Source organism: Diadema antillarum, unplaced genomic scaffold (assembly GCF_040938485.1).
Source record: "Diadema antillarum isolate AM-2024a unplaced genomic scaffold, OU_Dant_1.0 seq00001370_RagTag, whole genome shotgun sequence".
Taxonomy (NCBI): domain Eukaryota; kingdom Metazoa; phylum Echinodermata; class Echinoidea; order Diadematoida; family Diadematidae; genus Diadema; species Diadema antillarum.
The window spans coordinates 1142213-1286391 of record NW_027272131.1 but is presented as its reverse complement, the minus strand read 5'-3'; the positions used below and the strand labels follow the sequence as shown (position 1 = coordinate 1286391).

General features: G+C 39.0%; 4 protein-coding genes across 6 annotated transcripts; 1 reads left to right on the top strand and 3 right to left on the bottom strand.

Annotated features, from left to right (window-relative positions):
* Nucleotides 1-9131: 9131 nt before the first annotated feature.
* On the bottom strand, nucleotides 9132-10685 carry LOC139708723 (dopamine receptor 2-like). The gene has a single exon (XM_071620657.1). It carries the CDS (start codon nucleotides 10683-10685, stop codon nucleotides 9132-9134), a length of 1554 nt encoding a protein of 517 aa, XP_071476758.1.
* A 20053-nt stretch (nucleotides 10686-30738) lies between these two features.
* Nucleotides 30739-46042, bottom strand: LOC139708744 (putative aminopeptidase W07G4.4). The gene is made up of 15 exons (XM_071620679.1): nucleotides 45574-46042; nucleotides 44738-44879; nucleotides 43727-43875; nucleotides 43170-43278; nucleotides 42718-42851; nucleotides 41189-41291; nucleotides 40175-40336; nucleotides 39533-39597; nucleotides 38592-38707; nucleotides 37718-37836; nucleotides 36813-36896; nucleotides 34593-34650; nucleotides 33719-33768; nucleotides 32818-32949; nucleotides 30739-31904 (listed from the first exon to the last, which is right to left on the bottom strand). The coding sequence occupies exons 1-15, from the start codon at nucleotides 45594-45596 to the stop codon at nucleotides 31773-31775; spliced, it is 1578 nt and encodes a 525-aa protein (XP_071476780.1). The 5' UTR covers nucleotides 45597-46042; the 3' UTR covers nucleotides 30739-31772.
* Nucleotides 46043-59184: 13142 nt separating this feature from the next.
* LOC139708743 (bifunctional UDP-N-acetylglucosamine 2-epimerase/N-acetylmannosamine kinase-like) lies at nucleotides 59185-107418 on the top strand. 3 transcript variants are annotated; one of them, XM_071620678.1, is made up of 13 exons: nucleotides 59185-59319; nucleotides 78151-78392; nucleotides 85506-85935; nucleotides 88355-88529; nucleotides 89300-89512; nucleotides 91826-91913; nucleotides 98559-98769; nucleotides 102253-102385; nucleotides 103669-103737; nucleotides 104387-104539; nucleotides 105101-105283; nucleotides 106174-106290; nucleotides 107019-107418. In XM_071620678.1, exons 2-13 carry the CDS (start codon nucleotides 78169-78171, stop codon nucleotides 107252-107254), a joined length of 2232 nt encoding a protein of 743 aa, XP_071476779.1. In that variant the 5' UTR covers nucleotides 59185-59319; nucleotides 78151-78168; the 3' UTR covers nucleotides 107255-107418. The 3 variants fall into 3 exon arrangements, with proteins under 3 accessions (XP_071476779.1, XP_071476777.1, XP_071476778.1); XM_071620676.1 differs by lacking the exon at nucleotides 59185-59319 and adding an exon at nucleotides 59356-59501; XM_071620677.1 differs by lacking the exon at nucleotides 59185-59319 and adding an exon at nucleotides 74589-74931.
* Nucleotides 107419-134669: 27251 nt separating this feature from the next.
* Nucleotides 134670-141326, bottom strand: LOC139708722 (spermatogenesis-associated protein 24-like). The gene is made up of 5 exons (XM_071620656.1): nucleotides 141195-141326; nucleotides 139552-139614; nucleotides 138467-138597; nucleotides 137087-137157; nucleotides 134670-135025 (listed from the first exon to the last, which is right to left on the bottom strand). Exons 1-5 carry the CDS (start codon nucleotides 141324-141326, stop codon nucleotides 134817-134819), a joined length of 606 nt encoding a protein of 201 aa, XP_071476757.1. The 3' UTR covers nucleotides 134670-134816.
* Nucleotides 141327-144179: the final 2853 nt, after the last annotated feature.

The window sequence follows — 144179 nt, the reverse complement described above, 5'->3', positions numbered from 1 at the left end:
GATATCCAACATTGTTGGCATTCATTGCATAGCTTTGCATCTATGGCTAGTTCCTGAAATATTTTTCGTGTGACACTGATGGAAACCATGCACATTTTGTTTGACTCTGCGGGGAGGAACCAGGAGAAACACGGCAACCGTTTTCGACGTAGATATTCAATGATGGGATTGGATTTCCTGTTACCAATTCCCGTCTTGTACATTGAATGTTAGACTGTGATATCCGATTCAATCTTTGGTTTGTAATTTATCGCGTTCCTGAAAGTATATGTAAATTATGTGGGGTGTGGATGTGTGGATGTGTGTGTATACTAGTGCATAGAAATATATTGGTCATAAATGTACATCAATTTTATGTGGTTTCCCCGTATCCTTTATATACGACGTTGTGAGCATGTATATTCATGACACTCGAATTCAATTAGATGTTCTTTTTTATAAATAAAATCAAACTTGACATTTGAAATTTGGAAATTGATTCATGTATCTCTCATTCTCGCTCCCCCTCTCTCCTTTTTCTCTTCCTCTCTTCGTTTCAATAAGTGGATGAACTTTTGCTGTTTAACCATTGCCTAATATACTGCAAAAAGTTTGCACACCGAACTCAATATCAAAAGCTTTACGTAACCTTGTGATGATTACGTTATTTTGTATGTTCAATGTATATACTTGGAATCCATTTTACATGCAGCAATTGTTGCTATGTCTGGCAAATTTTGAACCAAGGCCCTGATTGTCAACAACAATAATTCGAGGTAAATGAGCTAATAAAGTACATAATATTTATTCCCATCAAGCACAATACCATTTGACACTTAGGAATGGTTTAAATCCTACTAAGACAAAGAAATGAATGCCTGCGACAAGAAAATGGATATGTCAAAAATCAAAGTATCCAAAATGATTTGGAATGGAAACACACACACACACACACACACACACACACATATATATATATATAGCGAAAACTTTGAGCATTTGAGCATTTTCGCTGTTTATTATTACAATTGTTTCTGGTCAGTTTTTCCCTCCTTGTTTCAATATATATATATATATATATATATATATATATATATATATATATATATATATATATATATATATATGTATATATATACACACATACAGATTGTCTTTCCAGAATAGGCTTGTTTGTTTGTTTGTTTGTTTAATATCTTTCTCTCTCAGTTTTCCCTTTTCCATCTTCTCGTTCTTTCTTCCATCCACTCCTTGGAATTACACGACAATTTAAAATTTTTTCCCGTCCAAATTGAGATTTTTCTCTGAAACAGGTGACGGCCATTCTCACTGAGTGTTGATATTAAAACTGAAGGTCCATGCAAAAACGCAACGTCTTGTCACAAACACACACACACACACACAAAATGACTGCGAGCCCAATGTAAACTGATCTTCTAAATCAATCTGCTGTTATTCTCCACTCTCTTTCTTCTCCGATCTCACAACTGAATCAATGTATAAGAGTAATTATCACTCAATTAAAGGTAAGCTCGCATGTGTGTGTATTAAATAAAGATGCGTTAAGTACAAGCGGACCACACATACACATCTCGCCTTTTGAAACCAACATCACTGGTATTTACTGCCACCTTGGGGTCGTTACGTAATAATGAGATGCTCTATCAGTCTCTTTTCTCTGGCTTAGATCCTAATGTGTGTTTGATTTGATGTCAATGGTCTGTCTCCCTGTAAGTGTTGCTTAATGAATTGGGTGCCTGAAACAGGTTGATGGAGTCATCTGGCTTCAGGTCATTACGATATGATACGAAATCTAGGGAGACGCGTTAGAGAACGACATTCAAAGTCGTCACACAAACAGAAAACGGTATAATTGAATTGTAAACTCGTTAATCAATATGTAAGTCATAAGCAGAACGAAGTTATGTGTAAATCAGTAAAGAACAACGGTTTATCTTAAACTTCTAAATATTGTACGGTAAAAGGTAAAGGCGTAAATTTTCATCCTAAAGCTTACGTAGAATATTTCATGGGAAAATATTCTCCCCCACCCACCCCCAGCCCACAGAATACGGAAAAAACATAATGATCATGACGGGTTGCTTATGAAATCGGTTCCTAAAGACCCATCTCATTAAGTTCCACAAGAACAATGAGTGTAAACGTGAATTTCATGAAGAAATTCGACACGCCCTTAGGACAGACAATCGCAGAACGATTTTGTAACCGGGAGTGTATTCATCACGACCCACTTTGAGTGGCGGGCTTTTGTCATGATTCACTTTGACAACGACTTGACAAAACGGCTGCATCACCGTGTCTTCCTCTTTCAGGCATTTACACCTCAGTCAGTCTCATCACTTCAGACAACTCGTTCCAATTTAGCTCTTATTACATCAATTTAAGATGTCGCTCGAGTCTGTAATCGGCATGCTTCTCATCTAGACACACTATCTCTATATATACTTCGTGCTCTCCTCCCTCTGTATCTCTCTTCTCTCCTCCATCTTCTACTCCTTCATCATCTTGATCCTCTGCCTCATTGTCATCCACTCAGTCTCCTTTTATGAATTCTTCTTTTTCTTCCGTTATTATCATTAATGTAATTTCCATCATTACTATTTACTGTTATTGTATTTTATCATTATTACTATACTACAACAACAACAACAACAACAACAACAACTACTACTACTACTACTACTACTACTATTATCATTACTACTACATTGTACTACTACTACTACTACTACTTACTACTACTACTACTATTACTACTACTGCTACTACTACTACTACTACTACTACTACTACTATTACTATTGCTAATACTACTACTGCTACTATACTACTACTACTACTACTACTACTATTACTACTATTACTATTACTACTATTACTACTACTACTACTACTACTACTATTACTATTGCTAATACTACTACTGCTACTATACTACTACTACTACTACTACTACTACTACTACTATTACTACTATTACTATTACTACTATTACTACTACTACTACTACTACCACTACTTCTACCACTACTACTACCACTACTACTACCACTACTACGGTACCACTACTACCACTACTACTTATTACTAATACTGTCACTGCTGCTGCTATTACTAGTCCTTCGTCGTCGTCATCATCATCATCATCATCATAAAGTCATAATCATTTTCTTGTACTCACTTATCTTCTGAGAGAAATCTCATAGTCTCATGTTGCACGAAATACTATTTTAAGATGTCCTATCATACTCAGTATCGGCGTGGTATACGTAAACCTGCGGTTGATACGAAGGTAGAGAAAATATATAAAAATTTGATCTCGAATCAAAGCTGCGATGGATCTGGCTTTTGTCATTCTCCGCAAGGCTTTATGCTTTAAGGCCCATGCACTTACACAATCAGTGTGTAGCTGCCTGAACTGAGTGTTATCGGTGCTGTTCTACTCCTATAGAAGAACCTTTTCGAACATGGGGGATGCTATCAAACCCCTTGATGATAATAATAGTCGCTTTAGTCCAGATCAAAGGACTGACGATACAGCGTAAGCAAGACGGAGAAAATGTTATATATATTTCAGTATTTCGAAGGGTTGTTATAGTCCGAAAAAGGAAACTCGTTATTCCGAATGAAAACAAAATAAGGTTCGAAAGTCAGAAGGTTCCCTAGCACGCCCCTTGTTTTTTCATTTTCGGACTCGTGAACCTTATTTCATTTTTTGGATTAACAAAGTGTGGGAATGATGACCCCACCCCTCTCCCCCTTTTTTTTTTCATCCTGGCCATATGTTTTTTCTCTGTCGTTTCCGGCGTGTAGAAAACATTATATGCAACTCGTAATGGGAACTAAATAGAGCCAAGAACACTTGTATACTTGTGAGCAGTAGGGGGTTTATACTGATAATGAAACAACAACAAGACATAATTGCTACTGAGCTCTGAAGACACTATGGATGTACCTCAAATCATAATCTTCTATAAACTAGTATCTACAGTTTCGATGCAGAGGGGTTTACAGCCTACTCTATTTGCATCCTGCATTACACAACAGTACAGGCACTGTAATGGCATCCCAAAGGAACTGGTGACTGAGGGAACATTAAGAGTGGTCAACCGTAACGACTGTGTTTTCTTATCGGCAATGGACACATAGCCCTATCAATCCCCTCCTTTTTTTCCTTTCCCTGCATGTGCAATTAAGCGATACCTTACAAATGAGCGACATTGAAGAATTGATCGGCTATGAAGCCTTACACGTACAGCTCGCGGTAAGTGATAAAATGTCTGGTTTTCCAGAGGGGAAATTGGGGGTAAAAAAGAGTTTGCTTTGTGCTCCTTGATAATGTCAGACGAAGGCTTTTTGCTACTTGGAACGAGAGGAAGAGATGGAAAGCAGAAAAAGACAGGAGCGTCCTTGCGATCGGTTTTCCGAAAGCAAAAACAGGACGCAAGAAGAAAAAGAAAATGACCATGAATGTTTTCTCAGATCTGGAAGGAATAACACTTCTTGTGGTTTTGTATGGGGCTATGTGTATAAAGTGGATAAGGCTCCTGCGTGACTTGCAAACGGGGGTCCCGAATTCGAATCCCAGAAAGTGCTTACGTTCTTGGTCAAGACGTTTTGCCCACGGTGTTCCTCTCGACTCAGGTGTATATTGGTATCTAGCAATGCTGAGTACTAAAAATGGCATGAGGGCGAAACAACTTTTGAATTCACCTGTTCCTGTCATATGCGGTTCAATTCCTATGACCCATTTTATACGAGGGTAAGCCTCCACTTGGTCGTCAAGAACGATGATATAATCATACTTTGTTATAAAAGCTATATACATTTATTTCAATATGATTCGTAAGTTGGTACACTAAGTACTGTTTTTTGTTGTTGTTTCTTTGTTTCCTTGTTTTATTTTGTTTTGCATGTTTGTTTTGTTTCTGTTTTTGTTTTGTTTTGTTTGTTTTATTTTATTTGCCTTTAACAACACTAACTCACGCCTCGCTGATAAGGAAAGGAATATTCTAACGACTGTCATGCTTCAATCATGTTAATGTCAAAAAATATTACGTCTCGTCGTTAAAGAGAGCAAGCATGTATGTCGGTCATTTCAAAGCAAAGCTTAAAAAAAGATAAACACACAAACAAAAACAAAGACAAATCCATGTGGAAATCTGTGATGTCAAGGCATCAACTCGGAGGAGGAGGAGAAAAATAGTTCACCGCACGGGAGAATCTCTCTGTGATTCTAAAGTTTCAGCAATTTGGCGCCATTTCTGGTCAGGAAGCGGCCACCGGATGTCTGGCGGTACGTCTGGCGCCACTTGTGTCTCAGATGTCACGTGATCAACCTGGGCATGGAAGCGGTGCCACTTGATTTGGAGCGCGTGACGACGTATGGGTAACATGAGATACCATTCAAAGTTCGTGACATCGTCAGCTCGCTTCCTTTCTTCAAGTTACAGGTCCTTTGAAAAAGCAAAATCGGTGCAGACGACAGAAAAAAAAATGTTAGAATAACAAATCATCTTGCACAACACTAGCTTTGTGTAACAATGTGGGTTTGAGGGTTTATTTATTTTGTTTTATTTTTGTCATTTTGTTTGATGCTTACATCATTCTAGTCTTCTTAAGAACTTCGGTATGATCAACTACGTTTGGATGAGAGTGTATATGTAACTGTAGGTGTGAGTCTGCATGATTATAAAATTCAAGAACTACTGTCCCCGGTGTCTATTGTAGACCAGCATCGAGAACAAAATAACGACTAACATCATCTCCTGTAGGAGAAGAGCTAAAAACTCTCTCTCTCTCTCTCTCTGCAAAATCATAAACACGGGAACCCATCATGCAAACACACACACACACACACACACACACACACACACATATATATATATATATATATATATATATATATATATATATATATATATTTATCTATATGTATATATATGTATATATATATATATATATATATATGTATAATTATATATGATTTTATATATCATATAATATATCCGTATATATAAGACAATAATATGTGTGTTCTTCAAATATACTCTTGGTACTGATAGCATGATTCATGCGCATTTCTGGAGTTCTGTTCAATTATTGCTGATATTATTTGACCAACATGTGGACTACAAATTACTTAAACTACACACACACACACACACACACACACACACACACACACATATGTATGTATATATATATATATATATATATATATATATATGAGCATTCAAAGCACACATACACACGCACAAACAAAAACAAAACAAATTTGGCGGATTTCAGTGTAATGTCAGTTCAAACCTGGAAAAAAATCACGCACACATACAAACACCCACACACATACACAACCACTTCTTACATTACATAATCAAGACACGTCATTGACGACAACAAATAAATTGGTGCATGAACATTATTTAATGATCGGGGACTCAAAGGCAATTGTGACAGAGTGAAATTACAAGTATGCGATAATTAATACTTTAAACCACAATAACATCCTTAAAAAAAGTATTCCCGATCGTTGACGCTTGCACGAAGTAATTACTGTTTAGACTTTGCCTCTTTGCCGTCAATCTTATTGACGTCGATTTTGAACCAAGTCACTTAGTGACGATTTACAACATTCCATGAAACTTCCTCATAAGCCGTAACGAGTCTATATCTCTACTCTGCACATTGACGTCTAACTGCTGACTTTGTTTGCTGTAGTTTGAACATTGTAAGAACTAATCTGAACAGGAGAGCTGAGAGAGAGAAAAAAATGTATGCCTTTAAATCGTGTGTATCACACAGTTAAGGCGACATAGGCTTCGCAATAGCTGATTATCTCCATAACGATGAAAAAAATGTTTGCAATATTGATGATTATGATAATAATAACAATATTAATCACCTAACTAGAAGATGAAGACGAAGAAGAAGCAAAAGGCGAAGGGTGGTGTGACGACCTCTTCCCCCCCCCCCCCAAGCCCAAATACTCACTACCCCTTTCTGCTAGAAGGACAGCGTACTTCAAATGGAGCTAAGACTCCCATACATTTAACTTCAGTGATAAGGAGTGAACTGGTATTTCCAATTTCATTCTCACCTGCGTGAACACACAACAAGGATACACTGCCACCGCGCACAAAATAGTGCGATATTAAGATTATGACAACTCACTGAGCTCCGAAGTGCAGATAAAGCACACTCATAATGTCTGACCTGTCACGCATTCTATGACAATGAATACTATATTAAAAAACAAAAAATAAAAACAAGAATGGACATAAGATTTTTAGTTTTGCTTTACATTTTAAGGGAATACTGATGTGGAATATTGGAAAATTATAGAAAATTAAGTTTTATGGACGAAAAAATATCCTGCAATTTAAAAGAAATACAAAATGATGTGATCTTTAAAATAAAAATGATAAACTTAAGCCCGAAAAACAAACAAACAAAATATTACTTTCACTGTTTGTACATGTTTAGTCATCGACAACGACCGACATTGCCTCGAATCTCTGAAAGTCGTCTTTCAATAACGTGCAAACATATGGTGAAAAGGAATACACAGATTGATACGCAACATCAAGGAATCCCCACAGATATCCCATAAATAGAGCCCCTCGTGCAATGAACAATCTCTTTAGACAATATGAGTTTCTGATATCTGTAGATGGTGAAACAAAACCCAAATAGTTTTTGGCATGATGAAGTGCTCCTGTTCAGATTTTTTTTTTATTTAAAGCTAGACTGTGATTACCATATATATTGCCTCTGGGACGCAGAGCTAACAAGGACATCTTTCGACCGGCCCATATTGGGCAAAGATGCCCCAATTATCTACTGTGTGTGAATTTGAATGACATTTACAGTGACGGTTTATTTCTTCTCCTTCACCGATCCATTTGTGGGGCTTTGTCATACAATTCGCGGGTCAAAAAGGTGACTGGCTAGGAGAGATTCTTCACGTCTCGCCCGATCTTTCAATGCAAGATAGATTGGGCGATGGAATTTTAATGACTACGAAAAGGGATTATGCATATAGCTTAATTAAAATCAAGCTCGTCCGTCTCGTTGGCGGAGGCATCGGTGCAGCACTTACACCAGAAACAGTAGGGTATACTATTATACCATCCTCCAGTAAACGGGGTCATCTTACAAGACCGACACCCACGAGTCATACAACCCACGAATTCGACATTGAAAAGAGGTCCTTGAGTCATACTGCTCACGAGTTATACAGCTCATGAGTTCAACACTAGGCAAATACAGCCTATGAGTTCGACACTAGGTAAAAACAGACCACGAGTTCGACAGTTTAGCCTATAACACGGGGCTTAATGAGTCGGTCTCGTGGGCCTTGTTAGCTTAGTGTCGAACTCATGGGCTGCATGACTCGTGAGCTCTATGACTCGTGAGCTGTATGACTCGTGGGTGTCGCTCTCGTGACGTGCACTCCAATAAACATGTTATAATTGATTCAATTCGATAAGCCGTAAAAGACTATAAGAAAGTGAGCACTATTTTGTTGCGTAGAATGCCAAACCTGCAGTAGTTGATAGGTCAACATGAATCTTAAGATATTTGACTGCTGCAGTCAAATCGGGTACCACTACCAAACATGAGGCTTTGAATCAACAATGTTCAACAAAGAGCATTACGTCATCTTCCAATAAACATTTCATTTCATTCAATTCGATACACTGTAAATTATTGTAAGAAAGTGAGCACAGTTCTGCTGTGTACGTGCACATGTCCATTCTCCGTGTAACTCCTATTCAGATAATTTTGGTGGCTTGAGACTACACAGCCGATTCTTTGAAACGGCCAATCTATTTCCACATTGTCATTCCTAATATCAGATAAAAAAAGATAGACACACGTGCATTATGAATGGTCAAACTTCATATACACCAAAATGGCAACCAGGTTTGATAGCTTAATGATGTTTATCTGTCAAAGAAAATGGTCACTGCTTATTGAATTAGAACAAAACTTCATTGCAAAGATGCAGTTTCAATGTGAGATTACATCACAGAGAACAAAGCAAGATATGGGCGTGGCGGTTTACCAAATGTAAACCTCCCGGGTTTCTGTTTTTTCTGAATACAATGTACTTTACTTATGAACGTCTAAAAATAGATAAAAGGCAATGAGTATTTCATATTCGATTGTGCACTGCTACTAGTATCCATCGAATTTCTTTCGTCACTGTACTGCGTAATTGATGTGTCTGCCACCATTCCTCCGGGGTAATTACAGGCCAGCGATCCCGCTCGTCCTATTTCTGACGTGGTTGTGCTCATCTTTGTGCGTTTCCACGCGCAGAGGACGCGCATAAATGCGCGTTTGAATCGACGACTCGCGAATGCGTAGATCAGCGGGTTCAACGCGCTGTTGACGTAACCCAACCACGTGACAAAGGCAATGAGAATGGGATGAAAATAGCATGACGTACAGACGGGCGCCGTGACATTGACGATAAAAAATGGCAGCCAACAGATGATAAAGACGCCCATGACAATTCCCAGCGTGCGCGCTGCTTTGTGTTCTCGAGAAAGGCGCGACATGAATTTCTTTCCCGGAGCACCATTCTTGCGATGGACAGCGCCTTTTACTCCTTGTTGAGAAAATGAGTTAGAATTTGTTCCTGTTCGCTTTTGCAAAGTTCCATCGACGCTACGGATGGTGCCCCCCTGATGAACGCGCATGGCCATTCCGTTCCCGTGGCCATTAGAACACTTCATGAGCTTTGTTCCCGTACGCAATGCGCGCACCTGGCCCACCGCTGTTCGATAAATTTTTAGGTACATGAATACCATGATAACGGATGGTATGTAGAAAGAAACGCATGATGAAGTGATTAGGTATACTGTATTTGAGGGAAAGATGCATTCCATTGGAGGGTGAGGGGGTTCAATGGCTCGCCACCACAGAATACAGGGAAAGGAGATTGCTGCCGAGCATATCCAGGCGACGCCTATCAGAAATACAGCCGTGCGCTTCGTCATGCGCGTAGGGTAACTCATTGGATGTGTGATGGCCCAGTAGCGATCGCACGCTATCATGCACAGATTCAAAATGGAGGCGGTACAGCCGAGGATGTCGAACGCGTGCCACAGGTCGCACCAGACCGACCCAAACGGCCAGTAGCCTCTCGTGATTTCCGCGTGAATCGAGAACGGTAGCACCACGGCTCCGATCAGGAAATCGGCGCAGGCGAGAGAGACGATGAAGAGATTCGTGACGGTTCGCAAGTGACGTTCTCGATAGACAACCAGAACGACGAGGGTATTTCCGAATATGATCATCACAGCGAGGAAACTGGCGAGCAATCCGACTAAGATACTGCGCAACAACTCGTCATCGAACGATTCTTCCTCGGGAAATGTGGTGTGGTCGGATATATTTGCAGATGACATTTCTGCGACGTCGTACGTGGATGACGACAGGCTCGACAGGGGCAAATATGTCGTACTCGAGTCCACAATAACGTCTGTCCCGATATCAACCGTCATCGTAAGGTACTGTTGTGAAGATGAAGACTCGACCTCCTCGACTGTCACTGACTCGTAGGATTGTCCCAGCGTGGTGGTCTCCGACTCCATACCCGACTCGGTCGGGCTCCGTGGACTCAGGGACACTGATACCTCAGTCAAAATATCAGTACCAATGAAGGTTGCCATACTTGAGAATTTCAGTCTAGCGGTAGTGTCCGCGTAGTCAATTAGGGCAGCATCGCTACCCCAGAGTAAATGTGGTCAGAACCAAACGAAGATCCTCGCCTAATCTGTTGAGAAAAAAATGACACAAACGTGACGTAATTATCTGACGTGTAATACGTTTTATTTCGCCGTACATAGTGAAGCATCGTCCTACAGAGTTAGCTACTTGCGAAGTTACCTCACCTCGCAATACGTTCTGACAACTTTCGCTATCGATACAGAAGATTGATCTAGGAATGGGGTGACAATTGCATTGCGGCGTCATGGTACAATGGTCCTTACATCAGCTCTGTAAGGATCAGCGCGGATACTCAAAGGGGTTTCATTCCAAGTAGCATCAATGGCAAAACACCAGTGCATCGCCAACTTGAGGACGGAGCACTTATGCGGCTGCCGCGGGTTCGATGTCACGAGCCTTGCTTTCAGCCGTCAATACGCAGTCATGATATGGATTCTGGGTCCCTCGGAAGACAAAAAGCGAGTAACAATTCATTGTCAATCCAGATGATAAGACTAGCCGGCGTGTTGAAATTCTAGAATATTCAATCCCCAATCTTGCAAGGGAACTGCATTTGTGCTTGATGAATTTGATGCGAAAATAAAAATAAGCCAACAATCAATCGATTTCTCACTGGCTTCGATTGTTACCGTCTTTACACTTTTTAGCACTTCTGTACGTTTTTGTACATTTCACTTGAACGGCTCCTGCCTGCCGAACGAATCAGTTATTGCGTGATAATTGTTATTGCGATTTTAACGAGACCGTGTGGATATTCTAAAAGTGTGATTGTCAAAGTGGGAGAAGCGATGCCGCCATTTATCTAAGAAGAAAAACTGTGTGGGGTCGTCTGATAACAGTGATTGAGATGACGAAAAGAAATGAATAAACAACTCGGGTGGAATATTGAGCAAACTGGATGGAATTTCACACGAAGGAATGCTTGACCTTGGGTACAGTCTGTGATATCCCTACTAAAATTCGGGAAAAGATGTTAAAAAAAAAAAGAATTGAGGTCTTGAAGGTATTGAGAGCGATTCCTTTATTTTGACAATGATTATCCTGCGAAACAAAATAGAACAGTTGTCGCAGGTAACAATAGATGGATGTAGATTAGCACAACGCAGGTGCCCTAAACCACTTGACTACAACAATTGGTAAGGTTATCCCGTCCCTCACTGGCTCGATAACAGTTTTCTTCTTCATAGTCTTGTCTTTTTCAGCTCCAGGTTATGTTTTCTAGGAGTTGTGCCTTCTTTTTCTTTTTAAAGCCGTCCTGGATAACTACAAGACCATACTAGAATACCATTACAGTTAAATCATTATTACCTGCAGGTTTGAGAGAAATGTGTTGGAATATGTATTCGTATAAACGCACATGATTACATTTATGATACGCCTCATAACTTATGTAGAAGACGATGTGTACATAATAATACATAAATGCATATGTATATACGTACAAATGATTTTTTATACGTATATGAATTATATGATTGCGAATGTAATTAATCATTGGAAACAACTTCGATACTCGTTTTAATTATTTTCAGGGGGTGAAAGATTTTCTTTTCCTAGGCAGATGAATCAAAAGATCACAGTCTTTGCAAGAAGCACGGCGGTTTAAGGATCGGAACATTTGGGCCAAGTAATCGACAAGTTTGTCGACAATAACTTATGACGTTTTCTTTAATACAGTATAAGAAAAAAATACTCAATAACGAATGTAAAGATTTCGGACAATTTCAGCATTAACACAAACACACACAAACACACACACATGTGAGGGGAAGATTTTTTTAATGGTATGGATGCATTACATGGATTAGTTGGAGTGGGCAAAGATGATAGTGACTTTAATAAAGTGTAGGGCCTACAATAATACGCGTAGGCGTGGATGGAATCAAAAGTTACAGATGGCAATGTGCCTCAATTGATATTGGACTGCAGGATATGTCATCGTATATACACCGAAAGAGATTGTAAATTATACCGTCCTATTTGCATCTCTTTGCTATAACTTACCTTTTGTGTCACATATCTTTGTCTCTGTCTTTGCTTCGTATTCATTTGTTTTCTTTTTTTGCTGATGGGGGGGGGGGAGGGGTGTGGATTGCTCATCAGTGGTTGTTAACACTCAGGTTCACATTTCACACACTGAGATCAAATAAGCGTTAGCTCACCTGACAATGATAAATCACCTGTTTGCTTTGTTGTTGTTGTTACTATGAAATAATTTTCAATGTGAAGTATTCAACACTTTCATTTGACGAATAATGATTTGAATCACACAAACGTCCAGTTTCAGACAATATACAAACATTCTTATTTCATGATCTCTTTCCGACGGCTATAATGTCTGCATATTTTGACTGACCATTGGGCTGCCGACATTGTCAAGAGCTAGTTCCGTATCTACCTACAGACGCCAACATTCAGACATTTTTCTTTCGAAAACGAATCATTATCTTATATTATTGAAAAAGAAAGCAATTTCAAGCTGACCAGGTTCCGCTTTCCTTTCTTGCAAAGAATGGATGCCCCTGACTGAAACTGATTTAAAGGAAGATGCATTTGTCATTATATTGAGCTTCCGAATTCATTCTTTCTGAAATGCATCAGTCCTGATGGGAGTGCATTTGAAATTATTTCATATTTATTTGCCTTTTAGAGCGGCCACGGGACATTTTATCTCCGAACTTGTCTACGAGAGAAGGTTGTGTCAGGACGCCTATATAACAGACAATATCTGTGACTAGCAGAGAGAAACCAGATTCCTTTTGACTAATGTGTTCCCAAAGTAGCTCACTGTCATTGATAGTTTGTCACAGCCTGAAAAATTACCGTTTCGGCAGCTTTCCCCTTAAGGCTTGCGTCATCTTAAGCGATTTCCCACTGGGGGAAAAAAAGATTCTCCGAAGCTGTTTCAAAGTCAAACCACGATGAGAGATATAGTGATGCTGTGGGCAGAAAAAGGAAACTGCCGTTATTCATTCGATACCAGCAATTAACGCGCATGATTTACACTTTTAATGATTCTTGAAAATCTTCTTTCACGTATATCTCAAAACTAAAGACAGTGTTACATTAATATAATATAAATGATGGATTGATCGAATTCATGAATTCGAACGCAAATCAAAGAGAGAAGGAGAGTATTATTACTGTAGTATACAAAGAAAGAAGAGGGCTGAACGACTGCATATTGTTACCCGATCTTTTATTGCATTCGCAGTACTCCTCACAGTTTTGGCAGTATTAAAGTAATGAACATTTTTGACGTTCCATAGGGACCCATAGGAACCTACCCACGTTCGATGTAATGACGACCATTGCACGCGCGGACACATTGACCCCCAACAGGCACTTGTGAGTTTGGCGTCCCATTACAGTAATACGCACAGAGGCGGGCGCGAACTCATTAACGCGGAATGTTGGTTGAGTTTGATTGAGCACAAATTGAATGTGGTTGTCAAAACGTCGTTCGGTTAAACGACGGGAGTAACCCGACCACATACTTTAGTTTTCATGAGTTCGCCGTTGGGTACTTTCGCAAGCTTAATAAATTGACGGGGTGAACAGTCATCACTGCAGAGGCTAATGAGAGAATTTCTTAGATGAGAAAAAGGGCGAAAACACCCCCTAGAAGAAAAAGATTGATTTGCCGCTGACTTTCACTTTCTTGTTTGAGCCTCCTTGATCTGACTTCAAGGAGAAAGAAAATAAACCATTATTAAGACATCGAACACTGCCTTTATTTTGACTTTAAAGTCTTTTTCTTAGACTATGTAAAATGTGTACTTGCATGCAGTATGGTATTTATACCATGTACTTCTACAGTATAACTCTATTTATATTATCATTATACAGCAGTAGGGCCCAATAGTATACTAGTAACACAATGATAATCATTAAAAAACACACATTAAGTGGCAAGAGCCACTTAATGGGATGCAACCACCAGCTTTCTATTTGTTTATCTATTTGTTTATTTGAATTCGGGGATTATCTTTTTCCTTTTAGGAAGGATTGGAATTACATAATATTCGAGTAGATATTACAAGAAAGTGAAGCAAAAGCATCCCAGTAAATGCCATGTGTACCCTATCAAGCATCAACTCCTTCATGCCCATGATAGATTCTTTTTTTCACCATCTTTAAAAGTATTTATATCATGCCATGTTTCTGGGATTTGGGGTGTGTTTGGTATAGTTGTTTTATTTCTGTGCTTGAACATGACCCGGAAACCGTGGACATGGGACACAATCAGGGATCATCGGGTCTGCATGTGGCAGGCTTTTCTTCATTCTCCACTTAAAGGGGGTGGGGGTTCCCGTCAGAGGATTCAGAGATGCAGAAATGTCCGTGAAAGCCCTCAATGAAAGTTTGAAAAAAGAATCACTCGATCAGTTTAAAAAGTTTTGAATATGATTATGGATTCTGGGTCAATTCCAAGTGGCATGTCGCCCTCTCAAGAAAACTTTGCAACGATTCGTGATGTCACAGTGTAGATCGACATAAAGAAGGTATTGCAAGGTATTTCACAAACCTTCACTTTTCTTTTTCATGAAATGTAAACACTCCTTGATCATTTTCATGCAAATATTAAAATTCAGCATCCTAGAAAATGTCTGTTTTTGTGGGTTGCATTTTTCCGAAAGAATTACTTTTATATTTCACTTCTTCTTTTTATCTGATGTCATTGCATCGTATAAAAACAATTCTTCAAATCCTCTCCGTGAACCATTCACCACTACGAAAAAATGAGAATGTTGACAAAGTTTTTTTTTACTATATAGTTTTGTTTGTTTGTTTTTTGCTTTCTTGTTTGCTCCAAGGCCCCGATATCGTAATTGCATGGTTGACTGCTTTTACTAACCAAACACACGCAAAGAACCATATTGGGGGTGGGAGGGAAGTAATGGCGATATACAGCCAATATTGACGCTGTTTGTCATAACATTATGAGCGAATGCTAATATGACAATTTTTTCACAAATGAAAAGATAGTCTGAAAGAGAGATTTGATTTTGATTTGGCTTTTATAGATATAATAACAGTGGGGGAATAGAAGATGAACCTTAAATATGTAAATATTTTCTCCGTATCATTTTTTTTTTTTTTGGGGGGGGGGGTCGTCTAGGAAAAGAAGCTCGTGATGCATCTATACATTTCACATCGATTTGTACAATGAATATCACATATCTTACTTATGCATAACGGAGAGGGGATAATATGTGATTTTGCCTTGTTCAGAGCAGGTTCATTTTTCAATATTTATTTTGATTCAGACGGATTTCTTAACCCCTTCATTGCCAATGATTCAAATGTGCATTTGATTTCACCCACACATTTCTATGGTCAGAAGTTAAGCTGGCACACAGAGGGTTGAGGCAAACTTTTTTTTTTGTCATTGCAGGTTAATCATTACTTTGGAGATTTATTTTTACTGCATCACTTAACTTGGAAAGGGCAAACAATGGAAGGAACTCACCTGTCAACGGTGAATGGTCAACGGTGCATGGCGACGGGGCAGTTATTATCCAGACATCCTGCTATATTTTCTTGTTTTTATTCCCTGCCGCGAAAATTCTTATGAAAGAACCGCGGTCAATAAATTGTGGCCGAGCTATTTCTGCGATGATCAAAATTTATCTCCCTTCCACGCCTGCAGAAGACCAGGAAACCAAATGGTGTAAACAAAGAACGAGGGTTTTCGCGCCAACAAATCAACTGTGGTGAGGCAGCGAGTCTTCCTCTGTCAATTAGGAGCCGAATATGGATTCTAGCTCGATTCGCAAGGCATCCCGATCTATACGAAGACTTTGGTGCCAGCTCCCGATACTTCGAGCACTCGACACTCCCTCGACGACAGTATAGGCTATACAGTCATGTGATGATGGACTAATATTGTTTGATTTCCGCTGTCTGCTGTAAGATTCTGAATGAAATCCGCATTTTCATTTGGAAATATGATAATGCTGACTCCTGAACGGGTCTCTCCAGGCAGGGACGCCGTGTCCCGCCCATCAGGTGCTGACCGAAGGGAGAATCGTTATTATCGCCGATCGAATGTAATCGGAGTGTGGCAGACGACAGTCGGCACCACTCACACCTTCGCTGTGACGCCAACAATGTCTGGCGGTAAACTGTCAAAGACGTGTCCAGCTGCGTTCTGACCATGAAAATGCAAGTCGTTGTAATGAATCTGATTTCAAGCGCCCCATCCACTTCGAAAAAAATGATGACAACTTGGCATGGCAGATGATTGCGAGGAAATGAAAACTATGCACTTCATGATCACTTCTAGAACTGATGTGCTAGCTAATGAACTGTCAAGACAGGAGAGCTTGCTCATTGACATAAAATCGTTGGCAGTGGAGGACTACCAAAAATCAGGCAAAAGTTAGCGAACCATGCACACAATAACCAAGCTTCTTCCATCTCAGATATGATTTCAACACGTTACATGATACCGGTCATCATTTACCAGTGGAAATGATCGCTAGTGCGCAAGCGCTCGAGGCGGCCGCTGATTGGTTTCAGATATCTTTGTCAAAGTAATATACTGATAGTAGGTCACCGGGAAACCCACATTCATTCGGGTAGACGTGTCTCACGTACGCACGCATTCACACGCTTGTACACACTTACCCTTTACCTCAAGCGCACATTCATACCCTGTTCGGTTTTGTCTCCGAGGACAGCGTACCTCTATCGGGGATCTTAATTTGCAAACAAAGAAACAAACTAACAAACTAACTAACTAACTAACTAACTAACTAACTAACTAACTAACAAAATAACTAACCAACTAACTAATTAACGTATTAACTAACTAACTAACTTACTTACTAACTAACTATCAAAACAGAAAAGCAAGAACAGAAACAACAACAACTGAAGTAAATACAGTCTTGTCTATCAAAGACGATTGCCGACAACTTCAGAGGTTTTATACAATCTTTCTTTCAGACCTTAATCGTTGTCGACGACTGCAAAATCAGATGGGTTGTTTCACAGCAAGATTTAGGCTCTGTTTTTGTTTTTATTTCGTTTCAACTTATCCACAGCGCTTCCCGATTAATCTGAAATGGAAGAATTAAACAAAACGAAACCAAATCAATTGAAACAGGACCTGGATGTCTCCAAAGTGAACGCATGGGGTTACTTTTTAGAGGGTATGACCTACAAAGGTCAGAACTGGGTCGAAAGTGTACGCGTGCTCCGCGCCCTGGGCCAGGATTGCGGCACCGTGTTATCTTACCGTGTCGGTCACTCTGATCTTGCAGGGGAGAGTCCGGTTAGGTCAGAAGACCGGGGCATGTTTTCTTATGATGGAATAATCCGTGTTCCTTTGTTTAAAGGAAAACCAAAACCAAAGTATGAATGTGGATTGAGTGAAAGCATGCAGTAATATTAGTAGAACGAATCAGTGAAATTTCGTGGAAAATCGGACAATCACAATTCGACTGTTATGATTTTCTTAAAGTATTATTGGTGCCGTCATCAGTGGATATATAAGGAGACTTCTACACTTCATGTCGTCATAATGGACATGTCGTCATAATGGACATCAAGATAAGGAAAATATTGACAAACTTCTCTAGAATAATGAAAGAGCACCTCACTTACCTCTTTCAAAAAGCAGGGGGAATGAAAAAAGTATCCCCTAAAATGTGTCAGTAACAAGTAGATAGAATGTGAACTTTTCATGACAATGTAGTTTTGTAATGTAATTTTGTAGAATTCTCTTTACATCTTCTATAGTTGTCCGTGATTACCTGAAGTAGCCTCTTTATCCAAGGATGACAGCACCGAAACCTTAAATTACTCGTAATTTTTTAACCAATTGGTCCTATTTTCCTCAAAATTTTTCACTGATTTGCTCTACCAATATTGCTGCTTTCACTCAATCTAACCTACAATTGTATTGGGCTCAGCACCGAAACCTTAAATTACTCGTAATTTTTTAACCAATTGGTCCTATTTTCCTCAAAAATTTTCACTGATTTGCTCTACCAATATTGCTGCTTTCACTCAATCTAACCTACAATTGTCTTGGGCTTTGGTTTCCTTTAATGGTACAATCATATAGGAACTGTCTGGCTGTAATCTCGTCATCTTCGTTCTTCTTGCTTCCGACTGATGGATGTGACTGCCTCCTTATACTGGTATCAAATCAATATGGAGTCGAATAAAAGGGAAAGTTATCTTTAGGATAATCTGAATGGGTTTCTATTCTTTTATTCTTATTTATCAAAGTCATAGAATAAGAATAGCATATCAACGAAAGTGCTACATTATAACAAGTGCGGGTGAAATGAATATAACATAAATTATATTATCAACTTAGGCCTAAATGCAACATCGGACAAAATATTGAGAAAATGTGCAGGTTTAAAATTCATAAGTCTTTCATAACATGTCGTCCAATGTGGCGAGTACAACCTCAGATCTGAAAATTAAGTTCCTCAAGCAGTCAAGCGTTTTTTAACGTGGCTTTGACGTCACCTCATCTCCGTATCTTTTCTTTGGATACAAGCATCATTATCATCATCATTATCATCATCATCATCATCAACATCATCATCATCTTTATCATCACCATCATCATCACCCTCATCATCATCATCATCATTTTCATCATCATCATCATCATCATCATCATCATCGTCTCCATCATCATTATGTCAATCCTCCTCCTCCTCCTCCTCCTCCTCATCATCATCATCATATTCATCATCATCATCATCATTTTGTTACTGTGTGTCTATTACAGACAACAGCAGTCACAGTTCAATGGAAGCTTCTGTTGCTGATCAGAAGTCCGGTGTATCAAAGTTTTCACAACTTTCTACAAATAAGTTGCAAAAATTGCAGTTACTATGGCAGCAGCCACGCGATAACCGGTCAGTTTGTAGGTATCAACAATGTTGCTGCAGTAACCAGGTAATCATATAAACTTACAATAACTGCAAACCTCATGAAACAACCTCTTGATTGAAGGTTGAGGCTCGGAAGATGATGCCGCCTTCTGTCGTGTCTGCTGGCGGGTTTAAGAATACAATATTTGGTGTTGTCAGTGGTTGTGTCGACATTTCTATACCGCTCAATCCAGTTTGCATCGCGATCGCGACCCTAGAATCCACTGTATTCTTTCTTAATGTGTTCATCAGGAGAATGTTTTTACTCACGCTCATATTTAAATGCTTTGGACGAAGTGTGTCTTTGATAAACTTGCATCGTAATAAAAATGTCGTATCTGAATCGTTATACTTTGATGTACATGAGGATTATGCACTAGAAATCTATGGCACTGGAATTGGAGCCATATAAATCACGCATAAATTTTCATGATAATGCTGATGAAGATCCTATATCCTATGATATATTCCTTTGAAATGTTAAAAAGTTGTCAAAGTGTGAAATGACTGTGCAGATGGGTTTTTTTTTTCTATCCCATTTGACGTTTTATCATGATTCGTATCAACGACTTGTCGCAATCACGTACATGTACTTGTATACACCAACACATCTACACAGCGTATAAATTAAATTGCCTAAAACCCAAAGATCCAATACAGGCCCGTAGCCAGGGGGGTGCGTCGGGTGCGTACGCACCCCCCCCCCCCCCCCCAATTCTGAAAGGTCCACTTTTTCATAATAACGGTTTTTAGCAATTCTCAAGATAACAATCCAAATAAATATAAAGACACATTATATGCTACGTAAATGTGGAAGAGTACGTTTAACAATGTTAAAAATAATTGTACGAAACCCTTTTGTTGTATGAACCATCGGATCGTCCCCATGCACACAAACACAAATGTTATGTATCAATTTGTGCGAGCTATTATTATATTGGCACTGCATGCCATGGCCCTTGGCGCGTGTGACCGGTGTTTTTTTTTCCACTGGCCGCCCGAGTACGTGCGATTCGTGGATGACAGTGAGGTTGACACTTGCATTTTTTCACAGGAACAGAGGTAAGTGGATGAAAATCTAATAGCCTCAAGTTTACATATATGATAAAAATTAAAGAAATTTCCTCGAAATTACTATAATCGAAAACCTGAGACATTTTATATCTACGTCTCACAAAGATATAGTACATGTATATTTAAGTACATGTTGGCGTGATAATGCCTGGGGATAGATTATTATGTCAACTATTTTCCATTATGAATGCATGCTCCAATCAAATTGTGAAAAGGTGGTCATGAATTAGCATTTCTTACGAACGATCAGGAGAGACAAAACAAAATGAAAGGCCTGTCTTACTCCAGTTCTCTATTAGTTATACATTTTCTCATGTTGTGACAGTTCGATTGGTTCTCATTTTAAAGTGAGCCAAAACCTAAGAACATTCTCACTTATAATTTCCAAAGAGTATTATGCAGGCACGCAAACTCAATTTAGTTGTATTTCATTTAAATGTAATGGGTAAGAGGGTATGAGAGAGAATGCTGAGCTATGAAGTAAAATGGTAAAGTAAAAAGTTTGTCAGATAGTATTACAAAAGCCTGAATATTGCAAGAGCTCCGGAGTAAAAACAGTCAGGGAAAAACCCTATGTATGATAACATTGTGAGAGCGTTAGACTGCATTGTGACGCGTCGTTATTTAATTTACATTCTTTATTCATATTTTTCATAAAAAACACAGGTAATGAGCCGGATTGGGTTAAAATTCTCACTTACAGCTTTGTAGAAGTCTGAGTCAACAGTATCACACAGTACTTCAAGACGTATTAGTACAAACGATTTCTTGAGCCTGCACCGTTTCAGGCTCTGTTCTGGATACGGCGGTAGAAACTCATTCTTTTTTGTTGTTTATTTTATCATTATTTACTAATCTCTTTTCTAACTTACAGGTAGCGGATTTCTTTGCAGGCCAAATTCGGAAATGTACTGTTGATTATTACTTATACATTTTCTCATGTTGTGACAGTTCTATTGGTTCTCATTTTAAAGTGAGCCAAAACCTAAGAACATTCTCACTTATAATTTCCAAAGAGTATTATGCAGGCACGCAAACTCATTTTAGTTGTATTTCATTTAAATGTAATGGGTAATAGGGTATGAGAGAGAATGGAAAGTGCTGAGCTATGAAATAAAATGGTAAAGTAAAAAGTTTGTCAGATAGTATTACAAAAGAAACTCATTCTTTTTTGTTTGTTTATTTTATCATTATTTACTTATCTCTCTTCTAACTTAAAGGTAGTGGATCTCTTTGCAGCCCAAATTCGAAAATGCCTAGAGACAGCTAGTAACCAAATATGCTACTATAATTTAATAAATAAGAAATAACCATTCCAGTATGTATCTTAGTGTGCACAGTAAGACAGATCAAATCAAATAGGAAAACATCTGAGCACTAAGCCTGAGGTCTGAATTTGCATTCAACTTCTTCCAATGGCTAACGGATGTTTAATTTTTGAATTTCACTGACCTCCAAATTTCACAAAGAAAACCTTCTTAGCATGATGGTTAATATGACATTTGACTGATATTGGAGATGTTTGCGAATCGGATCTACTACCCTTACTATTATTAAATCTAAAATGATTATTTGAAAGTTCGGAAATGCTGGAAATATCCTACCGCAAGGAGGCAAAATATAAATGGTTCACATTTACAATTCATTTTGTTTTAAAAATTTTCTTATTTATTTTCGTTTTTGACAAACTCGCATACCAACGGCTGATATACTGTATAGTAAAGTGAATGTTTCATCTTCCAAACAGCATCCAATGGGATGGAAAACTCCAACTGAAAGGTGGACACCGTGACCATACTCGCTAAAGAAAACGCGTAATAGGGGTCGTTTTTTCTCACGGATTAGATGGAAAGTGTGATGTACGAGCGTATATAATCAAAGGGTATCAAAAAGGCCGAAATTTGGGAAAATGGTATATTGTTCAATCATGATGAAGTACTTCTTTAGGGTGCAGGAAATATTTAAGGAATACTTGTTTTTAAGGCCCGAAAAAATCATATGATCATTACTCGCTTAGGGGCCATTTTGAAAGTCCATGTATGAGCATGGTGTCCACCTTTTAATTGTCGCTACCCCTCCCGGGACAGTATCAAAGGACCGTTTTGTTAATTAACGCAATCCCCCCTTCCTTCAAAAATCCTGGCTTCAGGCCTGCTAACGCGGGTATACAATAGAAAAAAATAAAAGTTAAAACAACACCAGGAAAATCACTATTCTCAATTTTGCGGCGCGCTACGCGCTCAGAGTCTCGAACACAATTAAACTTTGCAACTTCCTGGCAAAATGAGTTTTTACTATTTCCTAGATGAAATACCGTAACGCGATTGCATGCAACAGACAAAAATACAAATTTCCTCGAGACTTTAAAACGTCATTAAAACAGTCAAAATTCACAATTTGCGGCGCGCTTCGCGCGCAAATTCTTATACAACTTTTGTAGTTCGGTCGTCCAAAGAATATATATATATATATATATATATATATATATATATATATACAATTGTGTGTGTGTGTGTGTGTGTGTGTGTGTGTGTGTCATCATTGGTATTGGTACCGAAGGTCCGTTTTTTTTAGTGACCGCACCCCCCCTTGAAAAATCCTGGCTACGGGCCTGCAATATCGGTCGTAAAACAAGACAGAAAAAAAAAACAATCCTACAGCCCCGTCATTCAGCTTATTAATACTTTCATAATCAAGCTTGTCATGATTAATTCTGAGACATGATAATAATAATGTGAAAGACAATGTGAAACTGTCGAAAAGAGAAAACACGCAGCTTCAGTTTTCGTCGGGTGGGTGTGTTAATGGGGGTTGGTATGCCGGAGGCGGTGATATCGAACAGAAACGGTTCCTCACATCCCTGTATGAAAATTGTCAATCCCGTTTCATATCAAAGCATTTATTTCAATATCGCACGCATGCTTACTATAGCGCAGCATGAAATAAACTCGTGTGTATCCAAAATGGCGAAGACAGGAAACTTCATTGTTGGTATTCACATTCAGAGGAATGCATGTGCCTTGTTGTATGTGGTGTAGGGGAATATGTTTCGGACTCCTATACTACAGGTTTCGGGTGCGTCCGCAGACTGCGATTAATCGTTATACATAATAGTGACATTTAAAAGTTTATAATGCATAACTGTTAATTCAGAGATGTATCTAATTATAATCTAAATCATATCCTTCCCATCATGAACAAGTAATGTCAAAACTAACCCTCTGAGCACAAAATTCTTTTCTTGCCCATTATGTGTGTGAAATTTGTGCACATGTGAGTCATTGGCGCGGAAAGAGTTAGATTATTCTCGTCTGTCGTAGAACAAAGACAAAGATATGACGAATATTCCATGTATCAAGGAAATATAGTCTGGCAAATTTGATATAAATAAACCTAACTATTACATTGTTTGTGTCAGTAGAAAACTATGATGGATTGTAAGCAATTTAGGAAAATGACAAAAATGTTAAAATTAACTTTTATCATAATCTTTAGCGGCTTAACTGAGGCTTTAAAAGATGGTAGATGATATATAAATATTTGTTGAAAGTAAAGCATTGGTCTTCACGTGCTCGGTTGACACTATTGATATAATATTTGATACCACTTTCTATTTCTTCTAAGAGGCTTTATATTAGATTGACATGTACAGTACTTTGTCTCAAAGTTAAGACATTACACTCTTCGTCTTGTTGGTGTTGTGACGATGCCCTCGTTGTCCTTTTTTCCCCCTATATGCTCACACCTGAAACTTCATGGATCGTGAGTTTGTCGGTTCCGTACAGTGAAAAAAATATTAATACAATAAAATCTCTCCATGTTAACACTTTGTCATTGATACAGCAGTGCTCAAAGACACTGACCTTCGCCTAATTCGGAAATGATTGAGACACTTCCAAGTGGGTAAAAACTCCTGATAATAGCAACAAAAAAAAGGGGGGGGGGGCACAAAATAGTCCCAAGCTCACAGTCAATGCGTTACGGTGGGAGAGCGTTTGTGTGTTTTGTGTTTGGGTGCGTGCGTGTGTGTTCGTGTGCGTGTACGTGTATGTGTGTGTGTGTGTGTGTGTGTGTGTGTGCGTATGTGTGTTTGTATGTATGTCTGTATGTGTCGTGTCTTGTGTGTGTGTCTGAGAGTGTGTGTGTGTCTGAGAGTGTGTGTGTGTGTGTGTATGTGTATGTGTATGTGTAATGTGTGTGTCTGTGTCGCAAAAGCTAAGACATGCACGATTTAGGCCGACTCTTGCGTATCTAGAGCAATAATCGCATTTTTTCTCTTTTCCCCTGTTCCCCCCCCCCCCACCCCCCCCCCCCCCCCCACCCGCAGTTTGCCGATATATAAGATATGAAGTGGATAGTAGGCTATATCTTGAGGACCCAGCCGGCATTTAATTACGGATGGTGTCGAAATACGAGATCGCCAACCACTGAGTCCAGTCAACAGCATCCTCGGGTTGTTAGTAGGCGAGAAGCGATTACAATTACGACACACCGCCGGGACGGAATATCTATATTTCATAACTTTAAAGACACGCTCTCGTAATTCTAACATGCATGCTAATGTTGTACCACCACACGTAAATAAATGCCTACAAAAGTAACTGTGGAACATAGCTTGCCGCACGTGATGCATTAAAAAAGAAAATTATCTTTCTGTAATAACAGCAGCACCGCATGGTCCAGCTATTCTATAGAGATGTATATCAACTACTGCATATATGGAATTGAAAATATGTATCATACAGGAATAAGATATCATCGTTGCTGTTGTTCTTGTTCTTACTTGTTAGTCACGTTGCGTAGAAGACGTTTATAGTTAGTCGTACCGTGTCCGTTATTATTATTATTACCTGTGTAGCTACTGGCTGTACTTTTTTCTGTGGGATCACCTGTTTTCAGCACTCTTTGAGTCAACCAAAATGACTGCATCATGGCGGAGTAACACAATTAATCGTTCGCTTGTTCGAATTATACAATAACATCTAAACAACAATGCAACCGCAGACTTCAATTTCCGACATCTCTTATCAGGCAATATAAGGGCCTGTTTGTGTTGTGTAATTTTCGCACCCTTAAAAGAGGAAAATTGCCCGCAGTCGGTTTGGTTTAGTTTACCTTGGTTATGCATGGGATGTTTTGTCACGAATCACAATGCACATTATATAGTTAGATCCAATTTAAAGTTTTTGTGTGGGTATATAGTAACTGTGAGCTTATCTCAACTAAAACTCCACATATATACCAGTTCTTCCGGCTTGTTTACTTCTAGCCACCAATATTGTCAGCATGTGCTGTTATTTTCCTATGCGGTGTCATAATGTTTATAACTGGCGTGTGTACGTTTATTTAAAAAAAAATGTGCGATGTGTGTGCGTCGGGATTTTGATTACTACCGGGTTCTTATAAATCTCTTTGTGTGATAATTAGATGATGTTACATAGATATGATTACTGAATAAATTATCAAAAGATCTTTAATGATAATTTTGCTAAAATAACCATGTTAGTCAAAGCAGTATGTGTCAGGAGCGATGTGGCTCAGGTAATCTCCGATTTTCCGTGTGAAGTACTATTCCACAGTAATGTTGTGATCTCTTATTGGTCACATACGGGAAATACTGGTGCTGCGTTGTAGAATTCTGTGACTTACTAAACACATTTTCACAAATACAGCTCTTTTTTGGTTAAGCCAGGCAATGATATTGCGGACGTATCCCTGCTGGAATCACACTTGAGAAGGGGGACCCTATGATCTAGTGATGTTTATGTGAGAGTAGGATACGCGATGTGGCAAATTCTATCTGCTATACTAATTACAGTGCACTCCCGTTATAGCGAACACAGTTATAACAAAATTCCAGTTACAATGAAGTAAAATTTCAGGCCGCAACTCTACCCACTCTATGTATTTTTATTGTTTATTTGTTTGGTTACAACGAAATTTCGATATAACGAAAGAAAACTGCCGGTCCTGAGGACTTCGTTGTAACGGGAGCCCACTGTATAAAACACTACTCTATTTTTCACACAGCAAGCCTCGGAGACAGTCAACTCCAAAGAGAAAAGCCATACATCGCAAAATGCTTCTTTTTTCTCATGTTCACTGTTTATTGATTAGTTCACTCACTGATATAAGTCGATCATTTTTTTTTAGGGGGGGGGGGCATACATCTCAAAGCTCTCTTTAATTTCAGCCTCTACGGATATCTGTAGTTAAACATATTACATCATTTGAGCTTTTTTTTTCCTTTCTTTTTTACATGTCGTGAAATATAAATCATATGACAAAATGCGCATTTGGTTAAATCTTTATTTTATTTCCCTTAACCCTCTGAAAACCGCAAACTCTAATTAATAGTGATATTTTACACAAACATGATGTCACTGACAGTGACAGATTAACAGACTTAATAGACCTGATGGTGTAGTTCACATTTTTCCTAGGTCAATTGAAAGACATATTCTTGTAAATTCAATTTGAGCATATTAATTAGATTGCTGTAAAACACATAATCCTTATATTTTCTGGACTTGATCCTTCACTGATTTTACAAACCAAAACAATACCCCTGCTGTGCTGGGAAAAAATTTTCTGAGTCATAACACCATCAAGAGAATATCAAACACAAATAGAGATATTTTTTTTACTTTCTCAGAAAGATTTTACACAAAATAAAGATGGTAAAACACTGTGATCAGATGACTTACAAACAAACACACACATAAACGAAGATGTATGAGGCAATTCAGATAGCACTGCTTCAGATGTACATACCTACTACAGTGTACTAAAATACAAAACTGAATCCCACTGTCCTTGAAGCTGATGGCATTGTGTAACATCACAGTATGTAGTCAATAACTCTAAATCCATGTCAGATGAGCTGTGATTTTAGGCAATCTACCACATGCAATTGAGTACCCTGTTAATTTGCTCATCAATATGGCATGTTAGGTAATGATTATTATGAAAGGGTGTGAACACTTCGGTATACTCATGGAAAAAGGCAGTGGTTACCAAATTCAAAGGCAAATTTGGATACAGAAAGTTTAAGTTCATCATATATACTGGGGAATAGTAACAACCAGCCGTGTTATTTCACTGAATCCAACCCACTTCAATACGGTGATGACGTATCATTTGTATCATAAATCTAACAAATGCTCACAGAGACACGGGCAAAGGAAATACAAATAAAAGAACTAATAATTTCTATGATACTTGTAAGAAAAGTTCAACTATGTTTGCAAGTAAATCTACTTGTTTCATTTCAGTCCTGACATTGGCATGGTTCCTGTTCTTCTTCTTTTTTTCTGCTTAAGTTTAATAAACTCCACTTTAGTGTTCATTAACGGGAGATTAGTTTCACCACTTATAATGTGCACAAATTTCAGTGAATCCAAAAAGACAACAAACATCGTTCCCTCTAGATTCACAGGTTTCATGTCCACCCTTCAAATAAGATGCATTTTATAGTGGAATTCACCCTCATCAACCACAGCTTCGTACTTCCCGTCAAGTTGACATTTCTTTTAAGTAATTTTTAATGATTTTTGCTTTGTTTTTTAAACCTTTGGGACAAGAAAGTGATGCAGTGTGAGATCTTTACTGGTTGCAGACTCCCATCTTTCATTTCCTTCTTAATATTACTTGTGACAACATGTTCATGCTCCTTTTAGAGTCTTTTTGGAGTGACTGTTTCTTCAAACCATCTCAGGACACAAGTGTATTTATGAATACTCTGAATGAAGAATTCAGAGGAGTATATTCATGAGCATTACATTGCTGATCATATTGAGGGGCATATCATAGACATTGTCAGATTAATATTTGTCGAGTTAAGACAAAAAAAAAGAAAGAATTCTTTCTTATTTTTTCATCATAGATTCCCTATATAACTCTAATGACAGCTTGTCGATCTTTATCATTCATTTCCAAGGACAAAGTCATGTAATTTGCATGATATCCATGTCAATCAGTTACACATGTATTACATAAATGATCTCAACAGTCCTCAAACGAAATGCATTTTGTTCTTGTGTGAATTAATCACTTTCTTTTTGACTGAATCACAAAACTGAAAGTCTTTACAGACTTCTTACTTGAGCCTTTATAAATGACAAATGACAAATCTGCAAGACATACAGCAATATAAGTATAAACAGAAAATACCTTTGTAAACGAGGTTTCGTAATTTGCATAAAGATCTGGTATGCAATGCTAGTTTGCATCAGGTAGCATTACATGCTCTGTTTAAAGGGATTGTATAGAATTGGTGGAGATGAGAATCTGGCTTTTAACTTTTTACGAGATACAGTGAAACCCCGTTATAACGAGGTCCGTGGGACCGGCGATATTACCTCGTTATAACCGGTACCTCGTTATAACCGTACGCATCAAAAACAAAGAAAAACATAAGCACGAAATCATACCCGTCAATCAAATTTATAAGAACCTCCTTTGCGTTGTTACTACACAATTATGAATCGTTATTATTGAGACAATAAAGGGAAATTATTTGTGAATTGATTCATAAAAAAGACGGAAAAGTGGGGGGTGAAATGCGTTAATTGTTTATTTTTCTTCCAAAACTCTCTTCTCATTATAGTTCACATATTATGTTCTTGAGAAGAAGGCCTACTCGGCAAGATCATATCATTCGGGATTCTTTCTACACCTATCTCTTCCTCTTGTATCGAACCATCCTGAAAGATTTTTTTTTTTTCGTTTGTGAAATACAGTGAACATCGTAAAATGACAACAAAATCAGATTGTATAAAATACGTTTGTTAAAATACGTTTGTTAAGTTTTTCTAAACACCAGCGCAAAATGAGTAACATACATGTTGTTTGTAGTAACTTGCGAGGTATGTTACGCTGTTGGTGCCCAGCGGGAATGCGATGATTTCATAAATCATTTCCGATGTAATCCTATACAATGTATAATGATCGTTGCGTCCGAAGGGATTAAAAAATGCGTTCTTTATTTTCTTCCAAAAATTTTTTCGCGTTTTGTACACCAGTTCTTGAAAAATACGCTACAAGGTTGAATTTGGAATGTTGTGATCCTTTTGCGCAAATATACCTCATAGACCATTCTGGTCTTCATTGTGAAATGCAGTGTTAAATGATAATGAACAAACTCAGATCTCTTAAAACTGTTAAATGCGTTTGTTTCTTTTTCTGAACACCAACTCAATTAAGTAGATTAACATGCGCTATTCAACTATTTTTACGCTGCTGTCACTCGGCGGGATTGCGATGATTTCATTAATTATTTCGGCTTTAATCATACACACTCATATTTATATAATAATTTATTACATGATAGTGAACAATCCCAGATCTATTTAAACTGTTAAATGTGTTTGTTTCTTTTTCTAAACACCGACTCAAGTAGATTAACATGCGCTATTCAAGTATTTTTACGCTACTGTCACTCGGCGGGATTGCGATGATTTCATTAATTATTTCGGCTTTAATCATACACACTCATATTTATATAATCATTTGTTACATGATAACGAACAAACGCAGATCTATTCAAACTGTTAAAAGCGTTTGTTTCTTTTTCTGAACACCAACTCAATTAAGCAGATTAACATGCGATATTCAACTATTTTTACGCTACTGTCGCCCGGCGGGATCGCTATGATTTCATTAATTATTTCGGCTTTAATCATATACACTCATAATAGTTACTAGCCAGCAAAACAACTGGAAGTCGGAACTAAAAATGGAAAGGGTATAATGATGAGTTGCACACGCATTTCAATGTTATTGTCCATTTTGGCCACGAGTGTCGCTACATGAAAAGTTTTTGAATGCGTTATATTTTTTTTCTCTCGTTGCGCTGTGGTCTGACCTATCACGCACGCGTATCTCGCGAAATACAAAATCGAATGATTTTATTCAATAACTTAGTAGAAACATCGGAAGGTATTTCTGTGTCTTATGGCGTGGTTAAGAAGAAAACATGAACTACTCTGCAAAACGGGAAAGAGATATGGATAGCGTGAATTTGGTTTTCAATGTTCCCTTTGTCGCGTGTTTGAAAGCGGCAGTCAGGAAATGGAACCTCGCAAAAAAGAAAATGGAATGATTATGATTATGTTATGTGGTTTAACATGGAAAGAACGGTAGGCCCTATACTCGGTTATTCGTCACTGATAATGGGCGGTAAAGAAGGATAACGATGGGACTGAATCATGTTTGTTTCCGAGTCTTCTTGCTTCAGAGAGTACATGTAGAGATCGAGACGGGTCGGGCACTTGTGCAGTGCATTACTGCGGCATTCTACACATACGTAAAACGGGGATAGCGTGAAATCGCTTTTCAATGTTTCGTTCGTGGCGTGATTGATAGAGGCAGGTCTAAGAAATGGAACCTCGTTATATCCGATCAAATTGCTTATGTTTTTCTTTATCATGATGCACCGAAAATGTCCTCGTTATAACCGGAATCTCGTTATAACCGAACTCGTTATAACCGGTTCGTTCTGCCATAGGTTTACACGCAAAGGAAAACGGGACCGACGCGATCACCTCGTTATAAGCGGTTCCTCGTTATAACCGAACTCGTTATAACGGGGTTTCACTGTACCAACAAACCACTTATAAAATAGTACAGAGCTTACCCTTTTAAGAGGAATTCAATGTTTATTACATGAAAATCGGTTTTTGAATCGCTGAGACATCCAAAAACAAAGTAAAGCAAAGAGATCCTAATAAAAGGTGGGCCCCACCTTCTATTAGGAATGCTCTGTTTTGGATATCTCAGCAATTTTAAGACCGATTCTCATCAAATAAACATTGAATCCCTCTTAGAATTACATGCTCTGTCATATTTTATGAGAGGTTTCTCATTATCTCACCAAAAAATATTAGAAACCTAAAGCTAGGTCTCAACCAAAACTATACGCTCCCTTTAATCAGTGATTATGGATGTGAAAATGGCATTAATATTCCAGGGTATCTGGACCAAATGTACTACTGCTCCTCTCATTAAGGGTCACACATTCCTTGGTGGGGGTGACATTGGCAGGGTGGATCAGTAACCCATCAGGTACAAGGCAGTCATTGTAGGAATGGTTGCACCAGTCGGCACACCGGGAAAGGGGCCAGACGAACCAGCGATGTCGATGTGAGAGTAGGGTATGGGCTGCGTCGAATCCTGTCCGTGCTGTGGTGTGCATGTCAATGAAGAAAGCAAACAGTGAGAAATGTGATAACAAGTCTACCTTGAAGAAATGTAGGATAACTGGAAAGAATTCTATCAAAGCTAGAATACAGCCTTCAGTAATAGGAAAAAGAAGGTTTTTTTTTTTTTTTTGTAGCTCTAAGAAACAACATGTGTTTCCCACACTTTCCAACAATAATCACAGTTTGCAAGATATTAGATTTGAAATAGCTTTGTTCTGTAGATGCCCAGCCTGTGTCTGTATCATGCATTTGTGTGGGTTGTGAGATTGTGGTGAAATTACATAAATACTCACTGTTATGACCCGAATGAGAAAGGAGTCAATATTTGTTTTACACACAGAATACTAAGTATTCTATTGTGTTAGCATTGTAAGATTATGGATCACCCACAGGCAGCATGCACAGGCTCACACACAAAGTTGATTGCCTGCGTTATATCAGTTTTGAAATCAACTGGAAATACAATCCTGTTGCTTTGTTATCATTCATGCACCCAGTTGACAGGCCTGAGATATAATGTACCATCATTTTAGTTCTTATTTCTTGTTTGTATTCCAAAATAATCATATGCTGCTGATCTTTTTTTGATCTCCAGTCCTACAGATAACCTTCGCTATTTTTTCTTTAATATTATCCAAAATGACATTTTGTTTTGTCTTAATCTGCAATATTCATGTCTTCCTGATATCAGTTTGTTTCATTTTCTCAATTTCCATGTTTGTATTTAATGAAATAGAGTGGAAAATAGATTCAACCTCAGACCACTATAATGGACTTTCATTTGAAATGGGAGCTATACTGGATTTTCAAATACACTCTACGTTGAAATATTGCCAAACTACTGGATAAGTTTTAATGGGTAAGGCTAAGGGTCAAGGAGAAAATGGCCATACCTTGTCCAGTCCTGAGGCCATGATGAGGAAGGCGGCTGGAGTCTGATGACCTCTGGCCGTCATGGTGGACGGCAGGTTGTTGCTCTGCAGGACGTCTTCATACTCGGACTTCCCCTTGTGGAAAGTGTAGTCCTGCGTGCAGAGCATTGAGGGGAGGGAAAATCGAGTGATACAAAATTTTCTCTCAATAGCAGAAAGCATCCTACAAATGATTGTTTGCTATTGTTGGGATTTATTTTGAACCTTTCACAGCACTGTATCCTCCCTTCTGTTTTTACATGCACCACCCCTCTATAAACCAATGTATCGGCCCACATCACATAGATATTCACATCCATACTTGCATCCATGCACCCTGCCTATCACAGACACTCCACACATCACATGTCATTTTCCTGCCTTTTTCACTCCTCACCGATTGGTTTCTATAATGCTGGAAACATGCTCAACTCGGGATGTAAACCTATGCCAAATAATCTGAGCATTAAACTGGCTACAAGGCAGTTAGCCAGGAGACTTCATCAAAGCAACATGTGTGGTGCTCTGTCTGTTTCTGTTGAGTCGCTAGAGAGCTGAAAGAGTCCGAGCCCTACACTATGAATAGGCATTGATACTGTCTTTTACTCTGTACAGTACACATCTTATGGCACAATCAAGACCATTCAAAAGGAGCTAAAATCAAAGAAGCTCACGAAGAATCATTATGCACTAGCAGCCAGGTGGTGATTCTAGCGATGCCATCGGGCGAAGGGACTAACATGACTATTCAGTAGGGGTGAGGAATGGGTTAGTCTTTCTACCAGCTGCTGTACTCTGCTTCAGCTCTGTTGCTTCATGTATGACTGTTCATGCCAACAGCATGTGGGTCTTTGAAAAAGACTATATTTTGACCTGAGCTCACCTCTCGTCTGATGTTGGAAATTTCAAATGGATCAGCCAAAAGATCTCCAACTGCAAAGGAGGAAATGTAAACAACATATTTTTAACATGAAACATCAAATTTAAACAAATATTTCTGATATGAAGCATTAAGTTTAAACAAATATTTTCTATATGAAACATCAATTTTATCAGGAGAATTATAACAAGAAGCAAAATAATTGTGTAAACTCATTCTGTCATATTTGTGGGATCAGTAAACTCAATATCTTTCCTTAAAGTTTGTTAAGACCAGAGATGCACAAACAGTGATTACAAGGTAGATGCCATGTTTTAATCAGTAAATTTCACTCCAGTATGACATCAAGTTCTCATGGTGATCTATTCATACTGTAGTTCTGCCATCCCATGGGCATGGACTAAAGTAGTGATGTACATCACAACAAATGTCAGAAGTGCTTGATCATTTTAAGAAGTCCCATTGAGAAATATCAAGTTCCAGTGAAATATCCCAATTATGGGTCCTGAATTGGTGGGCATTATTTAAAGGATATCTAAATTCATTGTATATGCTTCAAGGACGAAGGCTAGTATGCATACCTAAACAAAATAAAGCACTCACTATGATTACTGGCACATGTACTGGTACATACTTGAAAATGGAGTAGCCATTAAAGAATTGACAAAAGTCATGCTTTGTAAAATAATAAACAAATTAGAACAAAAGAGGCAACTACAATATGCATGATCAGTAACATACAATAAAATGTCCCACTACAATGCGAACATAAGAACAAAACAAATGAAGAAATATCACAGATACTACACACGTACAACAGTACATATGATCCATTACCAAATTTGGAAACAAAAATGTGTTGAGCACACTCACGCACCCTTCTGCATGTTGATTGCATTATTTTTCTTTTTGGCCGGGCCATTGTCCATGATGATCTAGATAACAGTAAGTGAAAACATGGATGTACAGAAGATAATGCATGCATACAATTTGCTACTGCAGTTTTCAATACAGGGTCTTGGGGGAAACATACAGCAGTAGGCCTATGTAGGAGTTATGCAGTATGGCATAAAATGTGCAAGTTGCAATATTTTTACAAAAATTCCTTGACCTCATAAATGACAACTCTGAGGCGAGGGAGGTTTTTTTTGTATGCAATCTTTTCAAAGAGCGTATAGAAAATAGGGCCATGTTTTTTCATGAAATATGCTTTTACTTCCACTAAGACAGTATCACATGCATAACACAAAGATACAAGCACAGCCATACCTTTCAACTAAGATGACAGAAAAATCATGACCCCAAATTCCTTTGTTCTTAAAAGTACAATACAGCAAAAGTCCTCTTCCAAAGATTTATGAATGTCCACGTACAATCAGTCCTTGGTGGGGGCAAATTCTTAATGCTTCAGATTTTTTTTATTGTAACCTGGACAGAGTTCAATATCTTTCAGTTGTACAACATCATAAACAAGTTCTGCCTGATTCTTTCATGGAAGATATCACGATGTTGAGACCACATCTACAGAATATCAATGTTTGATGAAAATCCTTGTGCTTGCATTGTCAATTACTACAGTGTCACTTACATAACAAATGTGATGGCTAAAAATGAACAAAACTTTGGGGAAAAAAATTAACCTAAGCCCCATTTTTATTATTATTATATTCTTTATTTGCTTCTTACAAAGCACATATAGTATATACAATAAAATATCCCTAAAAACATGCAGATACAATGTATAGACATGGATGCAGAAATGAAGTATAAAAAAAAAAATTAAACAGACACACACATAAGTCTAAAAATGCCCTCAGGGAGATCCAACAGAAATCCACATATTTTCTGTTATTAATACATTTGCCCATCAACCCTCCCTCACCCGTGCCCACTCTGACTGTTCGGGGAAGAGAGTGGAGCACAGCACCCATCCATATCCCGGCTAAAAAACTACGTACCCAATCCAGCACAATATACCTCACTCTCTGACTACTAGTACATGATGTGTACACACAAGTGCGCACGTGCGCCCGTGCATGCTCTCATAGACATGCACACATTGTTCAATAAGTACGATGTTCTACTATGCACCCATATACGCACATTCGAATGCATTCGCAATTTGGCATTCACTCACTCCCCCCACACACTCCCGCAAATACAGGTAGACTACCAGCAATATGACAGTGTGCATGTATATAACTATGTGTACATGCAGCACAACATATGTATAAAATTCAACAACTGTCCCCGAAACAGTCATGATGATATTAAAAAAAAAAAAAATTAAAAATTGCATCTTTTACTCTATGTTCTGTATAATAATGTGACCAGTAAAAAAACTGCATTCTCCCTGAAAGTATTTCATTCCAGCTACACTATGCCACATTAATGTAGACATAGATACGAAATCAACTCATTACATTCTTGAGAGTTTAGAAAAGAAAATTCTTTGTAATCCCTCATATGTATCAATTCCCTTATTTGCTCGGCATTCCTCATGGCTTCATCCATTTCACCGCATAATGCCTTCCATCTTTCGTTTATCTTCGACTGGTCTAAAAAATACCTACTATTCAAAAATCTCAAATTACCACCTAGTACAGAATATGCACCAAATCTACTCATTCCTGTTATATAAGAAACAATCTGATTCTTTGTGTTTAAAGATTTTGTTATAAAATTCAAACACCTTCTATGGAACCATAATTCAGGGCTCATCATTGCCGATAAAAAAGGCAAGAATGCATTATGTGTCTGCCATGGAATTTTCCATTTGAAATAGGAATTTGCAATCACTGTAATTTGCTAAAATTGTGGCTACTACAAAAACAACTTACACTTTATCTCTTATCTGGCAGCTGCTGCTACATTAACTCCATTATCCCATGTAAGCTTAAAATCATCCAAACTTGTCTCTTTTTTTTTTGTAAATGGGTCCCGAGATACATGCCACATCTCTTAAGTTTCCAACAATGGAGTGTGTCTTTTCCCCTTTTTTTTTTCTTACACTTGTTTTCCATCACCATTTCTAATGTGGCAAGGAAAAGCTAATGATAAAGACAACACATGGCTATCCTACATAATGTGTGCATACCGAATAACCTTGTCCCATAGCTCTGATCGCATGTCCAGTCAGGGTAGCAATGGTCATTATCTGTGGCTCAACCTCATTCAGCGCCTGGGGGGGAGGGGGGGGGGGTGAAGAAAGAAGCAAACTGCAATTAAGACAGAGATGCTAGCTTTTCACATCTGGATTCAAAAGAGAGTGAAATATATAATGTGTCCCTTTCCACAACTTAGATTCATCCACTTTTGGGCTGGGAGTTTTCATTTTTCATCTTCTGTTTTGCTTTCTAATAATTTTGCCCAATTTGCAGTTTGTGCAGGTGTGCAACCAAGTATTTTTTATGCATACAATCAAGAGATGCACTAAAAGATAGCTGTAGACAATTTTGTCAATGATTGTATCTTCCGTATTGTGTACATAAAACAGCAAGAAGATAAAAAAGACAAAGAAATGAGTCTTGTTAGAGAGAGATGCGGCACAAGAACTCCATCTCTCAACTCTTCATGGGCCATTCTCCACGTCCCCTAATAAAGTTCTCACACAGTTTAAACTATCTAATAAACGCAAACAAAGGGGAAATAAAAACTGGCCAGAAATTAACATAATTTATTACAGGCATAATTTACCATTTGCAGATGAAACAAAAACCCAGCTTTAGTGCTTCAAAATAGTTCTAAGATGTGAGTGAATGATAGAAACAACCAATATAAAAAAGTTCATCGTTATAATCAATTTTAGATAACGTTAAATGTAAAAAATGTGAACAATAGTTATAATGAAATTATGTCTAGACTTAAGCTTGACCATCTCAGCATTCCAACCCGAGACCTCTGGATAGCTAGAACGATGCTCCACCAAAAATATCAAAATTGAATTCTTGTTTAAAATATCAATGACATCCTGACATATATCTCTTTCAGGTCTTATCCCACCTTTTCCTTCATTTCACAGAGACAGTCCCCCATTGCCATCCTGCCCTCAGCGTCCGTGTTGCCAACCCTGACCCTCACTCCAGCTCGCGAGGTGATGATCTCGTCTGCCACGTAGCTCTCTGGACAGACGCAAAATGAACCAAATTGGCAATGGTGACTATGGTTGTGGACAATCGATCATAATGCAGTAACTCTGAATAGTTTGGAGGCACTTAAATGATGCCTGTTTTTTCTTTTTATGATCATGATCTGATATTCATTCAAATTATAATTTTTCCTCAGTTTAGCTCACAAGAAAAATCCACAATAACATCCTTTTTAAAGTTAAAATCCTCATTTAACAAAAAGGAATCCATAAAAGGAAAATGGCAATTACAACAGAAAATATCAACTAGAAACATGTAATATCAAAACCACTAACCTATGGCACAAACACATGTCTGCCATTTTCTTCAAATGAACAGGAACACACAAAACAAGCTTTGTATTGGTTTTCTTTTCCAAAGCCGTGTACTCATTCTCAGATTTTTACAGCATCTTATTTTCTGGACTGAAAAAAAAAAAAAAAATGAAACAATAAGTTGTTCTCTACAATTTGACTAGCTTATATGCTTCTTGTGTTGCATAAGTCCATGGTAATCATTCTATCAATCCTGAAAACATTAGATAGTTAATGACAAAAAACTAGGTCCTTTCAAATTGTAGAGTCACTGGTTTATGATGATCATTTTTTTTTTTTTTTTTTTGGGGGGGGGGGTGGGGTTAATGAAATACTTACAATCTACAGATCTATTGATAGTAGAGTTTCATGAAATGTAGAAGGAGGGCTTACAAAGCGAAGACAGAGCTTCATCACTGCTCTGGTGAACCTTACCGACTCCGATGCTATTCCGGACCATGGCCATAGTCCCAACCACTTTGATTCCTGCGGGTCTGATGGTGTCCAGTGTCTTGAAAAATCCTGCCACTGTTGCTGCACCACACTTATCCCTGACAGGGTTATAAAGTTAAAAATAAGCAATTAAACTCTTCATTAACTCTTATCAACTCATTATCTCCCACGGCCACATTTCAGAGGTAAATTTAAGATGCCTTTGATGTCCAAGTACAACTTGATGCTATTTAGACAAGAGGACCAATTATCATTAGCACAAGAGGTTTCTCATGCTTGAAGGTAAACCTGTATTTGAAATATCATCAATCACTGCTACTTCTCTTTGTCGAGAGGTTTGGGATAACCAATCATTTGCTTCTCACGACCAAAGAAGATGCATTTTAAGTAAGTGGCTGACTAGTCAATCATATCATTCCAAGGGTCACACAGTGTATGATGATAGCATGCACTGGAGACTGTAAAGCACATGTGGGCAAGAACTTCCTTGAAAGATTATATTGCTGCTAAAGCATAAGAATTTCTGCATTACTTCTCATTGTGCCTACTGTATAATTTTTATTTCATCTCTTAAAACATAATGTATCTTCTGCAGAATATCTGCACTGCTATATCCAGAGGTGAACATTCTTCTCTTAGATCATCTTAAAACATTCTCTTAAAACGTAATGTATCTTCCGCAGAATATTTGCTCTGCTATATCCAGAGGTGAACAGGTCATTCTTCTCTTAGATTATCAAAATGCCATCAAAGCACAAAAAGAGACAGTGTATCTTACATAAAAACTGCCTAAGGCATGAAAAGAATATTACACTAAAAACTTTTTGACATCAATAAAACACACTACCACTACACGGTAAAACAGAGAAAGAGAGAGAAATGCATGATTTATTGTAGACACTTTGACATGCTGTATATCTCACCTGTGCATACCAGCCATGACACCTCCTGCCTTCACATCAGCTCCACCTGTGTCATAGGTCACGCCCTAGTGTAACAAAGGTCATGTCATACCTTGCTTACTTATGTGTCAGGTGCTCATAAATGGGAACTTGTGGAACTTTACAAACACATCTCTTGTATGGCTTTACATTGCTCTTTGGGGCTTTATATAGTACTCTTGAAACTTATTAGGTCAGACAGTCATATCTGATTATCAATATTAACTTCCAGGACAGAAAATGAAGATCACAAAAGCTAGAATGAATAACTGGAAACATATATATATTTTTTATTATTATTTTTTTTTTTTTTTTTTTTGAGAGAGAGAGAGAGAGAGAGAAAGTAATGGGACAATTTTTGTGATGTGACGAAGCAAGAACCATTCATTTTATACAAAAGAGGCATTTTATCATCAGCAAATGGAGTTGTACTGTTATGTCCCAGCAGGCCGGTTAATTTACTGCAAGACTGGTACCGGGTATTCAGTAATTCGTGTTCTATTCATTTAAAGCTGGTAAATGCTCAGGACCAAGACAACTACAGTACAACACTACAATTCAAGAATACAGTTGGAGTAAGACATTAAGGTAAACCAGACAAATTAGGAGCAGTTCCAAAGTTACCTTTCCGACCAACATCAGTGTCTTCTTGATCTCCCCTGAGCCAACATACTCCAGTTTAATGACACGCCCTTTGTGGCGGTCAACAAGTTTAGCGCATCTGTTGACAGCTGAGAAGAGAGGATATTGCTCCAGCAGGGACGAATCATCGGAGATCACCTCCACCTGGAAATATTTTTGAACATTTTGACCATAAAAAGAAAATGCACATAGCTATTTCATGAACTGCTAGAAAGAAAGTGATCTTTTTAGAAAGATATTGATCTTTTTAGAATGAAAACAAACATGGACTAATACCTCTTAACTGGAATAAAACAGTAGTAAGATCTTCTTTAGCAATGCATGTTGGATACTGGTAGGTATAAATATGTAATTTCCACAACCAAAGAAAGTAGAGATATTGCACATTACATGCACAACAGCAAATATCCAAGGAAAATGGATTAATCATAAATTCTTTGCCTGTGTGTGTTTTCTCCATGTGTTTTATATCAGTAATTAATTCACTGCCTGATTACATTAGATTTGCCTAGATTGATAGGAGTTAAGACATAGACAGAAAGAAATAGACTAACAAACAGACAGACAGACAGATGGAAGTTAGTTGCTTTAGGAAATCTGGTAAATCATACATGTTCATTGCCACAGTTAGATCAGGGCCCCGTTTCATAAAACTTGTTATCACTAACAAGTTATGATAGTTGTTATAAGCTGCTGAAATCCTTGCATCTGATTGGCTGAGAGCAAATTTGTCATACAAATGTGGCAGTAGTTACTGATAACAAGTTTTATGAAATGGTACCCAGATCTGTTGTCTACAAACTTAGAGTCATATACTGTATGAGCATCATGAGATTACAAGGGCTACTTTCCATTTAACCTGACAATATAAAAGCACACAATATGCTGGAAGTGATAACTAGACTCATCAAGACACAGCTGGGCTTCAACAACTTGTGCATCATGTCAGTTTTGCTAAGATTATTGGGCCACCAAGCATGACCACTGTGAAGTTACCTTGACCGATGAGCCAGCTGGAAAAATCCCCGTGACATACTTGGCCACATTTGGTGCGGCCATCCTCTCAGGATCGGAGCCACCGATGTCTCTGGCTACCAATCTGTGGCCAAATAAACCATGAACAAAGAAAGTATGAATATTAGAATCAATTGTGGCAAATCATTTCTTGTGTGAAAGCAATGAGGTCTTGTCAATACAGGACCTGCATCATCATTTAAAGAGAACCAAGATGTGACTTGCAGTAGAAATGCCTACAAAATCGAAGAGTAGAAATGCATGAAGTGCTACACATATACCAGTTTATAATGTGCGACATTACATGACATATTTCTCTGTAATTGGTGATGCTTAGAGTTTCCAGCACTGTGCTATAATTTGTATTACAAGCTCAATATGGCTCTTTGTTCACACAATAAATTGAAGTGAAAGTCCATTTCATACTCAAGTTAAGTTACATTCAGCCAACAGAACAAGAGGGTAATCATGAAAAGTCAAATATGGAGGAAGGCACTGATATTTCACATTTCTCGAAGAATAGTGATATTGTTAAAGGACAAGTTCACCCTCATAAACATAAGGATTGAGAGAATGTAGCAATATTAGTAGAACACGTCATTGAAAGTTTGAGGAAAATCGGACAATCCGTTCAAAAGTTATGAATTTTTGAAGTTTTTGTACAGTAACCGCTGGATGAGGAAGACTACTGCAGTGTATGAATAACTTAGATGTCACATGCGTACAACAATATAAGGAAAATATAAAGAGAATTTCACAAAATTCCATCTTTTGAAAAAAGTACATATTCCCTTGACTCGTTACCGACATATGTTAGGGGTAATATTATTCCCCCTGCCTTTAGAAAGAGGCAAGTCAAGTGCTCTTTTATTATGCGAAAAAAGTGCAAATATGTTGAATTTTCTTTACATTTTCTTTACACTGTTGTACGCATATGACTCACAAGCTGTAGTAGTCTCCTCATCCAGCGGTTCCAACACAAAAATTTTAAAAATTCATAACTTTTGCATCGATTGTCCAATTTTCCTCAAACTTTCACTGAAGTGTTCTACTAATATTGCTGCATTCTCTCAATCCTTATGTTTATGAAGGTGAACTTGTCCTTTAATAGTCATGTATATGGAAATCATATCACATGATTTGTTGTAGGTTAATGTCTCCCATTTACCTGCAAAAGGACTTATGCTACATTTTCTTCATATTCATTTGAATTTAACTACATTTATTTGTATTCTTCACATGTATATCAATGCCCTGACCAATGGCCTAGTTCTAAAAAGATGATATCCCATCAGCATATGAGACTGTGACAGAAATACCATTATCATGAAGCTACTTGACAATTAAAGTCTGTAACTTACAATATATGTGAAATATCAAGACGCAATGCTGTTTTGTCTTGTTTTGTTGTTTTTCTGATTTTACCTTCCACTTTGAATATGGTTTTGAGTTTCCCTTTATTGTTGTAAACGAGGAAAATGAGTGTCCCTTTTAAGCACAACACTACGCACCTGCCACTTTCGATGCCTTCAATGTACTTCTGGAGATTCTTTGCTGTCTTTGCTGTGTCTTCCCCAGTTGCCAGGATGGTCACCTGTGACAGCTTGCTGCTCTTCTCCGGCACGTCAGCTCGAATTTCAAACGGCTAGGTGGGAAAAGAGGGAAAACTCCAAGATGGCAGGTCATTGCTTATCCAACAACAAGATAGTATTCCTGCCCAGAGTGTTTATCCTAAATCTGCCCTCAATCATGTGTCCTCACGTTGAACTTCCCCTGACAGTTATATAAATGAAGAAGAAATACACTCTGATACTCACTTTCACGTTAAGTTATAACAGCCATTTGATCCAATTTGGAATTCACACAAGAATGCATTCATTTGTACATTCCACTTTAGTTTTGACAATGAGAGGAATCACAACAAACTGATAACATACCTTCTGAAGAGAGATAGTTCACTCACCACATAAGCAACTTGGAGCAAGCCAAGAGCAGCGACCAGAGTGGCATTTGGATAATCCGGACTTGGAATCACAATAAGAAGGGGCTTTGACATGCCTGCATCCTTTGCTCTTTGATATGAAAAAAAAAAGGAAAATAGAAGCAATACATTCAAAGTAAATTGTCAATTGCTACGCATTGATATCATTAACTTGCTAGTATGCTCACTGGTTATATGTTTTAAATAATTTTGCCAGACATCAAAAATCTTTAACTTTGTTGTGTATTCATCCCACTTTTTTCACACTTAATGGGCATCATTTCCACCTTTCAACTAAAGTGACAAGGAAGCAACTAGATTTCACTCTTGTGGGATTGGTCTTTATGTTTTATACACACTTTAAAAGACTTGATTAGTAACAATCATATCAGAACTTAATGATCATATATTTATAGGCAAACTGCAATCGTCCACACCGGTAGTTCCATGTTTGTGCTATCATTTTCTTGTTCTTTTCATTTTTGCCAAACCATTCAACTTGCAGATTTTGTCCAGACAGACAACAAGACAGGTCTTACCTCTTTAGTCCAGCTCCTGCAGCATCGGAAAACCTGCGATGATCATCATAGTCCCTGTTCGTTGGTCCAGTGGGTGAGAAAACCAACCGCTGGAAGGGAGTGTTGGGCAAGGCCAGTAGCATCACCTCCTTCCCGACGCTAGCATCAATCTGGTATCAAGTGAAATAGATGCGGTTTATAGAAAATCACAAAACATTGTGAAGTGCCATACAAACAACAATGTGTATACTATTGTGAAGCATGGTTTCACAGGATGCGAGTATCATAAGTTTAAATTGCGGTTCAGTAGGTATTAAAAACTTTTGTAATCCCGGGAAAGGTAACTTTGGGGTTTTATATTAAGTAAGGATCATGGGCCAATCACAGCTTGAATAATGTAGCCAATGTTAGCAAGTATAAGCATATACACTTTGCATGTACCTTCAGTGTGAAAATAAAGTAAAAAGAAAGCCAGGGATAAATAAGGAAGAACTGTGAATTCTAATAGTATGGAGGTTAAGAAATGGAGGTGACCTGTGATCTTTGAAACTTTTAGCAGAGATTGTGCCACAAAGGGTCCAAACTGCTCTGTTTTTGGTCCACTTCTCCAATTCCTAGATTAAAAAATACTTTCAAATACCTGAGGCTGTTGTAGGCACCAGACCAATAAGAAAATGAGATATACCACGTTTCTAGTGACACATTAATACAAAATTAATACACAATGAACCAGCATCTGTAGGTCAACATTACAAAAAAAGTGTTCCTTCCTATTGTATAATGACTATAATGACCATTCAAATCATATCATTTTGAAATGAAAGAATTTGGTTCAACATTAACTGCACACGTAAATCCAAGAGTTGGGATGACCGATGGTTCATGCACTGCTTATTTACGAAAGAATGATGCCAAATACAGACAGATCTCTTTTGTTAATCAATACATGTACACTAATTTTCCCTTGTGTGTGTAGGAAAAATTAGCCACTATAGTCATTAAACTTCTCAAGGGGAATCTACCATACTTCACCTTCTTCTGTCTTTCAATTGCAGTCCGGAGAAATGCCAGCTCAGCGTCTGTGATGAGATCAACACTCTCTGCCACGAGTATTATACCATCACAGTCTATGTCGGTCCGAAATTCTTTTGTTACCATAAGAGTGCACGGCAAACTGACAAAAAGGAGGGCATGAATAGTGAACAGGAGAAAGAAAAGAAAGTTGTACTCAATTCAACATGTAAATAATGATAATGTAGGACAATATGCCAGTTCATTGATCAACACCTCAATCTTCATGTTAGATCTAATTAACAGTAAACACTACAGTTGGCTGGGGACTTGCCAAGCTGAGTGTATGGAAAAATAATGAACAGCAACTGTCACTCATCAACTAGGATAGTGCCACAGTGGATGATGGGCCATCATCCGCTATCCTAGTTGATGAATGACAGCGACAGTTGATGGCAGACTCACATTGTTCCCTTAAAAAATAACAAACAAACAAATGCCCAAACAAACGGCATATCCAAGACCATAGATGCTCAAGAAGAAATAGAGAGTTCTACAGTATACATTATATATTTGTCACTCTTAACCATGATATCTCTAGGGTTCTAAGTAAGATACGTAAGAAGCCACTGCAAAATCACCTTATTTTCGGCAACTACGTACAAGCCAACACCCAGGGAAATTGTCTAGAGCAAATATTGACCGAAAGATCGGTCTGTATCTGTCCGTCGGGGAATGTTCCGCGGAGACTGCGTCTGGCTTCAAGAGCGTTAATGGCAAAATATAAAAGAGTCCTCCGGACAGACGGATCTTTCTGTCTAGAGCAAATAGAGGGAATAATAACAATATAAACCTACCAGTTCCCCGTGGGTACGTCCATGCTTCAGCTATTCTGCTTCCTAACTTAGTACGACAAGCTTCAGAGGCTGGAGCTAGACGATGACGGCCCGACGCAACACCGCACCAGTGGACACAGACAGGGAGGGACAGCGTTGTCAAAGTACAGTAGAATACCGCTGGCGTTACCGTCGTCGCTACTTGCTGCTGCAATGAGTGCAAGTTAGCGAGCTGCTGCCACTACCTACCAACGTCAACTGCAGATGTTTTGATGCCGGAAATTTAGTACGAAGTCGAGCTCGAGTAGCCTGTCGCACGTCGTCTCCTCCGTGAACCACAGTCTATTCTAACCGTTACACAATCACAAGTTTCACTCCAATTCCAAAATCATGGCACCGGCACGGTAGCAGCTTGAGGGCTTCCGCATCCTGTATTATAGCATTTGGCCAATGCGAGACCACTTCGTGTAAAAGACCATGTACCAGTGATCAAAATCATGTGACATCGCCACCTGGAAACGTAGACATGTGATGCGCCTGGCGGGTCAGGTGGTCGACACGTGTGACCCGGGCCCTAGATCTGAAGCGAGTGGACAGTACAAATGTATTCCCAGAACCAGGACGGTTGCATAGTGATTAATGGGCACATTGTAATGTTGTTGCTATGGAAACAGCGACAGAAAACCCTTTTTTTTTCGTGTGTGGGCGTGTGTGTGTGTGTATGTGTGTGTGTGTGTGGGGGGGGGGGGGGAGTAGGGATAAACTGGGCAGAAATTGCACCTAACTCTACTCATCGCACTGCACTTGCAGTCTCTAGTTGCTTCTTTTTTCCCCTCCTCTCCTTCCAATTATTGTTGAACAATTCAAGTTTCAATGGCAATTGTCCTTCTCTGTGCATATTTCTTTTTGTTTGTTTGTTTTCTAAGGCTGCAATGCTGCCTTTTTCTCCCTGCGTGCAGCTGAAAGTAAGTGTATTGTTGATTTCTTTGATTTCTTTGTAATTCTTAAAATACTTATTATTATACTGTAAATTCTTTATATATTTTTGTTCAAAATTCACTGTGCTTGTACCATTATATATGATTTGCATGAGAAATGTAGAAATAAAAATCAAATTGAACTGAACTGGAATCATAAAAACAGAAATGTTAGCCTATATTTGCAGTATAAACCTAAAAGTTAGCTGTGTAATGGCCCCACAAATTATAAAGTTTTGTAACCGTTATATCTTTGAAATGTTATTCTAGTGACAAAGGGAACAAATAGGCCTATCCCTAACGTTTGTACAAACACTTGCTAATTGTTTTTAATCTTCATATCCGAGCACATACTGGAAATTTGTTCTTTGAACATAAAATCCTGAAAATAAAAGATTTGTATCAATTTCAACTTGGTCAATTTATGTTTGATTACAACTGCAACCATCTACCCAAAGTATTTCACTCTTTATCTTATCGTAATAGTCACGTAGTCCTACATAACTATCATTCCCACGAGACAATCCAATGATCCAAACGATCCATTAATGAGAACTGCACATACTCAAAATACATTTGTTTATAGTCACGTAGTCCTACATAACTATCATTCCCACGAGACAATCCAATGATCCAAACGATCCATTAATGAGAACTGCACATACTCAAAATACATTTGTTTATACATACTGGACCAAGATTTTGGAATAGCTTAGATAATAATTTAAAAGAATTTTATTTGTCATTGACAGAGGCGGATCCAGGGAGGAACGCAACCGGCGTACCCCCCCCCCCCTTTATTTTTTTTTTGAAACAAAAGAAATAAAAAGAAAAAAATGGGGGAGGGGTGCGTGCGCCCCCCTCCCCCTTTAATTTTGTAAACGCGCCCCCTCTTTACGGAATTCCTGGATCCGCCCCTGATTGAGATTGTGAAGAGTGTCTACAGACCTCTTCCATTCCTCTCCTCTTCCTCTTCTTTATCCATTCTTCTCTTTTGGTCACATTTTCCTTGGTATTCACGACCAAATAGTGTCTGTGCCTTAAAATTGCTTTGTTTATATGCATTATAACATTATCGTAAGTATTGTTGATAGTATGCTTGTACTATCAGTATCTGTAATAGTATGCAGATAGATTTGATATAAATATATTTTATTGGTATATTGGTGTTGCTGTTGTTTTCATTTCAGTGTTCCACGTCCTCACAAGCTTGGCTTTTTAGTGGGGCACTCTTTTCTGTCGTTATGATTACTTCCTCTCTTTTGTTTCCATGACAAAGTGTGCGTTGTTCCTTTTTATTTCTGCTATAATATCATTCGTGCATATATTTATATTGTGTTCAATGTACTGTCCTTACCAACTGAATGAAAGTCAAATTGACACATGCACCGCTTAGAATCATGGGTTTTGTTTTGTTTTGTTTTGTTTTTATGGAATTAAATAACTGAATTGAATACTTCCGACTTTCAAGATTCGTTCCGCCCAGAGATTCTTCCCATTGCAATAATGGAGAACTCCCAGGGAGGAGAGGGAGCACTGACTCCCCCCCCCCCCCCCGCCCCCAACCAACCATGAGCAATCCCGCTCCCCATCCCCACCCACCACTCATGCATACACACTAAAAAGGAAAAAAAAAGAAAACCCCAAAATGGAAAAAAAAAGACTTTACGCGGCACCTGCAGTCTAATGTTCAGTGATTGAACGAGTATAAACCAACGCTTCCAGGCTTGTTTAATGCTATTCAAAAGCATGTCATATTCACTGCAATAAAAAAAAAGTGAAATCCAGCAAACAAAATGGAACTTAAGTTCCATCAAGATCAGTCCGGGATTAAGAAAGTCAGTTTATGAAATTGTAATGTTATAGGTCCTAACATAGTGTGATGATAACTAAAACGCAACGCCTTGTGAATTATAATCTGAGGGGCTGATATCAAGTCACAACTTTCTCTCCATTTTCAATTCGTTGCATTTCATTTATTAAGTTTCTACACAAATTACATTTGCAACATACATCAAGAGATAAAAGCATTGTAACAAATATTTGAAATAGACCTTAGATAATATCTAAATAATGCACAAATAAGAAATCAGTCTAGAGTATTATTATACGTTACATTCATAATAGAACATTACGATTATGTGTTGGGAAACCTCATAGAACAACAAATGCTTGTGGGGGTACGTCCCCAGTAAAAAAGCACAAACAAACAAACACACACACACACACACACACACACACACACACACACACACACACACACACACACACACACATACTCATTTTCTTCCGACCTATTCAAAGGCCCGATATTTTGTGAAATCTCCAACGTTCTATTTTTTTTCTTTGCTCTTATTTCGTTCCATTTATGAAATCAAAGTGATTCCTAATTGCACAAAATTACCCAGTAATAGACGACTGAAACATACTTGTGATGTGTTACCATGACATTCCGGTAATCCTGACATAAACAGATCAACGCCTGACCATTGCATCCATACGTACTTTTCCATACTTGAAGTTCTATACTTACTTTTCTGTCAACCTTGCCAAAGTATGCATGGCTGTTCTTGGTTATTCTGTCTAATTGTACGTGTATTTTATTACATATTTACGATCCACACTGCTCTATTTCTTACAAACTGTTAGAACAAGGATTCATATTTCGTGTGATGCATATGCCTTGTATATTTTTTTTTCACTCTTTTCAATTGATTTTGTTGGATGGAATTAATGATAGCTATTGAATCGAATGTAATTGAACTGGATTTAATACACTGCAAAAAGTCCGGTGTTAAATAGTGAACACCGAGCTGGTGTTAAATTTTCGGTGCTCATTTATGGTGTTAAATTAACACCTCCGGGTGTCATTTCCAAATTTTAAACTGTTTTTTGAAGAGTTTCTTAGTAACTGCACTTCTTGTTGATTTTTAATTTAAACAAGACGATCAAGAATTTTACATTAAAATACTAGATTTTTGAAAAAAAATGTGAAAATAAATTTACACCAAAGTAACACCAGCTGGTGTGATCTCTTATTGACGCTGGACGGGTGTTAAACCAACACCATGTGGTGTCATTTTTTAATTAACACCAGTACAGTGTCAAAATAACACCAGGTACAGTGTCAAATTAACACCACGAAGTGTCAGGTGAACACTTTTCAACACCATCACTGTGCATTTTTAACACCTGTGGGTGTGGTCCTTTATTAAAGTTTGATCGGTGTTAGATTTAACACCCGTGGTGTTAAATCTAACACCGATGTTTTTACAGTGTATTAGCAACAGACGAACCCAGTCATTTGCTAATAATGACCATATCGATAGCCTACAAGTTTACATGGTGCACGGACCAGAGCAAGCCAACTTCGCAAATAGTTGGTGAAACAATTCGTTGCCACACACATTATACGGCGCGAAGCTACAGAATGTGCATGTGATTTTCAGTTGTGTTATCAGTCTTATGTTTTGTTTTTTTTCGTTTCCTCCGTGAAATTGACAAACTGGATCACTTCAAAGCCTCACTCAAAACTCAAATTTTTCACCGGACATTCAATTGCTGACTGTCTTGGAGGAGTCTGCGCCTTTATAATGTTTCTATAACAGATATTTATTATGGCGCCATCAACAAATGCTGTGGATCATCATCATCATCATTTTTTTTTTCCATTGGTCGATAAATATGTCGTCTATCTTACAGTCGATACAAACTTCACGGCCGACCGAGCCTATGCATCGATCGCAGCGTGTGGTAATTGTGTCGAAGGGTGGCTTCAGATTATTAATATTCCGAATGGGTATGGATGCGCAGGGGCGTCACCAGCTTTTTTTCAAGGGGGGTGCGTTTTGACACTAAATGTTTACGAGATTTTTTGGACAGACATTTGGAATATAGGAAGCTCTCAATCCCTAGACTTTTACTGTTTTTTTAGGGAAACCAAGCGGGGAAGGGGCACCGGCGTAGCTAGGATTTCATCTTGGGGGGGGGGGGGGGGGGAGGAGGGGGGGTTAGTATGCGAGGGAGCGAGCAAGGGTGGGGGGAGGGTGTGGAAGTGCCGGAGGGGGTTGTACCCCCTATAAATGGATTATGGAATGACGGTGTGAAACGACAAATTACTGGCAGCGATATCAGGAGAATGGCATAACGACTACATGCGAGCGGGGGGAGCGAGCGAGCTTGAAAATTTTGACATCTTACAGTCCAAAAACTGCCGTTTTATAGCCATATTTTATTGCTTTGTAAATTAAGGGGGGGGGGGCGCACCGGAAGCAACTGCTGGCAATTACTGGCAGCAACATCAGGTGAATGGCATAATAATTAAATGAGAGCGAGCGAAGAGAGCGAGCTTGAAAAAATTGACATTTTACAGTCCCAAAAATGCCATTTGGAGCCGTACTTTTTCGCTTTGGAAATAAAGGAGGGGTGGGGGCGAAACGGGCGCAACTGCCGGTAATTACTGGTAGTAACATCAGCAGAATTGCATAACAATTAAATGCGAGCGAACGAGCGAGCGAGCTTGAAAATTTTGACATTTTACAGTCCCAAAACTGCCATTTGTAGCCATATTTATTTGCTTTGGAAATTAAGGGGGGCACATCTGGCGCAACTGCTGGCAATTACTGGCAGCAACATCAGGTGAATGGCATAGCAATTAAATGCGAGCGAGCGAAGAGAGCGAGCTTGAAAATTTTGACATTTTACAGTCCCAAAACTGCCATTTGGAGCCATATTTTTTCGCTTTGGAAATAAAGGAGGGGTGGGGGCGCAACGGGCGCAACTGCCGGTGATTACTAGCAGAAACATCAGGAGAATTGCGCAACAATTAAAAACGATCGAGCGAGCGAGCGAGCTTGAAAATTTTGACATTTTACAGTAAAAAACAAGCAAACTGCCGTTTGTATAGCTATATTTCTACGCTTTAGAATCTAGGGGGCGCATCGGGCGCAACTGCTGGCAAATACTGGCAGCAATATCAGGAGAGCATAATGATTACATTCGAGCGAGCGGAACGAGCGAGCTTGAAAATTTTACATTTTACAGTCCAAGAACTGCCGTTCTTAGCCATATTTTTTCGCTTTGGAAATTAAGGGGGAGGGGCACCGGGCGGAACTGCTGGCAATTACTGGCAGCAACATCAGGTGTATTGCATAACAACTAATGCGAGCGAGTGAAGAGAGCAAGCTTGAAAATTTTACATATTACAGTCCAAAAACTGCCGTTCTTAGCCATATTTTTTCGCTTTGGAAATTAAGGGGGGCGCACCGGGCGCAACTGCCGGCAATTACTGGCAGCAACATCAGAAGAATGGCATATGATTAAATGCGAGCGAACGGAGCGAGCGAGCTTGAAAATTTTGACATCATCTTTTACAGTCCCCAAACTGCCGTTTGTATAGCTATATTTTTTCGCTTTGGAAATTAAGGGGGGGGGGGCGCACCAGGCGCAACTGCCGGCAATTACTGGCAGCAACTTCAGGAGAATGGCATTACGACTAAATGCGAGCGAGAGGAGCGAGCGAGCTTGAAAATTTTGACATTTTACTGTCCAAAAACTGCCATTTCCAGCTATTTTTTTTTCTCATTGGAAATTAAAGGGGGGGGGGGGGGACGCCCGGTGCGCCCCTCCCCCTGGATCCGCCACTGGTAGTCCAGGGTGTGGGTTTATGTTCATGACTGGGGGAGGTATGACCAGCGAGGTGGCGTCGAAGTGACCAAGTGGGGAAAGGATGTCCAAAATCTGCACTTTAGAGCATCCCCTAAACTAATATTGTGCATGTTTGTTTGTGTGTGTGTATTATATACATGGAAAAGTTAGGAATTAGCCCAGGTCAAGTCTTTTTATTGGCAATGCAAGACATTTTTAGATAGACTAGTATGTAAAGCAACACTGCAAAATGCAATGATCAAGCTTTGATAAAACGAAGCGTAAGGTACAAAGGTGTACATTCTACATCACATTGCGCAACATTGTAGCGACTCTTCGTTCGATGTACTGAGTACACTGCGCACATCCTGCTTATATGCAGAATGCCAACCAGGAATCACAATCTTTTGTCGGGTCTGGGCTTTTTGAACAATGTTTCACACTATATTACCTATTTAATTATGGTTAAAAGAAATTATAGAAAAATATCTTATTTCTGGATCACCCTTTCATTCAAAAGCAGTTTACTAACACTTGAACTACTATTTCGGTAAATCTTTTTTTTTTTTTTTTTTACCAGCGGATTGGGAGGGGGGCGCACCCCCCCCCCCCTTCCGTAGTTACGCCACTTTTTTTGGGTGAAATAATTGGACAGATTTCTTGAATTCTGACAAAAAAGCAAGAAAATCTTTTCATCGCGGGAATTATGATTATGTGGGGTGGGGCAAATGGTGCGCTTGCCTTCCAATATCTTAATGGGGGCAACATTTTTGTTTTCTTTCAAAAGCAAGAAAATCTTCTCATTTCGGGAATTATTAATTATGGGGGGGGGGGAAACTAAAATATGCTTGCCCCTCCATTTTTTTTTTTTTTTTAATGAGGCTAAGGCTCGCTCTTGGGCTGGCAATATGGATTGGTCAGAAGTAACGTACACAGACCCTACATACTTGTAAGTAGCACACGTACATGCAAACGTGTATAAGTGGTCCGTATCGTATATACGGATGTACAGTACGGTCGATAAATAGTAAACACTGTAGAATACTAATAGATATGTATAAAATCAGTGCTGCCAGAACCAGGGGTGCGAATTGTTTTTGCCGACGATTTCTTTGTGTGTGTGTGTGTGTGTGTGTGTGTGTGTGTGTGTGTGTGTGTGTGTCCCTGGTGCAAAATATGAAAAAAAAAATAGAAAAGAATAATTATTTAGCGTCCGGCGTTGAGGTCGCTCGCAGACTGGTTTTTTTTTTTTGTTTGTTTTTTGTTTTTTGGTTTTTTTTTTAAGGATCTGAAGGGGGGTGCGTTCGCACCCAACGCACCCCCCCCCCCCCCCCCCCTGGTGACGCCCATGATGCGTTGAATGCGTGTGGTACTTGCGCCATCTCTCGTCATGCTGCAGTTCAGTTGTTCATTTCCATCCAGTGAGCCTGGATTCCTGTAATGAAATGGAAGAAGAAGTAACGGATAAAGTTTGTAACGAGAAATATTATATATCTTTTGATAGCTAGAGGAGATTCTAAACAGTATATGTGTGTGTGTGTGTGCGGGGGGGGGGCGCTCTTGCACTTTGAGGAATTTCTCAGCAATCGATGCCAGTCTTGGGGCAGACAAACACCATCCACAACATAATTAAAATTATCCTGAGAATCGATTCGACGCCATTTTTATAAGGACGTTTTAAAACCTTTTTTTAGATACAAGTAAGCAAAGATGAGGATGCATGCATCAACTGATAATATTATATATCATAGGTAATAGACGATAAAAACTCAATGAAGACACTTAGTAAAAAAAGGGCTCAAGGCATAAATAAGATATATCGCCAAACTATATGCACGCTGAGTTATATCTTGGTTCCCACAGTGAGTTTTTTTTTAAAAAATATATCATCCGAAAATTGACATTATATAGGACCTCTACACGTGTACTAGTTTGCATATAATGGAATTTTATTCCACAATTCCACCAGTCTTTTCCGATAAGACTCATCCGCAATTCCATATTTGCACGCACCCCTAGCTTTAATTAGGATTTATTTCCGAGTGTGGAAACGAATCACGGTTATTGTGTTTTTCCATTTTAGTTTACCGAACTGAAGAGGTGAGGTGACGTTTGGGGCATTTTTCTGTAGACTTTGCATTTTACTATGATTTGAAATTAATTTCTAGAATCAGTTCAAACATTCTAGGTCTGTATGTTTAATTTCAAGTTTAATGAATGCAATAGTGCAATGTGTTGGTCCCAGTATCAATAATAGACCAGCAGATACAATGTCCGACCAGTTGGTTTGTGCGGTATTTCATATCGTACAAAATGGGGTGTCTATCACGGGGTTATCCCACGAGACCGACACCCACGAGTCATACGGCCCACAAGTTCGACAGTGAAAAAAATGTCTATGAGTCAGCCAACGATTCATACAGCCCATGTGCTCGACACTGTGGCAAATAAGGCCCCGACAATGAGTCTTATATAGGCAAACAAGGCCCACCAGTCCAACACTAATAATAAAAAAAAAGTCCATGAGTTCGACACTAAGCAAACAAGGCCCACGAGTTCGACACATAGGCTAAAAAGGCCCAAGAGACCGGCATTACATGGGCTGCTATGACTCGTGGGTATCGAACCCGTGATGTGCATCCGTTCATCACAGCTTGGCAAATCAAACATTATATTATCGTGTGTGTTTCCTTACGTTTGATAAGAGAGACAAGATAACTTCCATCTTCATCAAAAGCACAAAAAGTAAATATATATATATATATATATATATATATATATATATATATTATATACATATACATATATATATATTATATACAAAGTATATTACGTGTATATGTACATATACATAATCATATAGGTTTGTGTGTTTGTTTGTTTGTTTAGTGTGTGTGTGTGTGTGTGTGTTTGCGCGCGTGTGTTGTCATTGAATAGGTTATACTATAGTCTCAAAGTTTTAGAATCAGAGGACACTCATTGTCTCTTTGGATGACTCGTCTTTCATTTTACTGTCAGTCTTTGTCAACACTGTCCGTCACTGCATATTGATATGTCCAAACATTGAAATTTCAGTGGCGCAACACGGCATTATTTGTTTTGTTCTATTGTGTTTGTTCTCCCTCAATGTCACGCTTCCCCTTCGCACCTGACATATCAATCAACCTCTTTTCATCTATTATGTTTTCATTCGCTATATGTATTTCGACAGACCCGGGGTCAGGGCCCCCGGAAAACCTCTCCCATTAGTGTCCCCATGGAGAACAATAATCATAACAATCATGCTCCTGGTCGATTGTATACTGTAGATCTATACCCACCCCCCTCTAAAAATCATCGATGCCATAGACCTCTATGCATAAAACAAGTGCACATTACTCCTTTCACTATACAAAATAATGACATTGATATCTTTGTTTAATCTGATTTCACTTACAAGAAGGATTACAGTGAGGATTTACCGACAGTCGATGGGGTCGATGGAGTTTGACGACATCGTATTTCATCACTATATAGGTGAATATTCAAATCAACATAATTATCTACTATGTTTTAAAAACAAAGAAGAACCCAGGATAATGTATAACCGAAGAAACAGTATACGCTGAACAGATTGTAATCATGTTAGTTCAATGACAAAAAGTTAAAACAATAGTCAGACACTATTTTTTTTCTATACACACATTCTAACTATGTGCCACATTTCTATCTATTTACGAATTGGCAAGAATATATGTTGCAAAGAGTAGCAAAACACCAAGCATAATGTCATGTCATTGCTGGAAATAAAACAAAGAAAGTTACACTACTTTCTGCCCATTTTCGTATACATTTTAAGACCTTATTACATCAGATAACCAACAGAAAATGACCTGACATGGATTTTTAGTTAACAGATCCTGCACGAGCAGACTCTAAGATGTTTAACTATACAAAATGGTCTTTCCTACTATCTTATAATGGCATATAAAGTAGGACCTATACACTCTGGAAAAGTGTTTATCATTGAGACAAGAGGCTTTAAGGTATAAAAAAGGGTCTATTCAAGGGCTATCTCACCATGCAAACTGTGCTCCCTGCAATACTCGGATTGGGCAAAAACAGGATGTATACGTCCACCGAAAAATAGCAACCACAATTTAAGGGATAATCAGATTAAGCTGAAATTTTGCACATTCCAAGCACATTCTATTCACGACTTATGCCAACTTTCAAAACATAGCATCGTCATTTCAAGGGGCCCCTCACAGACAAACCTATATTCACACATGCAATTCTGCAAAAAAAAAGAAAAAAAAAGAAAAAAGAAAAGTGTTTTATGGAGAAAAACAAATTGCAAAAAAAAAAAAAAAAAATCCCATATAGAAAACGTTTTATCCCAACCTTTACAACTACGTATTGAAAAAGAATTGCTCTTTCATATTATAAATGATAAAGATTGACCTTAGCTTAACCCATTTCACCTATTTTTACTCCTCGGGTAAAATCGTTCGGGCGACTTTCTCTTTTTGTTTTGTGATGTCACATAGAAGTGCATGGTTGCTCCCGATATCGTATTTTGGTGACATTATTATATGTGAGCATTAAACATTCCACCACTTGCATACTCTACATCGTACGACTTTGATGAAACTTTAATCAGGGATATTTTTTGTCTGATGTTTTCAATGTGAGTATATATGTGTGTGGAATTGCACTCGAATTCGAGCGCAATTTGGGCTTAACCCTTCAGAATGCGTGCGTGAGAGTATAGCACTTGTCCTGGGATCAGTTCGTATTTATGAAGGTTCGTTTATCCCAAAACTAGATAGGCCCTATTAAGGTTCGTCAGTATACGCACCTTTTGTCATCGGATTAAGAAACTTCATTTCATTCGGGATTAACGAACGTTCGGCGATAAAGAAGTTGTAATTTCGACACGAAATTTGTGTCTTACGCCGAATAACGAACGTTCGGAAAAACGAATATTATTACCCTTTGTCGCTTGACCCTTACCCCAATAAAAGATCAAAATGTGTAATTGTTTTTTAAGCCTGTGAAACGTCAAGCATTATATCTATATGATATCTAGAAAGGGAGGCACATAATAAGAGACAGAGAATGAATTAATCGTAAAAACTTCTGAACGAATTGCCTTTTATTCCTCAAACTTTTACTGAATCACACAAATATTTCTGATTTTGCTAAATCTATAATAGTATTAAGCCATGTAACTATAAGCATAATAACTGAGGAAACTCCCTATGTAATGATTGTATTAGATTGTAGTATACATGAAGATCTTCACTCAGAAAGAATAAAGGAAATCTATATGTCAACAATTTTCAAAAGTTGATGGAACTGTTATTTTGAAAAACAGTTATTGTCTTCAGCTCAGCTCATTATGGGTGATTTTACTAAGTCCGTAACTTTGCAATATTGCTGTTTTGATACAGGCATGCCCACAGTACGAGGTTTCTCACGGTTTCATTTCACTAAAAGACAATTGCAGCAATTCTTGGGCAATGAGTTTTCTTCAATTTGTCTCTCTGTGCACACAATAAATTTCACAACTGCTGGGGCCTGTCTTATAAAGACTTGTGATAGAAATCAATCACAAGTTTCATGTGAGCTTCAATGCAAATTGCGATTGATTTGGGGACTTGTGATTGATTTGAAGGCTTTATAAGACGGGGCCCAGATCTACATTTATAACAGCAGGATTTAATCCATAGCTGTCATCTACTTTTCATGCTTTCATAGCGATTTTGCTAGAATAACAACTGCTTGTAGCAACAGCCAATCAGGAAGGAAGAGGATTTTTATTACCATGACACCTGACATATAGCATGACATCAAGAGCACCTTTATATATCAGGGCCGGCGCAGCCGTGTGGGGCCGTGGGGGCTCGGGCTCCCACACTTTTTGTGCACCATACAAAGGAATACATAAGGTGTCATCACTTTGGGCCCCCACAATTTTTTTTCAACCCGGAAGTACGTAAGTGGCAGTAAAATAGAAATAGATAGAGATCTTGAAGTATATGGCGGTGGTAAGGTTACAGGGGCGGATCCAGGAATACTGTAAAGGGGGGGGGGCGTGACTAATATTTCTGGTGCCACTTCCGGGTTTCATTTCATTGTTTTTCTTTTTATTTCTTTTGTTTTTTACGAAAAATAAAGGGGGGGGGGGCGTGCGCCGGTTGCGCCCCCCTCTAGATCCGCCACTGAGGTTATGTGTTCTCTCTGAAGACTTTTTTTTTTATTACACCCGGAAATGGGAGGGGGAGAGAATGAGCTGAGGACCTTTTTTTTTTATTTTTTTTATTTATTTTTTTTTTTGCTTGTCAGCTGAAGTGGACAGGGAGAGATGAGCTGAGGACCTTTTTTTTTTTTTTTTTTTTTTTTTGCTTGTTAGCTCATGAAACCCGGAAGTGGGCCCCCACACTTTTGAAAGCACTGCGCCGGCCCTGTATATCACATTATATCACAACAAGTTTTCCATGAAATGGAGCCCCATCTGCATTTGGGGATCTCAAAACTATCATACTCCCAGAACTCGCCCATCCTCATTATTTTTAGGGGCCTACGGGGCTAAAGCAGTGCAGGTAAAAGACGCACAGGAGGAGTTGACTAGATTGACCTAATAATATTAGATTTTCTACCTTCTGATTGGTTGCATTTTTCAACGCCCACTTTTATCACGTCAGAATTGTATTCCACCTGACATGACAACGAAGTTCACTTGTATTGTGCTAAAGTACTAAAAGTACATTTTGATTTCAAGTTTGATTAAAGGTAGTATAGCACAATGTCGGAGCTTCCCATTTTTCTTCGCGTTTCGCTGTATTCATAGTACGAACGTACGCGCGCATTCGCACGCTGGACGGTGCGTACAAATCTCAAGGCACATTGAGGGCGTCACGCACGTTTGTGTTTGATGATGACATACGGATGCTAAAGATGGGCAAAGTCCAAGTCGCGTGGTGATTGTTCTCATCATACACACAGTACAGAGTGCGAGAAAACGGGGAATCCTGGTAGCAAAAATTGTCACGAAGGTTGTGCATGCTCAGAGAGCCAAGCGCGTAGAGGAAAAAAATTGAAGAGGCGGGGTCGAGGAGCGAGAGAGCTTGAACCTGGTTGCTATATCTACTGTGCGCAGGTTAGTAGATTTTTTATTCATTAATATTTGAGAAGCGTACCGGTATCCAAGCCGTGGGTTCATCGTCGCTAAAACGTGTAGTAACCGGAGAATGCGAGAGGATGCCAGGGTCGGGGGCCGCCCAAGAGAAACGTCTATTAGACGCTTCATCTACACAATTCGACGTCAAAGACCCTCATGATGTATGTATTCTCTGTGTAGGCCACTTGGAATATGCTGTAGATATTATTAGAATTTAAATCTTGCTTCACTCCAAAGCGAACTTACATTAAATCACAGATTAACGAGATGCCGGTTTATAGATGATCGTGATGATTGGTTTAACTTACTACCGGTAGTACACCGGTAAGTTAGGCCTTCGTCGCATAGACACCACATCTAGTAAAACTGATATGGTGTGCAAAGACGTTTAGTTAGTGTAACTGTAACGTTAGCTGTTCGAGTGTTAGATTCTAACAACTGTTATTGTGCATTGCCATTGAATTAATCAATCATGATATGGTGGCATAGCATATGTTCCTATAAAAACGGTCTAAGAGACTGGTCACCGCGGTGGTAGTGATACTGATAGTCTACCCTACCAACTAGGCTGTGCTGTAGTGTAGTGACTAGTGTAGTGTTGGTTTCTAATTCTATCTATGAATGAATGTTAGCTGTGCAGCTGTGGTGGAACTGCTCTAACGTTTAACAGAGGGTTAGCTCTGATGTGTGGTACGGGCTGTGAAGGGATGGATGTTGCACTGATGTTGCCTCCGTGTGTGATGTGCGTGTGTGGTGCGGGTAGGATGGGGGGTTGGGTGTCCGGACATTTAAGACTCTCGCGTACTGACTTGCTTATTTTACTTTGAATACGCATTTACGCACAGCTCCTCACTGACAAACAACTGTTTACGTAGGCGTGTCAATGTCAAATCAGATGCACTTTACAGTACGCGTCCAGTCCCACAGCCTGTCCGGACACCCAATGACTGGGTATACATACCGCCCCTCCATCCATCCTACCAAGTGTCGTTTTGAACGATGAGTTGTTTACAGAATTGCAAGCATTGCAGTGCACTTGATTACTTCACTAAACAGTAAATTGCATACAAGTCGTCGGGGCACTGGTTACAGTGCCCTGCACTGGGGTTAGTGGCAGATCAACAAAGTTTTTCAAACGTGATGATGCACAATGCATCGTTATTCCTACATTGAAGATTGTGTATAACACACTGATGATACGTATCACATGGCGCGCTATGGGCGGCGAACTAATTCAGTGCCTATCGTTAGTTCGCCAACCGGGTGTGCATAGGAAATACACACAAGTGGCGACCATATGGTAACTGACGTTACTTCTCATCCATCTCGATATGTTGCAACTTCTCACAATGAGGGTCTACACACACACATTTCCACTCTCCATGATGAAAAAAAAAAAATTCTGTCTGCACTTTTTGACAAAGATCTAGGATAAATCAAGTTTTAATCAACCGATGTGCAGCAACCCATTGAAACACAGGCGCCAGTTGACCGAGAGATCAATCTGTATCTGGTTGTTGGGGATCTGTTCCGCAGAGGCTGCGTTTGGCTTCATGGAATCCCGAGAACCGATAACGTAAAAAATTAAAAGGCTCCTCCAGACAGACAGATCTTTCTGCCTAGGGTGCCAGTGGGTTCACTCAGTGCAGGGCTGCCGCAACTATTGGCCTGATCCCAATCAAAATTTTACATGTTTTTTTTTTTTTTTTTTTTCCGTGGCTCTCACCTTTTCATGCACGAATCAGCACCATGAGCTGAAGTCTGACATCTTGTGCATTTTTATAGACTCTCTATTCCAAATTACTATTCTCAAGCCATGCAAACTTTGGTATTTTCAGAGTGAGCTTGCACACGCACAGGTGGAGATTTCTTTACACAGCATTTTATTCTAGGGCTTGCATGCTGTCTGTGCTGGATGCCACGGGACACTTGCACGAATTGATTTTTGGCAGCTCCTGCATGGAGTCCCATTTATTACCCGGTAGATCTATCTAAAGGTGCCCACACATCGCCAGGGCCCTGAAACCACCACCCAGCATAAAAGGGTTTGCGCAGGACTGTACGTATTTTACCTCAGCACACATTTGCTTCGTGTATGAGGACGCTGGGTGGTGAGATGCAGCACTTTTAGTGCCCAACTTAAAGGATAAGTTCACCTTCATAAACATAAGGATTGAGAAAATGCAACAATATTAGTAGAACACATCAGTGAAAGTTTGAGGAAAATTGGACAATCGATGCAAAAGTTATGAATTTTTTAAATTTTTGTGTTGGAACCGCTGGATGAGGAGACTACTACAGCTTGTGAGTCATATGCGTACAACAGTATAAAGAAAATATAAAAGAAAATTCAACATATTTTCACTTTTTTCGCATAATAAAAGAGCAATTGACTTGTCTCTTTCTAAAGGCAGGGGGAATAATATTACCCATAACATTTATCGGTAACGAGTCAGGGGAATGTGTACTTTTTTCAAAAGATGGAATTTTGTGAAATTCTCTTTATATTTTCCTTATATTGTTGTACGCATGTGACATCTAAGTTATTCATACACTGCAGTAGTCTTCTCATCCAGCGGGTACTGCACAAAAACTTCAAAAATTCATAACTTTTGAACGGATTGTCTGATTTTCCTCAAACTTTCAATGATGTGTTCTACTAATATTGCTACATTCTCTCAATCCTTATGTTTATGAAGGTGAACTTGTCCTTTAATGACATCGATCACGTTTCATGGGAAAAGCTTCAAAATTTCGTATTGATCACTGAACTTACGATTCTGTTAGAATCTTGAGCATTTTTTCTTGCTTTGAGTAATTTCATAGAATTTTAGTACCGTATTGCGTACAAAATGTAATATCAACTATGGCGATGTGCGTTTCACCAAAATACACCGTACAGTGGACTCCCATTATAAAGAAATCCTTGGGACCTGCAGTTTTCTTTCATTATATCGAAATTTCGTTATAATATAACCAAACAAATAAACAATAAGAATACATAGAGTGGATAACATTGCGGCTGGAATTTTTACTTTGTTTTAACTGGAATTTCGTTATAACAGTGTTCGATATAACAGGATTGCACTGTACTTGAATGATACATCACATAATGTTAACGTTTAATTGTCCCCGCCGAACGAGTTCGAGCAGGGGACTATGAAACGGGCTCCGTACGTGTGTGTGTCCGTGTGTCCGTCCGTCCGTCTGTCCGTCCGTCCGTGTGTCCGTGTGTCCGTGTGTGCGTCCGTGTGTGATCAAAATCTTCAATTTGCTACTTCTCTGTCATTTATGAGCCAATTTTGATTCTGTTTGCTTTATATGATAGCACTACATGGGAGCTTTGAAACTTCTACACAGAATTTCAGTCGTGACCTTTGACCTTGACCTTTGACCTATATTGTACATTTTGCTACAAAATGCTACTCCTTCGCCATTTCTAACCCGATTTCGATTCCGTTTGCTTTATGTGATGGCACTAGGTGAGGGCTTCAAAACTTCTACACAGAATTTTGACCTTTGACTTCTTTGACCTTTGACCTTGATTTTTTGACCTATATTGTACATTTTGCTACAAAATGCTACTCCTTCGCCATTTCTAACCCGATTTCGATTCCGTTTGCTTTATGTGATGGCACTAGGTGAGGGCTTCAAAACTTCTACACAGAATTTTGACCTTTGACTTCTTTGACCTTTGACCTTGATTTTTTACCTATATTGTACATTTTGCTACGAAATGCTACTCCTTCGCCATTTTTAACCCGATTTCGATTCCATTTGCTTTATATGATGGCACTAGTTGAGGGCTTCAAAACTTCTACACAGAATTTTGACCTTTGACTTCTTTGACCTTTGACCTTGATTTTTTACCTATATTGTGCATTTTGCTATGTACAGAATGCTACTCCTGCGCCATTTCTAACCCGATTTCGATTCCGTTTGCTTTATGTGATAGCACTAGGTGAGGGCTTCAAAACTTCTACACAGAATTTTGACCTTTGTCTTCTTTGACCTTTGACCTTGATTTTTGACCTATATTGTACATTGGCTACAAAATGCTACTCCTTCGCCATTTCTAACCCAATTTCGATTCCATTTGCTTTATGTGATGGCACTAGGTGAGGGCTTCAAAACTTCTACACAGAATTTTGACCTTTGACTTCTTTGACCTTTGACCTTGATTTTTTACCTATATTGCACATTTTGTTACAAAATGCTACTTCCGGCGGGGACATATGTTACGCACCGCGTAATTTCTACTTTTCCTTGTTTCAGTTTTAGATTGTGCAGGCAGTGTATGCTGCAATCTCTCGTTAAGAGCAGTGGCGTATCTAGGGGGGGCAAGGGGGGCACATGCCCTGGGCGCCACTCCTTGGGGGCGCAAAATACGGGAAAAAAAAGAAGAAAAAAACGAAGAAGAAGAAAATAAAAGAAAAAAGAAAAGAAGAAGAAGAAGAAATAAAAAACTCGCCCGGAAGGGGGGGGGGGGAGGAAGAATGGTGTGGGGGGGGGGCAGAAAACCAAATCAAACACGATAATTTAAACAAAACATGATGATGATGCGGATAAAATGACAATGTTTATTGTGTTCACACAAGAATTCCATGTTCTGTCAGCTGAAATACACAAATTTTCGGCTCGCTCGCTGCGTTCGCACGCCAAAATTTATATTAATAAAGAAGGTAAGAACAAAACGTGATGATGACGCGGACAAAATGACAATGTCTATTATGTTCACACATGTCATTTTATATTTAGCAGGCAAAATGTTTCACGGAGCAGCGGCTGCAATTTCTTTCATTCTGAAGCGATCGCCAATTGGATCAAAAGAAGGCGCCAACGGTTTCGAACATACGGGGGGGGGGGGGGGGGGGGCGCAAAAAAAATCAAGCAAGTTAAGAACAAAACGTATATGTGACGCGGAAATATGCAAATTTCGGCTCACTCGTACAATTTAGAGTATTTTTTTCAAGTCCACAGTTTGTTGGTATAAATTGTTATCTATAAGGCCGTCACTATATCTTGATTAGAATTGTAAGATTAAATAAGCAGAAAATGACAAGAATTCAGTGTTTTGTAAGCTGAAATACAAAAATTTTCGGCTCACTCGCTCTTACTCGCCAAAATTTATTAAAAAAAAAGAGAAGAAGATAAGAACAAAACGTGACGATGAAGCACACAAAATGACAATGTCTATTGTGTTCACACATGTCATTTTATATTAAGCAGGAAAAATGTTACACGGAGCAGCGGCTGCAATTTCATTCATTCTGAAGCAATCGCCGATTGTATCAAGAGAGGACGACAACCGTTTCAAACATATGGGGGGGGCGCAAAAAAAAACAACAAATAAAAAAAGGTAAGAGCAAAACGTAATGATCACGCGGAAATATACAAATTTCGGCTCACTCGCTCGTACTAGTATTATAAGTCCTCAGTTTCTTGATATAAATCGTTATCTATAAAGTCATCACTATATCTTGATTAGAATTGTAAGATTTATTAAGCAAAAAATGACAAGAATTCCATGTTTCGTAAGCTGAAATACAAAAATTTTCGGCTCGCTCGCTGAGCTCGCTGGCCAAAATTTATCCAAAAAAAAGAAAAAAGAGATAAGAACAAAACGTGATGATGACGTAGAAATATACAAATTTCGGCTAACACGCGCGTGCTAATTTAGAGTACTTTTTAAATTCCTCATGCAGTTTGTTGCTCATAAATCGTTATCTATAAGGCCGTCACTATATCTTGATTTGGTAAGATTTGATTAGCAAAAAATGACAAGAATTCCATGTTTTGTAAGCTGAAATACCAAAATTTTCGGCTCGCTTGCTGCGCTCGCTGGCCAAAATTTATCCAAAAAAAAGAAAAAAGAGATAAGAACAAAACATGATGATGACGTAGAAATATACAAATTTCGGCTAACACGCGCGTACTAATTTAGAGTACTTTTTAAATTCCTCATGCAGGTTGTTGCTCATAAATCGTTATCTTTAAGGCCGTCACTATATCTTGATTTGGTAAGATTTGATTAGCAAAAAATGACAAGAATTCCATGTTTTGTAAGCTGAAATACCAAAATTTTCAGCTCGCTCGCTGCGCTCGCTCGCCAAAATTTATCAAAGTTCATTACATTTAAATCACCCTCAAAAGACCCCTTTTAAGTGCTTGAAAAAGTGTATCATGTGGACTTTTTTTAAAGTCCCTACCGGGATGGGGTTGGGGTTGAACACTTTTTCAGAAATTAGGGGCGCAATTTTTGTGCTTGCCCCGGGCGCCGTTTTTCCTAAATACGCCACTGGTTAAGAGTGAGTCTGTTCTAAAAAGGGACAACATGCTGATGTTCATATTGATGTTTTCCGAGAACAGATCCTGTGATTTTGGTGCAGTTTTGTTTAGTGACTTTGAGATATCTACATTTAGGTCTTAAATTACGTACTTCTGACAAAGTGCATAATTTGAATTGGAGCCTCAAATGGCTCTTACATGTATGCACAGTCTTTAACTAAAAGCAATATTTCATTCTGATTTCCTTTATTTGTGATTTAGATGTGAGCTTAATGCAGCCATTGGTAATGGTATGGATGTGATAAGATTGATGTATTTTGTTAGTTTGCATTGCATTTGCTAGACCATCTGTGCAATTCAATCATAATACTAATCTCAGAGTCTAACCACAAACGAGAGTGGGAATATTTACTTTGACAATTTAGCCGTACATGTACCACCATGTCAGCAAAACAGTGGAACTTTGCATCGATACCCAAAACAATTTCAGAGTTAAGAAAAGATTTGACATTTAGCCAAGTGAATGACTCATTCACTGCTAAACCAAGTAAGCCATACTCATTGCTAGTCGGCATAGAATCTCTTGAGTACTTAATAATGTCACTCATTAAATGTCTTTCTAGCATCTGTGAGAATTAAAACTGATTATCAATTCTAAGATTTACAATCTTAGATTGGATGATATGTTACAGATACCTGTATGTCTGTCCATTTTGATTAACTTCTCAGTATACTGTACCAGGGTAGTCAGGGACATTATATTGTACTGTATTAGAAACTTCCTGCATTATGGCAAAAGGGAAGCATATCAAAATTATGACAAGGTCATCGTTCGGGTAACAGAACCTCAAAATATAAATCTTTCATTGTGCATGGAAAAGTAAGAATGTAGTGCACAGTACTGCATCATGAGCTGTATTCACAGTGCAAATCTTATCTTTGGGAAGTAATTTTGAAGGAGATTTTTTGGAACCTTCTTAATTTTGGTAGATGGATGTTATCAGTCCTGCAAATGTCAAAAAAAAGGGGGGAGTGCAGAAAGATTGCCAGCAAAGAGAGAAATTCTCTAAAGAACCAATTTTCCTGGAACTTCTGAGTTTTTAGGAGCTGTTGGGAGTTTTCTTTTAAATGCATTTTAATTACCTAAACGAGGAACTAGATGCTTGATTATGAGAATATTTGCCGAGTGTGAACACAACCATACACCTTGGTAGCGAAGCTTAGCATTTGCATTGCCCAGTGTGAGAAAAGCGACCACCAGAGCTGTGTCCCTATGGTTTCTGTGACAGCGTAGTGTCCAGGTTTTCTTGGTGACACAGGATGGGTGTGTTTGGACAGGCCAGTAAGAAATAACAAAATGAATTTTGTTTGGAAACCTCTGTGTATAGTGTACACTTGTATTTGTTTTAATAGACAGTGCATCATTCCATCCCTGTGCATAAGGTTTTTCTTGTCTATTTTGTTTTTATATGTCTTTTTTTTTCGTTTTTTTTTTTTTTTTTTTTTTGCAGGAAAGGGAGTTAGGACTGAGAAAATAAGGACTGGTGAGAGTGCTTGGTAGATGCCTGTGTGCACAATTTATAGATGAAAGACCAGTTCTGTTCAGTGGGTCAGGGAAGTGTGTGGCTATGATAAAGTGCTTTCCTGAGGAGATCAAAGCACCTTTTGCTGCCAACGTTACAAGCCAAACATGAGTGGGTGGAACAGATCAGTGACCCATGTTGATGCTGATGATGTACTGAATGGCCAGTAGAGTGTACTAGTGGTAGCAGTACAATGTATTCTATTCCCATTCAGTGAGTGCAGTACATATTAATCCCATTTGTTCTGATGAGTTTTTTTTTTTTCTTATTCTTTTCTCTTTTTGTTGTTGTTTAATTTGGTATTATCTGTTTAAATAGTATGATACAAGGAGCAGGAGGCATCATCCCTCCCCCATTAAAGACAGAAAAGAAAGAAGATAAGCATGTGTTAATAAATCAACAATATGTTAGCTGTTTTTGTTATGCTAATGCACAAATGGCTGTCCCAAACTCGTACCATTATTGCCAAGATTGCTTTCTCAAATCTACCAAAGATGGAACCCCCATGACACAATGACTTTGAGATGCTCTCGATAAGTCTACCTAGAAAGTTTAAATTAGACGTAACAATTTATGTCATCTCAACTGTCGTTAAATGTGTCCTCAAAGTTTCTTAAATTTCATCATGTTTGTTTCTTTTATCAACTGAGCAAGCAGGTTGCTGCAGTTTGATACAAAGCACTCTTGAGTTGACTTCACGTAATGGTTTAACCCACTCAGCACCATTGAGAAATTTGTCTGAAAGTATGATGGGGTTCTTCAACATTTGTTTGATTTTAATGCGTCTTTCCTTGTAATTGCTCTAGAATCTTTGAGCCAACTCAAAAGACACTTTCATAATCAAAGATCTGTTTTTTTTTCTTTCTTTCTGTTTTCCTTTTTTTTTTGATTGTGTACATTCTCATTAAAGGGGAAGCCATACAACCTGGTGCTGAGAAAACTACTGACCTGTAAAAAAAAAAAAAAAAAAAAAAAAAAAAAAAAAAAAAAATTGATCGAAGCCTCATGAGAACTGATTGTTACTTACCCATGACACAGAGATAGGCCAAACATTCTTGTTTCTCCATATGTGGGAATAGTGAGCAAGAAATCTCTGGCAACTCCTTTGGCAAATATAGCCATTGGCAAAGTCATGTATGAAATGATGGCAATTTTGTGATGTCATGTGTGACCTAGCAACGAAAGCCTTGCCATTGTTTGCCCCAGCCACGTTTGCTTTGTGTCCATCACGGCAGTTTACTGTCTGTATTTTGTTCAGTGATCTGTGACGGTAAAAGAGATTTGATGTGATTCGGGAAAGTCAACACCCATACCTCCAGGTTACAAATTTCATTTTCGTTTATGTCTGTAGAAATCACTGTTGAGTTTTATTCATTGGTCAACGATGACCAGATGAAGGGCAATTGGAGTGTACGGCACAGTGTATTTCAGGTTTCTCTGAAGTTAGCTTGGTAGCGGCAGATACACAATTTATAATTACATGTACCTCTTGAATAATTGGGGGAAGAGCCATACAAAGCTGCATGGCTGATGCCATCAAGGACAGTGTAATGGTTTTGGTGTGACAGTAACTTCTCTTGGTCTCAGCATGCTCTACAAAATGAAATGGTGGTGTTTGCGACATTTCGGCAAGCATGTTCTCACCATTCTCAAGGGAAATTTCCCTTGAGAATGGCGAGAACATGCTTGCTGGAAATGTAAAAAAATTAATCTTTTTATTAAACCAGAAGTATTTACAGATGACATTGACTAGATGATGCTGCATAGATTATAAAAATACAGCTTCAAAATACCCACTGCCCATTGGCAATCCCCCCCCCCCCCCCCCATGCCCCTCCTACGGGCTGAAATACCCCCTTAATTACTCATTTGTTCCCCTTTGTTCCCCTCAAAAAAGTGGCCTTAACCCAAATTTCATGAAATTCAAGGCCTGTGATCATCTTTCCGAATGCTCAAGCTTTGCTCGTACGTTTTGAGCACGATTGTTATTGTTTCAACATAGAGATTGTGCTTTAGCTCCATACAGACTAACTTCAAAGTTTGCAATCTTTCAAGATGTCAAAGATTCAAATTACATGGTTTTTCATGGTTTACCTTATGCTCTATCCATGAGCTGCAGGGGTCCCCACTTGTAGTGTGGAGTCATGTGGACACAACAAACTTGAAAGTTAGTGTGACAGCTCATCGAAACCTATTCCCCCACCCCCCCCCCCCCCCCAGCTTTCGGGTCAATCTCCAGAACATAAATACAGTACATGCGCGTGCAGTACATTACATGGCACAGTATTGGGTTTATCCAAGGAGGTGTTAGTGAGAATACCTCCTTGGTTTATCACTAATGATGCGTGTCTTACTGTGTGTATTTCTACATTGCATGTGGTGCTGTCCTAGAGTAATGGAGTCATCACAACACTTGGTTTTGAAGTTTAATCATTGAATGGAACCCTTGCTCAAAGGTTAATCTTGAAGATTAGGTGTCCCATGGACAATTGCCAGCTCCTATGTAGATGATTGGCCATAGGTGATGATTAGTCTGAAGAATACCAAGCCCATAAAGTTCTGTGCAGTTTGCCCAGATATCTTGCATGTGTTTCTCCATTCTTCTTCTGGAGGCTTGCAACAGTGTTTGCCATGAAACTTGAATGAGAAGGCTCCCTCTCAGATAATTGTTTTTCTTTTGTATGTAGTGCCATTGATAGCAGCTTTGTGTCTCAAAATCATACTATCATACGATCATGGTGTGCTGACTTTTTTATGTCACGCTCTTTTACGTCCCTTTGTTGTTGCACTAAATGACTGGTTACCGGCAGTGAAAAAACGCTTGGAATGGCCCTGACCCAACCCAACCCAACCCAAACAGAAACTGTTGTGTTAGCTTGCCACGCCCTCCCTTGCATAGACCTATATATATTCAAATATCTGGATCAAATTGCAAAATTATGCAAAAACTTGAGTATTCTATTTGCAGGAATAAAGACTTGAATATGCCTCCACCCTGAAAGATTCAGGAGTCATTTGGTTGTCTGTGTGTCCTTCTGTCAGTCAGTCCTGCATATCTCTTGATTGAGATTTGATATAACTTTTTTTTTTCTTTTGATTCATTTTGCTCTGGATATCTACAAACTTTGCGTAAAATTCATTGCATCAAATCTTGTATTTTCCCCTATCTGGACTTCTGTCCTTACTATTGAAAGTTCATGCTTTCTCTGTGGTTGCTAAGAATAGCATCTGTCATAAAGGTACTCATCAAATTTTGTTTTTGACATGTATGCAGTACTAGGAAATTGGTCCTTCAATCTTTATGGAACATAATGATCTTCTCCTGTTTTTCCTTCCTTTTTTTTTTTAAGTTACATAGGTACAAACATGACAATGTAAGTAGTGGAAAAAATATACAAAATGCATACTTAGGAATTGATCCTTTCTCATATTTGATTTTGGTTTTGTCATGTCACAGCTGTTCCATACTTCCCTTTGCAGTCTCTGCTTCCAGGTAATATCCAAGTTTCCAGGGTTTCATTCATGGAGGTGGGGGTAGGAGGGGGATGCTTGCAGCTGAGCCATGTGTAAATGAACACAGCCAAGTATCTACTGTAAAAGTGGATATTTTCGTGCGACTAATTTTTCGCGCTAGGCCGGGTCAGAAGAGTTTCACGTGTTTTTAATTCCGCGGAATCAAGACATCACGCACAGGAACGTATGGCAAGCAAAAATATTCGCGTGCTTTTGTTTTCGCGCTAGTTTCTGGTTCCGCGAAATGCGCGAAAATTTCAACACCGCGAAAATTTCCACTTTTACAGTATACTCTGCAGCTCTCCTTCCAATCAGCAATCTTCTTACACATCAGTCCAACAAATTACGCAGAAGACAAAATTGGAGAGTTCCCTGAAATCCTTTAGACAAGCTTCTGAAAGTACTCTCATGTGGGCCTTCACTTTGTAAAGACTCTATCAATGAGGAATTTCACGCTTGCATTGTTTTAGAATTACAGAGCGTCAGTGCCATTTCCTTCCTTCTTATTAATAGAATTTCATTGAAAAACACACAAACAATGTCTAATCTTGGTATCAGTTTCTAGTACATCAAGTCAACATTATTCACTTCCCTGATTTGCTGTATGAAGATTGCCGTTGGACACTGTATGTGTGTATGCACGGCATTACAGAAGATATTTTTCCCACTTGAATGGCCAGTTCAATTGTTCAGAGGCCCCTTGCAAAAAAGGCTAATGACCCGTTAATTTAGCCAGGCTGGCAGTGAGTCCTGGTTAGCAGGCAAGCAGGTTCATTGCACCATGCTGACATACACATTCTTAGACAGACCGGCGACTCTGCTTTTGGGCTGGAAAATAGCATCAAGCTACACAATGTTGGACTATAATAAAGGTACATAATGTGATGTAATCAACACATGCTTTCACAGCCTGGTCAGGGTATGTGCTTGAACTCTTGGGACTAGCACACAAGCTCTATATGCATACAGTACAACAATGTGGTTCTGTTTCATTATGATGTGAAGCCTAAATGGTTGAGGGGAAAAAAGAGATTATTTGAAGTGTGACTGCAGATGACGAATAGTTCATGCAAGTTTTCTCATTCTTGATACTCAGTAAAATTAATATCTCCCCCGAGTCTCTCCCACCCCCCCCCCCCCCCCCCACCCTTTGCAGTCATGGTCCCAAGTGTACAAAAGGTGTACCAATGGTGCATGCAATATCCCTAAATACATGTATTAGTTCAACGGATGTTTGTTGAGGCTATACCATTCAGTTGCCACAAGTTTGCCCATCCTTGGTTTATACTGTACTGTATAGAGTAATGCTGTATAGGGCATTACTAAAGCAGGATGTCACACCTGTGGCACTCCTAGTGTTTGCTCTTAGTATACCAGGAGATCTTATCCAAAGAGATAGCTGTACCAGGGATGTGGGCACCTCCCTGACTGTATATTGCAACTCTTATTCTCAGGTGACCACACTTTGTCTTATTGAGGACATTTTTGCTGAAAGAAATCTTGGAAGAGAACCAAGGCAGTACCCTCAAGTCAAGTTGCCTTTGAAGTGAAGTTAAAAGATGCTTTGTGGCAAGTCAATTTCAAAATTGAAGATGGTAACATTTACAGTCTACGAACGTATCATCTTTGTCGTTGTTGTTGCTGCTGTTATAGCCACTAACACCTTATACTAGACATATATTTTATAAATGTACAAAGTCAAGAGCTATATTTGATAATTACAGGTTTCTTTTCATCAATTTGATCCATTTTGGACTGGAGGTATGTTGCTTCAGAAATGATCTTGTCAGTATTAAGTTGGCATCTCAAAATTTCACTGCATACTGTGGATACTGGAGAAAGATAAGATGGAATTTGGAAAATTCATTACGTCTGCACAGGATCAGATAGACACTTTAAAAAAAAAGAAAAAAAGAGAGAATTGCCAATTTTGAAGAGAAATAGAATGTTGATTTTAAAACGTGTTGCCGATTTACAAATATATGATAAAGCTAACAGTTCACAGGCTTCTCTGGAAATTCTGCCACTGAAATGAAATAATTAGGCCTACATACAACTGATATAGGCCTATACTATAGGGCGTACCATGGTATGTTTATGAATAGCAAAAGGCTCAACCATGTTTTATTCTGAAACACTGAAAATGAGTAGTAAAAAATTCACGTTAAATAATATATCACCCAAACCACAGAAATGTATATTTTTTTTCTGGGACTCTATGCTGTAGAATTGTATCCCTCCCACCCCCAAGGGGTAAGGAACACAGGATAGTGAAAATAGCGAGAGGTAGTGGCAGAGTTGCGTTGCGTCTAATATGTTTTAATTCATTGTGAGGCTTGGGAGAAAAAACATGTTTTTAGCATGTAGCATGTCACAGCCTATGAGTAAATGTGCCTGGCTAACTCAGTCTTCAACTCAGCAGAAGCTAATTAGTATTTTGACTCTTTATGTGCCACGTTCGCACGTCCGACTCAGTCGACGGCGTGCCAACTTACATGTAGCATATTCTGCTCAAACGCACAAACCTGCCCAAATCGATCAATAAATCGCCAAATGCCGCAGCACGATGAAAGCGTTTCTCACACTTCCATCCCTGTTACACGTAGCTTGCATTTTATGTGGTGATTGACTATCAAACAATGTTTCCTTCTTGATTTGTGAGTAAATTGTAAGTTTCTGTCACTGTAATGTGTGCAAAAGTCATACCTCTACTATAATGTAGGAACTGTTTATTTGAAAGAAAAGCAATCATAGATTTGTCACCCAATTTACATCAAAGCAAAGTGTGGCATTTTCTCTACAACTCTGGTCATAACAGGTCCTGGGTATCAAAAAGAAAAATCTATAAACATCAAATATAATTGAAAAACAGGACGTTTTCCCCAAGGCATAATAACAGTCTCAAAATAATGTGGCACACTGGGGGTTCACACCATGGCACATAAAGAGTTAAAGGACATGTTCACCTTGTACATGTGGATTTGCGTAAATGCAGCAATATCAGTAAACACATCAGTGAAGGTTTGAGGGAAATTGGACAATGCGTTCAAAAGTTATGAATTTTTGAAGTTTTAGTGCAGTCACTGTTGGATGAGAAGACTGCTTCTGTTTGTGATGTCACATGCATAGAATGATATAAGGGAATTATTTAAAGAGAATTCCACACAATTTCACTTTTTGAAAAAGTAGGGCCTACACATTCGATAAACTGGATCCAATGAATGGTACACCTCCCCATGTCCCTACAATGTAGTCACCCCAATCCCAAGCTATCAAGAAATTTTGATGACTTCAGCATTTGATTGTTCATTCTTTTTTTTTCTCCATTCAATTTTTATTGCTGTCGCTTTCTAAAAACTGCATTTATTTTTCTTTATTTTTGTATTATTTTAGCAGGGAAAGTATTCTTCCACTTTGGAATGGAATTTAGTCACTATGCAGAAACCGGCTCCACAGGCCTGAGGTTATGACTTTTCTATTAATAGGCCTCTTTTTTTTGCTGACATATAAGACCAAATGAGACTTGAATAGTCCCCAGCTATGATTTATTGTTGGCAAATGAATCTTCTGACACACAAAACCTTTGTAGGTTTGTAGGATTTTGTAGGGTTTTACAGTAGTCAGCGCCACCAAAATGTAAAAATTGCATTGAGATACCCTGTAGTGGGATGACCCTGATAGGCAGTAGTACAATGTACAACATGTATATGAAGCAGTAAGGAATGCAGGAAAAATAGAGGAGGACAAAAGGGGCCCCCCATATATACATTGTGAACTATTCTGTACGTTGCGCATACACTGTTTATTTATCTTTTTTTAATTTGTGAATACTGGCACTGAGCTGGTAGTAATGCAGTAGTGCAGTACTAAGCATCATGCAGTGTAAAAGGGACTACAAGTGAGGTTTGTCTTTATATCGCATATGTTGCTGAAATGAGACACTAGAAATTGATTCGTGTCACTGGCCTTATGCTTACGTCTTTTGACAGTAATTTTGCCTTTGGACTCGTGGCTGTGAGGTTTTCCACACCGTCAGGCATAGTTGACATTTGTCTGTGAGTGAACTATATGCTGTATAGCAGTATACCTGGTAGTGTGCTGTGTGGATAGTGTGTGAAGTTGGTATTTGACGACTTCTTTGCATTTTCAGTTTTGCTCAAGTGGCAGATTGCATACAAGTGTGCCTTACTATGCATGTCCTCATATGGTACGTATTTGACAAGCAAGAAATATGTGATTTCTGTGACATAAATTTACATAATGTACTGAGATTTTCTAATGATGAAGGTTTTGAACAGCATGGTTTTGTCAAACAGTAAGAAAAGCATCTGGCTAAATACATGCCATGTATCAGTCGCTTGCTTGAGTAGTGCATAATGTTTTTGCAACATTGCAGAATGTTTATGTGAAGGATGCAAGCTTGTCCTTTTGACTTTGTGTCAGAGAAAGAAATTTAACAAAGCCTTTTTGTGTTTGTTGGTTGGACACTTGATAGGTGCTAATAACATCATCATACCAAATTTGCATATATTCAGTATTGCTGCTGATATCACAGTTTTTGTTAAAATATGTGAAACTTTGCAATGCCATAGCTTCCATTTTTTAGGCCTGATTTGAATTTGCATTGTATAATGTGTATCTTTCTGTTTGCTTGGTTTAACTCTATGTAATAAAGCCACCCCAGGGATGGTATGGAAACTGCACTTTAATTTCAATGTTTTCAGTCCAGGAAAGAACAGCTTCATTGGATGAATCGGATTGTTAAAAGCTTTGATGCACTTTGAGGAGAAAAAGAAATATGCTGAGCACATGAAAGTTGTCTAGTTGACCAGGCAAATGATTACAACTTTTGAAATATATTGCAGTTTTGTGTGTTTTAATGATTCATTTACATTTGAAGATATCTATTGTTCTGATGTTTTTCAGTAATCAATATCTTCTTGGAATTTTGTTATTGTTGTTGCACATTTCATTGCAGCTAATTATTTACACCATTACATTGCCAAGGTAACCAAATGTTCACACTATCTATGCTGCTGTCATTGTAGGAGTTGCAGAAGTGCAGAATCATGTTGCAAGGTGTTTATGTTGTTTAGATGCGCAGGAACAGATTGTAAATGACCGGAAACTTCTGCTGAAATGATAGCAACTCACAAATGGCAGAAACCGTTGTCTTTTCATATCCTGTTTCTCGTGATTAGTTACATGATCACGGAGATTGAGGAGAGATAGAGAGACAGACAGACAAACAGATAGAGACAGAAAGAAAGAGAGAGAAAGACAGAAACATGCTGATAAGTTGAAGCAGAGTTTCTTGGAAAAGGGGGAATTCCCTCAAGATGCTCAGTCCAAATCCAAAGCGATAGCACCAGTCCACCTGTGCACTTTGCTGATAGGAGAATTCTGTGAAATTCATGGTGGTATGGATCTCCGGCACATTCAGAAGCCATTTTGCCTAGTGTACAATCATCAATCGTAAAAGTCAAGGCTTCTCTAGTTGCCCTTTGTATTCCAGAGTAGAGATTTTGAAATTTCTTTGTCTTTGAGAATAAAATTTTTGTATTTGCCCTTTTCCAACCACTTGAGACATTGTGCAGAAACTTTGGAAGTTGTGATGTTATTCTTTTTTTAATGTATTGATTTTCATCTTTGACCACATTGTGACAATGAATCTCATACTTTTGGATATAATCCCACTGAATCATTCCTTAAGATTTATAGTGATGGTTTGATTATTGCAGTCCCACATCGATGTCATGCATGGCCCCCTCTAGTAGTATTTCAAATTTCTATGTGTTAATATGTACCATTCATATTAACTACGTCAGTCAAGAATTGAGACTGCACTGTGGGGAACCACACCCTTCTGAAGAAAAAAAATGCTTGCGTATCATATCATTCTGCGTCAGAATGCTTTTATATTTACCGTTCAAATCGTTGCATCTGATCATGCACTGAGTTATTGGTGGTGGTTCACGTAAAACAAGAACGGAGCATTGAGCTCCCACAAAGTAGATTTTTGGGCTCTATCAATAGCGACAAAAGGAGCAGGAGTTTGCAAACTCTTTTCTTAAGAAGTGTTGTGAACTTTGTACTCTGTATGCAGCATGTATGCATATCAAATCATCAGTGATTGGGGGTGGGTCGGGTGAATTTATAACCCAGCATTGCGCAGTTGAGCAAATTCACCCTGAATGCCAGCTGTGGTCAATTGTGATTTTTAGTCTCTGTCCTTGATGTATTCATGGTGGCATGTCTTGTTTGACGTCACTGCGTGGCTGAATTTGTTATCATCGAACCACAGAACAGAGAGAATGTCTTTGAGGATTGAATGACACTGTGGTTTTTGAGCATGGCAACCATATATAATGTAACAGGATTCCGTAGCAAGAGCTTACAATGAAAAAGGAAAAAAAAAACAACCATAGGACTGTGTGTTTGCCAAATAGAGGATCATTAAATTGATTTGTACTAGGGGAAAAAGTCTTCTGTTATTTCAATTCGGCATTTAATGCATTTACATTTGTAGCTCAAGGATGTTTACGCATGACACATAGTAATGCTCTCTCTCTCTCTCTCTCTCAAGTATGAAAAGACTACGACAATAGCACAATAGTATACAGCATGACATCTGAACAATGTAATGTGCATGATGAGACAGTGTTATTATCATACTTAAATTTAACACTAATTCAACAAAATGTGAATTGCAATGCATTTTTTTTTTGCCCACCAACTCTGTTCTTGCAGGCCATACCACCCTTCCCCAGAGAAATATGCTTTTCCAATATTACAAAATGCACACACACACACACACACAAAGAGGGGGGCATTGTAACACTCCTTGTCCTATCCTTTACCTACTTAATGCACACACAGCAGCAAGTAACTTATCAAAGTGGCCACTTTTCTGGCATTGCTACTACACTGCTCCATCGGGGTTACTGGTAAAAAATATGTAGACTTGTGACATGAGTTGATCAATGCCATGAAGTACAGTATGTAGAGTTCTGTGCATACTTGGCAATATTTGTAAACACACCAGCAGCTCAAGATTTGCTACTATTTAATGAATGCCAAATTGGACGAAATTGTGAGGGATTAGTCATTTTAAAATGATTATATGATGATTTAAATGATATTAGCTGTCCTCCATTAATCTGAGTCTTCAGTTTTCTATCCAATGTGATGTGACCTCATCGATCTGACAATTGAAATTCAAAACATGTCTTTCCTTATGCAATATTTCACACATGTGACCCTGTCTGCACACTAAAAGCCCTTTCTTACTGATCTCAACTGTGTGATAACTCGGCTAGGTTTGTATGCAAACCAATCACTTGGAGGTCTGTTTGTAATGTATCCTAAAATGCTGTTTTATAACTCAAACATATTCTTCCTCTGTCAAACTTCTCCACGAATGCAGATTACCTACACCAGATTCATGAGTGAGAAGCAACGGCGTGAGGATATCATGAACAACATCAACTCGTCCCAGAAGGTGGAGGGAGGTGGGGACGAGAAGAAGCGCAAGCTGCGCGTGTGCATTGCCACGGCAAACCGGGCCGACTACTCCAAGCTGGGCCTGCTGATGAAGGCCGTTCAGGAGGAAGATGATTTCCTCCTCTCAACCATCGTGATCGGCTGCCACCTCATCGACGATTACGGGTCAGAACCCGCCTATCTTTTTCTTTTCCTTTTGAAAATTGAAGTGTACCCAGTTCTTTGTACTCCCGTTATAACGATTACTTTTACAAGATTCTTGTTACAAGTCTGACTCAAATTCAGACCCCAAAATCATTAGCTATGTATATTTCTGATATATTTTTCTGCTGAAAAAAATGATATAACAAAAGAAAACTGCTGACCCTGAGGACTTCGTTGGAACAAGAGTCACCTGTATGACATCTGGTGTGCTTTTTATTATGCTTTGCACACAAATAAGAGGTAGAGAAGTGCACTTACGATTTTTGGTTTTAAAGTTTGTTATAAAATTCCAGAGAGGGAAGGAATTACTGCCTTGAATGACACAAATGTCCAACTATAGATTGAAAGAAACATATGACCATCAAAATAAACTTGTGAATCTATAGTTTGAGTTGATCCTTAAACATTCCTTAAAACAATTCATTAGAGATCAAAACCTTTTCATTCTCTCTTTTAAAAAAGAAAGTAAAGCTTGAGTTACAAACTTTAAGGAATATATGTATTTGTGTTGTTGATCATTGGGATTATAAATGCAAAATTTCCTGTTATCTATACATCTCGATACCACAATTGTTCTTGAACATTGTATCAAAATAGATACACTAATTTAAGAACATATAATCCTGCCATCAATCTTCAAATATAGGAATCCACTATGGCCTAGGTTCATCAGTTGATATGCTAAGAATAAGATGCAAAAATGATCGGTTAGTCTGAAGTGCAAAATTGCGAACGTTTGAAAGTCAAATGACACCTTCAAAAGTAATTGGTAGTTCAGAAAGCTCCGCAGTGGAAAGGAAACTGAAATTGAATTCGACGAATGATGATGCAAGATCTTTTGTTTTTTTTGTCATTTCTGTCCTGTCTTTTGAGTTTCTCTGTTGGACTCAATTAAATAATATACGAATAATTTATGAGTTGTGAGTGCATAGGGCACGAATATCCCACGAGGCGCGAGAGAAGCCACTGGTCTATTCAACAAGGCGCGTAGCGCCGCGTTGAATAGACCAGTGGCGAATCTCACGCCGAGTGCGGTATTACGTGCCCCAATGCACGAACAAAATCATAAATTATTCGTTTTATACAACACCTTGTCCACAATCACAATACTAAATTAGTGACCGCCAACTCAGGAAGGCCCAAAAATAAATGTAACAATTAGGCAGAGAATTGTAAACCACCCTGTGTACTGCTTTCAAACACTCGTCATGATTCGACCACACAGTCACAGGAATCACAAACTCCGCAGGGTCTATACCCATTCTACGCTTACGTTAGATCGAGTTAGGCCTGACTGTTAGGCCGATCTGAGATGTCGGTAGATCTATAGTAGGTCTAGACTTTGTCTATTTCCGAAAATGATTTTGTATAAAAACACAGAAAAATAATCAAATTACGGTTTCTCAACTTGAAATGAAGTCTTGATTTTGGGATCACTGTGGTCCACGTAGCAGATCAGAGTCAAAAGTAAAAACACAGCTTAGCAGTAGGTATAAAAGGCCGCGCGATACATGCAACTAGCTAGGTAAAGTAGCTGCGCGTACACACGTACACGTTAACGTTGCAGTACTCCGCCGCGCCTGGTCTGTGAGACTTACCGGCAGCGCAGCGCAGCCGGCCAGCACGTACAATGTAGTTTGCTGGCGCTTTGCTACGGGTGTGAGCCACAGAACTCTAGCTGTGAGCGGCCATGCATTAGTTACACCTCCTGATTTTGTTTCTCTCTTCTCTTTCTGTCAAGTGTCTTATCTCTCTCTCTGTCTTTCCATGTCATGTATCCGTACTGCTAAATTCACCCTGTGGTAGGTTGTGTATTGAGGACAATACCTCTTTTCAAAGGGGGGAGTAGTGTTAAGGTCAGTAACTTGTCCTGTGTACTGGTTACACTTCATAGTCAGGGTCAATGTCCTAATTCTTATCAGTATTCTCCCACACATATATCTTGTACAGATTGAATATCCTTTGTCCTAAAGTCATAAAGTGGAGGGCTTAGTTAGCCCCTATGTGTTAATTGAACCAAGACACACACATACAAGCTCAGTGTTGGTGCCTAGAATAAAGCAGTAATTGTAGCCCTTTTCTCATCTACTATACTGACCATGCAAGAACCTATACCCTGTCCTCCCGTAGTAGCTAGACGTTTGATGTCACCCCTTTGTAATAGTCTCAACTTTATGTCTCTTTGTCCTATTGTTGTAGCCATGCCTCCCTCCAATTACCACCCTATGTATTGCCCGATTGTACCTGTATTGGTTTCTTATTTAATCTCTTCTATGACTATGGAAGTAGCCAACTGGTCAATTGTTTGTATACTTGGCTGGGAATGATGCCAAGCTAAAACTCCTGTTCGGGAGTCAGTCTGGATTTGGTCCTCCTGAAGTCAAGACGCCAATAAATGTTCTCTCTGTAGATACAATGATTTTATGTTGGTGTGATCGATTCATTGACTCTTGTTTCAAACGCAACACTGGTGAGCAGCGGTGGGATTTAGACTTATACATGCCATCGAGACGCTAGCACTTTCATCGTTGAAATGCCACAAAATTAAAGACGTTGGATATGCACTGCCAACAACCTGCAAACAAGATGGACCACAAGGCAAAGGCTTGCGACTTCTGTGTGCTGTAAAGTCTGCATGACAACCGTCACCACAAGGACAATGAAGGTCCTTACTCTTCTGTTGTTGGCATCAGTAGCTCTGGTCTACTTTGTTACATCATCAGATGTCAAAAAGGGGATCGAATCATCGGTAGACACAGTGATCACTAAAAATGGTTTCTTTTACCCCGTGACCAGCGACAAGGAAGTGAGGAGAAATGTTTCTGATTTGCTTCTGAAATCGATGCCAAAGCCAACAATGAACTTTGCTGCACTTGCAATTCATTTGAAAGTATGCGGATACCAAGGTAGCAAGTTCCATCTCGTCATGATCCAGGGCGGGGACTTTCCTCGTGGAGATGACACTGGAGGCAAGATGACACGGGTGACGACAGGACTGATGATGACAACTTTAAAGCCAAACTACCATGGACCTGGCTGGATGAGCATGACAAACGCTGGCAGGAACGTGAGCGGATTGCTGTTCTCCATGAGTAAGAGCACGACCGTTGAGACGTCTTGGCTGGACGGGAAGCACATCGTTAGGTAGATAAACCCGGCACATACAATATCACCATGACAACGAAGAGACTTTGACCACACCACAACATGAGTGCAGTGATTGACAAATTAGTGTTTCTCCTTCTTCCCGGTACGTTTTTCATAACTACACATGGTCTTTGGTTTTTTAACTTGTAATAAATTTCATTGTTAGAAGACATTCGTGAAATTCAGTTAGTTCCACAACTAAATCTTGCAAGTAATGTGTTTTGTTTCGATATTCTATAGGGAATGCACACACAATGAGAAATGTGTGATGAAATTTTATCATTGGCACGAAAATGAAACCCTGATGGGGGTTGTCAAATAGATAATGAGTAAAGGTGCCTAGATCTAAAGAATTATAGAGATAATTCAGTAATGTGCATTGTTGTTCGTATATGCGTGTTTTTACTGGTGAATTGCCCTGCAACTATACAAAGTTGCCTTAGCTGAAATTTCAGGCAGCAATGATCCAACTTGTAATAGCACACGTATGTGAATAAAGCTACAGTTTATCAAAAACATAACAAGAGGATTTCTCCGAAGGGTCGCTGGTAGTTAAAAATATTTCACAGTTGTACCAATAGACCGTATGAAAAATTATGACAGCATCTGCATCTTTCCTGGCTTGGCATACCAGTGTAGGTGAACTTTTATACATAAGTGATAGAATTTAGTTGGATATGTCAAGTGAATGCAATTACAGTACCCCTTTAGTTGAGTTGACTAGTTGTGTACAAATGATACATGCCAGTGTTGTAGAGGTTGAGCTCCAAGGTTTGTAGAGTGTACAAGCTTGTGTTGAGGCTAAGGAACAATCTGCCCTGCATCTATACAAAGATGCCTTAGCCGGATATATCCGGGCCGCAGAGAAATTCCTGTAGAGTTTTGCATGTAGTTGTTTCATAGAATGTTGAAGTAGACTAAGGGTATCAAGATTTGCGTCACCACTTGTCACCCAATTTAGGTTTTACACTATGATGAATTGTTCAGTTGATGCTGGTATTTAATTTGCACAGGATCCAATTTTCACATCGGGGTTTGTTGTCTCTGTTTATTCCATCCCTCACTCTAGTTTTCTATTTTAATTCATTACACTGAGAGACCAGAATGTTTACACCTATGCATTATGAACAGGAATTTGTGTGGTGCCCATGGTCTTATGTTGCAAAAGGTTCTAAAATGAATTAATATTTTACAGTACTGATCTGTTCTTAACTCCTGTTCGTGGTTAACCTTTAATTTTCTTGTCAATGGCGATCACATTGTATGTACACTGTACATGTCGTTTTACTCTTGATCTCGATGTGTTTACAAAGTAGCATCTCTTCCGTTTAATAGTTTACCTCGAATGAGGATACTGTCTGTTCTTCTCTTTCTTCTCTTACAATTGTCTTACTTCTTCGTTATCTTTTCTTCTGCAATGTTTTATTCATTTTACAAAACTTAGATTGTCGAAGCTTCAATAACCAATGTCTTTATTCTGATTTTCAACGTGCATGTTATAGTGTAACTGTAAAGATTAAAGGTAAACGCTATTTGTTGATAGATGGACGTAGAGTGAAAATGTAAACAATGTAAATTTGGGTTGTTATTTCTGTTACATGCCGTTTGTTCGTGTCATTACTTTTTGTACATACATGTACATGATTATACATCGCTGTCAGTTGTAATATATTTTTGAGTCGTTTTGTGATGGGTTCACTATTTGGGAGTTATAAAATATTTGGACTATTTATTAATTATAGTTTGGATAAATGTGACAACCTCTCTAACACCTTGTACGAAATCTTCACTATCATTCTGTTACACCTCCTGATTTTGTTTCTCTCTTCTCTTTCTGTCAAGTGTCTTATCTCTCTCTCTGTCTTTCCATGTCATGTATCCGTACTGCTAAATTCACCCTGTGGTAGGTTGTGTATTGAGGACAATACCTCTTTTCAAAGGGGGGAGTAGTGTTAAGGTCAGTAACTTGTCCTGTGTACTGGTTACACTTCATAGTCAGGGTCAATGTCCTAATTCTTATCAGTATTCTCCCACACATATATCTTGTACAGATTGAATATCCTTTGTCCTAAAGTCATAAAGTGGAGGGCTTAGTTAGCCCCTATGTGTTAATTGAACCAAGACACACACATACAAGCTCAGTGTTGGTGCCTAGAATAAAGCAGTAATTGTAGCCCTTTTCTCATCTACTATACTGACCATGCAAGAACCTATACCCTGTCCTCCCGTAGTAGCTAGACGTTTGATGTCACCCCTTTGTAATAGTCTCAACTTTATGTCTCTTTGTCCTATTGTTGTAGCCATGCCTCCCTCCAATTACCACCCTATGTATTGCCCGATTGTACCTGTATTGGTTTCTTATTTAATCTCTTCTATGACTATGGAAGTAGCCAACTGGTCAATTGTTTGTATACTTGGCTGGGAATGATGCCAAGCTAAAACTCCTGTTCGGGAGTCAGTCTGGATTTGGTCCTCCTGAAGTCAAGACGCCAATAAATGTTCTCTCTGTAGATACAATGATTTTATGTTGGTGTGATCGATTCATTGACTCTTGTTTCAAACGCAACAATAGCGATTGCGACACCTCGTGCCCTAAGCATACACTGTTGTTGCCAAATGACGGAATGAGAAGGCGTTTATCGTTAGAGTTTGGGGGGTGTGTCGGATCATTACCAAGACAGATTTATGAACTTCACAATAGTGCATATTCTTTCATTGCAGGGAACAGAACTTGACTTAGTTATCGCAGGAAATCAATTGACCCTGTAACCTCTGATATGAACACAGATGATAAACTCTTCACCGTTCAGTTGACAGGCTTGACTCTGACCTACAATTATTGGTTGGTAGAAGGTTGAAATGAAACTAGGGCCTGGCATGATCACACGGCACTATACAAATGACGTCATCAAACTGCAAACTTTAGCTCTGCGGTCAAGTTCTAGTCAATAAAACTTTATTGGATTGGATTAGATTGCACATGATCCTAGCATCTAATGATTTCTCTGCTTCTCAAAGGAATGTCAAAATATGGCGTGGCGATACACTCTACAATGTACACTCATGAGGTTTTTATTGCTCAGTTTGATATTTGTGATACATGGGATTGTTTGCAGTTGCTATCTGTCAATATGTGCTGCTATTTAGGGTTGCAATGATCACAGAGGTGCCGGCTGCATGAGAATCTTTGATGTTTTCTGATAAGTCCCACCATAAAACAGATAGCCCATACTTCAGATTGATTTACACTGAAATTTTGTATGATACATACTTTGTGTACATAGATCTGCCAAAGAGACTTTGCAGCTTGCAAGGATGATTGACGTTATAAGCCATTCTCAATTTTATAAGAATTTCACAAGGATTAAAAGAATATTTCTTACTCTTTATCAGAACGGAAATGGAGATACAAGGTTTTGATAACAAAGACAGAGATGAAGTCGAAGAGGAAGAGAAGTGATAAGCAGCATCACACTTGTATTTCATTGGAATACCAGGAACATCATCTTTGATACATCCCATTCCTGCCAAATTCACCAAATACTTTACAAATGTTAATTTTCCTGAAGAGGAACTTTAAACTAGTTTTTGTCATTCACACTCAATGTACAAGTAATACATGTGTGATGTATACACTGTATTGTATTCTGTTCATTGTTTTGAATAGAAACGTGAGTCCTCGTACCAAAAATATACGTGTATTTTACAGGAATGAAGTCGAAAGATGGGGGGGGGGGGGGGAGAAGGGAGGGAGGAGGATAATCCATAGAAATTCTGAGGTGTATGGTTGTATCAACACCAGTGTATATAATGTTTTTGTCCTTGTTGATGGAAGAGTAGTGTATTGTGATGAACAGATATTGTTCATTGGTTCTACACTGATTGCAGTCCCAGTTACTTGATTCTATGTTTCACATCCTACCCCAGGTCCACATATCGGCTCATAGAGAAAGATGGCATCAGAATCGACAGCCGCCTCCACACGATCGTTAGGGGGGAGGATGAAGCCGCGATGGTGGAATCTGTTGGCCTCGCCATGGTCAAGCTGCCGGACGTCATGCTGCGACTCAAGCCAGATGTTCTCATCGTCCATGGCGACCGCTTTGATATCCTCTCACTAGCTGCCTGTGCGGCGCTCATGAACATTCGCATTGTACATGTGGAAGGCGGGGAAGTCAGCGGGACAATCGACGACAGCATCCGTCACACTATGTCCAAGCTCGCGCACTACCACATCTGCTGCACGGAACGTGCTCATCGTCGCCTCTTGGCAATGTGCGAAGATAACGACAGGATCCTCTTAGCGGGGTGCCCATCCTACGATAAACTGTTGAGTGCCAATGTTCAGGACTGTGACGTGAGTTCCTCTGTCTTTCTCTTCTTCCTTCAAAACACAACAACCAAACCAAAGAATATAACAACAACGAAAACCAGCAACAAAGAAAATGGTTCCGCAGCACATTATCCGTTGGTTTGGAAGCCTGGTGCAGCCGTAAAACCACTGTGTGTCTCAAATGAAAATCCACGTGTTCACTTATATAGTGTTTGTTTGCAATTTTACCCTTTTTTGACACACTACGTCCTTCTGATTATACATGTTTATTGAGTTTTTTTTTCCATATTGATGACAAGAGAACCTATCCACAAATTCTGAAATCATGGTTTGGACATCAGGTGTTCCAGCTTACGTCACATCTCAGAGTATATAATACGATTTCCTCCTTTATAGTTGACCTCTGTCAGGCATTGATATCCTGGTTGTGGGCTGGTTCTTTTTTTTTTTTTTTACTTTTTTTTTTCTCTGAAGGCAATCGGCTTTACAGCTGGGTTGTGCTCGCAGTTACATTTGCACAGCTGTGTTAGTTCCTGTATGTTTTGTGATGAGACTGGTCATGTTGCACGATCAAGGTAGGCATGGCTGCAGTGTGGTCATGCGAAGGACATTTTAATAGCCTCATTCACACACACCCAAAATTGATGGGTAATGACAATCAATTTTTGCAACAGGATGCAAAAATTATCAATTGTTCGATGAGGATACACACAAAAATCTTGGACTCTTGCAATATGCGTCGTGATGCAAAAATCAATCCTGCTCGATCGTGTTTCATTATATTCCTGCGAAAATTTGTTCTTGGCAGTGTATGTCAACAAGTGAGAAATAGTAATAAAAAAAAAAAATCAGTTTTTTAGGACTCATAATGCAATTGACTACAGAAGGTTGGCACACATGAATGCCCTGAGTCATTTCTGGTCAGTGATTCTGTTTTATTTTTTAAGGTCCAGCTTTATTTTCTTCTTTGAAGCCTTTGTGATCAAGTGCGCTTTGCACAGCATGTGTGAGGGATAGCAAATAAAAATGAAATTGCAGCACTTGGGATGCAAAGGGCAGGTTCAACTCCTTCGTGTAAACACCTGTAGCTTTTTGGTGCCACATCAGCACTGTAGGTATCAATGAGGGGAAACATCCCTATAGATGACTATGACTGGTTTGAAAATTAAACAGCTTTAAAGACAAAGAAGAGATAGACAATCAGCCATCTGACTCTGAGGGTTGCTTTTAGCGCAAAGAATGCACTATAATCTGAAAAGTAAACTTTATTATCTCTTTAAAGCAGAAGCATGCTGTAGAACAAAATGAATGGGAGGACAGAAAACTTTGTAGTTATTATCTTCCTCTTGCCATGATTCAGAATAAATTCAGCACATTGTGTTATATACAGGAACATCCATGGAAATTTCAGTATTCCCCCCCCCCCCCATTCTTTTATTTTGGTTGAGTGATGAACGATTGGTTGGATGATGAAAGATTGTCCCGGTATACACTTATTGTCTTGTAATCATTGTGTAATCGGGTATTATCCTTTGATGCTAGATAGAATATGGAACAGTAAATTTTGTTTTAGCACATTTACTGTTATTTGGGACATCTTATAGATATTTCTTTCCTGGGAGAATTGATTAGCACTGTAGTCTTCCCGAAAACTTTGGAAATAGACTGCTGGCATCACTGCCTTGTATCTGTTTTGAGGATGCACACTATTGATGTGTTCAACTGTTCTAATTACTCCATGCAACCATGCTGTAGATTTTTCGTTTATGGGCACTTTTTTTTTTCCAGTACAGTGTGCCTGCATATGTTGCATACTTTACTATGTATGACGGTCTTAATCATGTACTTTAAATATTTTCATGGATTATGGGCTTCTCACTTATAAAGTCTAGAGCAAATGCGACATGTCTTCATCCAGTATTTGGCTCTCAATAGACCTTCAAGGGAGCTTTTGTGTCCTTGATTTGCAGATAGATTATAAGCATCTGTTGCACACTGAGCTGCAAATATTTAAAATTGAAAAAAAGAATAATTGAAATGAAAGTGAACATTCACTGGAATTGTCCTGTGTGTATAACCTACAAAAGCTCTGAAGATGATGTGAATCATCACTCTAAGGAGATCTGTGTAATGTTTCTCATGGTTTTGCATCAAAGTCTTTATGCATGTTCAAGGGAGAAAGAATGAAGATTGCATAATATATTGTAATCGTGGTTGCCATGGTAGCATACCCTATAAAAACCTTCAAAGTTCCAATTTTAGACTTACTCAGACATGTCAAATGTCTAATTTTAGAGCAAATATTGAATTTGTGATTTTTCAAGCAAATCCCTTATTGTGCATTTCTCTTGGCTGTGAGGTGAGCAACTAATCAGATTAGAAAAATCATATATGATATTCATGTTTTCTGTTGTGTCCTTTGTGGCTGTGGTTATCTGTGCAGCCCGTGCTGAACAGGTGGATGAAGGGGGAGGGGCGATGCAAGGACTACATCGTGGCCCTCCAACATCCAGTGACCACCAACATCGGTGACTCCATCAAGATGTTTAGCCTCATGGTCGACGCCCTACTGGAGTTCAAGAAGAGGGTCATCATGCTCTTCCCAAATGTGGATGCCGGTGAGTAGCAGGCAGGGTGTTGCAAACCCGCGTTCCCATTTGCCCAGGGCTGCTAGATCTCAATGTAGGGCTAGTAGTGCAAATGGCACTTGCTTGAAAGGAATGGATTGCCTTGCATGCCCTGTAGGAGCAAACAGAAGCGAAATTTTTTTTTGTAATACCCTGATCGGCATTCCTTGTTAGAAGCCAGTGTTTTAGGATCCTCCTCTCAATCCTTAATCAACACTTTCTTGTTTTCTGATATATACTTCTCCTCCTCCTGTTCTGTTCTTTTTCTCCTTCCCTTCTTCCTCTTGCACTATTTCCTCCTTTATATATTCTTTCCTTGCTGCTCTCATCTTGCCCTGCTCTCCACTATTTTTCCCCATATCAGGACAATTTCCCCTCTAGGACAATCAGAAACCCCTCCCCCCCTCTAAATAGTGATAAGGTTAGAGTAAAGATTAGGATTAGGGTTGGGTTTAGGGATAGGATTTTGGGTTAGGGTTAGAATTAGGTTCAGGATTGGGATCAAGGTATGGGTCAGGGGAAAGTTCTGGGTAATTAATTGTCCAGGGGGTAATTGTCCTTAACCCATTTATTCCATCATGAATGGTTGATTATTCATAAAATGTTTTCGTTGATGTCTTCCAATTGACCCTGTTTTACTGAGTTGGTCATGAAACAGTTTAGTTTGGGTTTAATTTGTTTGAACTTTTGGTTATCATGGCATGAAAGATTTGCCTGAACTCCTTTTATCTTTCCTCCCCATCAATGTTGGCATCATGTAGGAAGCAAGGAGATAGTGCGCATCATGCGTCAGAAAGGGATAGAGACACACCCCCTTTTCTACACAGTCAAACACATCCCCTTTGAGGAGTTCATCATCCTGGTTGCCAACGCCGGCTGCATGATTGGCAACAGCAGTGCCGGTGTCCGGGAGGCCGGAGCCTTCGGGACGCCGGTGGTCAACCTCGGGTCCAGGCAAACGGGTCGAGAGACAGGTATGTACTGCCCCCAGATGATGAGCCAAGGTTACTGATCCTCAGCTAAAGATGCCATTTTGCCAGCTATATCTTAGCTCGGAATATCCAGTAATAATATGATGTGTTAACAAAGGATAGAAATACGTAGGCAGCTGTTACATTGGATGAAGATAACAATCAAAAGTCACAGAGTAGAAAATGTATAGCTGTAATCACAGCTAGGAATACCCAGTAGTATGATTTATTAAGAAGGGGAAAGGTCAGTCTTGGTGATCAAAGGTCTAGAGCATTTAACTTCATGTGTAGGTGAAGATCTGTAATTGTAATTTAAAAGAAAATTTTTTTCTTTTCAGAAGGCAGAGGATGTTGTAATTGACTGTGTGTAATAGTCAAATTACTTTAGCTTTTGTCTATCATCACTGTTTTTTTTTTTGTTTTTTTTTTACTCTCATTTTGTCTACACATTAGTGTCATTGGAAAGCAGTACATTTCTGAAAAATCCTGGATCTAATTCCTGTGTCATGGATGTTGTTTGCCAGTAGTTACTTTAAAGCCAGAAATGTTTGTGTGCGTTTTAATTTCGTGAATTTCACGAGAGCAAAGATTTGCAAAATTAAACTACACACACAAGTTCTTGTCTACACTATATCCATTGAATGCCTGTATGCCACGAAATAGGCTGTCAGCTCCAATTCGCAAATAATTCATGCCGCAAAGTGTTCTCACTTTACAGTATTAATTTGCAGATGTATCTATGATTCTAAGCAGACATCTTTTTTTCTCATTTAGAGTAAAGTCATACTAAAGTGTACATAATGCAACAGAGAACATACTAGGTACTGTGAATTAGATTTTGTATGTTTCCGTGTTCAGATGATGACTTGAAGTTACAAAGAGAAAAAAAAAACTTCTTGCATATGCTTTTTTGCATGTTGTTGTTTTCGAGGGACAAGCAGTGCTTTGAACTTAATATTTGTAATATTTTCTTAGTTTATCTTATTCCTGGACTCCTTTCAAGAGGCATGGAAGAGTAAGGCTGAAGAACCAAAAGAGTTATTTTTTTTCAGTGTATGTTTTCAAATTAGCAACAATATGCTAGAGAGAGTGACCTAATGCTGAAAAATTGCTGAATGAGGATTATTACCCATTACGGAAAGCAAATAATAAGAATAGAAAAGCTTCTGATGGAAAATTGTCCACCCCTTCTCCCTACAAGGTGTTGTTATGTTATACTCATTTGTATGGTTTTATGTCATTGTCTAATCTGACCTCGCTTTGATCACAGTAATTTGATCGGTCAGGTTTTACTAGAAACACTGAATTTTGAGATTTCATTTGAGCCAATGCTTCCCCCCTTTTTTTTGTGCTTCATAGAGAGAGAGAGAGAGAGGGGGGGGGGGGGGGGGGGGGAGAGACAAGACAGGCAATGAATAGTGTAACATGTGATGATTTCTATAAGCGTATCAAATTGTTCCATAAGTGGATGGAGAAGGTGACATTGTGGAGGCAAAGTGAATGATTGGTCACTGCAGTTATGGTGTGGACTTCACAGTGGTCGTTTGAGGAAGTTCATTGTTGATTGATGAGGTCAAGGAGAAGAGGGAAAAAAAAACCAACCTGTACGGAATAAATTCAGTGAAGCAACATACAGCCATGGATAGATGGATACAGCATTAAATTCTGCTGTAGGGTCAAAATCGTGATCGAAAAAAAAAAAGTGTGTTATTTGTTTGGGCATTTTCAGTAGCTAGTAGTATATTGAAGTTTGACTGATATTAGAAAATTCCTACCCTTGTTTAGTTCATGAAGCCATGAATGTTTAAGAAAAACAATAACAACCAAAACACTGTTTTCATGTGTAATTTGTTGTTGTGTACATGATGCCCAACCAGGTATACACATTTGTATTACTTTTTTCTTTTTTGCACTTACAGTGTGTTTGAGAGTAAGCTTGGTTTGTAGATTTTTCGTGAAAGGGAAATTTGGTTTGCAGAGAATTTGTTTTCAGTGAAAGCAGTGAAAGGAAAGAACAAATCAGGGAAAAAATGGACAAAACAGCCATCTTGAAGTTTTAAAAGAACAATGTAGTGAGAAGATTTCTGAAGATTGACTTGTTTTTTTTTTAAATCTTTTACACGTAAAAGTGCAAATAAGACCTCTCATTCTCTTATCCTAATTAAACTCTCACTTTTTTCAGTTTTGTTTAGTGATTTGCTTTATTCAGTACAGTTGAGTTGAATGAGACTTAATGGTTTCCTTTCATTTCAATTCTGGCATATTTATGGGGCATCCTACATTCCTGTCATCTTCCTCATCTTTCGTCTGTTTCAGGTGAGAATGTCTTACACTGTCGAGATGCTGACACAACTCAAAAGATTCTCCACGCGCTCAAAATCCAGTACCAGAAGCATTTTCCTCCGTGAGTATTGGCCCATTAATACCCGTGCAGCCATTACAATCAAATGTTGTATGCTTCAATGCCCATTTTAGAGATGCATAGGGATATAGATCCAATTATTTCTGCACCTGTGACTTGAACAGGGAACAGCATTTGTCCAATTGATTTCCAAGTGACGTTGGCTCTGATCCAATATAGCCTTTTTTTTTCTGTGTGATTCTCTTCGTAGTCAAGTTGGACTCATATTTTCCTTTCCTTATACTGAATTAGCCATAATTGAGATCGTCAAGCAACTGTTTAATAACTGTGGTATGGAAGCAATCACCCTCCATTAGACGTAGTGCCTAATAAAGATTCTATTTTTAATGTTGAGAGAGAAAAGGATTTCTCATGTTCTTTCTCTTAATATGATAATATTTGTATTTGTTTGCAATTCCTTTTTAAGTAAAAGTGCTCTCTGATATTATTGTTATCATTATTTTTGATACAATATGATGAAGAAATATCACTTTATGTTTTGGATATTAACCTCTTGAAGACCAGCTCGTGTACACTTGGGGAGGTGTCTATGGGAAAAGTGTGTTAAAGTAAAATCAGCTCGTCCTTAATGGGTTTAGCTCCAAATTTTGTGTTATTTCCCCCAGAGTCATGACATTGTCCATGAAAACTCACAATGTGTACCAGTACTCATTACTGCATTAGTAGCTAGGCTTAGCTATCGGTCACCCCACTGAAATGAAAATCTGGCGAAAATATTGGTTGGAATTCACAATAGGTCAAAGGTGGTTTAAATTTAAATCATGGTTTATGTAAAATTCTTCTGCCTAAATACGATTGACAGATTGTGTATGCCAACAGATGTCCAGTAACAAACATGCTTTGATATGCCCATTTCAAAGGTGCGCCTTGATGCTTATTGTAAACCATGGTCTAAATTTTTACCATTGTCTAGGATTAAACAACCTTTGTGAATTCAGGCCATTTTGTCTTATCATGGTTTATGCAAATTTCTTCTGCGTAAATACGATTGACAGATTGTGTATGCCAACAGACGTCCAGTAATAAACACGCATTTATGCGTGCATGTCAAAGGTACGTCTATTTAGGTGATACGCTATCAGCGTATCACCTATTGTGATTGCCAAAATTTCTCTTTTTTTTTATTCTTCTTTCTTTCTGCCACATTTTGTGTCGTCAATATCTCAACAATGACATTACGGAATAACATGACATTTTCAGTCAACATGTCTCATGACAAAATCTAGCCACAATAAGGTTTTCATGACAGTAACATATCTATGACGTCATCTAGGCGCCATTTTGTGATTTTCGGACCTTGTCACATGATCGATCATAACTTCATAACTGGATATCATTTCTGTATCATTTTCGGTGGACATAAAGTTCAGGTCACGCTCTATCTTACTTTTTAACGCTAGTTACCCAGGTCTTCATTACGCGCGCGTTTGCGCGCGTCAAAATTTTAAAAGGCTCAAAACGACTTCCCAATGGGAAATCTCGAAGTTTCAGACAATTTTAAGCGTTTCAAACATTTTCTCGCGTGCGCGTCCGTCCGCGCAATTTCGCGCGCAGAGGGCGTAAGCAACATGAAAATGCATTTTTTTTTGACTGATTTGGATTCCTGATACTTTGAGTAACAATATCCATTGATTTCCGATCGATGTTGACCTATAACAAAGAAATGCACTGGCGTCAAAGTTGAAATTCCGCGCGCGCGTCTTTCTGCAAATATAGTGAAAAAACATGTCTTTGTTTATTTCGGCATAGCTCTTTAAATCGTCCATTGACCCTATATTTCTATTGCATATTACAAAAGCATATGAATTGGAAATAACGTTTCAAGTACCAATATTGCCAGGAAAACTCATGACGTCATCATATCATCATCTGAAATCAAAAAAGTGGAATTAATTTTTTTGAGGTACTGTTTCTGTCATTCATTTACTCGTATCTCTGTTGTTTAAGCTCAATATTATCCCAAATTCAGATATGTTGTACTTTGAACATTTGCCTTTTAAGTCCATATCATGCTTTTGATATTTGATGACGTCATCATACCTTAAATTGTGATTAAAGGTAAAGACGCAAAATCGGACAAGTTTACGTGTATTGTCTATGGGAGGTGAGTTTTTTTTAAACCATGCATTGACTTAACAACGTTTAAGCACCTTTATCTCAGCTGATTTTGTTTCATTTCCTCTGAAACTTAAGTATGTTGTAGCTGTGACAATAAGCTGCAGTAATCATGCATTTTATTCTTTGAAATCTCCTCATGAGGTTGACAATTTTGCAATTTAAAACTGAAAATGAGAATGGAATGTGGACGAAACGATTCCTGATTCATCTTTCACGTACATAAATCTACGTTCCTCTAATTTTCTCGTCGAGACGTATGGCCGAGTGGTTAGAGGCGTCGTCTCAGAAACGTGAGGTTGCACACGTATGGGTTCGAACCTCACAAGAGCACGAAAGAAAATAATTATATTTTTAATTTGTTTTTTCTTCAATGGAGTACTACACCTTCGTCCATGTAGAAATCACGTTCGCATGTAAACACAACTATACGCACACACTCACATAGTATCCCTTTGTTTTGCGTTTGAGACTGCATTACTTCGACTGCTGCAAAATTTTGCAGGCTGGGCTTTTCAAACTGATTTTAAATATTGTAATAAAATGAAATTTGTTCATATCAATTCAGTAACACAATGTAGTCGTGGTTACTTTGTGCTGATTTATACATGGAACAAGCTATACATTGTAAAAAAGGTATTTGAATTGTTCCTTTAAGTCAGTCTTCTGTATTGATGATTATTTGTCAATTAGTGGTTTTTGTGGAGTTTCAGATAGTGATAAAAAGTATAGATGATAAGTACAGCGATAATTCCTACAGTTAGTTCAAAGTTGTGTTACAGAGGTTTGATACATACATTTAGCATCGTGTGTGTGTGTACGTGTGTATACAGGTTGGCCATATGACACATTCTAGACAATTAATCTTAATTAATTAGCAAACGTGATCAGCTATGGAACTGAATATGGTACTAATGTATGATGTTAATGATTCTAATTAAACTGTGACGAGTTTAAAGGGATAGCTTAACTGTGTGTAAAAATAAAGCAATTATAAGGAAATTTTAGGGGAATTTGATAACCATGCCTATAATAATTTCATACAGGTACTAATAGCTGCCTCATGTTCATGTGATCGATTGTCGTGTCAATAGCAAACTGACAACGTACGATGAATATGTTATACATTGAACAACTTTCAAGTCCATATCGTTATTTTCTAATTTGATGATGTCATCATGCTAGAAGGTATGGTTAAAGGCGAGATATCGAAATCAGCGAAGATTGTACGTTATGTCTATGAAAGGGGATTTTTGTTTTTTATCCATGCATTGACTCGATAACGCTCGAGCACCTTTACCTCACTTGATTTTGATTTCCTCTGAAACTTAAGTATGTTGTAGCTGAGACAATAAGCTGCAGTAATCATACATTTTATTTTATTTTTTTTAATCTTCTCACCAGGTTGAGTATTTTGCAGCATAAAACTGAAAATGAGAATGGAAGATGGACGAAACGATTCCTGAGTCATCTTTCACATATAAGTTTACGTTCCTCATATTTTCTCGTCGAGACGTATGACTGAGAGGTTAAAGGCGACGTCTCAGAGACGTAAGGTTGCACACGTGCGTGATTAAAGGCAAGGTATCAAAAACCAGCCGATTATAGGTTTTATGTCTGCGGGACGTATTTTTCCCAAGTTGCCAGAAATGGCATAGCGACCTCAGTCGTTACAAGGCCGCTTTTCCGTCTAGCAATGCAATAGATGTTCACACGGCCACGTTTAATAGTTGAGTGGGCATTGACTTTCCCCCTGTTATATCTATACATTGTTGTGTGTATTTTTTTTTGTCTTACCATTTCCGTGGATGACCCGTGGCCGAGTGGTTACAGAAACGGTTTGGCATGCACGCTCAATATATTTTCAAGGTGCCTATATCACATTCTTTTCTTTGTCGATCGCAGATGACCGTCATCTGATGACCACAAGCGTATCACCTAACTCGTCCTCAATGTGACGAGTTTTCATGTCTCGTTCATGTTTACTTTAGACCATGGTCGAAATTTGTACTGTGGTCTAGGTTTGAACCACCCTTGTGAATTCAGGCTATTGTGTCTAACCACAAGCACTGCTGTATTTCTATCATCGTCAGACTACTTCTCTACAGTTGTTTAACGTATTCGTAGAGATGGCTTAAAATGCAAACGTCAGTTTACGGCATATCACGATGACAATAGATGCAGCATATAACCCCAGTGCTGAGTAAAGCCAAACCCATTGTGCATTTGTACATGATGATTACACTTCGCCCTTTGGAAATACAGGGCTAATTATTGTAGTGTCACTCAGGCTTTGTTTGAGCACGTCCCTCCCGTGTTGCAAACTATGGAGTTCATGTTTACCCCTGTCGTGGCTATGCATACAAAATGTTTGCCTAGTGTAAGGACGTGCTTGCCTCACCCCCACCCCCCCCCCAATATCACAGGGGCAATTTCAAGGTAAAACTTTTAAAACAGAAGTGGAAATATTAATAGTCTGAAAAGATGGAATGAGAGCCCCAATATTCACTGTGTTTGATCAGGTGTGGGAATAGAAAATAAATCATTGACCATATTTTGGGGATTTGTGATTGCTCTTAACTATTGATTAGAAACAGCTGGCCTCTGGCTGCCTTTGAAGAGGACTCCAAGTCCATACATGTATTTAACTTAAAGGGATGATAATTGGTGGAGATGAGAAATGGGCATTTAACTTTTTGCGAGATACCAAGAAACCACTTATGAAATAATACAGAGCAAACCATCCTAAGAAGAATCCAAAGTTTATTTGATGAAAATCGGTTTTGGAATGGCCGAGACAGCCAAAAACAAAGTAAAACATAACAGTCGGAATAGAATGTGAGTCCAACCTTTTATTAGTATTGCTTTGTTTTGGGTATCTCAGCCATGTCAAAACCAATTTTTATCAAATAAACTTTGAATTTCCCTTGGAGTTACATTCTCCTTCATATTTCAGAAGAGGTTCCTCATAATCTCATCCAAAAATGTTAGAAACCTGAAGTTAGACCTCAACCAAAGCTATACGATCCCTTTAACCTTCATGGACATCAAACCTGACTATGGAATTTTCATTTCAATAGCAATTCCATACTGTGTTCAAGTTAGATGTTATTATGAGTAGCAACAGTAGAATAAAATCACTAACCACATGGGTGGAGGTTTCATCAAAATCTGACCTAATGTAAAAATGTTATGGAATTATTATACCCCCGCCAAACGAAGTTTGAAGGGGGTATATAGGAATCAGCGAACGGTCGGTCGGGCGGTCGGTCCGTTGCAAATCTTGCGTCGCGAACTACTTCCTCAGTTTTCAACCGATTCCCATAAAACTTGGCACAGATGTGTGCCTTGGGTTGTAGATGTGCAAGACATATTTTTTGACAGTACCCAAAAGTACGTTGCCATGGTAACGGCATATTATGGGCAAAAATGGGTACAAATCTTGCGTCGCGAACTGCTCCCACAGTTTTTGATCAATTTTTATGAAATTAGGTACAGATGTTCATCTGAATATGTTAATGTGCAAGACACATATTTCCGCAGTGGCAAAAAGTGCGTTGCCATGGTAACGGCATGTTATTGGTAAAATATAGGGCAAAATGCTTCATGGCAAAACTGCTTCATCAGTGTTCTTCCAATTCTCATGGAATTCATATTGAATGTTTGTCTTAGGATATAGGTCAGCATGACACATTTCTTGACAGTGACAAAAAGTATGTTGCCATGGTAACAGCTCACATATTATGAGCCAAAATGATGGAAAATTTTGTGTTGCAAACTACTTCCTCAGTTTTTGCCCAATTTCCATGAAACTTGGTACAGATGTGTGCCTTTGGTTGTAGATGTGCAAGACGCATTTTTCGACAGTACCCGAAAGTACGTTGCCATGGTAACGGCATATTAATGGCAGAAGATCAAGGAAAGATCTTGCGGATTTAACTACTTCCTCAGTTTTTTGACCAAAGCTTATGAAATGTTGTTTTGACCAAAGCTTATAAAATGTTGTTTGGTGGGGGTATAACCAGTCGCTGTAGCGACATTTCTCATTTTTATTGCTTTCATGTTTTCATGAATCAGTGTACGAGTCCCAACTGACTCAAATTGGCAGCATTGATGATGTCATCACCTCGCTAGCCTCCCAATGAACTGTACACAAGCATTCCCTCAATTTCCTCTGTTTGATATGAAGTCAATATGAATGACACCATCCCTAGCGTCATACTGTGCTATACAGAATTTTCAATCTTCACATGAAATAGTTATGCAAATTACAATGTATGTAGTCGCCCTACAATTCTACTGGCTCTTACCAAAAGCACAAACACGCATAAAATGCTTTTGTTGTCTGCATAGATCAATTATGATGTAATTTCTTCTTTTCTAAGAGAAAGGATGATATTTGGAAAGATCTCAGTGCAGACCATTTTGGAGACTTGACTTTCATAATTTGTAGATTCCCAAATCCACGTTTGAGCTCTAAGTTTATCGGGCGAGATTCCTTGCATCTTTCAGGTCCTACATCTACGGTGATGGACACGCCATCCCCCGCATCATCAAGTTTCTCAAGTCCATCAAGCACAGCGATCCCATCCAGAAGCAGTTCATCTTCCCCCCGATGCCAGAGAGCGAGAGCATGGACATCGACCACATCTTGGAGACACAGAGCGCCCTCGCAGTCGACATGGGGGGAACCCAGCTCCGTGTGGCCGTCGTGGCTGCAAATGTGAGTGGTCTGTTTTAATTGTGATCCCCTGCTGCTAGAAGTTATCAAAGAGGAATTTATTCCAAATATACATATTGATTGAGTGAATACAGCAATAATAGTAGAATACAACAGTGATAGTTTGAGGAAGATAGGACAATCAGTGCAAAAGTTATGAATTTTTAAAGTTAGTGCTGCCATGACTTGATATAGAAGACTACAATAGTTTGTGGTGACAAAGCAGGACAAGGACATTTAGAAAATATGTAGAAAATATCCACATCCGTTAAAGGTACACATTCCTTGGACTTGTTAAATGACATACAATGTATCTTATTAGGGTAATATTATTCCCCTCCCCCCCCCCCCCCCCCCACCTTGGGAAACAGTCAAGTGCTCTTTGGTTATGTATTAAAAAAAAAAAACATATGTTGAATTCTCTTTAAACTCTATTTGCACCATTGCCATGCAGTGACATAATGAATTGTTCGTCTTCTTATCCTTTGATATCCTTCAACCAAAATTTTAACTTCACAACTTTTGACCAGATTGTCAGATTTCCCACAAAATTCATTGATATATTTTTGCATTCAATGAATTCACATATGTGACCCTGCACCTCAAAACAAACAAAAAGTCGCCAGACATGAATTTTTAGTTAAGACCATATTCTGAAAGAGCAGACTTTAAGCTTTAAAATGATGTATAACTCAAATCAAATGGACTCTCCTAACCTATCTAAATATTTGAAAGAAAGCACAAACTCAGGAAAAGTTTGAACTGAGAAAAGAGGCTCTGAAGTACAGTGTCTATTCAAGCGCTTAATCTTTACCAAACCGTGCTGGCTGTGCGATGAATGGGACAAAAAACAGGAAGTAAACCACCAGAGTAACAACAATGAAGGGATTATTGGATTAAACTGAAATTAAGCATGCCTCATTAACACATTCTGTTCACAATTAATGCTAACTTTCAAAGCAGTAGCACTATCTTTTCAAAAGTTATTAGAGTTGAAAGTGAAGAGTGTGGACAAGGTTTTTAAGAAATGAAAAAGGGATTCTAAAGACACACCTAATCACACTATTCTACCAAAAATGTGCGAGATAAACTGCTAAAAAACACATTTTTCTGCCCGTTTTATGATACCAAATTTTAGCATAATGTAAAAGAAGACCCGCTCTTTCAGAAAATATGAAAAAGTCAAGTTCGGCTAGGTTGACCCATTTCACTTATTTTCAGTCCTCACGCAAAATCAGTGTGTGCGACTTTATGTTCGTTTTGAGGTGCACGGTCACATATGTATTTGAGGTAAATTGCCCTTTGATACATTTCTGAAGTTGATGTTACTGCAGAATTTGTTGGCACGTTTTAATCTTGTAAGGTACCCCCTTGAGTTTTCTGCCATTTTCAAGCTGTGAATCTGCCAGTGCCAGAGTTATTTATAGACTGTAGGTAAATACTAATAGACGTATCATTAGCAGTCAAACAAGTAAAAATGGGACTCTTAAGAGATCCACCTAAACAATGGAATCAGTCATCCAGACTATGCGGTTAATGGGTTGCGCTCCAATGGAGATAGGTGAATATGAATTGAGCACAGGGTGGGATTAGAGCTACTCAGTAGTATCCCTTGTTTTCTCAGGCATGCCCCCTGTGGCACAATTTGCATATTGTGTCCTCTCTTTCCATTGCAGTGAGAAATGAGGTTTAAGAGCAACCTTATGAGATACCTGCTTAGATTTAACCTGATCAAAATTTGCTCAAGTCATGCACTTACTGTCAGATATGAGTGGAATTTGGCAGAATTTGTTGATATTAGACAGTAGTGAGGTTCATCAGTGTGTTAAGATCACAAAAAGTGTTATACAAGTGTATGGAGTGATATCAACATGACAGATATGTTGGGATACAAGCATTGTTCTCAGTTATTGTCAGTGCTTCTCATTATTTGGATTATGATGTGATGATGATGGTTGATATCATTATTATCTTCTTTATCACCTAAAGAGACAATTTCAATCCACAAAATATCAGTGTTCATGTCATGATTACCATCTTGCATTCCCTATATCCAATCACATTGTAAGTGTGCCTTCCTTATTCTGATGCAGCTGTTAGATACTGGGCCTACTTGTGCTAATTTAAAATGTGCCACATTCAGATGTTTTGCAGTGCCACCAATCAGTTCATGTTTGATTGCTCTTGTATGAGTGGTGGAGGTCGCAATGTTTTGTTAAAAAATAATAACATTTGCTATCTGTGTTGTGGAAGAATGTACTGCCACGGTGCATTGGCACTGATGTATGTCTGAAGGCATATCAGCAAGATGTATGTCTGAAGTAATATCAGCAAGACTGCCACGTTAAAAAAAAAAAAATAAAAAATTAAACAGAGTATCACCAGTTGTTCAGTGTCTAAATAAACCAGGATATGGGAAGTTGAAAAGGGGAAAATATTTGGATTGCACAAGCTGCCTACTGATGTTTTTTTTTTTTTTTTTTCTCTGTGTAATTGCAAGCAACATGTCACTGTGGTAGCAATACTCTCAAATGAATTCATGGACACTTATGACAGGTAGTTATTGCTGGTTATATTATGAAGTATTACTCACTTATGTTCTCACTGAAAGAATGGAGTGATATTGAAGACAATTTGACGCTCCTCTTCTATGAATGCGAGTACGCTGCCTTCAAGAATATCTTGACGTTTATTCATAAATATCTCATGTAAATGCATCTGTACCAAGTGATCTGGAAATGTTTGTTGCCCTCACACTACCAAGCTACGGCTGTCTTTCAGCACTGGCCTGCTTCTAAAGAATGCCGAGGAATAACAACATATCGATTGACAAATTTCCAGTATCTTAATGGGGTGCTAGAATGATGGATGGCAAACACTTGCTAAGTGTTGAACTGTAATATTTTGGGCTGAGTTTGCTACTGAATTTACATTGGCAGTGTAATGTTGCCCCTTCTCTCTTTCTGTGATTGCAAAGTGTAGTGTTAGCTCAGTCATTATTTGATTCATTAGTGCTGATAACAGCTGATCTTCAGCTAAGGTGTGTGGTTAAGAACAAGATTATCATAACAGTTCAGGCATAGATGTTAGTATACACCTGAAGGCTTAGAAAGTCTGAATTATCTCGTTTGCAAGCCTTCATCTTGTCTAAAATAGCTAAAGAATTTCCCTTTGTGTGAGTGTTAATGCTCCTCCCTTTTTATCTCATTCCATTTTGGCCACTTAATGGAAAAAAAGCTGAGGCATTATTGATGATTTAAGATTGGTATAGCAAACTTTGAGGAGTCTGAGATTAAGACTAATATTAAGATAAGGGTTATACTTATGACTCTTATGTAGTTGTCTTTATAGAAATTATTTTCTGTGTGATGTTGTATGCACTGATGTGATGATGGAATGAGTAGGATAGAATTGTGTGGCGTTGGGATCCCTATTGGCTCTGATGCTTAAAGTTTGATCTGTAACCTCTTTTTTTTTTTTGTCCAGGGTGAGATAAAGCTTCGGCTGTCGAAACCCACCCCCCACGAAGGCAACGAGGAGCGGATGAAGACCCTACTGGAGCTACTGATAGAAGCCATGCGCCAGAGCTATGCCATCAACTGCCGGGTCCTGGGTGTAGGTGGGTTGCCCCTAGCGATAGATGCCTTTATCATCACAATGAACACTTTTCCATTTGGTCCAGTTTAGAACTCTTACTGATACATTCCTTCTGTCCTCTTTTGAAATTTCTGTATTTATCTTTGAAAAGTATTTGTTCACATTCGTACAGTTCCATTCCCCCCCCCCCCCCCCCCCCCGCATAGTATTAGTATATGGCTTTGCTGTATGCCTCCCAGGCCCCCCCTCCAGATCTCGGCTGTCGACCGGGCGATCGCGACGAAAATTGGCACACACATTGCCTATGATGTAATCTAAAATACCATGAAGTTATTTTTTTCAAAAAAAATCATCATTTATGCTAAATTATGCTAATTTATGCATGATGATGCATAAAATCAGACTATTTGGTATAAATCACAAAATAAAGCTCAAAACAGGCACTTTTTTTGTGTAAATATTCTTTTTAGTGTCCTTAGCAAATGTAATGAAAAAAATTGTGATATCAGAAAAAATTCTTAAGTATTTTATTGTTTTTTGGAATTTCTTATGTATTTCGTTGTTTTTTTGACTTTATGTTTTTCATTGTTTTTTTGATGAAATTTGTCCGCGACATCGCTCCGAACAAGAAAATATGTTATTCATTGATGTTAATCAATAAAACACCAAAATAATCATGCTTTTATGAAATTTGCCTGTAAGCACAGTTTGCATTGAAATTGTACACGAATTAACGTTTTTGAGCAATTTTTGGTCTGACATGCATGTACATATTTATGCGTAACTTCGAAACCGCGTGCCCGGGCGTCGCAAATTTGGTTTCAAAAGATGCGGGAGACTCGAAAGAAAAAAGTCATGAAACGTCGCGGCGACAGCTTTTTGCGATTGCGATACATCGCGCGGAACGTCAAGGGGGGGGGGGCCTCCGAGGCCCCCCCCCCCAGCCTAGTTAGGGTTAAGGGTCCATCACTTATTCGAGCTGTTCATACTGTGTTCATTTTCTTAGTGTTTCCTCTCCTGTCAAATTAAATGTTTATTTCTGCACCGTATTTATTTATCATGCTTTGTCAGGAGTCCATGTCTATATTATAAATATATGTATTTTCTTTGACTGGCTGTGATCAATTTCCAGTGTTTTTTCAACTTTTTACATGGAGGGATTTTCTGTCATTTGGCAAATGTTCTAATGTGAAAGAAAAAAATACCAAAAAGCTAAAAACGGAGGAAGAGAAATATGCAGAAAAATGGCAGTCTATTCCACTGAATGCTTCAGGGTAGTAACGGTCATATTTTCTTGAATTCCAGGCATTAGCACAGGTGGGCGTGTGAACTCCAAAGAAGGCCTTGTCATGCATTCGACCAAGGCCATTGATGGTAAGTTTAATAGATTTTAATCTGCATAAATTCATCTATGCTGACATTTGAATGTCAAACCAGTGTCAGTGCAATTATCCACTCATCAGCATTTCACCTCAGAAAGATGCCAGAGTGTTCTTGACAGATGGAAGTTGTTAATTATCACTTTGAAGAATGTTAATTGCAGATGTGTGCATTGTAGCATCATTTGATTTAATGTCATAGTGGTTGCTTATCAGTTCTGCTTTTCCAGAATGAATGTAGAATTCTTAAGAGGTATGATTTGTATGTAACAAGGTAGTAGGGATCTCTGATATAATTCTCAGCGAGAAAAGCTAAAAAAAAATGTTTTTTACCTCTTTTATTTATTGCTGTCATTTTATGAGGATGTATGAATGTTTCGATAAAATAACCAGACATGAATTATTATGTCTTTCAGTATTGCTCAATAACAGAAAGTCAACAAAAAATGGAAAAGTGGAGGAAAAAGGGGTAGATGTCAGGCCCTTTAACCTGTTGCATGCCACATTAATTTCTCATCCATTGGTATGTGTGTAAAATTTGTGCACATTTGACTCATTGGGACAGAAATGGTAAATAGAGATCACAGGAAAAAAAGAGTGTTAACACAGGGAGGGCACTGATATTTTGTCTACTCTGAACTCAGGATGGAGTGACATCGACCTGAGAACGCCAATTGAGAACACTCTCCATCTCCCTGTATGGGTGGACAATGATGGTAACTGTGCGGCCCTCGGCGAGAGGAAGTTTGGGCGTGGCAAGGATGTCAAGGACTTCATCACCATAGCAACAGGCACAGGTATTTTAGGATAGTTTTGTTCGTATGAGAAGAAAAAAGAAGATAAACAAGCCTATGTTATTTATTGTTTGTTTGGTTGCAACGGAATTTCGATATAATGAGCGAAAATTGCCAGTCCCGAGGATTTCGATAAAACGGGAGCTGCTTTACTCGTCTATGAGGTTTCAAATCATGGGTCACATTGTTCAACTTCGAAGAATAGCATCTATCCAAAGTTGTTATCTTTAGCTTGCTCTCCTTCATTTTGTTTTCTTCAGTTCAATCACACGTAAATGATTTTACATCGTATATGATTTATTCCCTCAGAATTTAAGCAATTATTTCTCGCTTCTTTAATATTTTTGCTGTATTAGTCACCATCAAAGCCTGGTATAATCACTGTAGGATTTAGTGATTTTATTCAAATTCTACAGACTAAAGGTTCTCTGTAATATGTAACTTGTCCCACTTCCATTTCAAGTTACCTAGAAGAGTAACATCAGGGAAGTCTACAACTGGATAGTCAGAATTTTTACAGAAAAGACACTAAAGCTTTGCAACGTATTCAATATCAAAATGCAGGCATCGGTGGTGGGGTGATTCTGGATAAGCACCTCGTCCATGGGACCAACTTCTGCGCAGGGGAGTTGGGTCATATGAAAGTCTCTCTGGATGGCCCCAGCTGCCAGTGTGGTAGTAATGGCTGCGTGGAAGCCTACAGCTCTGGGTTGGCCCTTCAGAGGGAGGCTGTGAAACTACACCAAGGTGTGTGTGGAAACATTGCCAACATTATCTCGACATCATCATCATTATCATCATCATCATCATCATCATCACCATCACCATCATCATCATCATCATCATCATCATCATCATCATCAATCATCAACATCCTCATTATCATCATCAACATCATCATCATGATCTTCATCATCATCATCAACATCATCCACTATCATCATCCTTATCAAAATGAATATAATGATAATTATGATGCTAAGACTGATCATAACACAGCCACAGCTACCTCTACAACTATAATCACAACTCCACTTACTGACTATGATCTTAACTACAACGACAACTGAAATTGTAGCAGTGAAAATAATGCCATGTGCAAGGCTTGGTAGGCCAGTGTAGTCATGGCAGAGCTGTACTCATGAGGAACTCTGAAAACTAGATTCTACAAAATATCATAGTGCCTTATAAACATAATCATCCTAAAGATTGGTAGTTTGCTGGATGGTATTGAGTTGATTGATATGGGGGGGGGGGGGGAGATAAGATTAATAACCTCTTGGTTTCTCATTAGACACATCATTATTTTGATTTCAGGCCTGCATCTAAGAGAGGAAGCACAAAAAAAAATTATGAAATCTTTGAAGGCTTCCTTGGTGGTAGAACATTGGGTGGTAGAAGGCTTCATGGTGCACCACGTATTCTTTCTGGAGTATGTGAGTGGCCCTAAAATGACTCTGATCACTCTGATCAATAAAATCGCTGACAATCTTTTGCACCAAGTTTCAGCCAGAACTGTGTTGAATGTGAAAGTTGTCTCCTGTTGTATTAATAGGACATCGTAAGAAAGAATTCACTCTTGTATCCTTGTGAGTGACCAACTGATTTGTTCCCATTTTGGTCTCCACACGCATCAGCCGGGGAACTGCTGGCTGAGGGCGTGTCCATCAACAATGATGAGGAAGTGACGGCTAAACATCTCATCGAAGCTGCCCAGCAAGGCAACGCAGCTGCCAAGAAGATCCTGGACACAGGTAAGCGACCCCCTACCACAACTTGTCCCAATTCCCACACATGACAAGAAGCAAGAACTGGCGTTGGTCTGACAGTCCCTGACCAGTAAGAATTACTGTCAGACCAGTTAACTTTTTCAGGAATGGACTGGGTATGTACTGGTCCAACAGACTGGTCAGACCAGTAGAAAAAATGGGTTAGTGTGCAGCCCCGCAAGAAGCATCCCTTTCTGTCTTGACTTTATCCCCTGTCACACCCAAAACACCTGTTCTCTCCCGCTCTTTCTCATCGTTCTTGTCGGAGGTTGGTCAGGATAGTCCCCTCTGAATGCAGTCTTGCCGTGGGGCTGGTAACATGGTGGGAGATGATCTCTCACAAAACCAAAGAATCTATTAGATTCTGTAGATGTCTCTTCAGGGTTTATAGTCTGAGAGCCGTGTATGAAGTGTTTGAGAAATTCATAGATCTTTGCGCAGGGATATCTAAGATACGTCATCGAATACCCAGTATTGCACAGTTGAGAATGCATGTAGAGCTCAGTCGTTTCGACATTGTTGATGGTTAGTATTTCTAGTCTTGCAACTTGATTGTTTTGTAAATTTGATGACAAGACTCATGGAGAAAGTTACAAATCCTGGAACTGACAGATTGCATCACTTTCTGACTCTGAGTCACATTGACTCATGACACTAAACTTTGTCCCCCCAAACTCTGAATTTTTCTTGTCTTGTCTTGTCTTGTTTTCCAGCTGGAAAGGCGCTCGGCACAGCGATTGTCTCTCTACTCCACATCCTAAACCCAAAGCTAGTGATCCTCTGCGGCGTGCTGTCCAAGGTCTACCTAGAGCCCGTCAAGCAAATGGTGAGGACAGAAAGCCTGCCGTCGGCCGGCGAGGTTGAAGTGCTCAGCTCCGATCTCACGGAGCCCGCCCTCATGGGAGCGGCGAGTCTCGTGCTGGAGTATGCAACAAGGAGGACTTATTAAAACATACTCCATTGGACCCGATACACCTCATTGCTTACCTTCTAATCGCATTTTGTCGTGGGAAGCGGAGTTGTGGGACTGCCTTTGCTAATGCTTTGTTAGTAATTGCACACAAAAAATTAAAGTCATTTATTGGTTTACTTGCTTTTTGCTACAGCACTAGACACAAGCGTGTGTCCGCCGTGTTGTGTCCAAAGCACATCTCAAAGGAAGTTGTCCAAACTGTCGGCCAAATCTTGGGTGCCTTGTGTCTCCTAAGAAGCTCATCCCTAAACAAGGCAAAATGTAGTATGTAGTTGTCTGCAATCTTTCTTGAGGCGAAGCAGTGCCAGCATGCGTTTTCCTCCGTTTTGTGCCACAAGATGTGAACAGTTCTGAGCCCCGACTTGGCCAGCGGTTATTGGTCCTCCCATAGAAGGACATTGTGTACTTAGCTGGGTTTTTTTTCTGTGTCATTCTTTTGTGTTCGTTAGAATGAAAAGTACTGGGGATGATCACGCATCTAGTGCTGACAAAGTAATGTACATGGACAAGAGTAAATTTCAGAAGTCTTTCCTGCTTGTACATTTTTCTACATGGGTGTTTTGTGTGTTACTCACAACACCTCGTTTCCGAGGGAGTTTTGTATGTTTATTTGTTTGTTTGTCTTGTTTTATTTATAAAGGTTCACATTTCAGTACAGCTGCAATTTTTAAGTGAGGCAATCAAATCTGTCAAGAATTAGTGGTAGTTTTGCTGTAATGTCTGTCAAGTCAAAACAATCACTCGCTTGATACTTGAATGTCGACACTGCAGCTATATATTGTGCCAAAGTGGGAACAAAATCAAAGATATTGTTGGTAAACTAATCCATGGTTCATTTAGAACTAAAACAGTAGTACTCATAGGGGCTCAAATTTAATCTTTTACCAATTTGAATATATGCTTGCAATATATTGGAAAGCTCTACCGAGAAATTATTCTGGCTGACACGATTTGCTGGGATAACAATTCTTCTTCTTCTTCTTCTTCTTTTTTTTTTATAGTATTTTGACTTTAAACATATGAAATAATAAAAGTAGGTATACCGATTTTATTCTGGAATCACCCTCCCCGTTCAGCATTGTGGGGAGGTAGAACATTACGTGATGATCAATTTGGAACTTGTAATTGTATTCTGCATGTGATTCACTGTAGCGTGGAAGATCGAAGAAAATTGCTGCGACCCGATTGATTGATTATTTGTAATTGATTATGAAAAAATGTGTAGCAACCATAGTTGGGTAAGCTACGAGATTGTGAATTTTTGGCAAACCTTTCTGGCTAGTATTTTGCATTTTCATCGTTACACAACTGAAATTGTGCTGTACAGTGTTACTTCAGTCATTTTGTGAATATTTGCAATGCTAAAAGGGTACTTTCAAATGTGTGAGAGTCCTTTTCCCCTGGCATGGTAAATGGCCTTGCTTCATTCATAAGTGCTGCAGCATGCACAAAGTAATATGGCTGCAGGTTGGAATGTCTCATACATAGGGGAATTACCCAGCATTCGTGTTCTGTCACTGGCGAGCTTGTCCAAAAGTCTACAGTAAAATTTCAGTCACAAAACATGTGCAAAACAAATTGTAGGGTGGCACATCCTATTACCGGACGCTTTTCTTTGTGGCTTTGAATTCCGTACTCATAGAATGAAATTTCGGCTAAAAATAACACCACTTATTCACAGACTCATGGAAATTACGAATTCAGCCAACTTATGTCAATTCTTCGTTCCAGTTTTTAGAAAATATGCTTCAAACATACCCCTCTAAAAATAGTGGTTTTTTGCGCGGTGCAAAATCGCATTGTATTACCGGACGCGATTTTCGTAATCGAATAATCGAGGTCTTTCGCACCTAATCCTTGCACCAGAATCACAATTCATCCCACAAATCACCGTACACATTCTCACCGAGCGGATGAAAAAAAAAAAATCGGCAAATGAGGCTCAAATCTAGTATTTTACAGTAAAATGTCTGTCTTGACCATTTTGAACAGTTCACGCAATAAAGCCTTGTGAGAAATCGACAACTGGTTAGATTATACGTGCTTTGTCTATGGGAGCTGCACGCGCGGGTGATGAGTTGCGTGCCCCAGCGCACAACTATTCCGCATCGTTCGCGTTTGAGGACGATAGCTACAAATTTCCGATATTGATCAGTGAACTTTTGGTTCTAATAGAATCTTCAGCATTTTTCCTGTATGTGAGTGGGATTTCATAGAATTTCAGTCGCGAACTGTGATTCAAACATGCATGAATATTAACTATGACGAAGTGCGGGTCACTCAACTATAAATTTGAGGTAAAATGTGAATTTTTTCGTGTTTTTACATTTTTATGAGGCGTTTTTTGCGATTTCGTTCCACACAAAGTTTTGTGAGGCTAATCTACGAAGTCTCGCGCGTACAGAATGTCATCAGTATGCAAAAATGTGCGTGTCCGGTAATACCATGCGTCCGGTAATACCATGCTTGCCAGTACCTACAAACATACCCCTATTCCTAATCCTCACATTGAACTAAACCCTAAACCCTATCACAACCCTAACCCCAAGTCCTTCGAGAAAACAGGACCAGAGCAACTGTTGTCGCACAAGCAAAATGTCTTGTCACCGTGTCAGAGGCACATCATTCCAGAGCTTTACTCAACATATCTATAACCAACTCTGGAGATTTGGCGCAGTTTGAGTAGCAAGGTTCAGCGCACTTTGTTGAAGGAATTCGAGACTGACAGGATGGCCCGGCCCTTTATTCTTCATTTGATTTGATTTTCAACATTTTGGCCATCTGAATGAGGTCTGAGGCTTCAGAGTGTATGCGCTTTTAGAAAAATTGAGAAATAAATGCTTATTATGAATTTAATATGTCTATTATTATAGACAATTATGATTATGTGTGTGTAATGATGCTATCTCTGTATGCTGTGAAAGTAACTTTAATAGTCGTCTTGTGTATTTTTGTAGTTGACTGTATGATATTGCTTTTTCTTTTGGCTTTTTAACACCACATCTGATTCTTTCATGAGGTAGCTCTTTTATTGAGCATATCTATCACATGGTTGCCAAGTCTTATGAAATAGTTCTTATGTGAAGTACTCTGTGTGTCAGTAAATCAGCTTTGTCTTGGGATCAGCAGAAACCTAGTAAGATGAAAATGATATAATTCATCCAGTTTCACTAAGGTTTGATATCGGCCATGGGAATTTGAAAAAAGTTTTGCAACAGAAATGATAGCCACAGTAGCTCATTGTAATGGAATTTCAAAAGATAGGATCCTCCACTGTAACTTTAACACTTTTAACACATCATCCATTCCACTTAGTTTTAATAACACAGGGAGAAGGTAAGCATAATTCATGTCCCGTCTTGACTTCGTGATGGAGGTGTCTGCCGTAAGATTATCTTTCTGGTGTATGACCCAGCTGATAGTTTGTCAAGCTTAAAAGGATTGGAGAAAGAATTCCAATTAGCGACATATGTATAGCATTATATTTAGCATTTAATCATGTAGACAGGAGTTGGAGTCAGCAAAGATTTTATTTACATGTTAAATTTGATCATTCCATCGAGCAGGTCATGGAGTCACAGGCTATTCTGAAATATGTCGACAACTGCCGTGTCGGGCAGAACTTTTCTGTAAAGCTTGCCATTGAAGTGTAGGGAGGACCAGTATGCAGGAGAATTGGGCATATTGCATTATGGGTCTGTTATAGGTATTTTTAGATGTAAGGTAAATGATGTTCAAGATTATGTCACAATAGGAAGTATGGCATGTACAGTTGGATCTTATATTATCATTGGAAATGGATGGGGGGTGGGGGGGGGGGGGGGTAGAGGAGGCTGTTGATGAATAGCTGCCCAATCATAACATCAACAGAACAGATGCAGGACATGAGGTCATAAAGCAAGGAAGGAGATAGCTTCTATCTGTGTGATTTATTATTATTTTTTTATATATATATTCTAAAAATATGCGGAGTATTTTGTCTTTTAGGTTTATAGAATGAGTGACAAGATATGTCGGCATCAAATTCAGATCAAATGTGAATATCAATATAGATATGTAATTGATGTTGGAAGTCAATATTGAGGTAGAAATGCCAGTATTGCCCATTTTAAAAGACATTCCATTTTAATTCATGATTGTAGGAGAGTGTTACATTGTGATAGACATCTACACTATCAATTTGCATCTCTCAAAAATACAAAGCAAGACATAGGAGTGATAAATATTATTGCCAGTGGCACCAAATTTATGAACCATCTTCAAAAGGTTTGTAAACCTGGGGGAAAATGCAGTTCAGTGAATCACATAATTAAGACAATTTCTGAAGTTAACAGATATTGCACAGTCATATTGTGTTAGAATGGCTGCAATTTCAATGCAGCACAACTTTTGAATTATTCTATGGTCTTTGGGATGTTTGTATAGTTTTTTCTTTGCTACAACTTAAAAAATTCATTTGTCTTGTCACATGTAGCTGGATTCATGCTCATCCCTTTATCAAGTCTAATTGTTTGTGTTCTTTTGCATTTATTTTGATCATAAAAATGTATAGTTTGCTCAAAGAGAGATGTCAAGTCATTGAGAATGCCTTATCAATCTTTTATCATTTTAGCCATGTACAAAATATAACTAGTTAATCTGTAGAAGCCTAGGTTATGTACTTCCTTCTAAAATGTGTACTGTAGATCCATTTTTTTTTTCTTTAGGTGCAAGATTTTGCTTTTGATCAGTGCATAAAACAGTAACAAATTTGCAGCGAACTGTTCACATGCTTGGACAGTAGGAGCATCTACATTATAATCTTTCAAAAATCACTTGTGTAGAAGGTGTTGACACCAAATGTATTTTCATTCTTGGTGTCTATTTTGCCTTTTGTCCTTTAAGTGAGGACTATACATTGTATGTACACCAAAGTGCTGGACATCATTATACCTACAAATCTGTTTTGTTAAGTTGCTTTGCCTTTTTAAGCTGTTAACTGTGAGAACTTGAATGTTTGTCTGTGTATATTGAGTGTGTGTGAATGTGTGTCTGAAGCATCGTACTTCCTACCCCATCAATATGGCTGTACACATATTAAAAGGGTTAAAGCCAGCCCTTTTGCCCACCCTGTAGTTTTACTGCCACTGGTAATCAGAAGATGGCAAAATGCAGTTCAAAAGGTGATATTATGTCAAAAAAAAAAATGAAAGCACTTCCCTCATAATATCTGCCTAAAACCTCCCGCTCCACCTCAAAACAAAACGAAAAACAAAAATGTATGCCTGCATCACTAGGATGTTTCAATAACAATTTGTCAACAGTGTCATGTGTGTGCAAAATGCATTCCTGTGTAATTAATGATGTCAGATGTTCCAGGACATTTCTTACTTACTTACACATCATTCAGAACTGGAAATTTTATTAAACCAACCATTCTTGTTTTCTCACAAATTTAAAGACAATTAAAAGAAATATATATTTATGTGTTGTAAGTATGCCTTGTTTAACAAGGCAGTCTGCTAGAGTAAGGTACTATATTTATTGTAGTTGTAAGTGAAATGCATATCACACTTGAAGCAACTCTATGTTGCACTTGCAGTCTTTCTCTTACTCGATTTAAAAAAAGACAAACTGTTGACTAGAAATAGAGCTGAAAGGTTGCGTACTGTTTTTATTAATACTTTGGCTGCGCTTGTACGGAAGCCATTCCGGTTAGTCGTTTCAGTTGTAACGACAGTTGAACGACTTCAAGATAGCTTCTTTATTTTCATCTCCTCGACGTTGCAATGATCGAGTACCGGTGTCTGTCATTGCATAACCATGGATACCACCTCTTGTGGTGGTACACAAACATTAACCCTGTAACTACTGCTCGCAACCTGTTCACATACAATGTAAATTGTATTTTGAGGTTATTGTCCTGCAAGAGTTATATAAAGATGACTGAACAGTGCTGCCTTGACTTACTGATAACTTGAGATGGTATTGGACGAGACTGGTATTTCATTTTTGAATACTAAATGTCATTGTGTCTTGTCCCATTCAACTGAGTCAATTGGTCCAATGCAATCCTTGTCTGTTCCAGTTGAAATGGTGTAGAGGAAGATGAAAAATATACTGTATTCTCTGTACATCCATTTTATTAGGTCACTCAAAGTACATGAGTAAATAAATGACTACTTCTACAGATTATAATGGCATCATGCTTCAATGGGCTTGATTTCTAGAATGTTTCTGTGTGAGATGGGTGAGGTGTGTGCTGTGACGTGGCGAGTGTGGAGAGGAATTGATTCGTCATGCTTACCGTTGAGGTGTGTTGCCTCAACAATTCGTGAACAAGATTGTAAGAGCATGTATGCAATGAACAACATTAATGTAATGCCACATGCAATGGCATATTGTCCATGAAGGAAAAAAAAAAACAAACCCAACCTAAAAAAACCCAACCCAAATTCAGAGCAATTTAACTGCTACACGGTGCACGAGGCTGCCTCCACTTTTTTTTTTTTTACAATTACTATTTGTGCCATTTAGCCCTTCAGTTTCACTTTGATGAATTCACTGCTCTTGACCACTGATCAAGGATCGACCTTTTAACTCTGTGCGCACAAAGGACGTATTTTTCCAATTTACTGTCATGCATTACACCAAATAATGATATTGTCATTGGATTTTCTGGTACCTTTCATGCCAGTTTCATGTTGTGAAATATGAGCAAAAATTTCAACTTTTAGAAGTACTAGATACTCTACACTAGTTATAAAATATATATATGTATGTATATGATACACACATTAATACATACATACATACATGCACATACACACACACACTAATAAATACCATTGATGCAGAAACAGCTAGTCCCTTACAAATTGACATTTTGATATTTAAAGTATGAGGAGAATGTGGGTTTCTTGCACCACATTATAATTCTTAAACTGAGACAAGTTTACTCCTTTACAAACAGCTGCATACAAACACAGTAAGTTTTCACAGAAATTACCATTGTTTATTACAAAATAACTATGTCATATAAAAGCATGTGTAAGCAATTTACAAATATATACAATATACAACAGAACCTATCATGGGTTGAAATTTGTTAATGTCATGCTTGCCAGAAAAGGCAGTGAACCACAGAGTATGAATGGCATAAAACCAGAAACAATTGACTTGAGAAGTGAGCAAACCCAGCAAACCAAGCCTACTGGAATAATATACCTGTGGTAAAGTAAAGTTGGATTGCATTCAAGTTAAGCACCATAGCAACAGAATTGCCAGACAAGAACGGGTTTGCTCTGTGACAGAAATGTGGTTCAAAGAAAAAAAAAAGAATGATTCACCAAGGAATGATACATTCACACAGATAAACTCAAATACGTCTCAGAAACAAATATGCCAACAGAAGACTACCTGGTTAATGTTCTTCCATTCATAATTGCTGTGTTGCACTGTCATGTGCCTGAGAGTAATGCCATCTGCTTGAGGAAATTTGGTGTAAATTAATATAATGTATCTAGAATAAAATGGACATGACTACTGTTCAGACATAACTTTCCCACGACATATTCACTCGCTTTCCTGCACAAATCTCTCCAGTTACCCTTTTGTATATTGAATATATAATATACTGTAAGGAAAGAAACATTCCAAATTCCTATTTTAAGCAGTTCATCCAAAACACTTCTAATTCCATAATGGAAGAGTCCGGTATCTCTCCCGTTCCTCAAATTAGGATGATGGAGCATAATGTTACCTCCCTGAGTAGTACAGGCCACACTTGCCATATCACCACCGCTACTACAACTACTACTGTTGTGTAACATCTTCTTGTGTGAGCTGAACGCAATGCTCTTTATTCATTCTACTGTCCTCAACAAATGTAAAATAGTCCTTCAGATGAGATTTGAGAGGGATATAGCAAAACTGTCTATTGGGTGTTAGACAGGGTTTTCCTTCTGGTGCAAAGAACAAAAAGAGACAAGAACTACATCTACTGCTAATGTAAATTTGCGTTTGAGCAGTTTTTCCCCGTGTTGAATAATTGTAATATCTTTCTGTTGGATTGCTCTGAAGCTCTAATGACTTAACAGATGAGATTACCATCCAAAAGTGGGAGTTTATTGTTGCTTCATCAATGATGAAACAAAGACTTCATTTACAAACTGTTGAGATAGGAGGCGATGTCATTGTCTCGCCTGATTTGTATTTGTGACAGTATAACTGATACATACATATCAACGTTTAATGCAAATGGATGTCCTAATTGGGATTAATCACACTTGACAGATACCGGTACTCAAAATACATGTACTGCCATCTGCATGACACTTACACAGTTGCAGATTAGTATGAACATAAGTAGACTTTGCAAGCTTTGAGTAACGGCATGACTTCTAATGACCCACAATATTGGCAAGACAATTTGAAGACCATTTCGCAAAAGGATTTTAGAGTTATTCTACAAGTAATCTCCGAGTCTGAGGCTTTACAAAATATCTGAAGATAACTTTTGGACTACATCCTTGTGCTTCGAAGAATCGTGGCTCTAAACTCATCAAACTCTTTACAGGAATGAAGTGGTAAACTGTACATGCAGTGGATGCAATGTGTTGTGGTCATCCTCTCTCAATGACGAGATTGCAGGAAGCACCACATTTGGGGGTGTGCGTAGTAGCAACTCCATCATATATATGAAGATTGTCATATTATAAGTCTTACAAATATCTCCTCCCACTCATATACCAAACCACAACACCTTGCTTCCTCATCTACAGCTGAAGCATTATGTAACTATTCATTTCCCTGTGATTTCAGCAGGGGCATACAATAGACAGCACGGGGATGACATGTACCATCAACCCCCCCCCCCCCACATGTTTCGGGGGAAAAATATTTGTGATCAGTGGTTTTGTTTCATCATGTGTTATTAATCACACTCTTCTTCTTCCTTTCTTTTCCTCCTCTTCTTCCTCCTTCTTCTCCTTCCCCTCAAAATGATTATCATGGTGACTATCATTATCATTATTACAGTATCCCCATTGTTTATCTTCTTAACTTTGTTTATTTGAAACAGGGATGCCAACCTACCATATTTCGCCATATTTATTACGTTTTTTGACCCAAAATACGCCCATACGTTTTTTTCCCCATTTTTGTACGATATTTCCATATTTCAGTACATGTATAAACAATCAATATCAATTCTTCTGCGCTGCCACTGCGTGTACGATGCGCACAACACTTAATTCTCCTTTAAAAAATCAAGCAGTGCTACATTGAAACTGTGTTATCTGTGAGTTGGGAGAATTTGTAGTTTGATCAGATCCTCAAAATTTTATCGGGGATCAACTCGAAAGATCGATATCTTTACCAAGAGCTCTATGTATGCTACGTGCATCGTAAATACTTTCAAGAAGATCCCATACACCGTCCTCTTCCCATAATATAAAACATGTGGTTTAGTACTACGTGTATTTACGGTATTGCGCTCGCACAGTACACCCTCTCGCTGGTATCTGCACATGCACAGCATGCATGCATTAACACGCAACTCGCATCGCTTATGCATGCCCTACACACAGTGTTCACGATCGCTCTCTGAACTTCGCCTCTTTTTTTGCCTTTTTTAAATCATGGCATCGAAATCAGCCCGCAAACAATCATATAAAAAGGAATATAGTATGCGCTGGCCATGCATAAGACCTTCGAAGAAAGATGAATTTTCAGTTGTTTGTACCATTTGCTCTAGAGAATTCAGCATATATCCCACGGAGGAGCCAATGACATCGCCATCCATGTTAACAGAAAAAAACATGTGAACTTGGCAAAAACGAGAGATGCCACGCGAGGCATTGATTCTTTTTTCGGGAACAAGAATAAGGATTATACCACCATCCGGTCAGAGGCTCTTATGGCGAATTTTTTGATCGAACATAATTTGCCATTTGCATTGATGGATCACTTTAGTGACCTAGTGAAAAGAATGTTCCCGGACAGCACAATAGCAGTTTCATTCGCCTGTAAACGAACCAAGGCCACAGCTGTTGCGAGGACACTGGGAGAAGTAGAAAAAGGTGAGAGCAAGATCCTGTATAAGTTTGTAGCTCTATGATTCAATTACCGGACACTTAATATTTCAGTGGCGAAAATAATTCAATTTAAATTTACCATAGGATGCTTGAACTGTCTGGACGTACTCAAAAAGTTGTGATAGGAGAAAATGAGTCTACTGACCATGTAGTTACACATGGTGTTCCCCAAGGATCTGTACTAGGTCCAGTTTTGTTTTCATTGTACACATCCCCTTTGGAAACCTTAATCAATTCATTTGGTGTTCAAAAGATGTTTTACACCGATGATACCCAGCTGTATTTAGCTTTTAACAAATCTGATGTTGAGAATGTAATCCCACAAAATGAATCCTGTATCAAAGTGATAAAGGAATGGTCGATACTCAATGGGCCGAATTTGAACAGTGCCAAAACAGAATTTCTCCATATCTCTTTGTGTTTTCGAGCAGTAGAATCTATAGTCTCCTGATTTTGAGGGTACTACAATCCATGCAGCACTCACTTGCAGAAATTTGGGCGTAATATTGGATGAAAAATTGCTCATGGAAAATTTTGTGTCGCACATATGTCGCTCTGCTTCATTCGCTCTTTACAAAATTGGGAAAATTTGAGAGTTCATTGACAGACAAACCGCAGAACAACTAGTTCATGCTTTTGTCATGTGCCACCTTGACTTTTGTAATGGTTTGCTTTATGGATTGCCGGTCAAACAGATACGGAGATTACAATCAATACAAAACATTGCTGCACGAGTAGTATCCAAAATCAGGAAACATGAACAAATTTCACCAGTTTTAAGAAGCTTACACTTGCTTCCAGTGAAAAATTGGATTCAGTTTAAGATACTGTTAATAGCATTTGAATGTTTCTATATGTCTGCTCCACATTATCTAAGGGAGCTACTTAAAATCTACACACCAGAGAGAAACCTACGATCAAAAAGTGCAACAAGGAAATGCCTTGAAAAACTCACCCAAGAAGAGCAATCACAGTTCTATTCCTCTGTCAGAGAGTACTTCCTTTATACTGTATGCACTTATGTCTTTGTTACCTTCCCTCTGCAGGACGAACTATCAATGCACTCGTGTGTAGCGAATCCCAAATTGAGGATGGAGATGTCCTTTAGTGATGTGTCATACTTTGTAGAAAGGTTTCATTTCTTGCAGGACAAGATGGATGAACTTGAGTTAGAGTTCGTGCATTTCCAAATGGACCCACCTCTATCAATCGATTTGGATGACAGAGCAGACAATGTGTGGGTCCAAATTCGTAGCATTAAAGATGCATCTGACAATTTCAAGTTCATCTTCTTGCCCAAGCTAATGCTGCAGTTAGTCTTAATCATTTCCCATAGTAATGCTTCGGACGAGAGATTGTTTAGCCTAGGAAATTCATGAGAGCACTTTGGGGCGAGTAAGTCTCACAGTATTAGTTATATGAAAGGTACTTTAGGGAAGGGATATTTATTCTCCCTAGCGTTCTACTGCGGGATCCCGCAAATTTGCGGTAGGACGATTTGCCGAGCGCGCAATACCCGCTGAACGTTTTTTTCCTCGCTCAGCAGCAGGGGGAAAAAATTAATTTGCCATCGCGCGGAGGAACGCGGTAGGACGCTGATCGTCCGGTCGCGGTAGGACGCAATCCAAATCGTATGAATAGCACACGCACATGAAGCCAACTTGCGCAAACCTTTCATTGGCGACGAATTCGACAAAGGAAATTCTCTCCTGGCTGGAGAGTCCTCCGGAGAGAAAACGTAACATCAAGAACTCGGAGCAAAAGAAGAGGAAACGACGCGGAAGACCAGGGGTTTCAGAAAAATTTCCGGCCGCTATCCAGGAAGCAAAAAACCACGTAACTGCCTGTGGGTATGCAGCCCACAGGCGGAGAAAAACCGAAATTGGATCTGTTTGTGGAACTACGCTTCCGCACATACGGGAACATCATTCTGTTTCATACAGTTCCGGGTTTGAAGGAGGAGCACCCAAAATTGAGTACGTACAATTTGCTTTACTGATTAATTTCAAATGGACACTGATTATAATAACTTATGTCTATTTCCGGCTGCGGTATAACGGAAAACATGGTCTATCCTGTAATCTAACAAAGACGCATTGCTTCCGGTTATTATATTTGTGTGAGTACACGTGTGTAAACAGTGTCTATCCTTGTGTCTCCTACGCGTGATTTTCCGTTTGATTTGCAAAAAACCTTCAATGCGAATGTCAATGAAAATTACAAAAATACAAACAAATTATATAAATTACAAACAAAACTACTCCGATGTCTAGTATCGACCTTGGACTCATATCCTAACCCTTCCATTGCACTGCTTAACCGAAGAGTCAATATAATATTAGATTTTAACAATCAATGTTTTTAGAACATAGAACAACTAAAATGGTTGGTTAGGTCTATCGTCTATAATACTAATACTAGTAGTATAGGGGTCTACAATTGCACGCCCACCGGACCCCCCCCCCCCTTCCATAGTCGCACGCTTACCGCATCCCCCTTCAACAGTGTCACGCCCACCAGACACGCCTTAAATACTTGTAGCTACATCCAGCAAGCGCTAGATGAGATTCACAGTGCAGAGTGGGCTAAACGAGTACTCGAGTATCTCTCTGACTGTGAATTGCACAAGAGAACGTGCAATCTGCTCAAGATCCCCCCTCCAACTTACAAGCAACCTCCTGTGTATCCCACTCTGCCTCTCGCATCATGGTTCAAAACAACTCATGCCAACGAGGTCATGCAGAACCTTACCGCCATGCGAGGCATCTTGACATCGGCGTATGGCAGAATCCTGAAACTGGATTCCATCAAAAAGGTAAATTAAATATAGGGTGAGGCGGATAAGTATACACTAGCTGAATAATCATGTATGCTGCCCTCTGGTGGTTGGACTGAATAGAAATTAGCTAATGTCAATGCACTTGCACTGACAAGATGGCAGCCTCCATGTAGAAACTTTTGGCGTGAAAATTGAGCTATTTTTTTTTTTTTTTTTGAGACATTTTAGTGAAGTCTACTTGATAACTTCCGCGTGCATCCTCCGTTTAAAGGGACGGGAGTCACGTGATAACAACAATGGCAAGGAACAGAGGTAAAAATGCATCAGAAAATGAGAGAAAACGAGTGATTGAACTCAGAATGCAGGGACATAGTATGAATAAGGTTGCTACTATGCTAAATCGCAGTAAGAGTTTTGTTGCCAAGACATGGGCAAGGAAACATTGGCCAAGTTTGAAGGATAAAAAACGTAAACAAAGACCGGGTAAATTGACTCCGGCTGCTAAACAGTTCATTACAAAATTTGTGAAGGATAAATGGTGCAGGGGCTATAGGAAGGCTGCAAGAGCTCGCAATTCAAGTGGTATTCTTGGTGTTGGTGTTACAGTACATCCAAGTTGTGTGCAACGGTACATTAGGAGTCAACCAGGGGACAGACCTCTTACAAAATGGAAGTGAAACCACTTCGCACTGACAACCATAAGAAAAAGAGATTGGCAGCATGCAACTACTGGCATCGCAACGGATATCTCGACGGTTCTGAACAAAGTAAACAAAAAAGAATGATTATCATGTGGACTGATGAAAAAAACTTTGAACTGTTCCCCAAACCCAATAAACAGAATAGACAATAACTCTAGTAACTCTGTACATATGTTTTTGTTTGATGCTTCAGATGTTGTCGTCATTCGCTTGATGCAACCGCCTGACAACAGCCATCGAAATACCTCAGGGTTATTATCTATGACGACAACATCTTTCCGATTATCAAAAATTTCCCCTCAAGAACGGCAAAATCAAAAACGCTGGGTCCAAGTTCTTTCAGACTTTCTGCCTCCGATCGGAGTCGCCGTATGGAATCCAAAATGGCGCCATCACAACCTAGTGCCTCACCAATGCCATGCTTTGAACCAGCCTACCCTTTTCAGTGCATATGTGCAGATTACTTCCAGTACAGAGGCAGCAACTACCTTGTGGTTGTCGACAGATCCTCCAACTGAGTGGCCTATTGTTGAAAGTGCCGCAAATGGAGCTGCCGGCCTCACCGCTTGCCTGCGACGTATCTTTGCAACTTATGGCATCGCCAATGAGATCACGTCAGATGGTGGTCCTGAATTTACAGCAGCCGCTTTAAATCTACAAGTTCTTCTTCGGTAAAAAATAATTTACAAAAGTTAATGTGTTGAAAAAGGAATATAAACGCCTTTCTGCAGAAGTTGGCCCTTCGGGGTCTGGGTCACAAATCCTAAAAGGCTTCCCGTGGTATTATAAGATCCACAATACCGTACGTACCGTACGTAACCGATCAGCAAGGCAAGCGGCACTGGATACCATTGGGGGGAGCTCACAGCAAGGTGAGATCATTAACTTTTATGTGTTTGAGGCTTGTATTTGTGAAAGTAAAATGTGAAATGTTGAATGGACATTCTATAGGCCCTACTGTGTTTGTAGTTTAGATGCATTGTTATTATAATCATTTTTCTTTTTTTTTGGGGGGGGGGGGGGGCTGGAAGTGTAATGGAGCAGTGCCTTGACCTGGATTAGGCCTGTGTGTATCTTTTTGTGTTATTGTTGTTGTTCATATTATTATTATTAACATTATTATTATTATCATTATTATTATTATAATTATTATTGTTATTATTTTCATTGTTATTATTATCATCATCATTATCATTGTTATAAGTAGAACTCTATTATCAAAACATAATTGATCAGGCAGCGGGGGGGGGGGGGGGGGAGAAGTGTACAGTTCTACTTGTAATACAAAATTTGACGAATATCTTTTTAAAAGTCGCCAGTGCTCTGCATACACAACACGACAGAGGAAGCTAGTGCCTCCAGTGGCACAAAGAGTAAGGGAGTCCGACAGGGTTGAATCAAAGAAGAAATTGATGCCTTACTAGCAGTGTGGGCGGAACCAGACATCGCCGAGGCAATCGAGAAAAAGACAACTACAAGGAAGGACATCTGAGAGGTCATTGCAGTGAGGCTGCATGATATCGGATTCGAATCAAGAAGTTCTTCTGCAATCAAAAATACAGTAAGTGCTTTGAAAAAGGAATATAAATGCCTCTCTGTAGAAGTTGGCCCTTCCGGGTCTGGGTCGCAACTTGATAATATGGATACATTTTCTTTGAGCCAATTTCTAAAAGCAATTTTTCCTTGACATTTTATTTTTGACATGATCTCTCAAACTATCGTTTTTTAGATAACATGAACATATATAGTTCAATCATTGCACTGATGTGCATAAGAATGCATTTTTAATTAATCTCAGAATTCTGTGCAGAAATTGTGTGTGCCTCATGTATAGGTTCACCAGTTTAGTTAGATTTAAAAAACAAACAAACAAACAAATAACAACTACATGTTGAGTTGTCATACTCATTTGTCTAAAGCTACCAAGCATATCGAGCAAGAAATCTCCTTGCCATGATTGATTACATGGCACACAAAGACAGACCAGTCAAAAGAGATGCTGATGGAAATGTGAAGGAAGTAATTGTGAATATTTTCAGCATGTTTCACCTAAATTACTTCAGCCAAAGTATAGCATACACTTATTCTTTTTTATGGACGAAATTCATTCCTGTTTCATGTGGACTATAGTTCCTCTGTGATATTAACTGCATTGACTCACCACTATTGGATAAGCAGTTTTCAGCAGTCTTTTTTTTTGCTACATGTAATATTTTGTCTGGCATACACAGGGGAAGCGAGCCTTGATATCACTATACTGTTGTCCTTGTCAGTGGCAATAGCAGTATTGTCAACCTTTTGCTGCACTCTCAGTAACTTTCCACACTCAAATAATTGTGGTATGCAGTCAAGACAATGCTGGGTGTTGATGTGTGTTTGATTTATCATACAATGTTTGTTTGTTGTTGTTCTCTTTTGTTTTGTTTTTGTTTTTCGTTCCTCAGACATGTAGCAACTTGGTCTAAGCATGCAGGGAACTATGTTGCCAAGGCCCTTAAAGTACTGAAGACGTACCCCTACATCAGGGACATCATGACCAGCATCCTAGCCCGCAGGGAAGTAGACCCATCGAGACTCTTCTCCAAAGCTATCCTCTTGCCCAATGATCCACGTCACATCAGACCTCGTCTTGCACCCTTTCCACCACCCAGTGTAGAGGAAATCAGGCAGCGCCGCATGGGACGTCTCTCTGAGGCCACATAGTTTCTATGCCTTGTTGCCCTGCGTTATGATATGAAGCTGAAGAGATCTTTCTGACAGGACACATAACTCCTATTATAATTGAACCAAAGAAGAAATTGATGCCTTACTAGCAGTGTGGGCTGAACCAGACATCGCCGAGGCAATCGAAAAAAGGACAACTAATCACCCCCATCTTTCATTAACTTGCATCCATCACTTGCAAGAGTGTACAACCTTCAAACCCATGTGCCCTTATAAGTATGCCAAAAGGACAGTTCCCACAATCAAAAAACACGGAATGGACAAGGGTTTGCACAGTTATATAATTATCATTTATATTCAGCTATTCTTAACAAAGCCTGTGCCTGAAAACTCAATTTCTTAGCAATAATGCACTTGTAATAACCTTGAAGATATTTCCTTTTCTTTGCATACATTACATTTCAGTGAACTAGCATCAAATACCAGTAATGGGAAAACGGAGGCCCAAACTGACCTTGCAGCAGGAAAGAAAGAGTGAGAAAGAACATACACTTTTCATTTAATGCAAACAGTTCTAAAAAACAAAACAAAAACATGTCTTCATTAACGTACACTAATGACTATCAACAAACTTAAAAGTATCTCTTTTTAAATATAATGTAGGTACAGAAGAGGAAGGATGCCTCATGGCAAAATGCTTTGGATGAGCTGGAAGCACAGGGGCTTCCAAGGGGACGGTCAGCAAAGGACCTTCGCCTGACATGGACCGAAATGTCGTCCAAGGCAAGAAAGTACAGGGACTTGAAGTTCCGGACTGGTATGTGTAGCAATCATTCTCATGCACGCGATACAGTCAAAGGAAAACAAGACACACGTCTTTAGGCAGGGCTGCCAACTCTCACTCATTGAGAGTGAGACTCACTCATTTTGGTCCTTTCTCACCCTAAAACTTTATTTCATTTGCATGCATTTCTTCTGATCTCACTCATTTTGCATCCTAAATCATAGCATTGGCCTATGGGAGTCTCACTCTCAACTAAAATTAGTTTCCAATTTTGGCAGCCCTGCTTTAGGGGCACAACATCTGTCTCTTTGTTTGGCCATGTTGGTTTCTAGTTTCTATGCCTTGTTGCCCTGTGTTATGATATGAAGCTGAAGAGATCTTTCTGACAGGACACATAACTCCTATTATAATTGGACCAAAGAAGAAATTGATGCCTTACGAGCAGTGTGGGCTGAACCAGACATCGCCGAGGCTATCACAAAAAAAGACAACTACTTGGAAGGACATCTGGGAAGTCATAGCAGTGAGACTGCATGATATAGGCTTTGAATCAAGAAGTTCTTCTGCGGTAAAAAATAAAGTTAATGCATTGAAAAAGGAATATAAACGCCTTTCCGCAGAAGTTGGTCCTTCGGGGTCTGGGTCACAACTCCTAAAAGACTTCCCGTGGTACTACAAGATCCACAATATCGTACATAACTGACCGGCAATGGAAGTGCCACTGGGTTCCATTGGGGAGAGCTCACAGCCAGGTGAGATCATAAACTTTTATATGTTTGAGGCTTGTATTTGTGAAAGTCAAATGTGAAATGTTGAATGGACATTGTATAGGCCCTCCTGTGTTTGTAGGTAGACGCATTGTTTTTATTATTATTTTTATTTGGGGGGGGGGGGGGGGGGACTGGAGGTGTAATGGAGCAGTGCCTTGACCTGAGTTAGGCCTGTGTGTATCTTTTTGCGTTATTTTATTATTATCATTATCATTATTATTATCATTATTATTACTATTACTATTATTATAATCATTATCATTATTATAATTATTATTGTTTCTATTACTATCATTATTATTATTAATATTATCATTAATATTACTGTTATAAGTAGAGCTCTATTATCAAAACATAATTGAGCAGGGGGGGGGGGGGAGGGGAGTCTAGAGGTTTACTTGTAATATCTCAGCCCCCAAGTACGGCACCATATTGAAAGCAATATACCAAGAACAGGAATACATAGGCATGTTACTTCTAAATGATGCTTAATCTTGAAAGGTGCAAAAAATAGCAATCTATGATAGACTGTCTTGTGCTATACTTCATTATATGCAAATAGTTCCAGTAATATTACAAATGTAAACGTGTGTGGTAAAACTATAAGTAAAATATGCATAAAACTAGAAATCCTATGTATGAGTGATCCAGTATGAGACTTCATCATGCTTGTGTAGAGAGTGAATTGCAATACTGGTGCATATTTTTCATTATTGTCAGATTTGTTATGTTTCGCAGTGTCACAGCATGCTCAATTTTAAAGCCATTTTGTTTCTCGTTCATGTGCAGGATACAGCTATGGAGGATCTTCATGCCTGTGAGCTGAAGAAGCTATGCCGGCTCTGTAAGGGTACCATCAAAGCAGATGGAAATAGGAAGCCGCGCCCCAAAGTTGAGTACGCAAAGGTTCTCAGGGATGCCCTCCTCATTGATGTCGAAAATGAGGATTCCGACGTATACCCGCCATTCCTGTGCAGAGCATGTGACTTGAAGATTGTGTGGTACAGGAAGATAAAGTCGAGAGAGAAGAACCTCAACATCCAGCCACAGGAATTCGTCAAACATAATCCGGAGTGCACGATCTGTGGTGACCAAAAGGCAAGACCTGCTATTCACGAAGCCTGTGAAACTCTTGGTGAAGCAGCGAGGCTGTTGAAGAGTGAACATTGTGACAGGACATTCTTCTTGACTGTAAAGCCAACTAGGACATCTGAAGTGAAGGTGGAAAAGTGTCTGACTGTCTATCGAGATTTAACATGGGATCTCTCTGTGTTTGGACACAGAGTAAATACTGCTGATGTGGGAATCGGCGAGACACTAACGCTAGACACTGCAAAAGTGCTGTCTCGATATATAACGGAGCATGTGCCATGCAAGGACTACCTGACATGACAGAGGAGGTGCGAGGAAAACTCCTCCGTTCTGCACATGTTGAAACTGTTGGCGAGTTTACGTATAGAGGTAAACAGTACCACGAAACTTTGAGGCACAACTTGTGCAAGCTTCTTATCGCCAGCAGTGAGGAAGAAGTTTGCGGACCATGTAGGTTCTACAGAGGGGACGTAGCTTCCATGAGGCAGAGTGACAAGGTGAAAAAGACCAAAGCGAGCTCATCTTCAAAACTATCGTCACTCTCAAGGGAAGGGTTGATAGAGCGCTGCAGATCATTGCAGGGGGAGAGGCAGCAGTTGACTCGTGAAAATGTGGCTCTGAAGAAGCACATCAAGTAAATGATGGCCGCAGAAGCTATTGAACTCTCAGAAACGCAGTCGGAAGCTATGCTCCATTCTAGCAATGATTTGGACAAATTGATGCCGAAAGAGAGCCCTGAGAGGCTTTTATTGGATGAACAGATGAAAGTGCTGGAAAATAAAAAAAAATATGAGATGGCACCCAGCAGTTATTAGATGGTGCATAGCGATAAGATAGCGATAAGATAAAAATCCAGCTTATCATGCTTTGCGAGAAGCTGGATTTTTTAAGCTTCCTCATGAGACAACATTAAAACAGTACAGTCACTGTCGGTTGAGAATGATAAGGGCGTTAAGTTGCCACAAAACCCATAGTGTTCAAGACCACTTAACGCCCTTCTCATTCTCAACAGACGATATCCTGTCGTTGGCATTCAGCACGATATATTAGAGACGATGACTGATGACATGGATTTGAGCTAGACTCGAAATGCCAATGTTACGCTAATCTTGGATGAAATGAAGATAAAATGTGGTAGGGTCCATGATTAATTCAGCACTGGTAAATTAAGACTGTTTTCTTCTCAAATAAACACATTTAAGACAAATTCTTCTAGCCTGAATATACACTATTGTCGGCGATGTTTCATCTCATTTGGTTCAAAGATGGCCCGTCCCTTTTGCACACCTAAATCTGAAAGTTCCCGAATTCTGTTATCATTTGAAAGAAAATGGACTTACAACTTATCTCTGAAACCAAAATGGCGTGAAAATCGATTTTAATGACATAATCTTCAATAAAATAACAGATCTCACCTTTTTGCGAAGCCTGGAAAAAGGCCGTAATTAAAAAAATAAAACGGAACTGTAAATGCAACGAATTCTGTATAGTTCCCTCTACGATAAAAGAGTGCACAACTCTTGCTTTGTGTATATACGTACACGTGTGCATCGATCATGCATGCCCCGAACTCGGCTCGGCTCAGTTCAGTTAGCTCAGCTCAGCTCAGCTCAGCTAGCTAAGTAGTAAGCCTAGCGATAAGCTGTTTCCCTTGTGTCTTGTGTATCAGAATAAAGTCGTACTCATGGAGGTGGAAAAATCAAAAAGAAAATGAGAAGACTGCGGCTAAACCTATCAGAGAGCGCAAAAAAAGAAAGAAAAAGGAAAAGAGGCAAGGAGAGGCACAGCCGAAACAAGGCTGTGCTAATGGACCACCAGACCCATCAGCGTTGGATGGCCCTTGCCGACAGTCAGGGCGCAACATCCAGGCAACTCACCGTGCTTCTGATGGATGCGGCGGAGAGACAACTCTCCTTGCACAGGCGAGTATATTTGTCTTCACCTCATCACACGATATCAGCGATGTAAATGTAAGCAACTCTGGAAAGTCACCAGGACATGTTTTGTAAACATGATGTACAGTGATGTATCAAATGTAAATATATTGGAGAACAGTGAATAAAGAACACTTGCATTCTGACTCCAGAGCCAAGCAGTCATGCCTCCATTATTCTCCTGAGTCCATAAGCATCTAACTTCCTCCTTCAAACATAAAACCAACCAAACACACAAATCATCATCACTTCTGTTGTGAGAACTGTAGACGGTGAGCTGGGCAACCTTCGTTTGATGGTAAAGTAAAAGGTAGGCTTAGGCTATAGTAATGTAGTAGTAAATTGGGTTTAGAATTGGCCACCAGTCCCAGGGGTGGAAGGAGGCCAAGGGGAGCAGAGCCCTCCAACTGTCCCCATGGAGTGCGAGAGCAGTGCGAGTGAGGGGGAGGAGCCTACGGTCAAGGCGGAGGTGCCCTAGGTGGCCGTTTGGCCGGCGGCAGCACTTGCTAGTACACCGGCTGCGTGGACCCCTCGGGTAACGGTCCAACCAAAGGTCAAAGGGGCAGTTTCCCCTCCCCTAGTCATTGACTCTCATTTCCATTTGGACAGAATGGGGCGCTTTCTCAATGTCAGGGGTCTGGGTCCGACCTTGGCGAGGAGGGTAGGCCACCCTCCCAAGGTGCCTGTGAGTGTGGTCGGAGGGGTCCTGAATTACTGTGACCCCGACCAGTACTCCAGCATAGTGTTTCCGGAGGATGCCCAGTGGAAGGTAGTAGTGGGCATCCATCCCAAGCACACTGGTAGGACCACTGACCGACAGATCTTTGAGCTGGAATAGCTGCTCAAAGACGCCAGAGTCGTGGGTATCAGCGAGCTGGGATTGGACTACTTATGAATAACATTCAATGTTTTTTTGTCTCATTTTAAATGTACAACTTTGGAGAATCAAGGGGAATAGCAGCTAAGGTCACACAGACCAAGCTTGAAGTCAGAAGGTGGTATACACTGCAAAGGATGAGTAGCTTGCTGTCTACAAGCAGGATAAGTGCAGACAATACAAGGCAGTGATCTTTTGAACACATTTCATCAGGTTAAGATTATCACCCTCAGTAAAGGATAGGATGTCATGAAGTAGACACTGGTTAAAGGCTGTGTCACACACATGGACAGTAATCACCTCAGATACATCACAAGGCATATCAGAATAGGAGAGATTTTAGAACCTGGATCTAGATAATGGTGCGGCCAAGACAGCTCACAATTGCTTGCACGTAAAATAGTATTAATCCATGGTGATGTGGTGCACTCTCTCTGACTTAGTGGCTAGCAGTTGCACCACCATCCTGCCTGTTTGGCCTGTTACGTGATATGACAAGTCATGGAAGGACCTTAATTGGCGTAGGATGTGAATTAGTTGCATACTCAGCCTTTGCTTTGCAACTGCAAAATCTCCAGCTACAGGGTTGTTTACCATTATGCCCGACTAACATTTTCTACTACAACATAGAACCCTCTACAGCCTAACTCTAGACCTAGCATATCTTTAGATTAAGAGTCGCGAACGATTGACGACGAAAGGAAGTACTAAGGACTCTGAAAAGAGGCACAAAAAGAGTGGTTAACAGTCAAGATCTGCGGGGAAGCAGTGTATGGCTATGCATTGTGGTTCTACACACAAAACGGCATCAATGTACAAGATTCTTCCTTGTCGCCGCAGGGAGATAGGTCACCACAGTGCAAATGGGGCGGCTCAACTTTGAGAACCGAAAGCGCATGTTTGATCACAACAAAGTCAAAAATATCGTCGTTTGTGGGTTGCATTTCAATGAGTCACAGTTTGACTCAATCCAGGTACTCATGCACCGTATGGGACCGAGGAAATTACCACCAAGGCTCTTACCAACTGCTATACTCCACATAGACACACCAGACGAGCAAGCTAGTGTCATGATCACTTGGAATTGGACCATCAGAAATGCCTGGCCCATCAACATCCAATTTGACCACCGGTGGTTATCCAGCCACTGAGGAAGACAACTCCAATCATGCTGACGTACTCATCGAACCCTCATCATCTTCGAGTATCATTACGGGGACAAGAAAGCGGCCTCGGCCTTGGTCATCCCATTTCAAGAAGAAAGTAGGATGTTACAAACAAACTAGCCTTCAATTTAGATAGTTCTTGGTCTAGACCATTTTCCAGATTAGAAGAGATATGAAAAGCCAATCTTGGGAAGGTTGGCTTGAGAGAGGAGGATGCCCCAAATCAGGAGAGATGGCGAGGTGTGAGAGCTGTGAGATGATTCCAGCCACCCCGTATCGGGACAGACCAGGATAAAAACTGGTGAGATGACGAAAAGATAGTAAACTTTCATTACCAGTACTAAAAAGGTTTTGTAGACTAATCAGATTCGATGGTGACGAGGTCCAAGAAGGGAGGGGCTGGACTCCTCAGTGCCACATTCCGCACCATCGTGTCCGTCTCTAATCAAAGGTGACTATAACTTTTCTTTTGCTTCATTGCTAATAATTCTATTCTTTAATGAAATTCCTTAATACATTTATTACATTTTATTTAGTTATATTTTGTTGTTGGATTATTATTTTCCTTATTTTCTTTATCTTTTGTCATATTTTGCAGTCCACCACTCGTTGCACGCGGGTTTGTCTCCCACACGCGCATCACGGCCTTCCATCAGATGACGCCCATCTTCCCCGAATGCAGAGGCAATAGGTGAGTAATTATTTGCTCCTTACAATGTTTATCAGTTTGATGTTAACATAATTCCCTCAACAATTTTTATGTTATTCATATTGCTTTAATCATCTTCATAAACATTCAAATACATTGATCTTCTACCCCTTATCCAGATTCACCTGTGTGAATCTGTCAGCAGACGCATCATCCACGTGGTGGAGTCCGTCGCGTCATGTCACACTACCATTCGGCAGATGCCCAGCCTTGCCTCTCTGAAGATCACGGGCTTGGAGACACAGATGGCCTTGGAGGTCTCCACGGCCATTGCCGACCTGGAGGAGACTGACCCGAGAATGTTCGACACCTTGGTCTGTCTCCCCCCTCCTCTACCACCGAGAGAGAAAGATTCGATTTGTCTCTGAAGAGACTAAAAAGTTAGGGTTCTATTATACTGTATTCTTCAGTGCACAACAGAGTTGCCCATCCAGACTACGTTAGAGAGTTAGGAATAGGACGGTAAATACAATTTACGATCCTACTCTTCTGTTAGTTTGAAACTTCCGTATTCACATAATCATTCATTTTATATTCTTCTGTATACGATTTATGATCCTACTCTTCTGTTCGCTTGAAACCTTGCCGTGTTCATAATCATCCATAATTTGTTATATTCTTTTGTTTTCAGGTTGACGGGGAGGATAATCATAGCATAGACACAGGCATAAAGTAATGGAAGTATATTGCTTGCTTTTCCTGTGAATTTGGGGGTCAGATTGTCAGAAATAACATTACTACTACTGAATTGCTAGTTTTGGTGAACTGATGTGTTCAAAACTGAAATGTGTACAAAGAAATTAATACAGACTTATACACACTTGCTTTGTTGTGTTTGTCATCTGTTCTACAGTTCATCAAATTTCTGAAATCTCCAGCAGATGTGAAAGAGACCCGGCTGGATTTTTTCCAGTTGGCTGGGTTTCCAAAGGTGGTAGCAGCAATGGATGGCTCTCACATCCACATCCATGGAGTGGCTTTAGATACTGCAGAACATTTGTATGTTAACCGGAAAGGTTTCTACAGTATCAATGTCCTGCTAACCTGCAATGCTCAATACGAGATCACGAGTGTTTCAGCTAGATGGCCTGGAAGCATTCATGATACCAGAATTCTGAGAGTAAGATGTGAAAGAGACCCAGCTGGATTTCTTCCAGTTGGCTGGGTTTCCAAAGGAGGTGGCAGCAGTGGATGGCACTCACATCCACATCCAAGGAGTGGCTTTAGGTACTGCAGAACATCTGTACGTCAACCGGAAAGGGTTCTACAGTATCAATGTCCAGCAGACCTGCAATGCTCAATATGAGATGACAAGTGTTTCAGCTAGATGGCCTGGAAGCATTCACAATAGCAGAATTGTGAGGGTAAGATATCCACAGCATATTTTCTCTCCGTCAAACCAATGTCTTCAATTATTTCTTGAATCGCAGTGAGTGAAGTTACAAAATAACCTACACTGTATAAAAGAAATAAATTTTCAGCGTGTGTATGAATCCTCAATTCATTTTCTTCAATTATATATTTCTTTTCCTAAGAAATAAGAATGTTCACATCTTTGATTAATGCTACAACTACTACAACCAGTATGTAATATACAGTACCATTGACTTGAGTTACTGTGATATGATAATGAGTTATGGGCATACACGTTGCAAAGCTTACAAGCATTTTACTTATAATTATTCAACAGTTTACCAAATACACATTCATTCTAAGATAAACACCAATTTTACTTATTTCAAAGGTACATTAAAATCCCCTTAAAGGACATAAAGCGCCTGAATGGCCTTGATTTCAGTAACAAGTGCTCTCTCTATATATTTTTTTATGAATAAAATTAATCTGACAGCCATTTCCCTTAATTCAATACATTTGCTCATGCTAGGATCTTGCGCATGTAAATGCGCTGCGTAACTTATACCGTAGACGTTTGTTTGTCTGTTTGTAAGTTTTCTTTTTGTATTAATTGATTGCTCTCTTCTGATCAGGGATAAGTTTTGACTGCAGATATGGCTGCTAAAGGTGCCAATTGAGCACCGGAAGATGTGTGATGTCTACTGCTTTTGTGGGCAGAGCCTGAAGTTCAACATGATCTGAAGTCGAAAGTGAGAAACAAGCCAGTGTTCGCGAGATTTGCCTCGGAGCTTGCCCGTGCCGGCTACGCGCGTTGGGACGGCCCTTCATGTAGAGACAAGATCAACAGAATCCAAAGGAAATACAGGACCCTTCAAGACAAGTCTCGCAAATCAGGACAGGGCAACGAGGATGACTTGCCCTTTCGGTACGACATTGTTCATCCTGTCTTTCGGGACAAACCATCAACATCCCCGGTAGCGACACTGGATACAGGAACTTTTAAGATCAAGTCTGATGCTGAGCATGAACACGCAATGCAGCTGCGCAGTGACAAGACCAATTTTCGTGTTGTGATGAGTTGATAAATGCAACTATTTTGGAAGCCGTTTCTAAAGGGCTTTGGAAACGGCTTTTGAAAGCCGCTTCAAACAGGGGAAAGATGATAAACGCAGCCTTAGAGACGTATTAGGGGTATCATATTACTTCCTAAACTACATCTTTATCTTAACATTTGATACATAAGATTGAAAAAACCTACATAGAAGATTTTCCCAAGATTTTAGAATGTACAATGCAGTCCACTATGGAAGACAATGAGTGTATTTTGAATCTTAGGAAAATAAACTAGATAAATAAACTAAATAAACAGATAATCCCATGGAGGAGGAATTGATCCTTGTAGTAGAAGAAAATCCATGGCTCTACAAGAGCTTGGAGAGTTTCAAAGACGTGAGGAAGAAGAATAATGAGTAGAATCATACTGGCACCCCACTTGGAATCTCGAGATATTTCACACATACATAAACCATCTGTTCCAGGGTTATGAAAAGCCACAAACTTTGATGGAAGTCAAGGAATAAACAAAATTATGGAGAAGACCACAAACATTGCTGTGTGTGTGTGTGTGTGTGTGTGTGTGTGTGTGTGTGTGTGTGCATGTGTGTGCATGTGTGTGTCTGTGTCTGTCTGTCTGTGTGTGAGTAATAGAGAAATATGGGAATGAACAGCAAATCCATCTGTTATTTGCAATCGAATAACTACATGTTTCAAGTTCAGGTACAATTCCGTTTAACTAGTTTGTAACTCGGAAGAGATAATGGTAAATTGAACTTAACATAATTGAGACATGAGTTAATCCTTCAGAATCATATATGGTGGAGAGGATCTCAACACGATTTTGAGAGGATACATACTTTATTCTATTATTTTGTTTCAGGTGTTGGTAGCCAAGAAAGAGTGGACCAACATGAGGGATAGCATTCTGAAGAACAGAAAGAAAATGCAGGAGAAGAATCGAAAAGTGGAGATGGAGCAAGCCAATCAACACAGAAGTACAAGTTCAGCGACACTATGGAGTTTCTTGTTCCTCACATTCATAGTAAGGAGTGAGGATTTCCACAAAATGAACTTCTCTATTTTGTAAAAAAAATAAATGCATGTATGTGTTTGCTTTAACATTTCGGGGGGGGGGGGGGGGGCTTCCTACATCAACATACACTTGACTAAATCTTTGTGCTCATCAAATACATTCTAGATATATTTTTTTTTTTGGTACTACCCACTTACATTCCTGTTTGTCATTCATTGAGTGGAAGACATTCACTTTGTTACATCACACAAGTAGACTCCTAAACTCCATCTGGGCATCGAGTGAATAAAACGCCACCTTGGTATATATCATACATTACTCTGTCTGCTGCGATTCTTTTTTTTTCTATGTGTCATCTTGAGGTAGTTGAGTATGAAAGAGACACCAGGTAGTATTGTTGAAAATCATCATATAACAATGTGACAGAAATAAATGTGACAAACATATAAAATATATAGAGTTTGGAGAATACCACACAGAGAGAGCACCAAGTGGCACCAGCGAGCCACGGGAGGAAGGAATCTCTGCATCCCTTTTCCTGTCACCTCTTCCCGCTCCTCCCCCTGCCCCTGTGGGATGCGGTTGCTAGGTTACGGCTGATGTAGGCTTCCTGCTGCTGCTGGATATTGATCTCCTCCAGCTGTCGGTGGTGGCTCTCTTTCTGGCTGGCTAGGCGCTTCTTGAGGTCGGAGATCTTGGCGTCCTTGAACGCCAGCAGGTCCTCCTGCTTCTCCTTCTCTGCCTTGATGGCTGATGACAAAATGTTCAAGACCTAACTTTAAAGGGATGGTATAGTTTTGGTTGATATGGGGATTCCGATTTGAACCTATTGTGAGATAATTAGAAACCACTTATCCTATAAGTATTACAGATCATGCAAATCTGAGAGGAATTCAAAGTTTGTTTGATACAAATCCATTTTGAAATGGCTGATATCCAAAATAAAGTAAAGCAAAGTCGTCATCATGAAAGGTTGGTCGCACTTTTTTCAGGACCTCTTTTTTTTTTTTTTTTTTTTTTTTTAATAAATCGATCTCAACAAATTCTAAACCACTTTTAATCAAGTGTAGCAAAAAAAAAAAAGCTGCTGAAAACTGCTTATCCAATAAAGGCGAGCCAATGGAGTAAAATGGAGTCAAAAGGGGCCTGAGCTTTCGATCCTAGCAGATCTTTGTCAGAGGCAAAATGACAAACAAGCAGGGAAAGCAATCACATATGCTAGGATCGAAAGCTCAGGCCCCTTTTGACTCCAATTTTAATCAAATAAACTATGAATTCCTCTTAGAATTGTATGCTCTATCATATTTTCATAAGAGGTTTCTCACTATCTCACAAAAAGTTGGAATCCTGATTCAAAACAACATTGAATGATCCTTCCATGATGCAGAGCCCCTCTATTCTGTACATTTATATAAATGTCTACCACTAAAGATATCTCTTTCTAGTTCAAATTTGGTAAGTGATAAAGCATATACTAGATCATCTGGAACAGGTTCAACCATAACGTAAACACTGCAAGGATTTAAATTACAAATATGCCCTTTCAAAGATAATTTTCATGTGCAGCACTCTAAACCCATATTGAAGTGCTTGCTCATTATAAATCCCCCTGCAAATTCACTATTGTGCAATCTTTCATACTGAATACAAAATCACAGAACATGTAACATGTCAGAATGAAACACATTCTCGGTTCCTGAGAAGAAAAGGAGAGGTAGGGAGGGAAGTCAAGACTGTATCTGTGTAAAACAATTTATTAAACTGGTTTATCAGCATTTTCAAATTCATGCAAAACTTATAACAAAGGTTGTTCTTTATATAAAAATTGCCTGATGCTTGCAATATAAAATACACCATTATGTTCTATAAACTGAAATCCAAGTATTTCAAGTTTGTTTCATATATAGTTGCAGGCTCAATGAAAAATTCATACAATGCCTTCAAGGGAAAACATCTATACATTTGAGCTATCATTACAACAAGACTGTTAAATTCATGGCACTGGCTTTCAAGTGGTCTCAGCAATCGACACAAACTCCTTAACCTACTTTGCAGCTTTTTCTGATCTTTTGTTTACAACCCACATCAGAACTTAATAGCATTCATTAGTTTGTTGCCAAGTAAGACAGGGCTGGGCAAGCTTTATGATTGCCAAGGAAAATCTTTTGTTTTACACTTGTGCAGAAACTTTAAATAAATTGAAGAACTCTTTTTTCTACACAAGACTTTTTATAAGGTATGTTCACAAGGTATTGACATTCATAAATAAATTTCCTCTGCAGATGTGACAAGCTATTGCATGCAATCAGTCAATTTATTTCAATACCTGGGGACCGTTTCATGAAACTTTTTGTCAGTGATTTACACTGACAACTGTTAAAAGCTACTGAAATCCTTGCTTCTGATTGGCTGTTAGCAAATTTGTTGGTGAAAACCTCCGACGAACTCGTTGATGAAACGCCCCTTGCTTGCCTGTGTTAGTTGTTGCTCTGTCATGCAGCAGGCAAGCGTTCCACATTGTCAGGGACAACCATTTTCCACAAAGTATACTGTAAAACACGATATATTCGCGGCACGAAATTTTCGCGAATTTGAGCCGACGGCCTTTTTCGCGGCAAGAAATTTTCACGAATTGCCTCTTGCGTTCAATGCATATAATGTAGATAAGAAATTTTGCGTGCATTTTAATTTCGCGAATCTTGGTGCTCGCGAAATTCGCAAAATTAAAATGCACGCGAACATTTCTCGTTTTACAGTAGATATACTGTACAAAATTGGAATATCACAGTAAACCAGTCTATTGCGACTTACATGTACACTCCGCAGCCAATGTGTGATTTTTGTTGGTTTCTTTCACGGCCTGGTGTCTCACTTTATTAAATCTGTGCAAGAGGAAGAAGAGATGCCAAAATCATCACAATGTTCCATCCTTACTAAACATAAGATCACAAAGTATAGTGTCACAGGTAAAAGAAAATGACTCAAATGCATAAATTTATCTGTGTGTTTGTTATTGAATTGCACTCTGTATTAGCAGGAAGTTTAACAGAAATCTGCAGTCATCATTACTAATATCAATGAAGTACAATATTTTCATTGTACGTCTGAGCTGACACAGGAGCACACATCCTTCCTGGAAGCCACATCTCTCTGGTCTTGTAATTTGATGGAATGCTCCTTCAATCTAATCAATAAAGAATAACAGTTTGAGAAAGGCTAAAAACTTTTCTCATCAGGTTAATTTTCCCTAATTTCACTTGTTTCTAGAAGGGAGTCATAGGGTTTCAGATTATTCCACAATTCCTCCAAGTTTCTCCACTTTTGTTTTTCTCCCTAAAATCATGGCAGTATGACATAAATCACAATGAAGTAGACAGAGAAAGCTTACAGTTATTCACTCAACATGAGGGATCAGTAAAAGGGCATCACATCGTTATTATTCTAAAGGGACAACAATGAAGCTTTCTGATGCCAAGACTGTATATACCTTAGTTTTGAGCGTTCTTAAGCACAAAGACAAGCTCACCATTTATGCAAGGATCAATCACTTCTGAGAGAGAATAAGAATACACAAATTTCCAGTGCTGCTATCATTGTCCAAAGATAAGCCAGCAAGAAACCTACACAGTGATCTACGAGTTACAAATGCATAGTACCACTCCCCGCGTTCACATTAGTCCCCGCGACGTGGGGACAGCCACATGAGATCTTATCTTTTTTACGACTGACAGTCCACACTGCTATCTCATCTGTCCCCGAGCTGTGGGGGCAATTTGGGTTTGGGGCGAGCTCTGCCACTTGAAACCAGGCACAGCGCATGCACACATTTGATGACAACAGCTGGACGCTATCAATTTTGCCCCAAGGTCACTCTCCCCTCCAAATCTTGTCCCCGTACCCAACTTGCTTGGCGGGGACGAGGGGACAAGTCCCAGCGAGCGTTCACATTATGGTTTTGGAGGAGAAAGTCCCACAGCTCGGGACTTTCCCCACGTCGCGGGGACCAATGCAAACGCGGGGACTATCTTGCAAAAAATAAAAATAAGACACACAAAAACAAACAGAACACCTCCCCCCCCCCCCCCCCCAAAAAAAAGAGAAAAAACAACAAACAACAAACCAGACTAGTTGAATTGCAGACCACTGCATTAACTCACAGAGAGTGAGAAAAGAGTGAGAACTGAGACTTACGAAGCTTCAAATACTGCCTTCTCCCTAGTCAGCTGTGCTGTCAAGATCTCTATTTCTCCAAGAGCAAACTGAAGCTTCTCAGAATGGGTGTCCAACAAGGCTCTTGTTCTCTCATGCTCATCTTTCTCATTCTGGAAGTTAAGAAAAAAAGTGCAGTTTTCAAAATTACATGAGGTATCATCAATTTTGCTTGAAGAGTGCAGGGGAAGGTTCACCTGTATACCAATAGTTGTGTGGGTTTTTTTTTGTATGTCATTGTCTGTTTAAAGTAATGATCAGTTAACATTATTGATCAGGGTCCCGTTTCATAAAATTCTTCATCAGTAACTACCATATTTCTATGACAAACTTGCTCTCAGCTAATTGGATGCAAGGATTTCAGTAGTTTATAATAACCATTGCAATTTGTTATTGATAACAAGTTTTATGAAACAGAGCCCAGGATTCAGAAATCTAAGATAGAAACTAGTTTGCTGGGGAGACTAACATTCAAAATCACTAAGGCACACATACACACATAAATATGCACACAGATACAAAACCAATTACCAGAGTCTGTTCATTTGTGGGGTTTTTTTAAATTTAAAATCTGAAGGGCATATCAAGATTGGCCCCTTGAAGTTATACAATGTATACATGCAGGGTCTAGTATTTTCTGAATCATTGTTAATGTGTTCAAATGTTCAAATATTTGAGGACAAGTCCACCAAATTGTGTACATGTGGATTGAGTGAAAGCAGCAGCATTAGTAGAACACATCAGCGAAAGTTTGAGGAAAATCAGACAAGTTACAAATCTATAAGTTTCCTGAAATTTTATGGAATTTTGTTAATATTTTCCTTTTATTTTTCCTTTTATCGTTCTCCCTATGTATGTGACATCATGACCTGCAGTAGTCTTCTCATCCAGCAGTGACTGTGTAGAAACTTCAAAAATTCATAACTCTTGAATGTATTGTCTGATTTTCCTCAAACTTTCACTGATGTATTCTATTGAACCAATATTGCTTCATTTACTCAATCCATATGTTTACTATTGAGGTGAACTTGTCCTTTGAATTATGAATTTTGGGAAAAACTGATTACCTCTAACTCTTGCTGTAAGTTGTCAAACTCCTCCTGGGTTGGTCTATTCTCTGCATCTTGAATCTGTAGATAGCACAGCATTCACGAAAGAAAAAAAAATCAATTGACAGTATCCACTTAGTAATGACTGAATAATCTACACGTACATGTACATGGCCATGGGCATGGCAAGTATGGGGGCTGGGAGGTGTTTTGATTTGTTGTGTTTTTTGTTTGTTTTGTTTGTTTGTTTGTTTGCTTGTTTGTTGTTGTTGTTGTTGTTTGTTTGTTTGGGTTTTTTTTTTTTTTTTTGAGGGGGGGGGGGGGAGGTTCTGTTGTCTGCATCTGGAACCTCCAACTCGACATAAAAAATGGGTCCAGACCTACGACTACCACTGCATCTAGTATAGCACCGTTGCATACTAACCATTTTTTTCTACTGGTCCAACCTGTCTGTCTGACAAGTCGGTACCGTACCCAGTTTTTCCATTTTTACTGGTCCATTCCTGAAAATGTTACTGGTCCGAAAGTGATTTTTACTGGTCAGGAGCCGTCGGACCAGTGCCAGTGCAGCACTGAGCATAGTAAGTCTACTACGCATCGACCACGTATTTTCAGATTGACCACCCTCACGCAATAATTTTCTGGCGTATGATATGACAAGTACGCGTGAGACGGGGCGCAATTGAAATTAGCTGGAACGTTCAAACATAAACACAAATCAAGAGAAATGAGGGTGGTACAGGTAAATAACTTGAGGAAACAGGAGGAAAAAGAATTGAAGAAAACCCTCATTAGTTACTATAATACTACACATTATCAATGTTAACACATATTTGCCATTCACTGACACTACATTTACATGCTTTATAAATGGAGAACAGGCGGTTGATTAAAATGAGCTTGCACCAGTGCAGTGCACAGTAAGAAAAAAATTCGTTTCTTTTTTTTGTCGCGAAGAATTCCGCACTTACAATCAACAATCTGAGCAAGTGATATGAATCTACAGTATTTTCTGCCATGGTGAAATAAAATTAAGGTGAAACTGAGGAATATTTTCTAAGATACAAAGGTATCTAATCAAATTTGAAATTTGTGCACATGTGATGTGTGCGCATGCGCTGGCCGTCAATTCAGTGTAGCTCTGCACACCCACCTACTTACATGTAATAGACTCTAGTTATTCACCCGCAACATTGCGCAGTCTAATCTGATATAGACCGGTCGGTCAATGTTGTTCCTCAAATTAAACGCCCATGAACACACACACATTCAACTCTCCAACTCTACCACGACTCTTCTACACCAAATTTGTCATTGACCATTGTTTTCATGTGCATTAATCGATGTTTGCATTTTTAATACCATGAATGGGTATACCTACTCAGCTACTGTACTGAAACACAGGACGCAATACACTGCAAGCATCAAGCCCTGTCGCTGCCAGCATGTCGTGACGCGACGGTCGGGCTAAATTTACATTTTATTAATGTCAATCATCACCAGGCCATGCCATGCCATGCCCATGATGATACACCACACATACAGGTCTGTGAATGCAACCAAATGCAATGTAAATTTACATTGACGTTACAATTGACGTACCATACACCAATGTACATATATGGGACCGTTTCAAAACTTTCGCTTTGAGTACTACTGACCTTTTCGCATAACGTACTAATCAAACGCTTTTGGGTTCTCACGACATCTTGCAGTTGAGTGAAAACGAATTGATGAGAGTCCTCTAAGCTATTTGCACCACCGACGGAAGCGTTCTCACTGTCATCCGACATGACTTCCAGGCATGCTCCCAAACTTCTCGTTACATACAGCTGTAGTCAAGAAACTCAGTGTCAAGAAGACCTACAATACAATACCAAGCTGCACAATTCAAAGCGCACGCATACATCACGCACGTCCGTCCCTGAACGTGCGCTCCACGTGCTCACCTAAATGTTGACAAAATTTGATGATTCATCTGTAATGATTACAAGTGGCAATCTTCCGTCTCCGGAATGATAAAGGATCTCAAACTTCATCCACTCCCAGAACGACGCAAGCTTTTAAGGCTATCAACATTTCATAAAATAAAGCACGGCAATATTGATCTAAATCTCGAGGATTATAATTCTCAGTCCTGCTCAAGCACCGAGAGGTATGACAACCCGAAGTTATCATCCGGATAATTACTCTACTTTATACGGTTCCTCAACTGCTCTCGCCAACTCCTTCTTCCATAGAACAGCGAAGGATTGGAATAATCTGCCGAGTAACATAAAGCAGATTCATAAATTTGACACATTCAAAGAAGCGCTCCAGCGTCACCTCCGTTGTGATTAGCTGCACATCACACCACAGTGCTGAGTGATACTCTATCCAGAGTTTTTCAGCGTATTCGGCCCAAAACCACTATTTTGGCACAATTGGACAATCACAAAACGGGAAAATTAAAGTTGTTAGAATAGGTTTCATTTTTATACCAATCCACGAGACAAATATTCAAGTTTGTAGTTGAAAAATATGAACACATAGTTTTGCTTTATTTTAAAGGTGTGATAATTTCTTTCATGGGGCGTAAATTTCATCATGTAACATACGTTACCATGTCATTCTATTTCAAATGCATTAAGATTGGTGACTACATTCTATGATTGAGATAATTATGCTTCAGATGTGAAGGTTACCATCGGCTGCCATGTTTGTAAATGCTGCCTGCAGATGGGAAGGATGGCAAATGACCTGTATGCTATACTGAACACAGCATGTCCTATTGTGTAAAACCTTAGACAGGTAATGTTAATTTGTTTTCTCGATAATTTGACGTCAGACTTTCTTAAGAAAATATTTTCAACATTTATCAATCCCAAATTGCCAACTAATTCTTGAGTATCATCGATGAAATATGTGAAACTATGTGCGCAAAAATATAGTCGTTAGATTCCACGTAACGTATGTTTCACGTTAATGTAACGTAAGTTACAAAGACAATACTACTACATGTGCAGCAAATTTTGGAACATTTTCTTTTTGGTTTTTGTATATATTCTTACACTAATTTCTCTTCAACTCTAAGTGAACGAATATTATAACACGATGTCGCAATATTATGGCGGTACAATTCTCAAAAATAAGAATTAAAATAGTTGTAAAACTGCAAGACTTTATAACATGTCCTCGTATAAACTCTTCAGTAGAACAGTAATCCGTAACTGTTGATATTTTGAAGACAATTGGCTTCATACTTATTGATTTATGGCACTGAAATGATAAGAGTTGGGAACATGCTGTTTCGTGCCTTAACGGCTGAAAATATTGTCATGATGTACGTGTAATATAAAACGAGTGGTGGGTAACGTAGGTTTCACTTTAATTTTATCATAATGAAAGTTTTCGTATGCTTGATGTCTTGTGACTTGTTATCTTCATATTGATGTCTTGTAACTTGTTATCTTCATGCTGTTGAAAGATATGTTTCGAATCCATAACTTTGCAGACTCATCAGCTGTCGCAACAGTTTGAAAATAGCAGTTGCAATAAAATAGTATTCACAAAATTTTTAACACTTGTATGAAACAAGAAACGGCAGAAACGAGATGATTACTCTGTTAAAGTGCTTCATAATGAACAATAACGCCGTATTGCTTGTATTTAAAATGTCTGAACTCGGTAAACAAGAGATAGGGAAAGAAGGAACCGAGAAATGTTCTTTGTTAACTAAATACTGGGTAAATGACCACTTTACTAAGTTGACTATGGCAAAATGAGGTCCATGAAATAACGTCAAATTACACAGTTTCATTAGCACAATACTGGGTAGGATGAATGAAATTGTCATTAGTAAAATGATGTACTCGATTTTCTTTGTTATGTATGCATAAAACAGTATAATCCACAAGGATAACAAGAATAACAAGTCTTGCATTAATAATTCTTGCCGTATCTTGAAATTGTCTCCAGGAAAAATGTCTTTAAAAAGAAAAGTGAAAGGACAAGTTGCTATACATGCACAACAAAGGTACTGATAATGATTATAGGCATGCAGGCCCGTAAGTAGGATTTTTATGGGGTGGGGGATGGGGTCAGGAGTTAGAAAAAGTCGACCACTTCCAGTTTTAATCTCCCGACGGGCAGAAAAATACAAAGCTCCTTTTTTATTTTTATTTTTTTTTTTTGGTTTCATTTCTTTTGCCGGGTTTCATCGACTGACAAGCAAGAAAAAAAGAAAGAAAGAAAAGAAAATTGAAGAAATATATATAAAAAAAGGCTTCAGCTCAATTCGATGCTGCCAGTACAAGCCCAATTTCATGTTTGTATTTGTTTTTATTTCAAACGGGGGAGGGTGAGTCCGCGATTCATTTTTTTTCTTTTTATTTCCTTTTGTTTATATTTTGACTGCTGGCAAAGGGGCGAGGGAGCCTGAACCCCCTCCCCTATAATTACCCTGATGTGGTAGGGTAAAAAAAAAAAAAGATGTGTAACTTTGCTTCTTTTCTTTGTTAACTATGAGACGGGCATAAGTTTTTTTTTCTTGAATCTTTGCTTAGAGATATGCTTTTTCGCCATTCTGATTACAGCTAACACGTTCCCTATATATGGGGTTTTATAATCCTAGCACTGCTCTTCCCCATTGCAACTGTATTAACTTC

Bases quoted from the DNA above. Each gene is read 5' to 3' on its own strand.
- LOC139708723 (XM_071620657.1), bottom strand. From the start codon at position 10,685: ATGGCAACCTTCATTGGTACTGATATTTTGACTGAGGTATCAGTGTCC.
- LOC139708744 (XM_071620679.1), bottom strand. From the start codon at position 45,596: ATGGACGTACCCACGGGGAACTG. The intron at 44,880-45,573 runs GTAGGTTTATAT...CCTTTTTGTCAG, and splicing joins GACGTACCCACGGGGAACTG to TTTGCCGTGCACTCTTATGG. The intron at 32,950-33,718 runs GTGAGCTCAGGT...CTCTGCACGCAG, and splicing joins TTTCCAACATCAGACGAGAG to GACTACACTTTCCACAAGGG.
- LOC139708743 (XM_071620676.1), top strand. From the start codon at position 59,421: ATGCCAGGGTCGGGGGCCGCCCAAGAGAAACGTCTATTAGACGCTTCA. The intron at 104,540-105,100 runs GTATTTTAGGAT...ATCAAAATGCAG, and splicing joins CACCATAGCAACAGGCACAG to GCATCGGTGGTGGGGTGATT. The intron at 106,291-107,018 runs GTAAGCGACCCC...CTTGTTTTCCAG, and splicing joins CAAGAAGATCCTGGACACAG to CTGGAAAGGCGCTCGGCACA.
- LOC139708722 (XM_071620656.1), bottom strand. From the start codon at position 141,326: ATGTCGGATGACAGTGAGAACGCTTCCGTCGGTGGTGCAAATAGCTTA. The intron at 137,158-138,466 runs GTAAGTCTCAGT...CCTCTTGCACAG, and splicing joins AAGGCAGTATTTGAAGCTTC to ATTTAATAAAGTGAGACACC. The intron at 135,026-137,086 runs GTAAGTCGCAAT...TTTTGTCATCAG, and splicing joins ATTGGCTGCGGAGTGTACAT to CCATCAAGGCAGAGAAGGAG.